This window comes from Acomys russatus, chromosome 20, assembly GCF_903995435.1.
Source record: "Acomys russatus chromosome 20, mAcoRus1.1, whole genome shotgun sequence".
In the NCBI taxonomy this organism is placed as follows: domain Eukaryota; kingdom Metazoa; phylum Chordata; class Mammalia; order Rodentia; family Muridae; genus Acomys; species Acomys russatus.
Genome location: NC_067156.1, coordinates 5,235,575 through 5,379,753, shown reverse-complemented (window position 1 = coordinate 5,379,753; position 144,179 = coordinate 5,235,575). Strand labels below are relative to the sequence as shown.

Sequence of the window (144,179 nt, the reverse complement as noted above, 5' to 3'; positions counted from 1 at the left end):
GTTGCCCTTTGACCTGTGTGTGCGCACCGTGACATGTGTGCGCCCCACACTCAAAACAAAACAAATGAAGGTAAGTTAAAACCTTCCCAGTCAACACAACACAAAGAATGCCTCATCCCCTCCAGGTTGTTCAGAATTCCTTGCAAGAGGTTTACCGTCTTCTCCCTTAGTAGCTCAGTCCCAGGCTCAGCTCGCCCATCCCTTCTGTCTCACCTGCTGTGGCTTTCACGTCTCTAAACTTAGCCACCGCAAGCTGATACTGTCAACCTCTTCCCCCAGTGAGAAAGCCAGCTGGAAGCTGGGCTGGCCTAGGCTAGATTTAGAGCAGGCTGGCAGCTGTGCTGAGCAGTCATAAGCTTCACCTGCCTTGCTCACCGCTGAGCCTCCAGCTAGCTCACTGGCTCATCATGGGGCCTTGATAGATAGCAACAGCAGAGCATCCACAGAGTCAGACAGAAGCAGAGGGTTGCCGGGGGCCAGGAGGGACCAGGAAGCAGGGAAGTTGTTTGATGACACAGAGTTGCCGTACGGAAGGATCACTTTCTAGAGGTGGAGGGAAATGAAAGAGCTCAACGCCATGAACTGCCTGCTCAGAAATATTAGGATTAAATTTTTGTCTTATATTTTGCCACAGGGGGAAAAAACTGAAGAAGCAATCACAGAAGAAAAAAAAGGGGGGAGGCTGTGATTCTAAATTTAAAAATGACCTGAACTGAGCATCTGTCTTCAGAGCTTGCAATGCAGTCCAGTGACGTTCTTGTATGTCCCAGCGATACAGTGATTGGCCCAGAGTTCTCTGAAGAGAGCATCCCAAAATACATTCAACTAGGAAGAGAGAAAAAACAAGAAGTCCCATATGTATTTTTTTTTATAAAATATTTCCTACTTTGAAGAATAGATTTAATCTAGTTGAAGAGACTTATAAGAAAACACATGCACATAATTTAGGAACAAAGAGACTTGCCCTGGGGAACATGGTTAGAACAACGGCCCTCCTCTGTTGCATCGGTTACAAACTTTTCTGAGGCAGGGGCTCAGGATATCCGAGACTGGCTTTGAACTCGATACATAGCTGAGAACGGCCCTTGAGCTGCTGCCCCTGGGCCACATGAGCGCTGGCATTGCAGGCATGCACCGTGCCTGTTGTATGTGATGTCTGAGGTCAAGCCTGGGCTTAGGCTTTTCTAGATAAGCACTCTAGCAATCGAGTTCCATCACTCACCCTGCAAATTTCACGGATTCTAGGCTGGCCTCGTGCTCCCCACGCAGCTGAAGATGACCTTAAACTTCTACTTCCGGGCACTAGGATTATAGGTGTGTGCCACAATGCTTCATGCATGCGGTGCTGGGGGGGGAGGAGCCTGGGGCCCTCTGCATGCTAAGCAAGCATTCTGGGACTGAGCCCCAGCCTGGAATCACCCCACTAATCCGAGTCCATGGGCCTCAGGTCTTTTCATGTGTTTTTCACATATGTAGCTCATATCGCCAAACCCTGCCTGGCACACGGCAGTTCTCACTTACGGTTGCCGAGTGGCCTATCTACAACACTGTCCTGCAAGCATGTGGCAAGCTGCTGCACCTTCAGGCAAAGGAGACTAGGTGTCTCTGTCTCTCCTCCCCTTTCTGCTCTTCCCTGCCTCCTCCTCTTTCTCCTCTCTTCTTCTTCCCTTTTTCTTTTCTCTACATCCTCTTTTAGGATTTTCTTTACATTTATAAAGCCAGGACATTGGGCAGAATGCTTTCAAATGTCCTAACTTTCTTTAAGAAATGTGTGTGTGTGTGTGTGTGTGTGTGTGTGTGAGAGAGAGAGAGAGAGAGAGAGAGAGAGAGAGAGAGAGAGAGAGAGAGAGAGAGAGTGTTGTATTCTGTGTGTGCAGGTGGGGCATGGGGAAGACAGAAGTCATGTGACTTAGGATTTTTTTTTCTAAACCTTCCTGAACCTGACTCTCTTTTGGCTATTCAAGAAATATCATTTGGAAGGTTGTAAGAATACAAATCTGAGTATATCTTAAAACTTTGATAAAACGTTGCCCTGACTAATGTTATTGTTTCATTTCCTACTTAGAAAATGAGACTCTGAATCAGTGGTTTGAAGAGAAAGTCCAGACTTCTCACAGACTGCCAGGACACAGATACCCAGGCAGCTCATCTCCCAAGACGCCCCTTTCCGAGTTCCAGTCTCTTTAGAGTCACCGAGTGGGGCGCTGTGGAGAAAAAGGATAGTGAACATTTTTACATTTAAATTTCTACTTTTGTGAATTTTATACATGGATATTGTGTTTACATTATTTCTATTCTTTTCTCTTCCCCTGTCCAACTCCTCTTATGCCCCCTCACAAGTTTGTTATCTCTTTGTCTATATTTTTTTTATTTTTCATTATTTAATTAATTTATTCAGATTACAACTCAATTGTTATCTCTTTGTCTATATTTAAAACACACACACACACACACTCATACCCTACCGAGACCACTTAGTATTTCTCATATATACATGTCTCTAGGGCTGACCCCTTGGGGTTGGGGAACCTGTCATGGGCTCATCTCTGGAGAAAAGAAAAAAAAACCCTGCTTCTCTTTCTTTCAGCAGACACTGATTGCCTATAGTGCTTCATCAAGTATTGAGGCCTTATGAATTTTCCCCATCCACATGATATGTTGTCATTCTGTATATTTTTATAAGTGCATAAAATCTTGAAATAGTTTAAAGCCTATGAAGACTTTACAGAAGGTCTAAAGAAGATGGTAAGGCCCCTGCCCTTGAGTCAGAGGGGCAAGCAATCTCACTTAACAGGGGAAACACAATGCCCTCTGCCCTCATGTTCTGGAGCCTACACTACCCAGGCTTCCTTCTGCGCTTCATAAGAAAGAGTGTTGTGCCGTCTTCTTGGGCTGGCTACTCACCTTCTAGAAGGGTGACGACAGAACACCACCTCCTCACAAAAATCTCTGTGATGGCTCGACCATCCAGCTTCTAAGAGAGGCAGGGCTGGAAGGAGGCAGCGACTGAGACTCTTCTGTGTGGGCGGGGCCTGCTTTCCCACAGCTCCATGCACTCCGTCCTAGGCATGGGTTTGAAATGACAATAATCCTGAGGTGCAACAGACAAGGATCAATGCTGAAACTGTCATCACAGACCACAGGCAACCTAGGCAACCTCCTAGGACACTCTTGATGGGCTGCGGAGGTCCAGATGTGGGAAGTAGAGACTGGTCCAGTAGTAGTAGAGAGCAGACCTGCTCCTTTATCCTTGGCTGATAAACTGCTCATCCCTAAAGCCGGCGTTCCCGTTGAAAAATGAAGGCAGTGTCCAAACTCCTTACCTTGCAGGACTTAGTGACGATCACACACACAGCTGGATGTTCGAATCAGATAGAATCACTTGAAGAAGGGGGTAGGGAGTCCTCAGAGAGCCTCTGTGCCTGTGGGGCACTGAGGAGGCCTGGCCTGGCTGAGAGCCGCCACTCTCTGGACACACCCGTGGTGTCCCTGGCATGGGTTGGCAGCTTGCTACATGATCTATCCTCACACCTACTCCCAGCCATTCACTCTCACGGCTTGCCCAAGCCCGGCCACATTGGGATGAAAGTGTCCTGGCTGAGGTTCCATCCAGATAGCACAAGTTCTTCCTCGATGAAGCAGATAGCACGCCTCACTCCCCCAACTTCCCTATCGCCCAGCTGGCCGTCAGCTCTGGGGAGGCCCAGGCAGGAGTGGCTGGGGCCCATCTGCTTCTGCCACACTGGCCAGCCCTCCAGGTGGACAGTAGGTATGAGGATTACAGGTAGAAGTGAGGGGCGCCCAGGGTGTAGAATGCTAGAAGAATCCCAAGAAGGTACCTGCCAGGAAATAGGCTGGTGGCAGTGACTTGCTACGTCTGATTTAGGCACGCACAAAGCAGTTGCGGGGCCAGTACCAACTACGTCCAGAGCTCTGTCCTATGGACTAGGGCTTGGAGACAAGCTGTCTACTCTACCCTGGGTGGCCAAGTCAAACCACTTCCTCAGGCTTCTATAAAACTCTAAATTGGGAGCGCGGAGCCGAATCCTGCTTCTCCAATGAGCGCAGCTTCCACAGCGGTGACAAACTGCAAATGGCCCATCCTTTGAGAAGGCTAAGTTTACTTAGGAGTTGGGAGGTAGGGGACAGCTTTTTCGCTTCTCTAAACAGTTTTTGTGAGTTCTAACTCACATCCCATATGATCTACTCATTTAAAACATGCAATCAGCTGGCTTTAAGTACTTTTATGTGGCCATCGCCATCATCCGCTCTAGATCAGAGCTGTTGCTCCTCAACGGAACAATGACCATCCCTCATTCACCACCACCCAGAGCCTTTCGGTCCCCCTGGCCTTTCGGTCCCCCTGGCCTTTCGGTCCCCCTGGCCTTTCGGTCCCCCGTGCCTTTCGGTCCCCCGTGCCCTTCGGTCCCCCGTGCCCTTCGGTCCCCCTTGCCCTTCGGTGCCCCTTGCCCTTCGGTGCCCCTTGCCCTTCGGTCCCCCTTGCCTTGGCAGCGACCAATCGACTTTCTGCCTCTACAGGTTTGTCTGCTTTGAACATTTCCTACAGATGGAACCATGGCTATGTGGTTTTGCAGGGATAATTTTTACATGAAAGTGAATAGCTCTGCTATACAAAGCAGGCAGAAGATTAGACTCATTTTAAGTCACAAAAGATTTATTTCAAAGACACCCTCCTTGCACCTGGCAGCTTTCCGCTAAGTCCACCCTTCCTGCAGGACGGTAAGGAATTCACTCTCCCATCTCCCTAGGGCCACTTTGGGCATGAAAGGATGTTAATGATCTTTTACCTGCCAAAGTCCAGTTTGATAAGCTCAGTGAACACATCTAGAAAAATCTGCTAGTGGCTTCCCCTTTTCATCGCCCTCCTTTACTCGGCACACTCTCTTTGTGTGTGCACACACAGAGTCTGTCCTTAGTAACTGAGAAAATAACACCATGTCAGTGTCTCATTAAGAGGCTAACAGATTGGAGCTGTTTCCTGGTTATTCACCTCATACCATCTTCCCAGCCTTGTGGGAGGGGCTGCTTTCACTTATTTACTGAGACACAATGCTCACCCATCTTTCTGGACTACAGTGTGGTGAACTAATATAAGCACCGGTGTATATGGGATGGGAGATGATCAGATGGGAGGATGTGTTGGGAAGGTCAGCTCTTCTTGCCCGGCTACTTGAGAAGAGCTCTCTAATCATTTTCATTTGCTGAAACCTGAAACTGCTGTAGGATGTCATGGTGCAGGCTGGGCCAGCTCAATGAGTAGTTTCTGAAAGAAAAGAAAGGCAAAAAAAGAATGAAACACGGGGAAGAAAAGAGAAATGAAGGAAAAGAGAGAGAAAGGGAGTAAAGTGAGGAGAGGACAGCCCAGTAATCAACCTTCCTACCATCGTCTGTGGTAGGTTACATTAAAATGGCCCCCATTGGTCCATAGGAAGTGGCACTACTTGGAGGTGTGGAGGAAGTGTGTCTTCGTCCCTTCCTGCTGTAGAGGTAGATGTAGAGCTCTCAGCTCCTTCTCCAGCACCATGTCTGCCTGTGTGCCGCCATGCCTCCCACCATGGCTGTAATGATGGGCTAAACCTCTGGAGTGTAAGTCAGCCCCAGTTAAATGTTTTCCTCTATAAGAGTCACAGTGGTCATGGTGTCTCTTCCCAGCAACATCATCCCTTGATCAAGTGACCCTTGAACTTGCTTTTTAATAAGCCCTTCCTGTCCCAAATCAAGACAACAAAACCTAAAGACTCGACAATAGAAAGGTGGATGTAGTCATAAGGTTATTGTGTGGTCTGAGTTCTGATTTCCTGTCTAAATGTTGTGTTAAACTCTGCTCCCCAATTGTCCCCTCGTTATGTCAATAAAGCAGCTTACAGCCAATCAATAAGCAGGGGAGAAAATAGGGCCGGACTTCCTGCCAGCCAGGGGAGAGGAGTTAGGAGAAGAAGCAGGGGATTAGGCCATGGGCAGAGGTCCAAGGAGGATCAGGAGGAAGGAGCTGGAGCCCAGGAAAGCTACAAAGTGCTGGGAGTAAAACAAAATAACAGAAGATTAAGAACAGACTTAAACTGCTCAAGATGATGTTGTGAAGCCGGGTTAAGAGACAAACTATGCGAAACAAACTCAGTTTTATAAAAACAGGTGGAAGTGGGTTGAGGAAATAGGAAGGCTGCCCAGACCAATTAGTAACCCTGGCACACGGAGCTCTCACCCACGAACGGCTTCTGCATCCCTTTCCTAGAAGCCAGAGGAGGATTCTGTAGGTTGCTTTTTGTGGAAGAAAGCCTTAGGTGGAGTACCATGCTTCAGCCTGCTCTGGGTCCCTTATAGCTGCATCCTTGACAACACTGTTTGACCTCAGTTATCCTAAGGGACACAACCAACCAACGTCACAAGGAGAAGGGTCAGTGAGTGCCAGGCCCTGTCTTTTGCATCTTGCTTAAAACACTACCTGGCAATGTGCCATGACTGTATCCTAGACACAGATCCCCACCTTCCATCACTCTCCCTTCTTGTGGAACATGAAATGAGATAGACTAAGGATAAAAGACAAATCTTTCAGGGGTCCTGGGTTACCTGATATAGGTACAGATAAAGGCCATTTCTCAAGACGTGTCCCTGCCCCAGGCGACTTGAAGGTTGTCCACTAAACAATTAGTCTAGCATAGCCAAGTTTCTGTTTCCTCTGCAAATGGGTGCACTAGTGCCTTTCTCAGAAGCGATGGCAATGGAGAGTCTGTCTAGATGCTCCAACGCAGACCCTGCGTGGACCGTCATATTCCCAGCTGGATATGCTGACACTGGACCTCATGTCACAGCTTGGCGCTCATTCAATACTCCTCTAGGGACACAAGGTTGGCTTGGTGTTCCCAATGCACTGCTGACTCTGTTCACTGGACCTCAAAGAAGTTTTCAGTCTTATTAGTGAACATCTGTCCCAAGGCATCTGACAATTTGGGATGGAAGCCAGCCTAGGGATTTACCCAGGAGGCATGGGGAACCTTATCCATATAGCTCCTTCTTCTTACTTCAATATGCCAGGAGTTTAAAAATAAATTTCCTGAAAAAAACATATGTAGAGATGAATCCCGATGCTTGCACATCAGGTATGTACTCCAGCAAGAATTCTTGGGGGAGCTTTGGTTTCTAGGCAGAGGAGTGTTTGTACTATGCCTCACCCTCAGGCTGGTGTGGTCCAAGGAAATGTACCTGTGTTCTTTAGTTTTCTTGCAAAGGTGACAAGAGACCTGATAAAAACAACTTAAAAGGGATGGGTCTAGCTGGGCTCAGAGATCAAGGGTATAGCTTGTCATGGCTCGGGAAGTGTGAGATGACTGGCCATACACATCCATAGTCAGACAGCAGACAAAGATGAATACTCTCACCAAGCTCACGTTCTAGTTTTTGTTTGGTCTGGGCCCAAAGTCCATGGAATGCCTGTGTATATTTAAGGCTGTTCCTCCTACATCAATTACTCTAATCTAGAAACTTCTTTATAGACATGGCCATCAAGAGTATCTCTTAGGGACGCTAGACCTGATGAAGGTGTCTGCACACCTGTGGAACCCTCAGTGCCATGATCAGTATCTTCATAGCATTGCTTTGGATAGGGGCGAGGGGGGCGAGTCACAAGACACTTTTCCTATCACATCTTCCCAAGCCTTCCACACTGGTGAGCTCAGCCATGTGCTAAGTGAGTCTGAGGCAGAAGTTGTGAGGTAATGCTGCACATGTAGGCCACACTGGCTTCTGGGCACTCAAGCAATCTTTACTAGTTTGTCCTCCCTCAATTAAAAAATTATGCACATGTTCATGCACATATTTATGTGTGTGTGTGTGTGTGTGTGCGCGTGCACACACACACACACAATGTTCTATTCTTCTGTTGGAAAGATAGTCAAGTTTGGCTTATAGTTCACAGGGGGGTCTGCCTGTGCCCACACTGAATACAAATGAATGAATGTGATTGCTGCACGGTACACATTGCATATATGAACTTCGTCCACTTCATTTGCTGTATTGAAAGCAATCAAAGCAAACATTTTTTTGTAGGCCCTCAGCCCTGTGCCCACTGATGCTGAAGAAGTTGGCCCTGAGACCAGAACAAAGTGCCTTGGGACAGTCCAAAGCTAGTCCTTCTGAGACTGAGCCAACCACTCCCCCTCGGATGTTCAGTTGTTCAACCAAGAGAAACCTTCTGTGTTAGGGCTGAAAGGAGAAGGAAGGAAGGAGGCAGGGATGAGAGAAAAGGCTTGAAATCTCTTGGTTCCTTATGAACACACAGCAGTGCACCCAGGCCCAAGAGCCTGGTAGTTGGCTACTCTGGGCTAGGTGAAGAATTTGGCTAAAGAAGGAGATGTGAGGAAGAGAAAGTAAACCTCCAACTTAGCTGGAGAGAAGACATGCTTCTCTGTGGGGTCTCCCTGGGTCCTGGGCATGTGGACCGACTCTTGCCAGGTGCAGCGTAGTCACATGGGGTGAGGAGGGCTGGCATTCACAGCATGCCTAGATGGGCTCCCCAGACAGACACGTGCCCATGCAGTGAAGGAGACCCACATGATCCACAGGGATCCAGAGCAAATGAAAGCAAAAGGCCTTGTTCAGAAAGTCCAACACTTCATTACAGTGAAGGAGTGAGCCAAGAAGAGCATCCGGCCATGGGGCCCACGTCAAAACATGACTAAATGCCCAGGAAGCCACCTGTGGGGGTAGCAGGCAAAATTGTCTGGTCCAATCATTATTCCATCTGTCTAGACCAGTGCAGATCTTACACATATATTGTTGCATGACCGATATTTTACTTTTTATTCAAATATAAGACTGTGTATATATATATATATATATATATATATATATATATATATATATATATATATATATCTAAATATATAATACTGTATATATACATAAATAATACTAAATCTATTATAATATATTAAAAGCATCAATAGGATATTGCCAAATTTCTATTTCTTTAATGTTGCATGTCATTCCATCTACAAAATAGTCATCTGACAGAGAGAAGCTCCATGGGCCTGTTCTCCGGAGTCTGTGGCAGACAGTGAGCACCACCCCTCACTTGGTGAGCCAGACCCCCTCCTGCCGCAGAAAAGAAGGCCTGCAGCTCCCCACTAGGGCCAGCCACGCTTTAAGGCAGTGCAATAGCAGCCGAGGCTTACAATCTGATTTCTGCTTTGTTTAAATAGGAAAATAATCCAGACTTATGCAAAACTTCACAGAGAAATTCACTCCCTACATTATCTAGGAGAGAACAGAGTTTGGACAAGGGAGATGGCTCAACGCGCAGGCCCAGCATCCTACTGGGCCACACAGAGAGTGCAACTTGGTCCCGCTCAGCATCATCTGCAGGAAAATGAAAAGAATTGGAAATAATCGTGTTAATAAAATAAGTCAGACTCATAAATATTATATGCAGAATCTAGATTTAAATAAATACGTATGTATGTATAACATTAATGTATAACATTAAAAGTGTGTGTGTGTGTGTGTGTGTGTGTGTGTATGGCATAAAAGTAATTGGAGGGCTATGTGGAAATTGAATCCTTTTAATGGAGGGAGTAGAGGCAATAAGAGATGGTAATGGAAAGTAAGAAAGACAAAACATCACAGTGTCTCACACGCAGAAGGAAGACCAGTTTAAAGGAGGAGAGGACCAGTGAAAGATGGAAAGAGGAACAGAGGAGGGCTATGCGGGAATGATATACGCATATAAACATGTCATAATGAAATCCAGTATTTTTACCAGCTACAAAAATTAATGGAAAAATCCAGGTGTGGTGTCCCATGCTTTTAATCCCAGCAGAAGCAGGTGAATCGCTGTGACTTCCAGGCCAGCCTGGTCTACAAAGTGAGTCCAGGACAGTCAAGGCTACTCAGAGAAACCCTGTCTTATAAAAACAAAAACAAAAAACAAAAACCAAAAAAATAATAGAGACACTGAACTTGTATGACCCCAGAAACCAAACACAATCACATAAACTCTAAGGGGAAAGATAGGAAATTTTAAATGTTAAAGCCACTGAGTTCTGAAACAACACAGCCGATTGAGAGCACAGCCATTCCTCCATACCTAAGGGATGTTGGCATCTTGAAGCTCCCTATACAAAGGTGACAAAAGTCAGTGGGTGCTCAAGTCTCTTATATAAAACAGCTTGTTAACAGGGTACAGTGGTACATACCTGTGTACCCCCAGCTATTTGGCTAGCTGAGGCAGAATGCTTGAGCTCAGGAGTTCAAGACCATCCTAGGTAACATAGCAAGACCCATCTCAAAAACATCTCAACTAAAATGTCCTAGTATTTGCATATCTATGTACACTTTCCTTTGGTCTTTAAGTCATCTCTGGGTACTTGTGGCTGCCACAGGCCTCATTGTCTCTTGTCTCATGTGCCTACACTCGTGGCCACTATGCCTAACACACTGTTCTTCTACTGTGGTTCTGGTACATAAATCTGTATTCTGTACAAAAACACGATGGGGGCACTTATGAGACCCAATGCTAAGCAAGAGAGGTGCTCTTTCTGGGCATAGTGATGCAATTGGCAAGCTGAAGCAGAAAGATCACAAGTTCAAGGCCAACCTAGGCTATATAGCAAGACCTTGTCTCAACAAGCAATGGTCATGTATGTACAGTGGAGGCTGGATGCTCACCATGCCGCAGGTGTGCACTGAGTCACCACTGAGTCACAACTCCTTTGTTTCCCCAAGATTTGCAATCGGCACAGTCAGAAGTGCCACCACGGGGCACCTCTCCCCATTTCGGGTCTAAGCATTGACAGGTGGCCTTGAGGTCCAGTGCCTACAGTAGTCTCTGTTAGCCTCTCAAAATCAAAGGCCTGTTTTCCCTCTTTTTTCTCTGCCTCTCCTTTCTTCCACATGTTTTCCATCAGAAGCACACTCAGAGAAACTCGCTGATTGTTCAAGAATGACTGCCGCTCAGACGTACGCGCTATCAGAGTGAGGGGCTTAGTGTTAAAGCTAGAGGGACAGAGATGACAGGGTGCTGACAGGCCCAGGATATGTGGACTTATGAGAAAGCTCACCATAACACCCCAAGAAAGTGAGGGCTTCTGCTCACTGAACCAGCAGCGGATGTGGGGAGCGGAACCTCTTTCTCACAGTGCCGTGGAATGCACCCGGTAAATGAACGCGTGGAACGGAAAGGTCGAGGGTTCTGTGGCTCCGCCAGCCTCAGTTCCTTGCACGTTTCTTGCATGAAATACAAAGGCCTCCACCTGTTTGGCCTGTCTGCAGGGTGTTTGCCTCACCTCATACCAGCCATTGCTTTGCCTTTATTCAACCTAAAGCAAAACTTGTCTCTCTTTTGGCAGAAAGGCAAGCCCACCCTTCCCAGGTCATTCATTCTTCCCTAGGCTGGAGCAGGACGTAGGTGTGGTGCAGAAGGCACCTCAGGGAAGCCAGGCCTGCTTGGCTTCCCAGTGCAGGGTTTGTAGCCATATCAAAGAGTGTAGGAGCCACCACAACTCTTAGGCAGCCATCCTCAGACTTCTGGCTAGTGAGGCTCTGTGGGTTGTTTTGTTTTGTTTGTTACATTAATCTTTTGGAGAGAAAAAAGTTTTAGTCAGCAAAAAATGGCATCTACCTGTTTTGTTATAGATATCTCCAGGCAAACCTGAAGTTATTTCACAGGACTACCAACGTTCTGTGCCCGCTTCGGTTTCAACAGGAATCTATGAGGAGCACCAAGTGAGAGGCTCACTGTCTAAGTTTTGAGAGGCCTCTCTTATAGTGAGCTGGGCACTCACTCACTTATGAGAGTACTCAGCTGGGCAAATCCCAAAGCCTTAGGCAGTAAACACAGAAAAAAACGTACCCACTCACCCACTTCTTCTAATAGCACCAGTTGGGGGTTCTGGTGGTCCTGATGTTTACAGTAAGTTTTCAGAGCTCAAGCACCCCAGGCCCAACTGGGGTCTTGGCTCGAAATACATTGCCATCTGTTGTATTAAGGCCTGTCTCTTTTCTCTCCTGAGAAAAATATCAGGAGAGTTTGATGGAACCAGGTTGAAGAAGAGACTCTTAGGGCTTTGCTCCAGGGAGTGGACTTGGCCTTGTTTCTTCAGACCCTGCATTGACCCAGCATTGGATCTGGAAGTGAGGTCACAGCAGGCAGAAGTGAGGTCACAGCAGGCAGAAGTGAGGTCACAGCAGGCACTGTATTTCTCTTCTCTGCTGTGCAGACTCCCTGTTCAGCCTCCCAGCCTTCCTGTGCATAGCCCTCCCCGGGGGGGGGGGGGGGGGGGTTGCAGTTCCTAAAGCCAATTTGTCTTCCGTGAGGAGGAAATAGGTCCTCCTTGCTTTTTCCCAAAGAGACTCTTTCTGGGGACCCTTACCAATCAGGTTGGTGAAACATGAGAAGCACACATGTCCAGGAATTTGATGTCCTGCCCTCACCCCCACCCCCAAACACACATGCATGTTGCATGGGGTGGGAGTGGACACCTCAGAATACAGGTATGGAGTCAAAGGGTCCTGGAGTCAGGTCATACAGGCTCAGTGGTGACAGTTCTAGACCCTCCATCTGCCTTTTGAGTGGATCCTCTCCTTGGAGACCCTCCCTGTAACATGCACCAGAGCAGCTTCCACCTGGGCCCCATCCCAAGATGGGGTCACAGAAGGAACATATTGACTCTCTTGTATTCCAGGCTCACAAGGCTGAGCCATAAGTGACATGGCTGCTACCTGAGTGGGAGTAGGTCCAGCCACACCTTAGAAGCAGCCCTAAGGTGGACAGCTGCTTCTCTGGTAGCCTGTGACCTCCATGGAGTTACCTACAGCCTGACCATCACTTGGGTCTTTCCTACCAGTTTGCACAGTGATGGTCAATGTCAGGCTTTACAGGCCTGGGGAAGGACACTAGGCATCATTGTCACAAGCACACAGGCAGCAACCCCCTTGGGACTCACCTAGCCAGGAGTCTCAGGAGACACTCAGAGGGGATGCCTTCGCTCAACCTCCACTCCCACAGTGGGCAGATGAGGCTTCTAGCCCACAAGCTAGTCCCTCTGGCAACACTGCAGTTAGCCAGCTGCTGGTCATTTGTCCCTGTGGTGCTGGAGGATCACACTGGAAGCCCAGGGGTCTGGCATAGGAGGGATTAAAGGAAATGGTCTGCCTATATTGATTACAGGCTGTGTGGCTTTGCTTGGGGAATGAAAGCTATGTAAGGGGTGCCACTGCAGGCACACCCCATCCTGTGTGAGGTGAAGACTGGCATGACATATTGCCATGGGGGTTAAAGAGAAGGGTTACAGCAGGGAACTGGTGCAGCCTGTGCTCTGGGAAGTCCTACTGTGACTCACAGGGCCTTAGGAGCCTGGCGAATCTTACTATATCCCAGGGAGCATGGTTTATATGGCTCATGTGATCTTGCTGGCTGTGAGGTTTATAAAGCAAATAAATGGTTCTGCACCTAGAGTTCCTACCCAACCATGGTGAGGAGGCACCCTGGAGAACAAGCCCGGGCATGACTCAAAAGGAGGCCTCTGCTGCCAACAAAGGACACTCAAAGGACAGCTGCCAGGCCCTTCCAGGGATGGTTTGACTCCTGCCGATTTCAGAATTTTCTATTCCAAAGAAGCTAAACAAGAGGTAATGAAGTGCCAGATGAAGGCTTTGTACACACCTCCACATCAGCCTCCAGCCGCATGACAGCTAAGAGGCTGAGCACTCTGCATGGGGGGGGGGTGGGGTGGGCTTCAGGTGTTAAGACTTCTGACCCTGTGGGGACATAGTCGCAGTCTTCCAATCTCTAAGAGACATGTGTGTCCTCTTGTGAGTTGTAGTGACAAGGTACCTGTTGTATGTCCCCAAACACCAGTCCCTAGGGTCTCAATTGCTCAATCGATCATGTTTAAACCACCCAGGGGAAGGAGTAGATGGGGTGTGGTGGAAGAGCCCCAGAAAGAAGATAGGCATCATATGATGCCATGGGCTCCATAGGGCATCCCTTCAAAGCCTGAGTCACTCAGGGACTGAGTCATGAGGGACACTGACTGGGAGCCACAGGAGGTCACTTTAAGACTCCGGGTCTTGAACAGAGGAACCATGTGAGTTTGCTTCTGAAAGAGAAGACAATGCTTCCGGTGGTAGTCAAGAGAATTAGCTTCAAGGAATTGGTGGGAATAGACTGTCTCTAAATGAACAGGGCAGAGGGGCCAGAGTGGAAATGGAAGTGGGATGAGGATGGCAGCAAGACTCAGATCTCCGGAGGGATTGCTAGTCTGTTCCCAGAGTCCCCACTGAGAGACAGAGTCCATTGTTGATACAAATGCATAGGAATTTATTGAGCTGATGCGATGGGGTCTGCTAATTCGTTCAAGCTGGAGACCCTGAGAAACAGAGGCATGGACCTTTTATAGGTTTTAGACAAAGAAATGAGTTTTACAGTATGTGATTGGTTGAAGCAGTCACAGGGGCATTAGCAACTTTCTTAGTTGTGAGGGGTAAGTACATTCCTGGGAAAGTGGAAATTTTAAACACAAGCTATAACATAAACTCGCTGTCCTTGAGTCAAGCTGGACTCTGCCACACACATAGTGATCTGATATCACTGTCTGTCCTTGGCTTAAGCTGGACCCTACACAAGCTGGCTGTCCTTGGTTCAAGCTGGACTCTCCAAGCAGAGGAGATTTACAGACTTTGGCCTTAATGGGGAATCCTTAAGGGAGGACTGGGTAGGCCAGCTTTTACATTCCCCAGACTTTGACGTTAATAGGGGTCTTTAAGGAGGGGGGCTGGTTCCTTCATGGCATGGTGTTCTCCAACAGTGCTTCAAAGAGAAGTATTATCACATCTGACCTTCGCATGCAAACCTAGAATTCACAAACTGAAGTGGAAGCTTCTGGTTTCTTTGAAGACTCAGTTGTGTCATGTGAATGTGTTTTTTGTTTTGGTCCCAAGTGTGAGATGGGGGAGTGTTTTTTCACAGCTGAAAACAGACTCATGGTCTTTGTTAGCAGAAAACAGACGTAGGAGAGGAGGGCACGTGATGTTTTGCTGGAAGCTGTCTTGAGTGAGGGGCATGGTTTTTGCAAGCTGCAAAACATCCTTGTGTGGACACTGAGAAGGGATAAATAGAAGCTCACAGTGAGGCAATGCTTTTGCATTGCTAAGCTTTGGAACGGTTCATATGGATTCACTGGTCTTCATTTTTTCCACACTTCACTTCACAGAGCGAAATGCTCCAGAGAACTTCTCGGGGCACTCTGGCTGAGTCTTGCCACTTCTGCTGACTCGTGCTGATTTGTCAGTCTTGCTGTTTCTGCTGGGTTGTGCTGCTGCTAGTGATTCATGTTGCTGTTTGGTGTTTGTTATTTGACTGGACTGCTGGTATCCACAAAAAGAATGGAATTTCTACAAGGAACCACATCTAAAAAGGTCCACAACCCCCTTTTCCTACTATTCTTTTTTCTCCCCTACCTCTAGTCAGTTGATAGAAACATTTAAGAGCCCTAAATAAGTAAAGTTGTAAAATCTATGCCTACAACAAACCTAGAGAACACATCAACTGTTTGACCTGACATTTCTTCCAATATTGGCTAATATTCCCTCATCATTACCATGATGGTTTTGAAGATTACAGTTCTGAACTTCAGCCTTAGTTCATAGAGAAATCCTCTCTCAAAGGAATAAACTGAGAGTGATAATGCTTGAACAATGGACTTCCTTCCATGGCCTCCACATGGGTCCAAAGACATTCTAATAGGAATTAAAATGGAAATTGAGCAGGTCCGATGGCTGAGTAGGTATAGGCATTTACTGCCAAGCCTGATGATGACCTAACCCTGTGACCCACAAAGTAAGAGAGAACCACCCTCCATAAACTGTCTCGACATGGCATGAATATACACACAAACACAGGTAGACATAGACACGTGCAAATAAATGTGAACAGAATGGAAACTGAAAATATAAAAGATGTGTGAAGAATTGCATAGAAACAAGGCAAATAATGCTAACATGTTTCCTGACAGATAGATAATTGGAGTGCGTGGCTGAGTGTGAACCCTCTGACTGGCAATGGGCGGTATTTCTCTGTGAGACGGTCTCTTCTTCACCTGAGCTTTCCTTGCTCTTCAAATGCATGTGAAGAATGCAATCAGCTATTTCATCCTTTGCTTTAGGTTTAGAACCACCTCTTAAACAACAAATCTGTAGAAACTGACTTGTGTTGCCAGGTTACTAATGAATTTTTTAAATAGTACCTGTGTTTCTAGAATTTGTGCATAAATCAAAATGCATTACAGTGCTGAGTCTTTTTAGGCCAATTATCTCATCTCCCTGGGTTTCTGTTCCTGGGTCTGAAACCTGATTGTGGACTAAGGTCAGTTTTGCTTTAAGATTCCTAAGCCTAGATGCAGTATGACCCATGAAGTTATGTAGTTATTGACAAGTCCTTCATACCAAGAATTTACTATAAATTAGTGAGGGTGTGTTCTTACTGAAAATCATGCAAATCACCTGGAAATGGTGCTAAAAAAAAAAAAAAAAAAAATCTAGATTCTGATAGCGCCACCCAATGTTTACATTTATAACAGTCTTGTAGGTTATTTGCAGGGTGCTGAGCCATGGATCACACTTTAAGTAAGCGCCCACTGGGCAAAAGGCTTTCTCCACAAAACACTGCCAAGAAGCATCCTTGCCTGTGGTCAGCCTCTCCTTATACTTGCGACACTGCCATCTCACAAAATTGTCTGCGATGAGGACTGTTGTTTGATGCCAAAGTTGACTCCAAAGCAGCTGTTTTTAGCCTGTCCAGATACCAAAGAGATGGTTTAGCAGAAAAGCCCTCCCTAAAGTGTGTGTGTTCAACAGGAGGAACATTGCCCAGGTCAAGGGTTGAAGCTCACACACACATGGGCAGAAAGGGACATTCTACGGAAGAAAGGCAGCTGCCAACAAGTTGGTCACAGACAGAGGCCAAGCACCTGGGGCACCAGAGTTCAAAGGAGATTCTGATACTGCAGGGACAAGTGATAGCAAGCTGGGCCAGCAAGGTGGCTCAGCAGGTAGAGGTGCTTGCTGCCTAGTCTGAGGACCTGAGTTTCACTCCTTAGAACCCACACTGTGGAGAGAGAGAGCTGACTCCCATAGGCTGTCCTCTGACCTCCACATGCATGCTAAGGTTCATAATACACAAACAAGCCATGACATGGCAGGTGGCTATGAAGTTTGCTCTACGATGAGAAGTTTTGCTCTCTTTGAGGACTGACTTAGAAATATAGAAACTATTCCAAGAGTGCTGTGGTCTGAAACCTTCCACTACACCCCACAAATGCAGACACCTTGCATATCCCACAGTACTTTGAAACCCCAATGAAGGGCCTCTTCACTTTGAGGCAGTCTTTTACTTTAGCCATGATTTTGCTATAGAAAATAGGGCCAAAAAAAAAAAACAAAACCCTGAATTTAAAAGATGGCTTAAATGTAGACTCACTTATGGTCATGTTTACCTCAAAGGCAACCAGAGTTCACTCCAGATCATCCTGTCACACTTAGGGTGGTCAATGCCACTAAAAACCAATAGAATAAAATGGAAATGCTAGGCTACTGTAAAGTACCACAGGCCTGACAGTTTAACATCAGAAATCAATTCCTACAGTACTAGAGGAAACTCAAAGTCAAGACCCACGCTGGGCTGAGATGAACCAACCCTACTGTCTTTGTCTTAGGATGACCATCATCTCACTTGTCTCCATGTGAGATCTCCCCTCTGTATATCTGTGTCTTAATCTCACCTTAAGAAGACATCAGTCATAATAGATATTAGGACTTACTTTTAACTCTACTCTTTAAACCCTCTATCTCCAAATACAGTCAGATCCTGAGTTAGTTGGGGGTTAGGCTTTCGACGTAGGAATGGCTGCATGTGTCACAATTTAGCTGCTAACCTTATTATCTTCTTCTTTGAGCTGCTGGGCTGGTTAACCATGGCCAGGTATCACTATAGCAATTGCCATGACAACTCTGTGAACAATGCGACAATATGGCCAATTAGATACAGCCACAGTTGGTCGTGAAGGGATGACAGTGCTAATTAGTGGATTAATGTTGGAGGCCAATGACATGCCTTGTGGTTTTATTGCTGGCCCTCTCTTGTTCAACACACTTATGGACAAGGAATGAACACAGAAGGCATCCTTATGAAGAGTTTGGAAGACAAAGGGCCGAAGCTGGATGTGGTGGTGCATGCTTGTAATCCTAGCACTCAGAAGATAGAGAGGGACGATGAGGAGTTCAAGGTCAACTTCAGCTATCAGCAAGTTTAGAGCCAGTTTGAGTTACATGAGGCTTTATCTCAAAACAACAACAGCGGCAACCTTTGGCTGAAAGGCCTAACGAATAGCTGCCTAAGTAACTTTAACCCCAATGTCCTCATCAGTGACAGTGGGATGTCCTGAAAGTATCATCTAGGATAAAGACTAAGTTGTAATTCCTGAAAGTAACACATATGGGCTGGGGACTATAAGCAGATAGAGGTCTCAGGGGCATGGCCTTTGCTGTGGGCCACAGCAGAGGCTGGCTGAGGCTCAGCTGTTATGCCAGGAAGGAATTACAATGGAAACGGGACCGTGGCTTGCCCTCTTCACAGAAGCCTCTGATTTGGCCTGTAAATTGGATGAGGGGAATGTGTTCATCCTGTTTCTCATAGCTAGCTGGGGAATGGGAAAGAAAGATCAAATTAGATCTGCTATGAAGACCCTCCTGGGACCCCAAAACTTGGAATGAAGAATCAGACAGCGAGAAGAGAACATGGTAAAGTTGACAGAAGAGACCCCTCAGTGTCAACAGAGAAGGAAAATCCATGATTGAACACATAGACAGGAGCCTTAGCAATGACCCAATACAAGAAACTATGTCAATCAGGGGATACTTGGCACTCAAACTGCTGGAACTGAGAAAGACTTCTAAATAAGCAGGGAAAGCTCCTATAACAGGCTAGCTCATGGGCCTGGATAACATTTATTTTTTTTAGTAGACTCTTAACCATCCAAAACCAAGCTGAATGAATGACGGCAAGCATTCAGGGAGGCTGCTAAGTCTCTAAAACGTTTCTTTAAATAACGCTAAGTCTTGCATGTCTTATACATTTGTAAAAGCATGTGGATGAACAATAATGGCAGCCACTAAAAGTTTAAATGTAGTAGGTACTCCGCAGGAGTGGGGAAGAGCTGTTGGGCAGAAAGCCCAGTCCCAGGGGTGGGCTATCTCCTGCTGAAGATCCGTAAGTCATAAGCTATTGACACTGCTGTTGGATTCATGCCAGAGCTAGGCGATCAGCCCTACTGCTGAAGGGTCTAGCAGCTTTAGCTGCAGGATATTTTACACATCACCCTGAAACTGAGCTAGAAGCTCCCTTCCTACCAGCTGGCTTCCATAGCGCTACAAGGCACTCTGCAGGCTGCTCAGGAAGAAAAAGTTCTCCAACAGTTGCACTTGGCTATGTGTCCTGTGTGGCTATAGTAGCAATATACCAGGCAAGATATACCCACTGGTGAAAAAGTCGCATGGCTGCTTTGGATGCAACGAGGAGCTTTTTATTAGATTCAAGGTTTGCTTCCCAGGAGAGAACTCACATCTGGTACTGTATTCTGAGTAGCAGCCTGTGGCTGGGAAAGTCATAGGCCCCAGCAGGGAGACCAGTACTTTTTTTTTTTTTTTTAAGTGAATATGATCTGCCTGCCAAACTGCCTTCTATACATGTGTTTATGCTCATAGTCCACTGAGCCTATCAGCCTCAACTGGTCACGGGAGAAAATTCCCTTATTTTGCAGTTTTGGAAGGTGTACTACAAGGACTTTTTTTTTTTTCCCCAAGAAAGGGTTTCTCTGTGTAGCCTTGGCTGTCCTGGACTCACTTTGTAGACTAGGCTGGCCTTGAACTCAGAGATCTGCCTGCTGCTGCCTCCTTGAGTAATAGGATTATAGGCCTGTGCTGCCATGCCTGGCTACTACAAGGGCTCTTAACTAGTCAAACTCCTAAGAGGAAATGACCATTGTCATGACATCAGGATCTGGTGTTCAGCCAGAGACAGAGAAAAATACTCAGACATTTACATCACCTTCTCCAAGACTCATGGAAGATGAAACAGGAAAAAAAAAATGTAAGAGCTAAGAGAGGTAAGGTTGTACAGCAATTTCCTCTGAATTGAGCCATTTTATCCTAGAGAGACACTCATTAAGGCTCAAGAAGTAAATAAAAGTTACAAACCTCAGTGAACAAGTCACAAGTCCCAGGAAGTTTCTGAAATTTATAAAATTTACAAGACCCCTTTAATAAGATTATATACATACGCTAGTGCTAACTGAGGAAGAACAAAATAATAGACGACTCATGTAATATTAAAAAAAAGTTTTTCAAAGATATTCACTTGAAGATGTATATATGACTATAAACACCAAGATGACATTGTTTTAATCACAACAAAGATATTTCTCAGGAAAGATCCATTTATGAAGAATTTGGGGTCTGGCTTTAAATGGAACAGAAAGGTAGAGAAAGGAATGACCAGCATCTTTGCAGACCTTAAGGTTTTAAGTCTCCAGTCTAAGAAGACACAACATCAACCCAGTCCTATCGTAACAAACTTTAGATTTTCATTATTTATTTCTGAATTCAGAGATTGAGGGTACAAGATCTATTAGAGATACAAAATAATATATAATGTACTTCTGTAGTTGGGTAAGGAGTGTTGTTCCAAAATTCATGTCCACTGGAACCTCAGAATACATTACTGGAAAAAAGAAAGTACTTGCAGATGGTATTTCTAAGAGTCAAGATGAGGTCATATCAGACTATGCACAGCCCCAAATCCAATGACTAGAGTCCTTTCAGGAAGAGAAGACATAAAGACTCAGAGAACACATGTAAGGACAGGAAAGGTTCCGCTGACAAAAGCCAGGCCCTACCAGCAGCCAAGAGACAATCAAGGAGTTCCCTCTTGAGCCTGAGGAGGAAGTGGTCCTGCTTGGAGACTTGCAGTTGGACTTCTGGCTTCCAGAACTGTAAGAGAATAAGTTTCTGTTGCTGTTGACTTGGCTTCTTTTCCTGTTGCTGTGGTAAATACCCCAACAAAAGCAACTTAAGGGAGAAAGGGTTTATTATGGCCCTCAGTTCAAGGGAGCAGTCCAACACAATGAGGAAGCCAAGGCAGCCATGCCTTGAAGCATCTGGTCATGTTCATGAATGCACACTGCTGCTCTCAGCTCCTCCTGTTCACATACAGGGTCCAGGATCTTACCCAGGGAGTGGTGTCACCCATGATGGGTGAGTCTTCCCACTTTAATTAATGCAATCATGTAACTCCTCATAGGCTTATCCCAAGCTGAATCTTCCAGGTGATTCAAGATTCTATGGAGCTGATGATTAGTACCAACCGTCTGTGGTGTTTGAGTGAGAAATGTCTGCTAAAAGCTCATGTATTTGTACACTTAGTCCCCAGTTAGTGAGACTGTCTGCGGAAGTCACGGAACTTTTAGGACCAGGAGCCTGGTTGAAGGAAATCACGGAAAATCATTGTTTCCCATTTATCAATTGTCTTCCTTCCCTTGGGAAGAGCAGATATAATTTTATAGAATTCACATGACTAATCTCTTTGGAGATTGCATGTGCTAGGGTAATAGGTGAGGGTTTACACTGGATCCACAAGCACAAGGAAGAGAGAGAGCGAGCTAACTTTTCATGGCTTGGGCTTTTGAAACCTCAAAGTCCTGTGACACACCTCGTCTAACAAGGCCACACCTCCCAAGCCTTCCCAGACAGTTCTACCAACTGAGGACCACATATTCAAACATGGGAGCCTATGGGTGCCAATTTCACCCAAACCGCCACAGAGAGAAACCCTCTCAGCCTTAGGATTGGAGTCCCAACACAAAAGGCTTCAAAAGGCCAACCTGCAAGTCCCTTCCTTTCCTTTTCATGAAAGACTTCATTGATACTACAGAAAAGGCTCTGAGTCCTGTGGTGTGAATCTCAAGGCTTTCAATCTGCTAAATAATTTACATAGAATTTTGATAATTTTTCCTCCCACATTACCTCAACATCTAAAGGACCACTGGTAGTCATGAGACAGGAAATACATATTTATCTCATCCCTCAGGTCAGCAAGATGAAAGAGTTGAAGCAAATCTAAGTGCTCTGTGAGAGAATGAGGAACTTGGCCTCCACATCACACTGAGTGGTGGGACTGCACAGCAGTTTCTCTCCCCTAACAGTATGGTTCCTCACTCTTCTCCATGTCTCCTGTGGCGTGTATGTACAGAAGGACAGAGTGTGGCATCAATAGATTGAAAACACCTATGGTTAGCACAGGAGTCTAGAGAGCAATGTACCAAAGTGCTAACGTTCATGTGTTTTCATGTTTCTTGTGCTTTTTTTTTCCTAGAAAGGGTCTCTCTGTGGAGCCCTGGTTGTCCTGGACTCACTTTGTAGTCCAGGCTGACCTTGAACTCACTTCGGTCTGCCTGCCTCTGCCTCCCTGAATGCTCAGACCAAAGGTGTGCACCACCACACCTGACAATTTTCTTATAAGTCCATTTGCCAAATTTCCTAAGCAAGACTATATTGCTCTTATAATCAAGGCAAAATTTTTGAGAGAGCTAAAATGCTTACAGGTGGCACTTTTCAGTTCATTTTTTTTTTTGTAATTTCTTTGAAATACAAATTGTGAGGAATTTATCTAGACCAAGGAGGATCCTTTAGTAGTCTCACACAGTCTTTGAATTTTGGAATAGTTTGGACAGTATAGATGCATGACTTGACACCTCCTTTGCATTTCCAGTGTTATCTCCCATTTCTCCCCTCCATGATTCTAAAGTATCAGCCAAAGTAAATGTTTTATCTTAATTATATTTAATATCAAGTAGTACGCTTTTGTGTCACATTCTGTTTTGCCTTAGAACTCTTATGAGGGCAGGCAAGATGGTTCAGCCTAGCAAACCTTGACAACCTGAGTTTGATTCCCCAGAACCCACATACAGATGGAAAGGATGGCCAAGTGTCATCCTTTGACCGCTGTATGACTATTGTGGTACAGAGGGTGTTTTTTTTTTTTTTTTTTAATGTCTTTTTCCAAAGCTGAGACCAACTGTTATTTTTTTTTCACTGAGCATGAGTGCTCCACTCAGTAATTTGTTTCTTCCCTAAAGATTGTGTGAAAAACCTATTCTCACCATTGTTTGGACGAGTGCGCCTGGCTATGTGCTAGTATTAATGCAGATAGTCTGTATTCCTGGAAATAGCCCCCTTCCAGAACACACACTGCATCTTGCTCACCAACAGGAGATTATTAGAGGCTTTAAGTAAGTAGTTTAGGTATCCAGGCAATCCCATCCATGAACACACCTAGGAATGTCACATCTATACCATCCCTGTTCTGACCCATTCATTGTTTATTATTATTATTGTTGTTGCTATTATTATTATTATTATTATTATTATTATTATTATTATTATTATTATTATTATTATATTAAGACTAAATCTCAGCCTGGCATGGTGGTGCATGCATACTCTAGAGGCAGAAGCAGGTGGATCTCTGTTAGTTTGAGGCCAGCCTGGTCTACAAAGTGAGTCTAGGACTATTATAGAAAAACCCTGTCTCAAAAAACCAAACAGAGATTGGGGGTGAGGAGGAGGAAAGGGAGGGGGTGGGTAGGGGGAGGAAAGGGAGAGGGAAAGGGAAAGGGAGAGGGAGAGAGAGGGCAGACAGGGAGAGGGTTGGAGTGATCTTGAATTCAGGTTGGCTCACAGTGGGAGGATGATGCCAGTGTGGTTTCAAGGTTACAACCAACATAGTGGGTCCTTCCTGTAAATGACTTGTTTGTTCCTGTCCCCACCCCTTCCACCAAGTAATATTCACAGGGTAACCTTCCTCTCCTGTTGTCCTTACAGTGCTTATTTGTTGGAGGAACAGTGTAACTCACAGACATATTTGGGTGGCTTCTTTTAGTGAAACAATATAATTTATAAAATAGTAAATAAACTGAAATGAAATTTATTTCCTGCTAAAGATTACAGCAAGATTCTACCAGTACACCTGGGCTTGAAAATAAGATAGGCAGAATTAAGCATAATGGAATTGTGAAAACAGGTTAAATCAAGTCAGTATGATGTCATAGCCAAGGAAGAGGGTAAGAACATAGGGACTGCACAGTGATTATGTATGAAACTGACAAACACGGATGGGGTCCCTGGGGAACCTGTAATAGAAACATTTTTGTGTGCTATTTTATACTGTTTCATGTGCCCTATATGTTACTATAGGGAAGCATGGCGATAACTGCACTGAACCCTATAGTATACTTAGTAGACAAAGTCATGAATGTGGGTGTCTTAGTTAGGATTTCTGTTGCCATGATGACATGATACAACCAAAAACAAGTTGAGGAGGAAAGGTTTATTGGCTTATACTTCCACACTGTGGTCCATCTTTGTAGAAAGTCAGGACAGGAACTCAAAAGTGTGGGAACCGGGAGGCAGGACCAGATGCAGAGGCTGTTTACTGATTTGTTCAGCCCACCTTCTTATAAGACCCAGGATTACCCTGGACCACAATGGGCTGGGCACTCCCATACCAATCACTAATTAATAAACTGCCCTATAGGCTTGCATACAGCCTGATCTTATGGCAACATTGTTTATTTATTTACTTTTTTAAATTGAGGCTCCCTCCTCTTAGATGACACTAGCTTGTGTCAAATTGACATAAAACCATCCAGAACAGTGGTTAAGTGTTGTGGAACTTAATATTTGTGTTTTTGTTTTTCAAAACAGGGTTTCTCTGTGTAGTCCTGGCTATCCTGGACTCCAGGCTGGCCTTGAATTCACAGAGATCCTTCTGCCTCTGTCTCTTTGAGTGCTGGGATTACAGGTGTATGACACTTTGTTGGGCTGTGACAATTAGTCTTAATTGTCAATCTGACTGGATTTATAGTCATCATGGAAGCACACCTCTGGATGTGTCTATAACTGAGCAGGTAAGATCCAGCCTTGACAGGGGCTGCATTGTCATACCTGCCGGGGGGTCCTGAAGTGACTAAGGGAAAAGTGAGCTGAAAACCAACAGTCATTTGTTTTGACTGCAGACAGCCACATTCCACATTCCTGCTCCCACACCAACTCAACCTTGATGGATTTCTGTGTCTCTTACACCATGAGCCAGAATAAACCTTCCTCCCTTAGGTGGCCTCTTGTTGGGTATTTTGTTGCAGTAACAAGCAGCTGTATTAGAACCTTGAAATGGCAAGACTGAGTTTAATCTTCAGTAGCACATGTACACGCACGCGCACACACACACACACACACACACACACACACACAGAGAGAGAGAGAGAGAGAGAGAGAGAGAGAGAGAGAGAGAGAGAGAGAGAGAGAGAGAGTTAAATGGCTGTATTAGTCACAGCCTTCTTGTGGCTTCCAATGGCATACCACAGGAATTTGTAAATCTTAGATTAGATTTAAATAATATACTAAGTATATTTAGCCAAGTACCATAGTTAGGCATGACATAAAGCTTTGTTTCTCAAAATCTCCAAACAACAATAAGCATTCTTCCTGCATTATTTTTCCTATTATATGTAATATGCTGGTCTGCGTGGTTTACATAGTCATTTGCTAAATTCTCACAGCCACATTATAGGCTAGATACTTTTTTTTTTTTGAGACTAATGTAAAATAATTTGCAAAAGGTGAGATTCACAAGCTTTTTATTACAAAACACCATGAGCAATTACAACTTGGGGAGGGAAGGGTGTTTTTCATGTTGTAGTTCCACATTACAGTCTATCACTAAGGGAAGTAAAGGCAGGAACCGGACAGGAACCTGGAGGCAGGAGCAGAGGCCATGGAGGAGTGTTTATTATTGACGAGTTCGGCATGCTTTCTTTTAGCACTCAGCGCTACCAGCCCAGTGGTGGCACCACCCACAGAGAACTAAACTGTCCCACATCCAAGTGCCCCACAGGCTTAGCCAAAGGTGAACCTGGTAGGGGCATTTTCTGAATTGGGGTTCCTTGTTCTAAAAGGATTCTAGCTCATGTTAATTTCATATAGAACTAGCCAGCAGAATTGGCTGTGATTAAGAAGAGATCAGAGCTGGTAAAGAAAAACCTGTGTTTTGTTGTGACAAGTGCTAACAGTCAACTGCAGCTGAGAAATTAGTGGTGATTAAGGAGAGGCTGGCATCACTGAGGTGAAATCTTCTAGAAAGTGTTTCCTCAGGGTCAGCACACAGAAGCTGTGTTCCTGAGGCATCCAGGGATGCATAATGTGCTGACAGCTGAAGTTCATAGTTGTAAGAGTCACCCAGGTGGCACTGGTTTTGAAGGTGTGATGGGTTCATGGAGAGCAGTGTTGGTACTCTGCGGTAGCGCTGCCGTCCCCGAGGAGAGGCCACTGGTGAAGGTACAGACCCAGTCGCAGTAGAAGATCCAGGATAGAAGTGCTCATGGTGAGGAGTTGAGGCTTCGGCACTCTGTGACAGGTTTAGAGTGTTGAAGAGAGCACAGGGGAGGTTAGTGGCAAAGGTGCAGCCCAGCCCAGAGAATCCAGCACTGTAGAGATGCCAGTACTACCGGATGACCAGCAAGGACTTGCTGTAGAATGGAACCATCCTGAAATGAGACAAGCTGTGTGTACCGCCGATTAGGCAACAAGCCTAATCAAAACAATCCCTCAACAGCATTCCCAGAAGCCTGACTTGGGCATGATTCTAGAGCTTAACAGGTTGACACCGGAGATAGAGTACAGCACAAGAAGAGTGGTGCACAGTAAAAACTGTCTACTAGGCTATATTCAGATATGTAACACAATATGCATAGCCCCTGCAAGATGTAACTGCAACTTCTGAGGACAAATTTGTACACACACTTAACTGACTCATTCCACAACAGGCAAAATGAACAGTCCAAGTCAGCATGCACCTTGGTCCTGTGACTTTCCTGAAAATTATGCCTGAACATTGCTGTTTTCTGCTGGAACCATAACATTACTAGTATCAAGTCTTAATTCTAAATAAATTTCTCTCAGCAAAATTCTAATAAAACATATGTCATATATAATTTTGAAGAGTTTTATAGGTTTTAAAAATGCTTGTGGGTCAGTGAAATGGCTCAGCAGAATAAGGACACTTGCTGCCAAGCCTGATGACCTCAAGTGACCTCTGGCCCCACATAATAAAGAGAACCACCACTTGCAAGCAGTCCTCTGACATCCACATGTGCATACCTATAAACACACACACACACACACACACACACACACACACACACACACACATTTTAAAAAACATTTTTCAATGTTTCTTTTGAAAAGATTATTGAGATTAGGGAGGTGACAGTGGGTAAGAGTATTTGCTATACAAACATGAGAACCTGAGTTGGATCTATATAGCACTCACATTAAAAACAAACAAACAAAAAACAAGGCTTGTTAATATTGTGCATTAGAGACAATGCATCTGGAAATCAAATCTACCTCCATTTTTGCCAACTGTGTGTATCTTGGATATACACACTTGATTTTCTCCATGTAAGAAACATAGCAAAACACAGGTTTCGAAATATTCGTTAAGGGACTTGAGAAATGGCTCAGTGAGTCAAGTGTTCGCTGTGTGAGCATAAGGACCAAGTTTGGGCCCCCAGTCCCTATGTAAAGTGTTAGTCATGGTGGTGCACTCCTGGGATCCTAGAGCTCAGGAATGCTGACAGGAAGATCCATGGGAGGTGGGGGAGGGGGGTTGCTGGCCAGGCAGTCTAGCCAATCAGTGAACTCCAGACTCATGAGACCTTGTTTTCAAACATAAGATGAAGAAGTTGATGAGATGAAGAGGAAGATACCCATATATACACCACACATGTGTATGACAAAAAGGTTTTATATTAAATTTTTTGAAAAAGAATATCTTGCTAAGAAAAATTCAGTGGGCCCAGAAAAGCATTCATAATGACTATGTTAGCTTTCTTGTGAGTCAAATAGCAGGCAAATTTACAACTATTTCAAAGGAAGTGATATAGCAACCTAGATCTAAGTGAGATTCCAGACCCCAAATGTCCACAGTGCAAGGTAAGTAAAAGACTCAGTGCCAGGCGGATCAGAGACTGGCCACTAAAGAAAACTGCTGCCAATCAGTGACTGAGCAAAGTTCTGTTTGTTTGCTTTTAATCATAAAGTAATTATTTAATAGTGTATTTGAAATAATTTTAAACATCTGATCAATAAGATTATTACACAAATGTGGGAGTACACAGCATGTTACAAAAAATAAAGCTAAGCATTTAAATATACAAAATTTTGGGTATAGATCCCTTGTGAAGGTACTTTTTAAACATATACATAATTTACGGCATTTTACATCACTTGCTAAAACAAAAATTGTGGCCAATTAAACTCTCACAATCGTATAGAATATGGCCATAACAGTCTCTGTGGGAAGAAGAGGATGAGAGTGGCATACTGGAAGTGTTTCCCTGGGAGGATTTGGCATTCTTTTGATATGCAATTTCAATTTCACTATTTTTTGTCAGCAATCATCCAAATGGGTAGATTTAAAAGGGAGGGGGCTTTGAATATCAGCTATTTCCTCAGAGAGAGGTACATAATATGTTGCTCACATTTAGAACCATGCCCCAAAAGCCAGACACTGACTGCACCTCTTAAGTACACATCCAAAGGGAGCCCTACTGTTTAAATATTTTACCAGCAGTTAGAAATTTGAAAAGCACTAGGTGTTTAAAACATAGGGTAACTGGGAGATTCTTTATAAGACAAAGAACTCCTTCTTGGGAATTAAAAATCATACAACCAACCATCCTTCTGAATTACTGTAAGTAAATGTTTGCCAGCTTTTCTCCTTGGGTGACCTATGATTTCTGCTGCCGTCCCCCGCCCCCAATCAACAAAACAAGGACCGGCTTTGGCACTCTAAGGGCAGCTATTCCTCCTTGGGCACATGGTGTACACATCTGTCTCATAAACCTATTCTCATTTTTCCCTTATTAATCTGAATGCAAGGCCTCATATTGCTTCCAGTATTTTTTGGTTTTCCACTTTTCAGTGAGGTATATCAGTAGCAACTTCAGTTTTAGAACTTGGCTGACAAGGATAGCTTTCAGTAGGTATCACAAGCAGTGCAGGGTGGGGAGCCAGAGTCAGTAACCTCAGGCACAAATGGTCTCCATCAGCTCTGTAATTCTGGTTCAACTAACCCAAGTTGATTCTGTCCCTACAATGTGGCTTGTCATACTGGAACTACAGAAGGTAACTGTCACAGTTCGCTAAGTAGCTTCTAACTGTAGGCCACCTAACACTAGTAGACAGGTTACATAGGATACATTCTGACTCTTCCTTTCTTCCACATCTAGATGCAGCCTGTATCAAAGGAAGGCACCTCATTGCTACCATGTAGAACAAACAAAACAAAATGAAGGTGGTAAAAGGGAGTTATTGTAATTACATGTAGGTAGGTAAGTGATACTTCCACATAAAATCTACTTGGTACTGACTTCCAGAAAGCATCTGAATTTTCATCGGCAAGAACCCACAGGACATACAGACAAGATGTACTAAAAGCTTGTCAGTGTAAACAATGGTCTTCCATACTGGTGACTATTTTTCAGAGTAGATTTCAGGACAGTGCACCAGTGCTCGCTCTGTCTCCTTTGGCAGTAAACAGTGAGCCTCTGGACGGATGGAGTGATCATTTAAGAAGGGCAAGGTATAGGGTTCGAGAATACTTCATTTCTTTTTCTTGTTCCATACAGAATATCAAGTCTCTGAGGCAGATTCTCGTGATTCTTGGACGAAGCAATGGTTTGGGAGCTGTTAGGCTGGAAGTCCCAGAAACAGAAGGAGTATCTTTGAAGCTCTAAAAGGAAGTAAGAGAGAAGTAGTTAAAATAAAGACTTTCATAAGGGAAAACCTGTTGCTTGGGGCACATAGGCGCCCACTGTCCATTGAGAAGGTTTTACGGAAGGTTCAACCCACAGAGGTCACAACCTCATCCCTCTCTCTCCTGGTCAGGCAGCAGCCTCTGGGATGATGTCTACTCCTCCAGGTTCTCCTTTCCCCATTCTCCTGCCCTTTCCAGGTCAGACTTCCCACTTGGAAGATTTTACAAAAAAACTTCAAAGTGATGGATGAATTTATTATTTTCATCATGGTGCTGATGAAGGGTTACATGTACAGAAAATCCATTGCCTCACAGGACAACCATCTTTTGTGTATTAACAGTAAAAATAAATTTAACAAAAGCCCATTATGGTTCAGATCTCATCAAGCCACAGTACCATAAGATCTTTAATGGCTCTTCAGAGGCCAGAGCTTCACTTGAAAATTTGTTTCCTTTCTTTCATACAACACTGTGACAGGGTCTGTGAGGGCTGCTTCCCACTGCTCAGACCACAGGAAATGGTCCTGACCTGGTGAAGTCATGTGTCATAAGTCTCACAGCAAGCTAGAATAAGACTCCATTTTTAATTTGATCTGAAGTGTCATTGGCACTATGCTGTGCTGTATTCCTGATGGTGCCAGGTATATGAATGCTGGGGGGCATGTACCACATCTAGTGTGTGGGTGTCAGAGGCCAGCTTTTAGGAGTAGGTTCTCTTCTTCTAACATGGATTCTCCAGGGATCAAACTCACTTGCATGGTAAGCACTTTTACCCACTGAATCACCTTGCTTGCCCCAAACAAAAATTTTCTTGGAATGATAATTGTGTTAAAGTGAAACCCTTTATTATACTTTGGGTGTATGTGAAGAGAGGTTTACAGTCACAGCAGCAAGGCCTTTAGAGAAATGGCATATATCCACATACAGAGGGAGAGTCACAGCTATGTACATGGTTTCATCAGCTAGTACTAAGCATTACATTCCTGCATAGTTCGGAATCCTTTTCTTAGGGAATATTGCCATTCACACTGAATATGTCTTCTGATCTTCAATAACATAATCAAGATAATCCTCCACACATAGTCTAATCGAGACACTCATTCATTGAGGCTTGGGACAAACAAGATGATTCAGTGGGTAAAAATGCTTACTGTTTAAGTCCAGATCATATAAATCTTTTTGCCTTTTATCTCATTTTTTTGAAAAGTATTCTGTTTTTAAAAGTATTTTCCGGGCTGGCAAGATGGCTCAGTGGGTAAAGGCACATTTGGCACAAGCCTGGAAACCTGTTTGGTCTCTGCAACCCATATAAAGGTCAGAGAAGAGGACTTGACTTCACGCAGTTTTTCTGACTTCCATATGAGCAGGGCGTGCATACCCACACATGTGCATCATGGATGTACACACAGTAATAAGCTAATTTTAAAAAATTAAAGTACAAAAAAAAAAACCCCATATTGATAGGATTGGCAACTCTGCTTCATCCACTTGAGACAGAGAGGTCTTTAGGTAACATGGGAATCAAATCTTCCCATTTTGTTTTAATAACACTGAATTTTAATTATTTCCTTCACAAGTTTGGTTCAACAGTACACATGGTGTGTAAAGTCTACAAAATACTCCAGTCAAAACCAGTCAACCTAATTCCATGCATATTCATAGCATGACTTCAGTAACACTTAACCTAGTCAAACAAATTTTCTTATAATGCATTCAGTTTTTGAGGGCTATACCAGCCTAACCACATCTGTTCTTTCATTAATTTAAACAAGTTCATAAGACCCCATGGCAAAAACATTGCCCAGTCCATGAATAAAAAGGGCTGTTGTCTACAGCACCTATAGTTCAGGACTCCTGCGGGTGCAGCGTATGATCTGTGCATGTCCAAGTGGTAAGCTATGACAAACATGGCAGCCCACAGTGAGTTATGAGTGTCTTTCTTCTCTGCAAGCCTTGCTACTCAAGCATGCCATAGATGACACCTTACTACTGTCAATTATAACCACCAAAACATTTTTACATGATTTCTGCAGGATGATCTCAAAACTCAGTTTTGTAAACAATAAATATATACAGTAGGAAGTCAGTAAGATGTATTATTGGCAGTGAGAGACAATCTTGTTCATAGAAGTTAGATTTATTTAAAATATCAGTGCATTCTTTAAAAGTACTGGGACAAAGAAAGGGAGGTAGAAAGGAAAGATAGTGAAGGAAGGAAGGAAGCCCTCAAAAGAGGACTTTCTTCAGCCATAAATGAAATATTATTGCTAATTCTGAATTAATACATACTCAATGGTGTTCACATCTGCCTGCAACCAAGTCTATAATCTTACATAAACTTTAAAATTGACTAGATGAATGTCTTGGCAGTCCTGTCTTTATGAAAACACCTAAAAATGCCAGTTTTACCAAAAGCCATATGTAAGTTATTTTTGCACTAGTATTCACAATAATCCTAACTGGAGTCACTTACAATGACTATTATAAGTGAAGTAGGTGGTAGCAACAGAAAGGACCAGGATACAAAAGAACAACTACTGTATGCCTGCAGGTTTGCCATGTCTCCAAACAGGCACGGCTACAGCAGTCAGGCAGTGAATCTTCCTGAGAAGCTGGCGAGCCGCTGAGAGGGCACAGTAGTTTTCTAAAGTTGTCAAGATGCTTTCTTCTTCTTCTGAGCACTATCTAGGTGGGTTATGTCCCCTGCATAAAAACTGAGTCAGCTTATGATTTGGTTTTTGTTCGTTCTGCACAAAGGATAGAAATTTAAACTGCTAGCAAAAAACCCTATCTCATCTCTGTAGGAAATTAAAAGTAAAGTGTAAGAGTGGGAAGAAAAGAAGATAAGATTGTTAAATGTAAAGAAAATAGAGACCCAATTATCTGGGTTAAGGAACAAAGGGGTCACGGTTCATATTTGTCATGTGACAAGCCTGAAGGAATCAAGGGAAAGAGCTGCATTATAGCTGCCAGCCCAGGGTTGAAAAGGAGGTCATTGCAACAGGATGCAGTAGAAGGCCCAAGGCAATGTTATAAATGAAACAAACCCCGAGGGACACTCTAAAACACACCACACAAATGTCTTTCATAATTCCCAACTTCACAAAGGTGATAGCACTCTCTTCACCCAAATCATGACTGACTTAGAAAGCCAAAAACCATATGCAAAATAAATGTCCGCCATTTTTACAATTGGGATAGTTACCAATTCTGACTGGTTTCATAATGGCAAAGCTATAATATTTAGATAATTCTTGGTTATCGAATGACAACTTGTATCCATCAGCACTAAACCTGCCTCTTAGTTCTGCTTTTCCTCTATGCCACCATGTCCTTTCACCAAAGTTCACTCAGCTTTACAGTGCTAAGGCTGGAATATTAATGTAGTTCAGGGAGAGGACAGAAGTAAAACAGGCTCTTATGAAGAGGGTATTGTTTGGTTCTGAAACGGAGGGCTTCCTAATCCACCTCTCACATGAGGATATTCTTTTATGTGGATTCTTAAAATGGAGAAACAATCAATTCACCAAATGCCTAAGCAAATCTAGTATCAGCACTCTCTAGACCTACAGACCAATTAAACTAGTTTCACTGATTTGTTGGGATTGCATCATTGAACAAAAAACCATCTTATTTCTGTAATAAAATAATGGAAATTCTTTCAGTCTATGGAGAAAGTAAGTACCAGTGGATTCCAGCTTTAGATATAACACCATTCCATGACTAAAATCAACCAGTCACCCAAATTCTTATTCCCATCTACCTAACAGAGCAGGTAGTATAAAATAACCTCTGTAAAAGCCGTTCAACTTTTCCTTAAGTTATGTTACTGCTACAACAAGTTGGTAGCCAAAACAAGAGCTGTGCAACTGGAGTGGCTTCAAGAGTCCCGCCACAGTTCTCTCTTCATGTAGACCGTTATCCAAATGTCACCACCCTTGCAGAAGAAAGGCATAAAAGTTCTAAGAGTCAGAGGTCAGGGAGAACGTGAGCAGAACAGTGTCTTCTGGACATGACAGGACCACTGCACTCATGAATCCACTCCAGTTCGGAGTGGAGTGTGGTGCATGAGCTGCTTGCAAGAAGCTGAAACACGGCTGACAGCTGATAGCTTCTGAGGAAGTGAGACCTCCTACCCTTTAGGGGTGTGGCCCCAGCAGGCCAGCCATGCTCTAGTGGATGGCAGCATGTGGGGATGAAATAACACTAGCTGTCAACTTCATTAACAATCTCAAACAAACTACTTACCTTCTCTGTACCTCGGTTTCTTAAACTGTAAACAAGGGTACTAACAGCAATAGCACCCCGCCAGATCTGTTTGAAGATTAAATGAGAATAGCATTTGGAACACAGTATGTCATCTCTAAATGTTGGCCTTTATCATCTTAATGAAAAAACTGGCCATTTGGGAGGCATTTGGGATATTTGCAAGCAGGAAAAAGTATAACTTTAGCTCCAGACCTTTCTCCTAATCAAATTTTACCATCTGTACTGTATTTTCTCAAGTTCTCACTAAATCAACTCACTAACTTTAGAGAAATGATAAATGCTGTTATGCTTCTCTTGTTTCTCAGTGAATTTCCTAAATTTCAGTGAAGCTTTCAGTGCTTAACGATAAAATGTAGATTAAAGGCCACTTCTGCATGTAGCGGTGGACAGAGGACCCACGCGCAGACATGTGCGTCTTTCCTGCACCTCTCCAATATAATTACATAAGCACAAGCCAAGGCCTGGGAAATGAGGTTCAGCTGATTCCATGCTGTTCCCTGGATTGTAAGACTAAGAAAACACAAATTGTTTCTGAATCTTAACACTTAACCAAGCACAAAACTAGGGCATTTCTAAAAGAGAGGAACTTGAAGCAATGGCGCACCACGTTTCTCAGATTCACTGCCCAATTTATACTAAGGCCCAGTGCCAAGCCATTCTAACATCTCTTCCAGTGGGACACATGTCTTTCTAAACCTGAAGGAAGAAACAAAGGTTACACATGGGAGTTAGGAATCATAAAGAAACCTGGTTCCAGAATAAAAACTCAACGTTCTCTAGAACCCAGGATCAAGAATAAATAAAAGTGTACTGGCGCTGGCTCAGTAGCTAAGAGTGCTTGCTGCACAAGCGTGAGGACCTGATTCAGACATCGAGAGTCCACACAAAAAGCTGGGCATGATCATGTTATGTACTTGTACCTGAGACCTGCAGGGAGGCATGGAAATGGAAGGATTGCTAGGGTTGCCAGATCCAAGTTCAGTAAGAGACCCTGTCTCAAGGGAGGAAGAGAGAGAGTGATAGAACAGAACATCCATCATCTTGTTTTGGTCTATGCACACAGGGGACACAACTGTGCACATAAATATCAGCCCTCCCCCTGAAATAAAAAAGTACAGCTGTTGCCTAACCCAATACATAGAATCTATGTTCAAAGACTAAGCTTTCAAGTCAGATACAAGTCAATTGGTACAATGCTTGCATAATATGCAGTAGCCCTGGGTTCAATCCATAACAGCACACAGACCAAGTACAGTGGTTCACACCTGTAAATTCAGCACTAAGACGATAGAGGCAGGGAGTTCAAAAGCTCGATGTTAACAACATCAACACAGTGAGTTGGAGCCAGCCTGGGTTACACAAGACCCTGTCTCAAAACAAAAAAAATAAGACTAAGCTTTCTATGCCTCAAAGGGAACAGTACTGAACTTAGAGACTGACTGCCCTCTGCTGGTCAACAAACAGAATTTTGAAGCTACAGGTCTCTTGCCTTTCATCAATTTCATTTATTTTATCCTTGAGAGTTTGTAGCATGGTACAGGCAGTCTGATATGTCTATCTCTGCCCAAAAATCTTGTCATTCCTAAGTGTGTTTCAAAGGAAGTAAAACAGACTTAGATGCCATTGAACCACAGGCTTTGAACTGTAATTTGGGTTCTGAAATTATGTCAGCTATTAAGGAAATGCACTGGTTGTCATATGTAATAACATTCATCTTTACTTCAGGTCTCACTGTTCAATTTTCTAGCAAAGCATCCAAATAAATGTACTACACATATCCCACATTTAACATACTATGAACTATGATTCCTTCCCTTCTTCTTTATTTTATTTCCTTCCACTATGATCCACATGCCACTCTTACGAATCCTATCTCTCCTTAACAGTCTTCAAGTCACTTCTTTCAGCATTTTCATTTTTATTATCTTCTATTATTTGAAAAATAATCATTTTAAGCAGTCTATCTCTTTTATTACTACTGCTTATAGTGGAGTGTGAATGACTGTTCTAAAACAATAAACCGGTGACACAATTTTCCTGTTTAAATTGTTCCAATGACTAAAAATCTACAGGACCAAATCCAAATACACAAGGACACAAATAGACATTTACAGCCACTATAAAGCCAGTCTTGTCTCTCATTTCTTTATTCCTGTCACAAACTACTGATCATGGAAGACGCAATGTCTACCCTTAATGCAGCTAGTTAGTATGCTCTCTTCTGCTTTCTTCCTGGAATGGCCTTCTCCAGTCCAGCTATCCTGTTCTCACATTCCAACACTGAAATGCTTAAGGACTCAAGTAAGGCAGTACATCCCTAATACCCACAAGGACCAATTGTCTAGTTGTAGGCTGGTTGCAATCCTGTGCACTTTTCTAGCATTCTCCTGAAGCCACAAGCCTGCTGCTTGGTTACCTCACACCTGTCACTCACTGGACTCAGGCTGACTGAGTTTTTATAGCCACTGAAGCAGGATCTGATCAATGTATGCAGGTTGGCACCTATGCAGGCTCCAGTGTCGCACAATAACATAGCTGTTGTGAATGAGCAGTGAAATTGAGTCACGTCATAGCCTTTGGCCCTTCTGAGTCAGAACTGTGATGCTATTTTCATCTTTAAGCCAAACAAATCTAAGAGACAAACGTAAAACTCTTGGATGGTGTATTTGTAAAGTACTGTCCAGTCCTCCAAAAACTTTGTGTCTACTTACTCCCACTAAGCTACCATCAGATGGAATTTATCCAAAACAAACGTCTCTTTAAAGCCCACCACCACCACACATACGTTCTCAAAATAATGAGAAAGCACTTCAGCAAGCCAAGTAATATAACACATAAGAACATCAAATGGCCAAACATCAGCTAACTCAAAGAAGCCGTAACTCAACTGCCTCCGGTGGCCAAATAGAAAAAATACAATTTAGGACTTTTCTAAAAACATATGCCTAAGCAGCCTGCAACAGCACCTTCAAAGTACTGGAAGTAAACGTTGTATAATAATTGAGTTGTATGGGCACAATACCTATTAGCATAGCTATATATTTAATGTATGACGAATAGTTGTGAATTTGAATTCTATACCGATGTATCAAAATTGAACTTATTTTGCATCAATATACAAAATTCTATACCAATGAATTAAAAATAACCTTGTTTGTGAGTAACAGTTAAAGTCTTAAGTTGAGGCGTAGGTTCAATAATCTACTTTTTGTCCTGTCGTCCCTATATATTTCTATATTCCCCCTTTCTTTTTTTTTTGACCTCATACCTAGGAAAGATATGAGAAAGGAAAAGAGAGAAATCCCTGAGTCCAACCTCATTTTCTCTGTGAATAAGATCAATAATAACTTATAACCAACTTAACTGTTAGTTGAACAACTCATGGATATATATGTCAACTACTAGTCTATTTTTATCACAAGAATATACATCCCAGATTTAACAGATAGAAAGAATTCTATAGACAGATAATGTCATTTCTCCCAAAAGTATCACCATCTTCCCATAGACATACTCCCTGGGGACGAATGTCATATTCATGGGCCTCCAAGGTACTCAGCCTATAGTTAATATGTTAAATGATTTTTAATCATAAGATAGATGGTAATGAATGAAGTGCAATGAGAGTCTTGCTAGTAAGTAGAGTACAGTAAGGCTATCTCTGTGTGAATCCACACCTAACACTAGACAAGATAATAGCAAGACAGGTCAGAAACTTAAATGGAAAAAGCTAAACCCATGAGGCTTCTTAACTGAAAAAAACTAACCATAATAAGACAGTAAAGTTTTACAAATATGGGACAAAGCTTTTTATTTTAATATATAAAAATTACTAACCATAAAAGTGTGAGTTAGACTTTGTGATAATTAAAACCGTTATTTCTTCCAAGGCAGCAAAATGAAAATACATTGCTCAAAGGAGTATGGAGTGGTATAAAGTGTTGGGAACCAGCTGGAGCTCTTTGGAAAGTTAAGTGTATGCCTCTTCTATGCTCTAATACTTAAGACGAAATACTTACCTAAGAGAAATGAAAAGATTTCCACAAAATCACTCTTACAAGGATGTTCACAGCCAGTTTATCTGCACTCTGAGAAATGTGCAAGCCAACCAACTATCCAGTACATAAGCAAATTATCCTCTTTATACCCTGACCTACCTCTCATCGTTGACAGGAGCACACTACTGAAATGGTCAGTATTAAATAAATCTCAAAAACATCATGCTGAATGAAACTACTCAGATATAAAACAAGTTCATTATTCCATAATTTTCAATTATTCACAACTCTAAAACAGGCAAAACTAAGGCATGGTAATGGACATTAAGGCCTTGGAAGGCAGTGGTTGACAGTTCATACTACTTTTTCAGAGCACTTGAGTTCAGTTTCCAACACCCATTCCAGGTTGCTCAAAACTGCTTATAATTCCAACTCACATGTGAATGTACACACATGCACACTTAAATAAAAATAACCCTGAAAACACAGTGACTGCAAAGGGAGTTGAGGTTTGTGAAAAGAATCTATTGATTAAACTTTCTAAAAGGTGAAAACCCTGCTTTATATCTTGATTTTAAGAATTATAACAACACCCAGCATATTTTACTGTACATAAATTATGTCTCAAATCTAATAAAAAATAAACTAAAGTTCAATTAAATTTTAACTTCAAATTCAGATTTCAAAGGTATTCTTATCAATATGTCCCCAATAAAACCTGGTAACTCAGCCATATGGCATGATGCACTTTGGTATAAAAGTCTGAGAAGTTAGTGATGCTAGAAATTTACATTCACAAATAAAAAAATAAATACTTTACTCCAATACCTACACAGAAAACAAAAGAAAACATTATCTGGAAGATGCTAAAATCTCTGAGACTGTGGGATGGGAATGTACCTCAGTTGACAGAAGGTTTGCCTAGCATACACACAATGTTTGGTTTTGGGCTTGATCCCTAGCACTGCATTAAACGGGGCAAGAGGTACATAACTGTAATCTCTGCACTCCAGAGGCAAGAGGATCCAAATTTCAAGAACATTCTACTACATACAAAGCAAGTTGGAAGCCAGCCTAGACTCCATGAGATCTGTCTTTAAAAATAAAACGAAACAAACAAACAAAACCAAGCTAGAATATGGCTAACTCCTCCAAGTATTATAGAGAAATTAATAGTAACAGAATTTTGGTTAGCTTTAAGTGGGTGGACCTGAACCCTCCCATTGCTCAATGCTTCACATTAGCGAAGCCTATCTACCAAATTCTAGTTTTGAAGGGAGTCATAGTGACAAAATAACATTCAGAGTTGTGGTGTCTAATGACATTCCACACATTTCTAAACATTCCACAGGAGAAGGTACTCTAAGCACATGTAAGCAGCATTAAAAAAAATGCAATTAATAGACTTAATCTACCTCACCATTCTAACTCTGAAAGTGACAACTTAACAAGCATTACTTACTTAATCTCTAAGGAGACAAAATGCATAATTTTTATTTGCTATATCTAAGACTAACTCAAGGAAATGAGGAATACCAATTTTGTTGACATTTCTAATGAGAAATAAATACAACCAATGAAGGCAATGAACTAGAATACATAAGAAATGTATTAGAAATCAAATGATTGAGTAAAATAATGTATCTACAAGATGACCTCCATGGACAAGACCTTATGAAAGACATATTTACCTGTAACACTGGCTCAAACAAACAAAGAAACAAACACATACATGGTGCTCCCACCAGTCCTCTATAGCGGCACTTGGTGAACGACTAAAATCTCCATGAATAACACACTCTAAACTACACCAAGCGTACATTTCCTTCCTTCTGGTCCCTAGTTGGACAGTACTGTTTCAGGAGGTCTAGGAACCTTTAGGAGGTGAAATGGGACCAAGCTGGAGGAATCAGATAGTTTTAATTCTTAACCCAGTTTCTGCTTCCAGGTAGGCACCATTTAAAAAACAACAGCCCTAAACTCTGGCACATAGACCAAACCAAGCCTTCTGCTATGTCTAATCACCATAATGAACTTTAATCCTCTGAAACTGTGAGCAAAAATAACTTCTCCCGCTCTTAAATTGTTTCTGTCAGGTATCCTGTCACTGCAATGAGAAAAGCAACACATACACACCCTGTTCATTTACTAGAATTTTTAATATTGTTAAGATGGCAATATTATTCAAACTTATATATTAAATTTACTTTTTGTCAAAATATCACTTACCTTTTTAAATAAAATTACCAATCTGATCCTAAAATATGTAAAAATTTAAGAGATCCGTAATGTACTCCAAACACTTGAAAGCAGGAAAACAAAAACAAGTTAAGGAATTCACATTACTCAACTTCAAGACTTACTATACAAAGTTATAATAATGAAGTAATCAAGTACAGCACATAGATATAAAGATGAATGGAGTAAAGCCGACAAGCCAGAAATAACCTTCACTATCCACTGAGTCTGAAAGGTTGTTGAGAACCTTCAATGCAAAAAGAATGGTCTTTATAAAATTGACGCCAGACAAACTGGATGTCAATGGCCAGGGAAAAAGATCAACGACTTGCTCAACCATAATCTGCTTCCTCCTGAAACAGATGGGAACAAATAAGGAGATTCACAGCCAGACAATGTTCAGTCTAAGAGACTTTGAAACACTCCGCCCTAAATGTGATATCTCCATCAAACCCTCAGGGAATCCCGCGGAAGGAGGTGGAAAGGGCCGTGGGGATGGAAGACAGCAAGGGAACAAGGCTTTCTAAATACATCAGGACTGATGCTCATATGAACTCAGGGGCCTGCTTGATTCTGTATCAGAGGATCCCAGGGCTGACAGGAGAAGTGAACATATGCCCCCATCTGTAACCCTGAAGATAGCTCCAACTGATAACCACTTGAAAGTGAATTATTAGTTTTCTCCAAGGGAATCTCACTGAGGAAAAAACAAAACAAAACAAAACCAAAAAACCACTTTTAAGGGCAGGCCACATGCCAAGCAGTAGACAGCAAACACAAAACAAACTCAATGATATCTTTAGAGGCTCTTTGTTGCATAGATATAAAGACGATTGGGACTTTAAGTGAGAGAAGCATAGGAGAATAGGGAAATAGAAGGATCCAAAGGGTCCTAGAAACCTACAAGAAGAACATTATGATGAGAGGATCTGGGCCCAGGGGTCCTGCTCAAACTATGACACCAACCAAGGACAATACGTGCAGTAAACATCAAATCCCTACCCAGATCTACCCAACAGACAGGACATTCTCCACAGTTGAGTGCAGAGTGGGGTCTGATTTTCACACAAACTCTGGTGCCTCATATTTGACCATGACCCCTGGATGGAGAGACCTGACGGCACTCAGAGGAAGGACAGCAGGTTACCAAGAAGAGACTTGATACCCTATGAGCATATACAGGGTGAGGAGGTCCCCCTCAGTCACAGTCATAGGGGAAGGGAGTAAGGGGGAAATGGGAATAGGAGGATACAAGGGATGGGATAACCATTGAGAGGTAATATGAATAAATTAATAAAATATTTCAAAAAAAAAAAAAGGGTGCTCTAGCTGGGCATGATGGTGCACACCTTTAATCCCAGCACTCAGGAGGCAGAGGCAGGTGGATCACTGTGAGTTTGAGGCCAGCCTGGTCTACAAAGTGAGTCCAGGACAGCCAAGGCTACACACAGAGAAACCCTGTCTCGGGCAAGGGAGAGAAAGTGTGCTCTAGACCTATCAAGAGACAAGTGATCAAGTCTAACATGATAGACACACCCCCTCCTTCTCCCCCCAGCATCTTAAACTCTGAAGCCTCTGTAAACAAGTACTTGCAATATACAACTAAGAGTTCTAGGGCCTATTCTATTTTGCTTGGTAAAACACCATCTACATATCTAGCTTTAAGTCAACCAACCAAAATACATGTTTCAGCCACTCCTAGCCCTCTGCCCTAAACCTTCTATCAACAATCTCTGCTTAACACACGTCTACCAACAAATTTGGCCTGATCCAATCTATATATTCTTTCTACTTTGACCCCACCATTTCAGACCCATTCTCACGCTATCTCTTGAGCACTCTGTTTAGTGTGCCTCCTATCTTCTCATGGGTCACACTTCATCCCCCCCTTATGGAGGCCATTGGAACCCTAGTGTGCATACAAGCAGTAAGAGGTGGTAAGGGCCAGTTCTAAGAAAGGCCAGTTAACCTTTAAGGACAATCATCCTAAGAGTCCTTGGGAGAGTCCTTCACACAGGGCTAGGAGAATTAGTTTAAAGGCAATGAAGCACAGAGGAGTTCAAGGTACCCAGCTAATAGGGATCTACTTATATTTCCATCCCAATGTTTAGTTTTCCATCCTTTCCCCAAACGTGTTAAAATAGTAAAACTTAAAGAGACATTACACAGCTGTAAATTCAATTTGAGTTGTAGTTCAAATCCCTGTACACTTTGGATTTGGTTTTAAAAATTCTGTGCCTTTGGCTAAAAGAGAAAAAAAGCTTTCTTTTAGGGCAACCAGGAGCTTCTGCCATTTCTGAGGTCAAAATTGAAAGCGTCTTTCTTCTGCAAGTTCTTCAGTATATTTTGAAGGAAGTAATCTATCCCAATATTCTTGTTTTTGTTAGGGCAGACTTGCTCTTCCCAAACTTTCCCTTCCTTATTTGTAATGTGCAAAGTGTAGAAATACCTGTTTGCTATTGAATGCTATCTGTGTCTCTGCTACCATTAAAAACAGGGTGAATGTTGTCTAATTAGACAAAGAAAGCAATTTTACACAACCCAAAACTACCTCAAGGACTTACCCTGAAGATTCTATTCCTTTACCGCTGTTGGTGGCATACATCTCTGACAGTACTTGGTCAAAGAAGATAAATAAGACACAGGTAGTGCCTCATGGCTCAGGGTACCCAAGAGCTATATGAGAAAAGGAGTTCTGAGAAGCACAGTACCAATTTAGCCATACAATACAATACAATGTCAGCATATACCATCTTGACCTTTTTCATTCTAAGTATCTTTGGAGTATCCTGACTTTAAAGTTGTAACTCTTCTATTTATTGCTTATTTCTTTAAAAAATGAAGTGGTGTGTGTGTGTGTGTGTGTGTGTGTGTGTGTGTGTGTGTGTGTGTGTGTGTGTTGAGAGAGAGAGAGAGAGAGAGAGAGAGAGAGAGAGAGAGAGAGAGAGAGAGAGAGAGAGAGAAAGGAGAGAGAGAGAGAGAGAGAGAGAGAGAGACAGACCTTGCCTTTACCTTGTTGATGCAGGGTCTCATTACTGCTGCTACATTAAGCACTTCAGCTAGCTGTTCTAGGCCACAAACTTCCAGGGGATGTCATTGTCTCTATCACACTGTAGGAATGCTAGAATTACAGATCAGGTTTTTTTGTTTCTTTGTTTGTTTTTAATGTGAGTCCTGAGAGATCAAACTCAGGTCATTAGGCTTTGATTACTGGTACCTTTACCAGCTGAAACATTCCCCAGTCCTTGTTGCTTATTTCTGTCATTACCTTCTCTTTAAAAACAAACAAACAAATCTTTTTAAAAAAAACTCTTTTTTATGAATTATTTATGTACATGAGGAACATTCAGAAAACTGGTTTTGATAGCCTGGTGAAAGCAGATGGCAGTAAAAAGTGGTTGTTATCTGTGCCCCTAGAGGAAATAAAGATTAAATCTAGACTTTTCCAGTCAACAGTATGCCAATTAATGATTTATGTACTTTTGAAGAAACCATTGCTCTCTGCCTCCTGATGTTCCCTCCTACCTAGTATAGACAAGTTGGCGAGAACTCTAATTTTGCACCAATAAGGCCTTTTCAGGATATAACATCTAGCCTCTCCTCAATTCATTTTTGGTTATGAGCAGGTAATCATACTGTGCACTTTCTGTGTCTGTAACATGAAGCGTCATCACTTCTAGTTACTTCCAAAGTACAGAAACAACAGGAATAAGAGATGGAAGGAATCCTGCTGGAAAGGCTAATGGGGAGGTGGAAGGGCTACCTATTCCACAGATTTCTTCACAAATGCACGGTAGTTCTGGGACTCAAGTTAGCAACTCTTTATTAAGTGTCTACAACATGCTAAGACATTGAATCTGTAGAATAGAATCACAAAGAATAAGAAAGGGGACATTGTACCATTATGACTTTGAGGTTTTCCCCCAACTTAGTGTAATGTTCAAGAAATTTGGGGCTATTAATAGGACTTCCTTTTTTTTTTCCCCCAGAAGAATAAAATGGATCTTTTTCTGGCTAGGGCTGTAATTCAGTGTATGCCTAGCATACAGAAAGTCCTGAGTTCAATTGCTGGGGGAAAAAAAAACAACCAAAAACCAAACAAACAAAAAAACCAAAACTCATTGAAGGTTTTAAAATAGCAAGCACTCAATACTAACTTGTCAAATCAATGTTAATTACTTTATTCAGCTATTTCAAGGGGGTCAGGAACTAATAAAACCAGTAATAAAACTAAAGAAACATATCCAACATACAATATATTTTATTACTTTTATTCAACACTGATTCACAGGTGACTTTCAATTTTTCTTCAAACAAGCTCTGTTTATTTCTTATATATAAAGAATTGTAATGCTTGCCCCCTTTAAGACAGTGGTCACTCTTTAAGAAGCCAAACCCACAGACTGCAGAGATTAGGTCATGTTTCCCTGCAGGCTCTTCCCAACAGAGGTTTAAGGACGCGCTTTGTCCTGCGTCCTAACAGCAGCCTCTGACTTACGTTCTTAACTAGGTCCTGGCTCTTCCGTGCTTCTGGTCACATACATGCTGAACCAAACAAATCATTTGATGTGAAATTTCCCACCAGACCCCACAGAACTTTATATAAAAAAGTCTGCTATTCCCTCCTTACCCCCATCTCTATTTCTTATTCTTGCTCTTTATGAAGCTCCTCTCTAGGCTTTAAATAGAAGCTGCTGTTTCCATTTAAGGCTCTCATCATGTTTTGAACTTTCTGGTATATTGTTCCATTTACTATTTAATGCTTCACCTCCCACCTTGAGGCCCCATCGCAGCCTGCAGGCTCTTTCTCCAAATAAACTTCATTCTTGAAAGAAAGCATGTGTTAGCTTTCCCTTTCCCTGGACTGACCACTGTTGTTTTATCATTATTTCTTTATTATTATATTTAACATATACCAGATGCAAAATAAAGTTCTGGTAGATTGTAGAGCCCTGGTGTATCTTTGTATCTTTAATTTAAAGTAGAGCAGAGTGCAGTAAGATCCCCCACTCTCCTCATGACTAGAGGTGGTTAGCAGAGGAGAGTTATATCATGTGGCTTTGGGGGCTGGGGTGTAGGGACCCAAAAATGACAAAGCATGTAGTAAGGATTCTGAAAGCATGATTCTTCTATACCACCATTTATCTATCCTGACTTTTACTGCTGTTCCCTCGTTAACAACCTTTTGAAAATCCTCTTCCTCCTTCCCATGCTAACACCCCCAAACAAACTAGTCTAATAACTTGAATGTCAAGTCAGAATTAGAGGGAAAATAAGCTACTACAATCATGAATATTTATAAGACTATAACTTTTATTCTGAAGTGTTCTATCTTAAGACAATTTGTGGTGTAAGATTTTTCAGAAGTACGTCTCCAAACACAGAAATATTAAGAGATTTCCCTTTAGTCATTTCTCATTATCTAGACGATTTCTCAGTGGTCTCTCGGTCTTCTTTCCCCAATATCCAATGAGCTTGCGGTACAATACATCAATAAGATGATCCTTATTATAATAGGACCACTGAACATAAATAGTTAATATAGACACATTTTTGTTAAGTACTGTCCAAATACTATTTGTCTAGTTGATAATATTTAAAGAATGGTTGGCTTAAAATATGAATTTAGAAGATTGTCCAAAATGAAATAAAATCTTGTTCTCAAATCTTGGAACATTTTAAAAGTATCAATATTAAAACTGCACTAATTTGTGGGGTTAGATAACAACAATATTTTTTCCACATTGCTCTGTGAATTAGAATTCAGTTGTAGGATTACTATATACTTTTTGGAACCAGACTCACATAATTCTAATTATTAATAACTATTTTTAGATGTATTTATTCTTTGTACAGTATTCTGCTTGCATGCCTATACATCAGAAGGCAGCACCAGATCTCATTATAGATGGTTATAAGCTACCATGTGGTTGCTGGGAATTGAACTCAGGACCTTTGGAAGAACAACTAGTGCTCTTAACTAGTGAGCCATCTCTCTAGCCCCTAATAACAACTTTTAATTTATTCGTAAGCAAAGATTCAAAACAGCCTTATTTTCCCCTTTCCCCAAAAATTAGAATTAAGGAAAACCCTCATTTCCCAGAGTATATGTATATTCTATAAACTTAATTCAGTTCCCATCTTTAAAAAAAAAAAAGTCTGTTTCCAAAGAACAGAATATTAAAAATGATTTCATTTCATATATTGCTCTATCTTATTTTCCAGAGAACAAGTGGATTTAGCAATGACTGATACTACTCAAACTATTGCAATGGCCACTAAATCAGCACATGTAATACCAAAAAACATGAAATAGGGTTCTTCCTGTTTTCTATTTTTAAAAGAAAATTGCCTTTAAACTTAAATTACTGTGGTGGTTTAAAATAAGAAGGGCCTCCATACACTTATATATATAAACTCTCAGCCACTGCTCTAGTGCTGCCAGGCTGCCCATCATGATGATCACAGACCCACTCTCTGAAACTCTAAGTAAGTCTCCAATTCTTTTAAAAGTTGCCTTGGCCATGTCTCATCACAGTAACGGCAAAGTAACTAAGACAACTGCAAAAATCATCACCACCACCAAAAAAAAAAAAAAAAAAAAAAAAAAAAAAAAAAAAAAAAACCACAACAACAACCAAAAACAAAACAAAAAAACCCCAAATAGCCTTGAATTTCAGAATAAAAATGTTACTAAAATACTGCCAGCTGGTTGAAGAAATGGATGTTTTAAATTCAGGATAGTATTACATAAAAGTTTGACAACTACCTAAGCTTAAAGTCCAAAAAACAACAGAAGAAACCAGTATCTTAGTTCTTAAAATTAAATAAGCACCATATGAGAAGAAAATTCAGTGTTTATACCCAAGGTAAAGAATACCTTTTTGAAAGTAAAAATCAGCATTTTTGCACTTTAATATTGACAGACAGCTTGTGCAGTGGTTTTTACCTCTGTATGATAGGTTGTCATCTTGGACTTTGTCCTATTACCATAGCAACTAAAACAAAATAATAAAGTGATACTAGGAAAAGGAAAAGAGGATGGTCATGAATCCCTCATCTGGAATTTCAGCTATTACTCCCCGCCATAGGTGCAAGACATCGTAAGAGATACTGTATTATATAGACATGCAAGACCAATACAAAGCCTGGCTTTATGATGCAGCTTCTAGAAGGTCATTTGAGCTGAAATAATAGTATTTCTATTATGATGACAAAGATGAACTATTAAGCACATACATGACAGTAGAATTTACATAAAACGAATCCATAAAGCATTACAAGGCAAGTATTATACCTTTTCAACCTACTGAGATAATTGAAGAATGAAGTTTACAGACTTATCCAAATCTAAAGGCTTATGAAATTTAAGTATCAAGCACAGACCTACACATTTACTTTTTTATTACCCCATGTGCTGCAATGAGTTTTCACTAGGAAAATGTTTAGCAGACTATTATATAATGCCACTAGAATAGAAAAGTAGGTCAGTAACTTATAAACCATTCTTAGATGAATTACAATATTGAACTGTTACTGAATGGGTGGAAAATTTTATAATATTCTTGATATAGAAGGAAAAGAACACTAAAAGGTCTATTCATAGTCACATAGTTGACGAAATAACATGCTCCATCTTGATATTTACCATATTTACGTAAGTATGAACAGAAAAAAAGGAGTAGTGAGTTGTTCAGTGCTAGAAGAGTAGAAAATAATTTCTCTGCTGGACTAGTCTTATCATATTTTTAAGTATATTAGGTTTTGAAACACTGAAAATGTTGTGCTAAGTCAAATAAGCCTGTGGTGAAAAGAACAGTATCATCTGATCCCACTTCTGTGTGATAGTTGAATAACTTAATTTATAGAGGCAGAGTGGAGTGAAATTTACAAGAGGTTTAGAGAATGGAGAATTGTTAAATCAGTATAGTATTTTAGTCTTACAAGAGTAAAAGTATGTGAGATCTTCCAATAATGTTAGTATGTTCAATACACATTACCTAAACACTTAAAATGGTTCAGATGTTTTGGTTTTTTTTTTTTTTTTTTTTTTTGAGGCAGGGTTTCTCTGTGTAGCCTTGACTGTCCTGAACTCACAGCAATCTGCCTGCCTGGGATTAAAGGTGTGCGCCACCACACCTGTCTCAGATGTTTGTTTGTTTTTTAAGTTTTGGTACTAAAATATTAATAATAGATGTACAGGGGCCTGGATGTACATTGCTGACAGACTATGTGAGGCACTTGGTTTAATCCCTAGAACTACCACTAATAACTAACTAAATAAGTAAGCTATATGCCAAAAGAACAGTCTTTTTGTATTGCCTGATAATATAGGCAGTAGCCACAAGTGGATATTAAAATTTATATTCTTAAATGAAAATGAGGTGAGATGAGATGAGAATAGCTTCATTTCAAGAGTTCAATAACCATACACAGCAGACAATAAGTATTTCCACATCCATAGCAAATTCTATTAGGACAGGTTCACAGTGTACATAAATGAGACTAATACAAATGCACTCAATTCAAATTTGTATGTGATAAAGGTGGCATTTCAAATCAGTAAATTAAGAATTGCTGGATAAGTGGTGTTGACTAGTTATTAGGACCAAGAAAATAAAACCAAACACAAATTAACAACCTTCCCCAACTCATTAAGTCAATGTCTCACTATATAGCCAAAATTGGCTCAACCTTACTATGTAAGCAAGGCTGGCCGTGAACTCCTGACTTAACTGAGATTATAGGTACACACCATTACCATGGCTAATCTACATTTCAACTCTCAAGAGATTTAAGAATAAACTTAAACCACATTTTCCCCCTTAAAAGACAGGAAAGATTCATGCAGTCTCAGTTTCAGAGAGGTCACTTCATCAGGACAGGGAACAACATAGTAGAGCAGAGAAGTTCACATCACTGAGTCAGAGAGAAATGATGGATAAATGCACAAGGCCATGGGTCCAATACCCAGTACTATGAGAAAAGCTAGAAAAAATAAAAAAATATAGACCTAAAAAGCACAATGTAACTCTAACTAAGAAAGGGCTTTCACAGGCAGGGTTACTACAATCCCTGAATTTAGGAAGCGGTGGCAAAAGAACCCAAGTTCGAGCCGGGCGTGGTGGTGCACGCCTTTAATCCCAGCACTCGGGAGGCAGAGGCAGGCGGATCGCTGTGAGTTCGAGGCCAGCCTGGTCTACAAAGTGAGTCCAGGATGGCCAAGGCTACACAGAGAAACCCTGTCTCAAAAAACAAAAAAAAAAAAAAAAAAAAAAGAATCCAAGTTCAAGGATAGCCTGGGCTATACAGTGAGAACCTGTTTCAAAATAAAACAAAAAGAAACAAAAGAGAGATAGGGATTTGTTTGTTTGTTTGTTTGGTGTTTTGAGATAGGGTTTCTCTGTGCCACCTTGGCTATCCTGAACTTGTTTTGTAGACCAGGCCGGCCTCAAATTCACAGAGATTCAACTGTCTATACTGGGATTACAGGCCTGCACCACTGAGCCCATCAAGATAAGGATTTGGAGTATAAACCCCAAAGACAACCATGGAAGACTGATTTAAAAAAAAAAAAAAAATCAAAGCTTTCAAATGTAAAGCAAAGCAAACAAACAAGCATACTTTACGTGAATAAAGACCAGAAAAAAAGGAAAAGAAAATGATAGGGAAGGTTTCTATTTCTTTGATTATTATAAAGCATAATTTAGTGGGAAAAGATAAAATAAAAATTGAAAGTGACAGTGGGTGCTGTCTCTAACTTTGTATATGTCTGAGTTTTTCTACTAAAATTTTGCAGATATGGATACGCTAATGCAGGCATTTCTAGAATTTCACGTACACAACAATGTAAGTAAAAAGAAACCCTAAGAGGCAATGAAAGCAAAGACCTGAAAATGACCTGAGCGTTGCTGGAAAAGTAGTTGAATAAATTATGATTCATTTAAATATAGTACTGTCATATATCCAGATTAAAAACATTTTTTCCAGGACATGGAAGTGTATATTTGTAATCCCAGCATTTGGAAGGGGAAATGAGAGGTGGGGACGAGCGTATCACCTGGAAGTGTGCAGGCCAGATAGCCTGCAGTAAGCACAGCAGCCACAGAAATAACAAAGACCCTGCCTTGAGAAAGCCAAAGGTCAACTTTGAGCTGACCTCCAAGTTCTTCCTGGACAGCCTATATACACAAATATGCACAAAATAATTAAAAATGTAAAAGTATTTATGAAAGAAAAAAAGAATAATTAAGCCTTATAAACACATTTTGTACTCAGATATGAGGGTAGATGTAGTCTTAGATAAGACAAGCTTAGATAAACAAAAGAGAGATTACATAAAAACGTTAGAAAGGGGCCTAGAGTGATGGATCAGCCCTTTGAGAGTGCTCTTTCAGAAGAACCAAGTTCAATTTCTAGCACCCATGACAGATGGCTCAAAACCACTCGTAACTGCAGCTCCAGGGGATCTGGCACCCTCTGTCCACTACAGTCACCTGTACTCACATGTGCAAACCCACACACAACCCCTCCACATACCTTAAAAATTAGTATTTACAAATGTTAGAAAGAATACACAGATATTTTTTTAATGGAAATGCTATACTTGGAGATAGGGACTCGAAAGAGTGACATAATATGTAAGAATAGAGTTGAAAAGTCACTCATGTTAAAAACAACAGCAACAACAACAAAAACCTGGCAGAATACATCTTATAAAATTGGCAAAGCAGAATTTCAAGAAAAACTTGGTAGCAGATAGAGCAGAATAGACTATTTCCGTGTCTTTCGTCTTTGTTTTCTTTTTGGCTTACATTCTTGACCTAAAAAACAGTAACAACGACAAACACTATGATGAGTACCTCATTGCCTGATTCTAGTGGTCTCTTCTTCCGTGGTCCAATAGCTGCAAGAGCTGTAAGATTAGCATCTCTGTACTGGATCTGCGCGAGCTCCAACTGCTGCAACTAGAAGATGGGGGAGAAAAGTCAGTGTTTACACAGACGCTCAAGAGAGAAAAAATGATCATAAAACCATTTTCTTTATTTATTCCCAAATAAAGTTATAGAACGAAATAAATATTGATTCCCTTGCAGGCAAGGGCATATTCCTCATATCTTAACTCCACTAACTCTTAGTCCTTAATCTTTACACAAAAGAGACAGAGCTGGAGAAAAATTTTTTTAAAAATGCAAAAGTTTCTCCCAGTTTACCTGTTTGGTAAGATATGCCTGCAGAAAAAGGTGATCGGCAACTTGGAAAGATATTGGTCAATCTACAGTCATCCTTTTCCAATTGAAAGGAAATCAGTATGTTTGTACATTACAGAGCACAGTTCTAACATGCTATATGACTTACAAATAAATACTCTTAACTTTCACAGCCACACTGAAAGGGTATTCACTGATTACTCAAAGCACAAATAAATAAATTAATAAAAATTGCACAGTGATGGTCTAAGAGAGTAGGGCAACTTCAAAGAAGTCACCCAAAGAAGTGGTAGACCAGTTATTAGAAACCAAACATTTGCAAATAATTTACTCTGTATCTGTCTTTATGGTAAAAATCTTGAGTGATACAGTTTACTCTGGAATGGCTCAAAGTACGTGGTACAATTGTTCAGTCTTTGGGCAACAATACAGAAGGTCTCCACAAATGATGTCTTATTGAAGAAGGATTTCATGAGTGATTATGTGTGAAATAGTTACATATTTTTTATAGAGACAAAGTAAAAATAAAATACCACCGCATAAGCCCTTTAGCTTTTCCAGAAGAGCTTCAATTCTCATGAAAATTTTACTGCTGTGTAAGACAAAAAAGTTGTTGAGGCTGAATGATAGTCACACTTTAACAGGATCAAGACAGTGAACTAAGAAAAACTTTCACTGGGAATATTCTTTAGAAAGCAAACAGTAACCACTGTTTAAACATGTTATAAAAGATGAGGATGAGAGCACAACACAGGGACCATCTTTGAGGAATGGGCCTCATCACATGCCAAATCAGCCCTCACCTTTCATCTTAGTTTTCCTAGCTTCCAGAACTGTGGAAAATACAATCCTGTTGAAGGTAAGCCATTCACTAAGGGCATAAATATATTTAGACAACCATTAATCAAAGTACATAAACTAAGAATTATGCTCTATTTGCTCCAAAATTACAGGATACAAATCCTTTTTTAAGTTACAGGCTTTCCTATAAATACACTGTTACATAAGGGTTTTCAGAAGTTATAAAATCTTTTGTTGCTACTGGCCTTTTAAATAAAGACTATAGTCAAGAGTCTGATGCTGCCACAATCTAGAACTTCTTTGTAACAAAAAAACTGGTTTTACTTCATCTATCCTACAGCACAAATCAAATAAAAATATATTTTAAAGGCCTTCCCGTAATGGAAGTTCTGGTTTCCTTGTAAACTGAGTTATGTTATGTAAATATGTTTTTTTAATTTAATCCCAAGTGTGGCATGGAGAGGGGCATGTCCTAGGACTCTGAGGGTATAAATGAGCACTCAGAGAGAACTTGGGAGTGTCATGTTGTGTGTAGCAGTTTGAAGAGACCAAAGATGGATGGTGTGGCAATTTAGAGCAAAGAAACAGAGAGAAGTGCCTCAGAGGCTTGGAGGAGACTGCTGGCTGCGTCTATTGTTGATGAAGACTGGTATAGACCAAAGACCCTTTGACCCTAAACAGCCGGGAGAAGTAAAGGAGGCCCTTCTCCTCGCTAACCTTCTCTCTTCTATGCAGGGTTGGCTGGTGGGAAGGGAGGTTGAAGGCTAAACACCCAAATAAAGTAGAGTTAAAAAAAAAAAAAAAAAAAAAGAGTGCTACACCTTCCCTATAGATATATGGCATCTTCAAGTTAGTCACACTAAATAAAGACCTATACCTGCTGTAAAGAAGGTTTTTAAACTCACCATGTAAATAACTCTTTACAGATGTTTTAGAAATTTTCTAAAAAACAAAACAAACAAGCCAACAAAATCATCTAGAAAATGACCATAGTTTTAGTTGGTTCTATAATTCTATAGTTCTAGTACAGTTTAACCAGCACAAAGAAAAGAAACCAGACACAACTGGAACAAGAGGATGCTCTGAGCATTAATATAGATTTGGTATAACTGTAGTTGAAGATGATGCCAACAGGAAGCTCAGAAAAAATTCAAAGAGGACTACATCATTATCTATGCAGAAAAGTGAATTATCTATGAAAAACATCATCATCAACAACAGCAGTTCCCCACCTCTCTAATCATGGCTAATAGGCAAGATGGCTCAGAGAGGTTGGGTAAGATGCTTGCTGCTGAACCTAATCACCTGAGATTCAATCTTTAGGACCCACATGGTAGGAAGAAAATCAGCTTCCCAAGTTATCTTCTGATCTCCACATATATATGTGCTGAGAGTATGTACATAGATACCCACATACTCATATACAAATAAATGTAAGACAAGACACAAAACAAAAATTACCCTAGTTGTAATGAATGCATTTAGAAAAACTGAAAGATGCAAAGTTGCCACAAACAATAATAAGCATCTACCCAAATATCAGTACGGAACAGGTGGAAAACGATACAGTGAAATAAAGTGTGGAAGAGTAAGTTATCTGTATGCTTCAAGCCACAAAATAATCACACAAGAAAAACAAATGAAGAGACATGCTGTGTTCTGGAATTGCTAAATTGGACTTGATAAAGATTTTGTAAGCTGAGGACATGGCTCAGGGGCAGAGCACCTATCTAGTATGTGTGAGGCTCTGCCTTATATACCAAAAGGATTTTCTGCAGATTTACCCTAGTATCTAACATAATTCCAGCAAGCATTTCTGGTGAATAGGGACAAGCTGGTTTTAAGGTTTATATGAGACTAGAGTTATAACTCAGTGGAGGGCACTTGCTTAGCACACATAGGTACTATGCAGCACCGCAAAGCTAAGTGCAGCTACGGCCTACACCAGGTCTACAGGTAACAGAGAGCCCTGGAGCTCCTGGAAGGTGGTTGCTACGTAAATGATCACAAAGGATCAGAACTTTTGTATCAAGACTTGGAGGAGCTGCCTTCCCAGCTTACTACCTTCAGAGTACCCAGCCCCCCACTTTTAAAATAAACTGCTTCTTTTCTATCACACATACAAAATCTGTCCTTACCACCCAACTATCTAACATTACATCTATTCAAGAAACGAAAAAGCCACAAAATAAAACAAAAAATTTTTTAAAGGCAGTGGCGGATCACACCTTTAATCCCACTCCTTTTAAAACTCCAGAGGCAGACGAATCTCTGAGTTCAAGGCCAACCTGGTCTACAGAATGAGTCCCAGAACAACCAGGGCTACTCAGAGAAACCCTGTCTTAAAGGGAGGAAGGAAACAAGGGAGGGAGGGAGGGAGGGGTAAATGGACACTTTCATATAAAATAAAGTTTAAGAATATTCAATCTGGAACAAAACTTCAAATGTTATACAAAAATTAACACAAGGTACAGAAGCATAAAATTCTATAAAAAGCATACAGAAAATTGTCACGAGTTAGGAATCTAGCTGGGACTTCTTAGATATGGCATATTTACTCATAAAAGCACTGACAAACTGGTCTTCATCAAATTAAAACCTTCTGATCTGTGACAGATACATTTAAAAATGAAAGGCTACTTCTATGTCAACACAAGCTAGAGTCGTTAGGGGGTGAGGGGAAAACACCTCAGCTGAGAACATGCTCCCCACCAGACTGGGCTGTGGTGAATTTCCTTAATTGATTATTGATATGAAGGGCTCAACTTACTATGAGTGGTGCCACCCCTGGCCTGGAAGTCCTGGGTGCTATAAAAAAGCAGCCGAGCAAGCCATGAGGAGCAAGTCAGTGCGTAGTGAACCTCAGTCTCTGCTTCAGTTCCTACACCCAGGTGCCCGCCTTGAGCTCCTACCTCCAGCTCCTGATATATAAGTTTTAAAAAACTCTTTCTTCCCTAAGCTGCTGCTTATTGTCATGGTCTTAATCACAGCAACTGAAAGCTCTGATTGGTACCAGGTCACGAGGTATTGCTATGACAGGTCTGACTGTGTATATTAGGGAAGATTGTAGAAGGAATTTGGAACTTCAGGCTGGAAAAGCCAATGAAAACTCAAGAGCTTAATGGGCTGTTGTGGGAGTTTTAAAGATAAGAACACAGAGAAGAAGGCAGATGATGGAGGTCTGACTGGCTTGTGAAGTTTCAGAGGGAAGCAAAGACTCTTCTGGGATCATTTATGTGACATTCAGAATTTAATCTGTAGTTCTGGTCAGCTGGGGCTGAAGAATCAGTCGTGATTAACAAGAGACCAGCAATACTGAAGTGAGCAATAGATGTTGGTTAGTTGGAGCTGAGAAACCAGCAGTGATTAAGAAGCGATAGCACCACTGAAGAGTAAACCTGGGAGTGCCTACTCAGGGTCAGAGCAGGGAGGCTGTGGGCCATTGAGGGCTGACGCTGTGTCTCATCATAGCAGCTAAGCTTGGTAATGTGTAAGAACCACTTAGCTGGGCCGGGCATAGTGGCACTCGCTTTTAATCCCAGAACTCAGGAAGCAGAGGCAAGCGGATCTCTGTTAAGTTCAGGTCAGCCTCAAACAGGTCTACACAGAAAGTTCCAGGGTTACGTAAGGAGAGAAAAAGAATAAAACAATGTCCTCCTGACTGTAGTGATGCACACACCTTTAATCCCAGAATTTGGGAGGCAGAGGCCCCCAAATTCATAGAGGAGGAGCTCTATGAATTCCAAGCCAACCTGGTCTACACAGAGTATACCAAGGCCGCCATGTCTCATAAATAAATAAATAAATAAATAAATAAATAAATAAATAAATAAATGGTAACAACAGCAAAAGATGACACTAACAAAATTTTCATTGCCTTTCTCAAAACATACTTTCTATTCAGAAATGAGGCTTTATATGAAGCATGCTATTAATTACACAGTAATGGTCTATGGAGAATTATACCCAGAGTTTTCAGTTTCATAATTTATTTAAAAGAAAAAAAAATCCTATTTCAGAGTATATGTTTCTAACCTGTTATGCATTTTAGTTACTTCCCCCACAGGTTGCTATGCAAAGTCAATGTGCCAGCACACACACTGCTGTAGTTCTTTTCTTCCCATACATTGTCTGATATAAAATGAAAGTGAGAATGCCTTGAAGTGTTAAAAAGAAAATGAATGAATTCTTTGCTCCACTCTGCAAAGATTCATTGAACTCAAATTTCTAAAAAAAGAACTCTAAGTGGATATAAGGGCCATAAAACATATTTTTAAAACTCTTTAAGAAATCAGGATGCTTAAATTTTAAGGTCAAATGGCTTGCTCTGCAGAATTGGGTTGATGTACTAAGGGAAAACTAGATACTAATCCACAGCACATAACATACAACATACATTTCAGACAAGTCTGCAGGTGGACTAAGCCTGCTTATTTGGAATTAGAATCTGACAACTAGTAATGTACTTTAAAGCTTTACAAATAGAGGGTCAAATGGAAGAATGCCAACATCTACATTTTAGAAAAACTATTAACCCTGAAATTGTAGCTGTGAAAATTGTTTTTAGAGAAACAACAACAAAAACACTTAAAGCAAAGCAAAACAAACAAAAATCACCACACACTGAAAATGGGAAAAGATACCCTTCAAGTTTAAGATAAAATATTTGAATGGCCACAGACATTTTGCCAGACAGCCATAAGGTTTCCAAATGGATAACCTGTCAGGTCAATGGCAACAGTACGCAGCAGGAGCCATTGTAATGGGCTGAGACTAGGCTGAAGGCAAAACTAAAGTTGAGAACGGCAACATTTGAAGAAGTCAATACAAGAATAAAAGCAATCACTAGACATTTTCAGAAAAACCTGCCAATTTAACAGATTGTCATAAAAAAAAATAGTTTCTAAAACTACTTTAGAAAAAAAAAGATGAAAAATCCTGGAGATCTATCAATATAAAAGCTGCAGTCATTAACAGTTCAAAGTCCAGGTATAGGCATGACTTGAAACATGATAAACACACCTGCTGAAACATCTCCAAGCACAGACAAAGCTTACAACTTCTTTAAGCAGTTTTTTTTGGAATTCTGTATTTATAATGCTGTTCGTCCACTTTCCTATAACCAGTTTGCAAAGAGGAAACAAAGCTGTTCTAACAGAGCAACTACCAAAAAAGAGCAGCAAGCTTAACAATTAAGCAGTAATACTTCCTAGTTAATACTGAAAGAACAAACCACAGTACTACAACTTCTTTAAGTGCACAACTTTATAAATGACTACGAAGAGAATACTTCAACTCAGGAGTAAGGTAGGGACAATATTTTTATAAAGACAGTACAGTAACCCATGCGTGTGACTCTAAAAGGGAATGATTTTGTACTGTTAAGTTACAGCTCCACAGAACAGAAGGAAGATAAAAATGACAATATTTAACTTTCAAACTAACAACAACTTTGAAGCCAATAAATAATAGAGAATGGCTCTCTTCTTAGACCTAGGCTAGGAAATTTGATTTCTTTTTTTATCACAGTGGAGTTACTGTTAGAAGACTTCAAAACAGGTTTGCTATCCCTTACTTTCAGGAAAAGAAACAAACCACACCCTACCAGACAGTGTTGTTTGAAGATTGCTGTCTATCTATTCACTTCATCGAATAAACACAACACCAAAAATATGAACTAAATAAAATCACCTCTTTCAAAACTGAAGACCAAAAAAAGAACCTAAGTACCCATGTTTATGAAGTAACATCATACAGGATAAGGTAATTAACACTTTTTGAGCGATAGGAGAAGAGAGTCCTTTAGAGAGAGGGAGAGAGATAAGTATCCAACCTGTTTTTCTTTTTTTAATTAAAGCAAGAAGACATATCCAGGATTTAGAGCAATGACAAAAGGCATAGCTAAAAATATCTAACATTAATCTAGCTTTGCTTAGAAAGAATGCTAGACACGGTTCTCAGGTTAACAGATGAATTTCCAGGGGAAAGAAATTAGAATAAGAAACAATTTTTAAAAAATAGCTAATTCGGGCCGGGCGTGGTGGCACACGCCTTTAATCCCAGCACTCGGGCGGCAGAGGCAGGCGGATCGCTGTGAGTTCGAAGCCAGCCTGGTCTACAAAGTGAGTCCAGGACAGCCAAGGCTACACAGAGAAACCCTGTCTCAAAAAAAAAAAAAAAAAAGCTAATTCTAACACTTTAATGTTCTTCCTCTCTTATCCTAATCTTTATACCCTTTACCCAGAGTTCATATATTTTCTTTATGCTCAAGATAATACAATATGTTGATTCTAAGAATCTTACTAGATTTCCATGTGTTTTGCCTCAGCTCCTACATCAATCCAAACAATAAGGGCCTTAGAACATTAATAAATAACCTGCTGCTGCTGGCACCCAGGCGCCAAGTGCAGCAATGCTGAGAACAACAAATTTCATAGTTCAAGAGGCACAGTTAAGGAAAAAGGTTGCTCAGGAAATCACTCTTATTTAGCACAAAGATCCTTAAAAATTGCATGAAATCAGTCAAGTAACTATAGAAACCAATTTCTTCAGCTCCATATCACACGTCTCACACCTCAATTGTCTTTATTATCATCTGCTGTCAGTTCCTTAACCAGGAATGTGAACAGGCTTGATGATTTATTCAGGAGGGAAAAGAATCTGTAGGTCAAGTGAAAAATCACACACACACACACACACACACACACACACACACACACACACACACACACACACACACACACCCCTCTTCAACCTTAGGTACTTTCATTTCATTCTGTTCTCAGTAGCTCTGGGGGCAACTCCAGTGAGATCCAATATTAAGGCTCAATTAAAATAAGCTCCAATTAGTGGAGCTTTTTTCTCTGAGGCTAGAGAAGTCAGGAAATGGATATTGGGAAATGTAAAAAGTCAGCTACTGAGAGGAGGCTGCAGACATAAATGAACTTATTTGTTGATTTCTACAGTTGCTATGCAGAGGCCTCTGGGAGTAAAAGCTTAACCAGTCTAAGCTATAAACTAAAACCCCTGCAGCTAAACATGAACTGTGTGAAACAAGGGCTCCATTCCAGAACAGAAAACTGCTGGGCCCAGAAAATTAAAAGCCAGAGGCATTTTCCATTTAAAACTAAATCCCAGTACCGCCTCCCAGCCAAAGAATTATAAGCAGTATCAGATTTACAAAACGAACAATTACCCTGGAAAAATGTAGCCTATTGTACAGTCCCAGATGCTAAATCTCAAAAGTTTCTTTCTTTCTTTCTTTTAATCCCACACTATATTCCTCCAAGTATATGGTTGCAGTTTACAAAGAGCCATTTCCAGACAGGCCTAAGCCTTGAAAATAAATTTTAAAAGGAGAGCACATAGCTCACTGACCTCATTTGAAGCACTGCCCTTGCCTTCAGCAGTTCCTGTCCTTCCCCAAGGCTTTTGCAAATGGTATGCAACAGTAAAATAAACCCTGACCTAATTGCCAAGAGAGAGGCTGCCAACCTTCCCTCAAACACAAAGACCAGAACGGTAACTTGAAAGTCCTACCTCTTTGGCTTTCTGTTTTAATCTCAGCTGTTCTGGATCTTCTTTATTGGAGCGGCTCTGTCAAAGGAAAAGAAAAATTTAATAGAAATTATCTAAACACTAGCATTGCTGTTAAATATTTAATAAATGATGATTTCTATTGTGATTGAAAACCCTAGCTCCAGGGGTACCGCCTCGATCTAGTCTAGTTGCACTCCAGCCCTCACCACCCCCCCACCCAAATCTGGGCCGGCTGCTGCAGTTCTAGCCTGAAGGAAACACATACTGAAAATGATGCTAACAATGTCAGTCAGGTCCAGTCAAGGCATGACATTGTTCTTGCTGGAACATGGCAAAATGAAAACTAGACTGAACAAAAGGAAAAGAAGTGTGGGTTCAAATGAATGAAAATAAACCACACTGGCTCATCTTTAGGTGAAGCCATTTTGGAAAAGCATATGATATTTCAATAGCTATTAAAATCAAGAACTCACCTATCCTTTAACCAACTCTCTTGAAAGAGTAATTTCTGAAAGAAGTAGGAAAAACATTCCAATATTTTTATTAGAGTTTCAGAACCTTTATTGCATGTAATAAAATAATCCTATTGATACTGATGCATGCTATAAAAAGTGTGGTAAAAATGAACACAAGGAATGTAGTAGACACTTCTTTACTCAGGCAATGGGTTAGACATCTAAGTCTGAATAACAAGAAACAGGCAATCACATCAAGACATTAGGGAAGAACATTCAAATAGAAGACATAGTAATATCAAAGCCTTAAAAAGACTGCAAGTCTGAGAACAGACCAGATGACCAAGTGTTTGAAGCACACAGAAAATTTAAAGGAGATAAAAAAGTGTTACCTTAACAATCAGCCACTGTAGGAGGACTATCATTGCAGAGCACAAAAATGAGAGTACATCAAAACAACCCTTTAGAAAGGGCTCCACCAGGCGTACAGAGTTCTTACTATATTAACCTACGACTGAAGGCACAGGTGCCCACATAATGACAAGACTACTCTCAAGCAAGTGCTACGAACAGAGGATGACTGAGAGAACGACGACAGCACCTTAGAACAGGAAAAAGGACAAACACAAACAGGTTCAAACCCCATTTTGAAAGTTAAGTCAAGCAGATTGGTGGTGGACTAGATCTAGGGTACAAACTAAAGAGGAAAAAAGGATGATATCTAGATTCTGGCCTAAGCAACTGAGAGAAATCCTAACTGCAGGGGAAGACCTAATGAAGACTACACATCTAGGGAGAAGTAATTCAACTGTCAGTTTTAGATGCCAAATCAAAGGCTGAATATCCTAAGATGAACACAAGCTTGGAATACATACACTTTAGTGTGAAGAGTGGAATGAGTGAAGAAGTGTCACGAGGTGAACTCAAAGAGAGGTAAAGGCCTTTTGAAGTCTTGTAAGAAGTTTGAACAAGTACAACCAACAAGAAATAACTAGAAGCTATATTTTGTTCTTGTGACCCAGTCTATCCCATATGTCTGGCTGTCCTGGAGTTCACTCTGTAGACCAGGCTGGCCTTGACAGAGAGCCTCTTGCCTCTGTCGCTCAAGTGCTGGGATTAAAGGCATGAGCCACCACACCTTGCAAAGCCATGCATTTTTATTATGAAAAGCATTCTGATAAATGGATGTAGAAAGAAAAGATCAGTTAGAAGAAATCAAAATTCAAGGAAAAGATATCTTGAACTAGAATGGTGACAATGTGATGAAAAGAAGATGGATACTGTATACTAGATAGAGTAAATCATGGAGGAAAAATAAAGAAGTTAAAGATAACATCTGAGTTTTTTCCATAAACTTGGGGTAAATTAGGGTATCATTAATTCAATGAGAAAGAAAAAGGCATATTAAGGGAGAAAAAAGTGAGGAATCTGTTTGGACATACGCAGTTTGAATGTCCTATTAGAGAGTGGGGGGCGGGGGAGAGGGGGGAAGACGACACTGCCCCTGCATGAACTCTGTCCCTTGGCAGAGAGGTACTGTGGGAACACAGAGGAAGGGGATGCAGGTCATCCAGATGAGACCTGATAGGTGGTGGTCAGACAGTAAGGGAGGAGGGCCCCCACATGTCATAGGTCTTGGGGAGGGGGATAGGGCAGAAGAGGGAGGGTGGGAATAGGAAGAGTGAGGGGATTATCATTATAATAATAATTTTTTTAAAAAATCAAACAAAAAAGAAAGTTCTTATTAGCTGGAAAAATGATACCAAATAAGTAGTAATTATACGTGCTAAGAGTTTCAGAATGTAGGCTGAGCTACAAGTACAATCTTAGGAGAGCACAGAGACAAAGAAGGTATAGGACTAAAATCCAGCGCATCCCAGTATTTATTGCTCTGTCTCAAAAAGGAAGAAAAGCCAAAGAGACTGAAAGATAGTATAATATCTTATATAAATAATAACTAGACTAGTATCTAATAATTTATGATTTTATTTATTTCATAGTAATTAGAAATAAAGAACCAGGGGCTGGAGAGATGGCTCTCCAATGAGAGCACTGGCTGCTCTTCCAGAGGACCCAAGTTCAATTCTCAGCACCCACATGGCAGCTTACAACTGTCTGCAACTCCTGTTCCAGGGAATCCGACACCCTCATACAGACATACATGCAAGCAAAACACCAATGTACATAAATTTTTTTTAAAAATTTAAAAAAGAAATAAATAACCATAAACTACCTTGTTATGATAGCTGAATTCTTGCTTATAATACTTCAAGCTCAAGAAAGAATACTTTCCTGTCCCATCTCCCTCATCTTCCTAGCACAGGGGTCAGTGTTGGGGCTGAGAAAACAAGGCAGTGGCAATGCCATGGTACCCATATCCTTGTGGAGGTTTGGGGTATCTTGGTGAGACAAGGCCAGAGGGTGTACTGGCAAGGAGCACGGCCAATAAAATAGGCATGAAGGAAATAGTAGACAAGGGTCAGTCAGCCAAGCTGGTGACATATAACTCTCACTGATCAAATGCATAAATTGACTGAGGACATAAGCCAAAGATAACAAAGGAAACAAGCTTCCTGACTCCTGGAGAAAAAAAAATCTGCAATTATTCAGAGAGAGGGAGAGAGAAAGACAATATGAATGAATGAATGTGTACACTCATGAAGACCACTGACAAATGTATAGGTCAGAGAACAACTTATGGTAGTTGGGTTTCTCCTACCACCATGTAGAACCCAGGGATCAAAAACAGGTCATCAGGCTTGGCAGCAAGTGCTCTTACTCCCTGAGCCATCTTGCAAGCAAGAGAGAAGTTTTATAAAGTAGATTGGTTATAGGTAAAAAGAATGAGGTAAAGGATAAAGTTAGAGGCATTCCTATGAACTTGTGATTTTATAATACATATAGAGAGACATAGAAAACATTGTAGATACTTGTATGAGTAAATATACACACATCATACCAGTATTTCCTATAGCTATCCACTATTATATCCTGTATGTAATGACAGTGTTAAGCAATGAACACAGTGTGTGCTCTAATATTGGCTTCGGACCAGCATCTTCAAGTGAAAAGAAGCAGAATTGCGTATAGAAATGGCTGATTCCAGGATGGAGGCAGGAAGAGCAAAGCTTGGATCTGAAATATCATAATGACAAAAAAAAAAGTAGGACATGCTCAGTGGAGACACAAGAGGGAACAGTAGTGCTTAGGTTAGAAGGGTCTCCCACCTAGAGGCATTTTGAGCATCAAAATAAATCATAATAGTAAAGGTCATACAGACAGTTGAATTAAATAGAAATCTACAGGTTCATATTTCCATGAAAAGGGAAGAAAAGAAAGCCTTTTCATATAAAAGAGAGGTACTCTGAAGGAAAGTTAATGAGAACTAACAATTAACATCATGTAATCCTCAAAGAAGTGGCTGACTCAGGGACTTGCTAAGGCTGATGTATGAAAATTAGATGAAGAGATGCTGACATTTCTGAACATGAAAGTAATCTATGAAAAACTAAAAAATTACAAAGAAAAATGGTCTTTGAAAATGGAAAGAACTGGCAAACGACTACATGCCCAGGTTATTAGGCTGTCTTTTGAGATTATTAGCTCAGAAAAAAAAAGTATCATCACTTCCGTGCATTCCCAGCAAAAGTGCACGACTTACATAAAGTCACAAGGAAGTAACGAGAAGGTCATGATGTAGAAAAGGGTTGAAAGTAAGGTCTTGAAAAGTGCTAAAGGAAAGAGTGCATAAAAAAGAGTGAGATTGCCTGAAGAAACATGAATTTCTGACAAAATAAAACATAAAGAAAAGAGACAAGCGAGATGGATAGTGAAATGTAAGCAGGTGTCTGGGCAATGGGCAGCATTGTTACACTGCGGAATAGGCAGAATGTCCTATTTTTACTAGTATACATTAGGATGTCTAAGAGTGATAGCTCCTATCTCAGGGCTGCTCTCCAAAGATTCTCTGCACTGTCTAGTACAGACAATTACATAACTGTAAATATACTAAAACGCCTTAACTAAGGTAAAAGGACAAACGAGAGTGTGTATGTGTAAGCAGTATGCAAAGGGCAGGGAAAGGAGTAGGGATGCAAAACTTGTAAGAAAATGTGGAGAAAATGAAAGAATTCTTAGAAAAGGGGCAAAGTGTATAGTTTTGATACTGTAAGTATAAAAAATTGTTTCAAAAATAAATCAAAGAAGCAATTAGAGCCAAGTATCATGACTGACACTTGTCACTTCAGAGAAAGCAATAGAGCGAGTTCAAAGGCAACCTGAGCTATATACTACATAGATCCCGTCTCATCAGGAGACTAAAATGATGAAAATAGCGGTTGGTGAGCTGAGTGTGATGGTCCATGCCTGTAATGTCAGCACTCAGGAGGAAGAGGGAGGCCAGTCTCTGAGTTTGAGGTCAGCCTAGTGTAGACAGAAAGTTCCAGGTCAACCAGAGCTACATAGTGAGACTGTCTCAAAAATAAAAAAGATATCAGTATGCAGCTGAAAAAAAACCTTTCAGAAACATGAGAAATTAAAAGTAAGGTCCTCAAACAAAAATTAAGACCATGGTATGCAGCCTTCACAATTTTGTGCGAGGCTCCAACTATGTCTATGAAGAAGTGTGGAGGCACAAAACATAAAACTATAGTGGGACTGAAATTTTTTGTGATACCCAGTCATTACTAGTCCTACAGAACCACTTAAGAGGAAAACCTAGGTCTAATGCTCCACCTGCCTTTCCTCTTACTCCCGCTCTCTACTCCCTTTCCACCAAGTTATGTTTTGTTTCATATATTCCAACTTATTCCTAATTTTTCCTGTCTTTTAAAATTTGTTGTTAACTTCAACTTGGTACATTCCAAATAGTATCTTAAATGAGTCTAAAAGTTTTATAAAAGTCCAACTTGGGAGTAGGGGCAAGTAGATAGAAATGATATCAGGTACATCAGAATATGAGGGAAGAGACAGGAGATTATGACTCATTAACTACATTAACTGAAAGCTATCATAAACACTATTTTGGTTGTGAGACACTCTATTAGTTATTTCATTTTAGAAAATTCAAGAGAACTATAAAGGCTTAATAAAAGCAAGACTGTCAACCAATGACCAAGCCAACCATGATCCCATTTTCAGGCCACGTTCCTGGAAATCACAGTGTTTTACCTTGGCTGCCCTTAGTAACATCTCTCTTTCTTCTAAGTCCTTCCTCTGTTTCTCCAATTGATCTAGCTTTTCAAGAAATTTGAGCTGTGATCTGGTATCAGTAGACAAGACATAATTTTCACTTCCCTAGGAGGGAAAAAGTCTTATGAGTCTGGAGAATACATCTTGCATTAGGCATTTGATAAACAATACAAAAAAGAATTAACTACAACACACATAGGGAACTAGATTTCAGAAGACAATATTCTTGATTCTGTTAAACAAGCAAATAAAATGAAAGCCAGAAACTTTAATCAACCTTAAAATTTGAGAGATGATTAGATATTTACATTTCAGAAAGATTTCCTTAGCAAGCCTATTCAGAGACAGAAAAATAATTAAGTCAAACAGATCCTAAAAATAGGAAAAAGAACCCATTAGAATATACCATTACCTATAATTCAATCTCCCTTAGTTATTTCCTATCTTAGTAGACATAAATATGAGTAATTAAATCTTAGATAAAAAGCAAGAAACAATCACCTCACTGAAAATGACAGCTAGGAAAAAAGCTCCAATGGCTAGATTGGCTTATTCTTAACAAACTAAAACACTTCTATTCAACAGAACATAATAAAATGGGAAACATTAAAATCATGAAGCCCTGGTTTGGAGATGCCTTTATAAAGTCTAAATTTAGAAGCTTTACTCAAAATAATTTTGTGTATAATTTATTCACTTATCATTAATCCATTTTTAACCAGGTTCTTTTTATACAGACCTGACTGCTCTGGAACTTGAGATCATCCAGCCTTAGCCTACCAAGTACTGGGAAAGCATACAATTTACAAATGAGAGCTGTAATTAAAAAAAAACTATAATTTCTTATCTTAAGTATTCCATCAAAAGACAACATTCAAACTGTCTCATTTATCCTGTATGCTAGAGTATAAAAATAGTGTTTTCAAATGTAAGTGTTTTCTAGTTTTCTACACCTATGGCCACCTGGCTCTCTCTATAATATAAATATCCATATCTGTGGTCTGCTGTGGGCAATCAATTCTTAGCCTGCCATCTACTCATCTCAGCAGTCAACACCTGGGGGAAAACTCTTCCAGCAACAAAACAAAACAAAACACTGAGCTCAATGGTGAGCGCCTGGCTTGGAACCCAGCACAGCACGACTTCATCTCCATTTTATCCTCATGCTTATGACTGCTTCAATTAACTTAGAGTAAGAGATCTCATGTGCCCAAGATTCTTTTTAAATTAAATTTTTATTGTTGGTATTTAACTAGATCAAAGAGTATTACATGGTTTAAGGAAGAAGGATGTATTAGTGCTACTTATTTTACTTGAAGCTTAATACAAGAATTCCCAAATGGTCTTTAAAGTTAAATAATACAAGATAAAATGTGGAATACATTATAGGCCAAGCATAGAGGTTAAACACACTAACAGTGTTTTTTTAAATACTTGATCTTTACCATTTCTGTGTGTTCAGAAACTCTGGAGACACTTTATGGACAGAAATTTAATTTAAAGGGGACAATAAACACTATATTAAAAAGAAACACAGGCATTCTAAATCTTAGCTATATCACATATCATGCTGTTTCCTTTACTAATTCAGATACAATTGCCTGTGGCATAGTTTCTCCTTCTTCTTCCAGCTACTGCAGATGAGTGCCTTTCCCTAAGCACCTTTGTTAAGTAACTGGTAACCCCAATATTATCATGCTCCTTCCCATCTCTGTGGACCAACTAAAGTCTTCATGTACCAAGAGTCTGAAAGCCACTAGATGTCCAGACCAACCTGTATTAGCGCCATCAGGTGAACCCCATCTAAAGGGACCACCACAGCACCTTTCAGCCAGGGAACGAAACTTCTCCACAGCCACATCACAGGCTGTAGCTTCAGTGGAAAAACACCAAGCAGAGCCTGGTGGTGGGGGTGGAGGCACACACCTTTAATCCCAGCACTCAAGAAGCAGAGGCAGGCGACCGGCCTGGTCTACAGGGCAAGTTCCAGGATAATCAAGGCTACACAGAGAACTCTTGCCTGGAAAAGCAAAATAAAACAACAAACAAACAAACAACAACAAAACCACAAAAAATTAAAAACACAAAAACCGCCAAGCAGGATCAAAAGCTCTAAACTAAAGACTACTTTGTGCTTCATTTAAATTTCAGTGTTTGGCCTATGATTAATTAGAACATTATAACTAACCAAGTAACAGATTTTCAAAAGTAACTAATGTCCAGAATAGGAAAAAAAAAATGGTGGTTGGAGTTGGGTGGGGCTGGAGAAATGGCTCCCAATTTAAGAGGTGCTCTTCCACAGGACACAATTCCCAGCACCCGTAGGGTAGCCTCACAACTGTCTGTAACTCAAGTTCCAGTGAATCTGATTCCCTCACACAGACACACATGTAGGCCAAACACCAAATGTACATATATATATAAACAATAGTGGGAACTTTACTTTTAATAATGGTGGCTCTTTTGTGTGTTTGTGTGTAATAGAACTTCCTTTATTGTATCAATAAAAATAAATCCCAAGAGACAAAAGGACCAGGCCAAATCTTTCATACAAATACTATTACAATTAAAGTCTATAAAATAATGGTAATTGTGAAGTAAGTTCAGCTGGAATTAAGTGGTTATTATTTCTGCTTAAAAAGGATAATTTTGTCTTTCTATATAATATTCAGACAGTAATGCTAGTTATGCTAAAGAAGGAATGTAGGTAAGTGTGCAGAATAAATCAATAATAAATGTATAACACAGTGGTTCTCAACCTGTGAGTCACGAGCCCCTTGGGGGGAGGTACAACAATACTTTCACAGAAGCCACAAATCAGATATTTACATTGTTTTTTTTAACAGTTGAGAAATTACAGTTATGAAGTAACAATGTAATAATTTTATGGTTGAGGATCACCACAACATGAGAAACTGTATTTAAGAGTCACAACATTAGGAAGATTGAGAACCACTGGTATAATAAAAAGTTAAGATGGTAGTGATTCTTGTTTGTTTGTTTTGTTTTTCAAGACAAGGTTTCTCTGTGTAGCCTTGGCTGTCCTAGACTGGCCTTAAACTCAAGAGATCCACCTGCCTCTGCCTCTCCGAGTGCTGGGATTACAGGTGTATACTATGTGCCCAGCAAGCTAATTATTCTTAAACTAGTGGTTAAGGTTTTCCAGGTGGGGTAAATAGTACTCATTTTCTTAGGGCTATAAAATCCTAGTGACACAAGCTATTGATACAATACAAAGATTCTACCTGAAGGCTATACAGCACAGCTTTAAATGGCACATTAAAATGAAATCTTCGGGGAATACGTCTTTTGGGTCAGCACAGAGAAGCTGTAGTTCAGAGCAGGCCAAGGCTATATTTCATGCTGACTCCCAAACTTGGTAATGTGTAAGAGTAAGACATGAAGAGGTCATGGAGTTACAAGGCTGTATAAAAAGGGCTGGATTCCCCGAGAAGAGGCCAGGAGAAGGTACTAGTAAAGATATAGTCTCGGTTGCAGTGGAGACCCCAGAATTGAAGGAATCATGAAGACTATTGATCCCATATGGTCAGGTCAAAGTCCCTGAAGAGAGCACAAGGGGCCATTGATAAAGTGCAGCCCATGGACACCTCAGCCTTTTGGAGATGGCAGGACCATGAAAGACAGCAAAGGACAGAAGCAGCTCGGGAGCAGGACTGGCCTGAGACTATAAGAGAAACTGTGTGTGGTGTAAATGAAACGCTTTGGAGCTCAGAAGTTGTCAGACACTGAGCTTTGCTTTGATTGTAATATATGCTAGTCCTTTCCTTTTCAAGTAAGAAAGTATATAAGTTATTTTTATGTTATAGGAAGGAGCCTACAGCTGAGAGACTTTTGACTTTTAAAGAAAAGATAGACTTTTGAGTAATGGGCTCTTTTACAGACTGTATAATTTTGTTTTGTTTTTGCTTAGTTTTGTTTGTTTTTTGAGACAGGCTTTCTCTGTGTAGCCCTGGCTGTCCTGGACTTGCTTTGTAGAACCCACAGAGATCGGCTTGCCTCTGCCTCACCAGTGCCGGGGTTACAGGCGTGAGCCAACACTGTCTGGTATGAATTTTTATATTAAGAATTTTTTTTAATGATGGCTGGAGATAGGGCTCAGAGGTTAAGAGAACAATCTGTTCTTCCAAAGGTCCTGAGTTCAATTCCCAGCAACCAGTGACTCATGACTATCTGCAATGAGACCTGCTGTCCTCTTGTGGCAGGCAGATGTAAATGCTGGCAGACTACTGTATAAATAGCAAATAAATAAATCTTTTGGACTTGACTTAAGGTTAACTGCATGAGATGAAACCCACAGCTGACACTGCTTGGGTGATCAAGAACTAGATACTAGATATCCCAAAGACCTAAGGTAAAACCAAATACTACTGCTTATACAGTGATAAAAATGACTTCTAGTGAGATTCTGCTATACTTTAGATCAATGTCATGTTCAGCTATTGTCAGAGAAGCAAATGGGAACAAATACAGAGACCCACAGCCAGACTTGTCCTTGGAAAGAATATAAGAAAAAGAATAAGAGCCAAAGGGAATGGAGAATACCAAGAAAACTAGGTCCCCTAAAACTCAACATGACCAAAGCTCATGTGAACTCACAGAGACTGAGCCAGCAAGTACTCGGCCTATACAGTTCTGTACAGGGTCCTCTGTGCATATGGTATGGCTTCCAGTTTAGTGGTGTTTGGGATTCCTGAGTGTGCCAATGAATGCATTTCTAGTTCTTGTGCTTTCTCTTGTGTTCTTTTCCTTCTGTTTGTCATGTCCAACTATGAGGTGGTGGTTTATGTTTTATCTTATTATATTTATTTTGTTATATTTTCATCTAAGTCTATTTTCTGGGAGGAGTAAAGGGAAGGAAACTGTAATCAAGATATATTATTTAAGAAAAGTACTTTTTCAGTAAAAGGAAAAATTGGAATGTTTTATGTTGTCATACTAATATTAAAAGGGCACCTCAGGGACAACAACAAAGAAAAGATTGTAGTTTAACAGTGATATGCTCATGTGTCAAGCTGACACAGAATCAATTGTTCTGAGTTTTGTTTTGTTTTGTTTTTGACATGTGCTAGAATTATCAGATAGAGGAACTCCAATAGAGAAAATGCCTACACCAGACAGCCTATAGGCAACTATGTAGGGCTTTATAAGACATTTCTTGATTAATAATTGATGTGGGAGGGCTTAGCTGACTTATAGCAGTACCCCCATGGGCAGGTGGTACTGGATTACTAAGAAAGCAAGCTAAGTAAGCTCTGCAAAGCAAGTCAGTTAACAGAACTCCTCCATGGCTCTGCTTCAGTTTCTGCCTCCAGGCTCTCACTACAGTTCCTGCCCTAACTTCCTTTGATGGTGGGCTGTAATGTTGAAGTTTAAGCCAAATAAACTTCTTATTTCCTAAACTGCTTTTGCTCATAGTATCATTCACAGCAACAGAAACTCTATGTCGCTGCCAATCAAAAAGTAGTGATTAGGAGAACTATTCAGCCATATACTACCTCAAGAGACTAAATTTAGACAAAAGTAAGATTAAAAAGATAGTTTGAAAGAAAAAGATGAAAAAAGATATTACAAAAACCTAAGAACCAAAAAGGAAGCTTTGTTGTTATGACAATATTAGACAAGATAGACTAAGTCAAAATCTATGAATATAATAAAGTTAGGTGTAAAGGCATGCACCTGTAAGCCTAGGTACTCTAAAGACTGAGCTAAGAGATCTTTTGAATCCAGAAGTTCAAGCCCTACTTGGGTCACATAGGGAGTCAAGCGTTTCTTAACTGGAGACAAGGAGGGAGAACGGGATGACATATATTAATAAAAGGTCTAAGGAGGTAACATTATTCAATGACGTGTGTGGTCACAAGCCACTGTGCTAATGGAAAGAGGTAAACAGACCCTAGGAAACACTAGGACATTAGTCTTCCCTCTTATGTTCTATTGCTTCCTGGTTGCCTTGACTTCAACAACTCTGCTTCACCAGAAATGGTACTGTCATGAAGCCTCACCAAAGCAATCAGTCTAGTCATCTACAGAATAGAACCTCCAAATCTGTAAGCCAAAATAAACCTTTCTTTATTTAGGCTAATTAGCTTAAGCTTTGTCTTAATAACATAAATGTGATAAAGTTATACAAATCCAACAACAAAGGCTTCAAATATGCATCAAACCTTGTTACAACTTTTTGTTTGGTATCAAAGATTGAACCCAGAGCCTCATGTACACATCTATTACTGAACTAAAACAGTGTACGATCTTAATACCTTGTTTCAGCATCACTGATATAAACAGTCAGCAACAAAAACAGACGGCAACATTATAAACCAGCTAGATAACAGTTATGTATCAATACAAAAGACATACTCGATATTCAAGTACATGTGGACACTCTCCAGGAGTGTCTCTAGGAGACACCATATATTAGGTTACAAACCTCAATGAATGTAAATTATTTGAATTATATGAACTTTCTTCTCTTATTACAAAGGAGTGAAGCTTGAGAAAACTTGAAAGATTCACAAAAATGTGGAAATTTAACAATATATACTCAACCAGTGAGTCAAAGGGGAGGGGGGGAGACAAAACAAAAGGCAATACTCCAAGATGTGCAAAATGCTGAGATCCATAGCAATAACTGTCTACCCAGAAAAGAAAGGTCTCAAACAAACACCTTGATTTCACAACGTATGGAATTAAAAAAGGAACAAACTAATCCCAAAACTAGTAGAACAAAGGAAATAAGAAAGACCAAAACAGAGATAAATAAAATTGAGAACACACAAGCAAAGTTAGTGAAATCAAGAATTTCTGGTTGTCTGTAATGACTAATAAAATAAGGAAGTCATCAGCGAGATAACAAAGAGAAAAGGGAAGATACAAATAACAATCAGAAACAAAAGTGCAATTACTGCCATAAATTGAATTGACAAAAATAATAGATAACCTACAAAAATGAACAAATTCCTAGACTCACATAAAATGAAATACTGACACTTTGTTTTCCATAGCATTTTCTGATATTTATTCCATATTTTTAAGGCAGTCTGACAAATTCTCACAATAATTTTGAAAGTAAGGATCTTAACAGCTATAGGTCTTCTGAAGTTACACATGAAACAGAAAGTAAGATGATTTCTCCAGCAAGTTCACTAGGGAAACAGCAGCAGATACTCTGGGTTTTCTTTAATCTATGTGGCTACATTGTTTTGGCAATAAATGACCCTTATTACAAACTTAAAACTTCATGAAGTTACCTATTTACCAACATGTTGAAAATCTAGCTCTCAACACTTTTTAATAAAGAAAAGGGTTATTCCTTTTCACCCCATTGTCTTTTCTTAAAATCCATAGTCATTCAGTGTATCTGCCGGCCTGAAACTTCAATTCACAACTGATCTTACCCTAAAGGCCAAGAAGCAATAAAAACTACAATTCAAACACAATAAAGGCTTTCATCTTGGTAACAGCAAGTCATTTTGTTATATCGCTGGGACCTAGACAGGCTCTTCCTGCATTGAGTCTTTCCACACAGCATGCCTAGAACAGTAACATGTGGCACCAGCACCAGCCCTCACTGCCATCATGTAACTAAAAGGCGTATGGCTGCTAGCAAAGAGAACACACCAACCAATATTCCAGCCTAACTAACCTCCTTCCTAATCAAGGCCTGAGGAGGAGCCTGAGACAAAACAGGTGCATATTACAATCTGCAACAACAAACTTACTTTGGACACTATTTCAAATCCTGTCTTAATTTTATTTACTATGTAAGCATATCTAAGTAAAGCAATCAAAGAAACTGTTTTCCTACCAACATGAAATAGAAGTCTAAACCATTCGAAAAACACATCGAGAGATGGACCCTTATCCATGAAACTACATTTAATATGGTTCAGGAGATATTAGTTTGTACTTCCTTAATAATTTCCTTTACCTTATAAATAGTCATTCGATGCTGAGCGATTGTCATCAGTTTCTCTAGAAGGCCTCGTAATCTCTCCTGTGTTGCGTGGGAGATCAAGTTCACAGCATCAGAGTTAAGTTCCGTAATGTCATGCTTTTTACCTGTAGAGGCAGAGAAAATCCATTACATGTTTTAGTAGTGGCTTATAATTGAAATAATTAGCACAGCAGGTATTCAGTTCCCCCTGGAAGTCATACCCATTATGAATAAAGGTTCGGAGATTATGATTTTCCTGGTAAAGTCACAACTTCAAAGATCTTAGACATTACATTAATAAAACCTAGCCTGGAGCCTCAGAATATATAGACATTGTTTCCCTTAGCCTCTAGAATCATTCTCCTTGCAAGGTCATTTATAGGACAAAGTTAATAAGAACACAAATCAAGTTTAGTGTTCAGGAAGGAAAATGGTAACTGCAGAAATTAGTGCTATACTCTGTTAATTTTAGTAATTAAAAAAAAAAAGGGAAGTCACATTTTACCCTGGTTGACACTGTTAACAATTCATGACATTTATTTCAGTGAACTGAAATTATAAAACTGTTAATTCTTTATCTATAAAACATACCTATATTCTTTCTGTCTGTTAACCAATTATGTTTTGCACTATTCATGTTTTCATAAATTAACCTATTAAATATGTGCTGAAATATGCTCAAAACCTCATCATTTCACCATCAATTTCAATAACTTGTTTCTTTTATGAAAAAACTTTTATTCTGGTGATGGTAATGAGGAAGAAACTTAGAGGGGAAAAATGACAAACACAAGAACAGTATAGCTCACTTACAAACAGTCTTATCAGTATTTCAACTGTTTCTTAGGGACAGTAAAACTGTCTGCATCAATAGATAGGCAAATCAAAAGATACAGGCAGGCAAGTAATCTAAGGTAGATATATTTCTAAAGATATGTGTGCATGTATGTGTGTGTGTTGTACATGTATATGTGTGTATTCATGTGTGTGTGGAGTACTGAGGATCCAGTCCTCATATTTAAAGGGCAAATGTTTGATCAACTGAGCCATTTCTCCAGGTCTCTGTGGTTTTTTAAAATATATATATAAATATATATATATGCAGATATTTAAAAATATTATTTTATTTCTGTATGCTAATTTATATAATACATACCCATATTCTCATCAAAGGCTTAACTACAGCAAAAACATAATTTACTTTGACATTACCACATAGCAAATTTTAATTTAAAATGTAGTCTATATAGAAAACTAAATAGGGAGAAGACTTTAAAATTATCCAACTTCTTTTAAACTAAGCCCTCAAAATGTAACTCATTACTTTGTGGCAAAACTGAACTCATTTCAGATTGAAACGAGGAAAAGAAAAACCCACTACAAATTCACAACTTCTTTAAAACACTCAGCATAAACAATTAGTTGGACCTTCTATACAAGGAACAGTAAAATTTTAAAACAATCCAATGGTTAAAATTATAACTGAATATGGGTTGGAGTGATGGCTCAGTAGTTAAGAGCACACACTGCTTTTCCGGAGGACCTGAATTCAATTTCTAGTACCTATGTCAGTTGCTCACAACCTGTAACTCCAACTCCCATGCACCAGCACTCACATACAAATACTCTCACACTCTCTCTCTCTCTGTCTCTCTCTCACACACACACACACACACACAAATTTTAAATACAAATAACAACTAGACATAGAGTAGGCAAGTTGTTTCATGATTAAAGAAAATGAGCATTAAAAACCAGTGCTTTAAAAAGAGAATTTTGAAAATAATAATCATACACTTATAAAACAGAAACAATTTACCTAAAATATCCAAAGCATGCCTTCGGTGCACGCCTTTAATCCCAGCACTCGGGAGGCAGAGGCAGGCGGATCACTCTGAGTTCCAGGCCAGCCTGGTCTACAAAGTGAGTCCAGGACAACCAAGGCTACACAGAGAAACCTCGTCTCAAAAAACAAAACAAAAAATCTATAGTTATTGAAATTTGGCTCCAAATAATGAGTACATTCTCTTCTATTTTCTCTTGTTCACTGCAGCTACCTAAAAACCCTGTATCTTATGCAGTAAGAGTGAAATGGTTGATTCAAGAAAAAAAGAGATTGGTTTTCATAAGATATTTCTATAATTTACAAACACAACATCTAACATAAGCTTTCATTTGTATACATACATTCCTAAGGACCAACAAGGAATAAAATGTAAAAAAACAAATACACATTAAATATTCATGCAAAATGTGTATCTCTTATTACTCCATCATAAAAATAAATAAAGTATTAAGTTATATTAGCTACCCCAGAAACAAAAGACCGTAGTGATGATTTTTAAAATAAAATGCTTCATTCTGTAATACTCAGAAAATCTTAGACTATTTCTGGAGCTTTATCTAAGGTTTAGAGTTCAAGGCCATCTCTTTTAAATAACATTTCCCCTCAACAAAGATTCTATCAGGTCAATAATCATGACTCTATACTTACCAATGTCTAAAATTCTCTTTTGCAGAGCTCCAATGAAAAGAAATGGTTCTTCTTTACATGACTGAATGAGTGTGCCAACAAATTCAGAATGTGTTGCTAAGATGCAGGCATTTTCTTCATCAAGGTTGACTTCTGCCATGCAAGTCACATCATTGATGTCATCTTGACCTCTAAACGGAAAAAGATTATGATTTTGGGGTATGTGTACGTGCGCACTCTTGCTTTCATACTTGCATGTATACACATGATTTCAGAGTACAAAAAAAAAAACATAGGTCTTAGCCAAGTATGGTAGTACCCACTGTAATCCCAGTATTTGGGAAGCAGAAACAAGAGAATCAGGAGTCAAAGGTCATCCTTGGCCACATAGTCAGTTCAACGTCAGCCTGCTGAAAGAGGAAAAAAACAAAAAACAAAAACAAAAAGAAAACCAGAAATATTTCTTATAAATGATAAAATTATTTTATTGAGTTTACCCAGGAAGTGAATTGAAGAATGTCTATCTCTTTCCATAAACCTTTAAAATTAAACTGGCATCGCTAAGCACAAGAGCACATTTCCTGGAAGAGAAAACAGAACCTGCTGTGTGTTCCAGAACTTATCTTTTCCTCTCTGGTAAGTGAGACACACCAGGAGGGATTTGGACTTACCCCAATCATCCACAAATCCTACAATGAAAGACAAGGAAATGAAAGCGGACTCTTTGCTTTCATCCAGGATTGCTAAAAGCCCCTCAGATTTCACTTTTGCACTCCACTATTCCATTTAATGGCAGCAGAAACACTAGGTCAAAAAAAGTCCTATCACATAAAGTCCCATGAAAAATTATTTATCTGCCTAATTACTCTAAAATAAAAATTTCTAATTGATTAAATCTCAAAAAAACAAAACAAAAAACCAAATGAAATAAAAACAAAAAGACACACTCTCAAGAAGCTAGCTATAAAAGGCTTATATGCAAAATATAAATAAATTGCACACACGTATATACATACACACAAAAACAAACATGAAATAGGTTTAGTTCCTTGCTTTACACCAGTAAAATTAATCTCATAAGATTGCTGGTTTTGGCTATAGTATTAACGTGAGGATGTGTATTTAAGAAAAGGGAATATCATAAAATTCCCTCTGAGCATTCTTTTCACCGTATGTTTTAACAGTCTAATTGCTGATCATGATTTACATACTAATTATGCAGAAAAGTTTAACATTTTATATTAAACAGTATTCCACAAAAAGATGACAGACTGTGTGTCAAATAGATTTAATTTATACATTCCCTAGTGATGATACATTTCCACGGAGAACAAATTATAATTATCAAATACTCAAGAAAAAAGTATCAGGTGGTGTCCATCTTTAAAAAGTAGCATGTTGCTGGGCCTGGTTGTGCAGGCCTTTAATCCCAGCACTCATGAGGCAGAGGCAAGTGCATCTCTGTGAGTCAGAGATCAGCCTGGTTTACAGAGTGAGTCCAGGACAGCCAGGCTATACAAAAAAACGCTGTCCCAGAAAATAAAAAAAAGCAGCACAGTAAAGGTTATGGAGAAAAAGTGACCACATAAACATATAGACGTGAGCCAAATGAAAGAAAGAAGCCAAAGACACGTAGCTTAAAGTAAAAGAAAGAACAATGGCTTTACCATCATGAAGTCTACTAATAGCTCAACATTTACAGGTATGTATGTACTAGAGGAAAGAAAAAAGAGAACCAATTAATAAATACTAATGAAACATTCATAATAAAGAAAATAAATTCCAGCCGGGTGCAGGGGCACATGCCTATAACACCAGAACTTGGGAGGCAGAGGCAGGTGGATCTCTGTGAGTTCAAGGTCTTAAAAAAAAAAAAAAAAAGGAAGGAAGGAGAGAGGGAGAAAATAAAAATAAATTCCATCTATTAAACATGCAAAGTTTTCAATAGTTCTAAAAATCAACTCACAAGTGATATAAATTAAGTGCTATGTCCAAACTTAAATATTTAAACACAGGCTGGAGAGATGGCTCTGAGGTTAGGAACACTGACTGCTCTTCCAGAGGTCCTGAGTTCAGTTCCCAGCAACCACATGGTGGCTCACAACCATCTATAATGTGATATGATGCCTTCTGGCATGTAGGCACACATGCAGATAGAGCACTGTATACATAATAAATAAATCTTTAAAAAAAAGATTAAATATTTAAACACAAAGCATAAAAATAGTAGATATAATTACCTAAAAAGGATCAGACTCTAAGTAAAAAACAAAAGAAATTCTTTCAAAAAGGCCTAAGTATAATATTTCAAAAAGGCCCAGCATCCCTGGGTACTAAATTAAAAGTAAGTAGGGATAATGAGTTTCAATGTTCTGCTGTACAATAGAGTGACTACAGAAAACAATAATTGACTACCTGTTGCAAAACTAAAACACAAGAAAAGATCATGAAAGTTTTCATCAAAAAGAAATGCCGATTGTTCAAGACAGAATACATTCCTCTGATTTGAACTATATACAATGTATGTAAGTATTAAAACATAACACAGTATCCATACATGTGTAACATTATAGATTGTTTCCCAATTTCCTGTGAACTGCCCTACTGATTTCAAAGTGGCTGTGTGGCATCAGCAATGGGGGAGTGCTCCCCTTGAGCTGACACTTGTACCATTCTGGCAGATGTAAGATAGAATTGATCTACCGTAAGACCCAGTTATACCACTCCTGAGCATATACCCAAAGGACACCTCGCCCTACCACAAGGACACTTGTTCAACTATGTTCATAGCGGCTTTATTCATAATAGCCAGAAACTGGAAAAAACTAGATGTCCCTCAACTGCAGAATAGGTGAAGAAAATGTGGTACATTTACCCAATGAAATATTACTCAGCTGTTAAAAATGACATCATGAAATTTGCAGGCAAATGGATGGAACTAGAAAAAAAATAATCCTGAGTAATAAAACCTAGATCCAGAAAGACAAACATGGTATGTACTCACTTATAAGTGGATATTTGCTGTTAAGCAAAGGATAATCACGCTACAGTCCACACACCCAAAGAGGCTAAGTAACAAGAAAGGCTCAAGGGTGGACCCATGGGTCTCCCTGGGAAAGAGAAATAGAATAGATTTCATTGGTGGACTGCGGACAGGTAGGATCAGCCCTGAGAACATAATCCTTACAGGTTTATGATCCAGACAGACTGAGAAGGTTATATTTATATATATAGGAGTGTGTGGGGCGGGGAGAGGGAGAGAGAAAGAGCAGGGGTGGGGAGGCACATATGTAGGTCAGAGAACAACTCCATGAAGTCATTTCTTCCTTCCACCATTACTGTGGTTCCTGTGATCAAACTCAGATCATCAGGCATGCACAGCAAGCACTTTACCAACTGAGCCACAGCAGCAGCAGCAGCCCTGTGTTATTCTTTAAAAAGCACACCTGCATAATATGAACCACACTTGGAAATGTAAATGTAGATACACCAAGATTTCAGACTCTGCTTTAACAATTTGTAAGGCACCTGTGGTCAGTATGACTCTTCCCACCTAAAAATGACTCATCCCACCTAAAAAGTGAAAATGAAACCATACCTATCAAGTAAGTGTTCTTAGCAGAAAACCACATTGGAAGCTAAAACTATAGTAGAAACTAAGCAGGAATATTTTTAAAGGATGAAATAACAAAACTATCATATTAAAATAAATAACTTTAAATGTAAGCAACTGCAAATTTACACATGAGTAAGAAGCGAGCAGCGATGGAGTAGAATAACTGCCATCCGCCCCTCTCCTAACCCTCCCTAAGATGCTCTTTGATTATCTTACTCTCATAATCACCAACACCTTTTTAACACCCTCAAAGAGTATGTTTCAAGATCCTTTCTTCAGACTACACTGAGAGCAGGAGGTAGCAGCGATGAATAACAGAAATACGTCAAAAGGGTTTTAAACAGATTCTAGTCATTTCTGGTCTCCAGGTATTTCATCCTGGGTAATCCTAGAACCCAAAAATTTAGCAGGTTTATTGGGTAACTCTAGAATTGTTGATCTATATTATACTAGCAAATGTTAAGCAGTTTCAAAAGTATCCATCAGCCTTTTCCTGTATTTGTACCTTCTCAGTTATATCAGTTCTGCTAAGAAATCTGTAGCATGAATCACAACAGTATCATCAGCATCTTTGATTCTCTTCCTGGGTAGGCATGACTACCCAGCCCTCATAGCTTTAACTTTTGCTTATGGTGTGCTCACCTCTAAGGCTTTTCATCAGTTTGTAATGTCTTTAAGCAAAAAGATATTTTTTCCTGAACATCAGTTACTATGATAAACTATGTCTGCAATATAAATTATATTGGTAAATTACCATGTGCTATCTGGACTTTCTGGGGAGCAATTACAACCTCTTGAAAGTAAATCAAAACCGCTAATCTCAGACTCAAGTATATTTATCACCAGTGTCCTCAAGACCCTTGGCTGGGGCAGGATGATTCGTTGCATCTGTGACAGGAAGAAAAAACACAACAGCCACTAAGGCATTAAAAATATTGCACTCTTGAGATCAGCTGGAAGGGAAACTACTTCTAATACAGGTTAACACTTGGTTATCCTATGTTACAACAATCCCTGCAGTGGGATGAGAAGCTGGAAGCTCATTCCAGGAGAAGACTCTTTGCTCTGCCTGGGCCTTTCAAATGGTTACTCTAGCATGGCTGCTGTATCAGGGCTTGCCAAGGCGTTTCAACTGGGTGTTGTAAACATCTGATTTGCCGATGGTATTTAGCTGCTACTTACTCTTTGTTCTTTTAATTGCTATCTGCACAATAAATTCACTCACTCAAAATGAAAAGTATGGCAGCTGCACATAATTTCTATACAGAGTACTGTTTGACAGCTTTGAAAGACTTCATGGTCTCATCTCCAAGTCACGATGTGTAGAGCCCTGTGTGGCATGTCAGGCATCTAGCGCCCATCTTGTAATTTAATTTTAACACCATGCCGAATCTATTGCAAGCCTAGCTGACATGAATGGGCTTTCTATGTCTCCCTACTAGCTCCAGGATGGCAGAGTTTGGTTTGGCCACCTGACCTTTTTTTTTTTTTTTCCCTTCTCTTTTTAAAAATCACTATCCTAAAATGATTAAACATGTATCAGCAGCACATAAACAATAGATACTATTGATAGATTTGTATACACAACATGCAATACACAAAACAAAAGGCAAGCACATTTAAAATATACCAGAGAACTTGATCCCCTTGAAATATTAATAAAACTATCAAATTTAGCAGTAATACAACATACTTTGCTCCACATGAAAACTGAGTCTCTGGTGCCCTCTGGTGTTTTAAGTACTACAGAACTTCTAATATTTATCCCAGATGCACCAAGAAGCTAAATACAAAATAGGAGTTTTCTAGTGAAAAAGTCACATTCACAACAAAAACAAAACAAAACAAAACAAAAAAGTATTCTCTCAGTGGCTGAAACTATGACATTTTGCCCCAGTGGCTGGTTTCCACATTTGAAGCCATCTCCATATAGAGGTTCTTTGATGCTCACTATCTTCTTTGAGATAGGCTGGGTATTACCAGGAGTTAACATGTCTTACTGTCAATGAACCTTTAAAATAGTAAAAACATCTTTAAATTCCATATTCTCTGAGGGTTTTGAAGACTTTATCTAACTATTTTACCTTATCTATCTATAGAATCATATCTATCTGTTAAACCTAGGATGTATATTCTTGTGATAAAAATAGACCAGTAATTGACAGGACCATGATTTGATCAACTAACAATTAGCTTGTATAATTTACTATCCTAAACAGGAGGTCAACTTTGTATTCTACTTTAGTTGTACAGGTAAAATACCTCATATTTATTATAGTAGAAACATATATAATGTGAAGAGTAATTTTAAATTTGAATTCTATACCAATGTATCAAAAACCTGCCTAAAAATGGGCAAGCCTGGATGCAGGCAGAGTTGACGGCCAAACTCTGCCAAGACAGAGTAAGCAAGTCCTCAATAGTTCCTGCTTCACAAATCCACAATGTTTATTACAGCACCATGAACAATAGCTATGTTACGGAACCAAGCAGGTGTCTATCAACAAAGAGCAGTTATAAAGAAAAATGTAATTGTTTGTTTCAGACATAAAGAATGAAGTTTTATCATTTTAGGAAGATGAATGCAGCTGGAGATAATTATTTTAAGCCAATTAACCCAGGCTCAGAAAGACAAATATAAATAATACTTTCATTTATGATTCCTAGATTGCTGTAACTACATAAAGTCATTTACAAATAAATGACAAAAAATTAGTGGTAAAGCGTTTTAAAGGTACAAAATGGATTACTAGAAGGAAAGAAAATGAAGGAATGAAGGGAATATGCTCTGTGTATATAGTATATGCTTATCAAATAAACATACTTTTATATAGTACAATATCTCATATAATTAATATGTGCATAGAAAGTATTTAAATATATAGTTAAAAAAGAAAATAGGGATTTCGGAGATTGATAAGTGGGTGGAGGTGCTTGCCATGTTAAGTATGAAGATTCGAGTTAAAATCTTCAGAACCCACATAAAACCACATGCACAGCACAAATGTCTATAATCTCATGGTTCATAATATAAAGACAGATAGAGACAAGGTAATTCCTAGAAGCTCTCAGGCCAGCTAGCTGGATAAACAATAAAGAAACCCTATTTCAAACAAAGTGGACATAAGGCGAGATGTAAATACACATAAGGGTAAACAGCCAACCAGGTAAGTTAGCTAAATACCTGCAAGACAACACAGATGTTTGAAGAACTAACTAACTTAATAATGGTTAGCTAAGTGATGTCTCTCTGAAGGACTGTGTACAAGCCAATGTATGAAGACTAGAAGCAGCTTTCAGTAGATTCCATGATTACAACCAGATTATGAGAAAATAATTTCAAACCTAGAGACTGGGTCTCTGGTGCCAAAACTCTTGATTTATTTTCCTATGGGAACTAACAATTCAAAATTATTTATGTAACTGTCAACAGGTTTCCTTTTATCTACCAAAGAATCTAATAAATAAAACCATGGATCTAAGTGGGAACTCCTCTACATAACAAAAAGTCAATGTTTCCTGAAAATAACCTCATCACATGATTTCAATATTTTCATGGAACTTGAAAGCTGATCCTAAAATTTATGTTCAAGACAAAAATAACAAATAATACCTGGATGCTTTTGGATTTTAAAAAAGACCACAGTCAGGAGATAACATACAATAATAATAATAAGACAGCTAATCAAGTAAAGTTACTTGCTGCCCTACAATGTAAGCTTGGCCACCTAGGTTCAATCCTCAAAACCCATGTAAAGTTGGAAGGAGAGAACCCATTCCACAAAGTTGTCTTCTGACCTCTACACACATGCTATCCCACACATGCCAACACACATACACAAACACACACTAATAATGTTATTATTAAAATTAAAATCATCCAAATATAACATAAAAATAAATTGAAGCAGTTATTACGTAAATAAAATGTGCCTCATATAAAAGGATTTTACTTTATGATAATGGTGGCATTTCAAATCAGAAAGGTAAAGCACTCCCTAGTAACTAGTGTTGAAAACAATTCATTAGGAAAAGTTAATGTCAAGAGCTGAAGATGTAAATGTATCTACATGAGATAAGGTTGTACACCCAAAAAAACCACAGAAGTGTATCATTGGGAGCCTGTAATAGGAAGGGTGTTTTAGAATTCAAAAGGCATAACATGATCTTAAAATTGCTTATCCCAAAGTCACTAGAAACAAAGTTACAGCTAAAAGATTTGGGGAAAGGGATTTACAACATAAATAATAAAGCATTACACCTCTCTGCATACACATAAATATGGAGATAAGCAATCAAAAGAACACTGAGCAAAAGTCTGGCAAAAGCTAGAAACCTCCCATCCTTACACTTCTGGATGCAGGTGGACTAGACTTACTGAAGGACAATTAATTATGCAACACTAGAATAAGACCAGCTCAGTGGAAACCATCATTGCAGTTACAGAATCTATCACAAACATTTTTAAAGCACCACAAAACCCAGCAATGAGCACATCCTGAAGGAAGAACTGCCTTATAAGCAATTTCCCGTAGCTAACAAAAGTCTTTGGCACAATGGGAAGAAGTATCTTGAGCTGTGTGGGTAAGAACTGAGGTAAAGTGTCCCAGTCAGAGGTTATTTCTAGTTCTTTACCACAATGATAAATCTTCCATAAAATTAAGAAAACTGAATTTAGATCTTTGGGTCAAATTTGACTTTCCTATACACTAAAGTTAAAATTTGAACTACAATTTTTATTTCTAAGTCATTTTAATAGATAATTATTGCTTTAATACATATTCAGATTTAAATATTAACATCCATCATTTGGTCACGCAATGGTTGAAGTCACTGAATTCCAACCATGGTGCTGTTCCCTGTAAGGTGAGTCAGGGTGACTCTGCTGTACATATGCGAATACCATGAAATGACGGAATAACATCTTTAAAGTACTGAAAGCCCCATAAGTGTCATCCATAATTAAAATCTCACTCCTGATACCAGTCTAAACAACCCAAAATAATCTTAAAAGATCAGAAATGATAAGAAAAGCTAGCAGCAAAATATTAAGAACCTTGTACTTCTTTATATTAGTAACAAAAAAGCCAATTATCAAAAATATTACTTAGAATAATAAAAAGGTACCTAGAAATACATATCTATTGGATATGTACAACAAAACCATATACAACCTACATAAATAAATTGCAATACTTTATTAAAAGTATTTTTAAAAGATGGACATAAATTCTGTTCACAGACAGCAGGTCATAATTTCAAAGAGTTCACCTAGAGGACAGAGGACCTGTGGATTCAAGGTCAGACCAACTGAAACCCTGCAGAGATCTGGGGGAAACTCAACAAGCTGATTTTTAAATTTACAGGGAATGGCAAGAACGTAAGTACATCCAAGAGAAGAAAGAGGGGAAAGGAGGAATGGAAATAGGAAAAAAGAACAGAAAGCAGAGGCAGCAGAAACAGTGTCATGTGCCTGAAATTCCAGAGATAAGGAGACCAAGGCAAGAGAATGAAAAATTGTGTTTTGTATTTCTCTGGACTTGAACAGTGCCTAAAACTAACTTTTATTCTCCAGCCTGTGCTACAGAGTGAAATACTGTTATTCCCACTGAGAGAGATAGGTAACTATACTGCTGAACAATATTCTGCTGCAAAAAAGAAATGGGATTACAATTTTTGACAGTAACAAAATATGTGATTAGTAAGAATTATAAAATACTTTTTTAAAAAAGAATCATTTGAAAACAAAACAAAAGCATGCAAAAATTGCAGGGATGTCAACTCTTGAGTGATGGAAATATAATGAATTAAACAGGCACATTTCTGTCTTACGATATGAACACTCCCTTTATATATGTAGTCATATTGTTCCTAGTGCCTTGAGGGATCTCTGTGAGTCCGATGCCAGCCTGGTCTACAAAGTGAGCCCAGCAAAGCCAAGGCTGCACAGAGAAACCCTGTCTCGAAAACAAAAGCAAAAACATCTTTATATCAATTTCCTTGACTACAAGATACTTTGGAAGAAAAACAAAACAAAACATGGAGAGAAGTATCAGATAATTGCACTACTAAACAAGAAATGAAGTCCTGAGAATCACTGACATCAACAAAATAAAGCAAAAATTTGTAATTTTTAAGTGGTAGCTCAAGAGAAGCTGAAGTTTAGTGAGCTACACTCCCTCAAGGCTTAATGGAGCACCTTGACCCCAAGTCTAATTTCATGTTAAGAGTCAGATCTGTGGTGGTCTGTGGGCTAGGGTGGAGAGTGAGGGCTGTAGCAAGGAGCAAAAAACCTTTTTGGGATGTTGAAGTATGCTTTTAATCTTGAGGATGGTACCCGGTATATCAGTTTAGACTTTCGTCAAAACTCTCTGAACTGGAAGACATTGATCATATAAATACATCATTGTCTTTGAATATTTCCATATTTCCTCCAAAACCAATATAAAACAACAGCTATAGCCTCAGTGTAGCCTGGAGACAAAGATTATCAAACTACAAATTACTTCTAAATGAAAAAAAAGAAAGACATCTCAGAGAAGAGACACTCATTCTATGATGCCTAATATTTGCCCCACATGCCCCACATGTCATGGGTACCTACCCTAAGCCTTGTGGTAAACAGAAACAATGCAAAGGCCCCAGGAAAGAGAAAACAGAGGTAGCAATAGGCATAAGGACAAAATACACTACCAAAGAAAGGGTAGTATACTCCAAGTCAGAGAATAATTGGAAAGTGATTCTTGGTAACAGAAAAGTAAAAGAAGGAAAGCACCTCTTTTTTTAAAAATGAAAGTCATAAAAATGGAAAACTCAAAAGAGCCATAACACAAGGCTGGAGTGATAGCTCAGAGGTAAGAGTGCTGATACTCTTCCAGAGGTCCTAAGTTCAATTCTCAGCAACCACATTGTAGCTCACAACCATCTATGTGATATGATGCCCTCTTCTGACCTGCAGAGAACTCTATACATAATAAATAAAAACTAAATCTTTTTTTTAAAAGAGTGCCATAAGACAAACAAGAAACAACTATAAAAAAAAAAAAAAAGACCCTCTTATCAGAAAGTATCTACATCCCAAAAAGGTAAGCATCTAAAGACTTCCAAATTGGACAAGGGGTCTTAGAACCAAGCCCTCTGTATATGACTTTTTTCCTAAACACAGACATTTACAGTAAATTAGATACATTAAGGTTTGGAGGAATGTCTTGAGTGGATGTAACAACTGTCAATAAAGCACTGTTTAGCCAATCAGCTGGAAAAAAGGACAGGAAATACAAGGCGGGACTTCCTGGAGAGGGGGTGGAGTCGGGAGTGGACAGTTGACAGAGGAGATTTGACAGTTGACAGGAGTTGGAGGACAGAAGCCTAGGAAGGTTCAGATTGACTAGTGCTTGGGATATATGTACGTTATGAGGATTAGCTTATTGTTAAAAAAAAAAAAAAGTAGCAGTTTAGATTCCACCCAGCAGTAGTGCTTGCAGCTTTGAATTAAGGTTCAGTCTCTTTGTGGCAGTTACTGGCTTCATAGGCCGAACATTTCATTTACATTTTATTGTAACAAATTGGCACCCAACAAATTTAGTGTACCTATACCCTTGAAAAAGGATACTTTGTTATAGTTTGGTGAGGGTAATAGCTCCCTAAGAGGTAACCCAAATAATAAAATAGATACTGAAAAAAAAAAAAAAAAAAAAGATACTGCAATGGTTCCTCTCCAAGTTGCTATGGCAGAAGGCTCTTGGATCCTTTTTGGCTTTTTGTTTGTTTTTGTTTTTTGTTTGTTTGTTTGTTTGTTTGTTGCTTTTGTGTTCAGGGAGAAAGGCAGAAAGCTGAGAGATGCCAGGTTAAGTTACCAACAATGAGAAGGGAAGAAGGTACCAAACTTTTCCTTAGAGTTGATAGCGGCTGAAATTCAGAACTTACTAGCTCCAAGGTGTTTGTCAGCTCTCTCTGGAAAGGTTCCACCTATGCGAACTGGCAATAACTAAATTCAAAAGAATGGTGGCCAGGGCTTCACTGACTGAAGCCTAAATTGGCACAACTGACCCAAGACTTAGAATTTTTTGTTAAATTTTGAATTTTATTTGAGATTTCTGTGGATTATGACTAGAATTGAGATGAAATATTTGTGCAGGGTGGTGGTGGCACACACCTTTAATCTTAACACAATGGAGAAAAAGACAGGTGGATCTCTGTGAGTTCTAGACTAGGCTAGTCTCCACACAAAGTCAGGGGGTCAGGGGATGACCCCCTGATGATAAATTAAGTTACTTGCAGAGACAGCCTAGGATTTAAACTGACAAATTTTTCCTTAAATTTACTAAGTATGTTCCTTTGTCTTAACAATAGATTATATGTCCTTACTAATCTAAACGATGGATACACATCAATTTTAGGTTTATGTAAGGAAATGTCACTGCTCTAAACAGGCCAGCCAATCTCCTTAAAAGTGGAGCTTCCATTGGGAGAACTGGTGCCAAAGGGTAATTGGCCTAGGAGATATATTCTGTTGGTCTATGTAAGGACCAAGGTTGGGCGGGGAGACAAACATGCAAACTGCATGCCTCCCACATTGAAAACCCTTTGTACGCCGAGTTGAAGTGTAACTGCTCTAGCAGCCGGCTTATCCCTCTAAATGTGAGCTACGTTCACAGGGGACAGGTGATGGTCACACCAGATGCAAAAAAGACAAAGAGGACTTAGGATGACAAAGTACATGTCAGTTTAGTTAGATCCCCAAAACTCAAAGGCTACAATTCATATACATAAAAGGTTTAAGCTTAATGCCTTTTCTTGTGCTCGGGGCAACTGGCTTGTCTCTAAAACGGGACACATTTTCCCAGGAGGCAGGTAGCGGCCTGACTTATATACATCAGGCGCCTTTGTGCCTAGAGAAGGACATTTAGAACTATACAATCTTGTTTTGAAATCAATTAAATAATGATTATATGTTCCTTGGTAATGGTAATATTATACTTCCTCTTTAAAAGAGGTCAAAATAAAACAGACCTGGATGAAAGGGAGACTGATAACTTAAGTCAGTCTATACGTACATGAACTCAAACTACAGAACCAGCCTCGATTGTTCTGTGCATCCTGCACACCTCATGCATTTATAGTTTTACAAATTTATAATGCTTGTCAGAAATTATATATTTTCAGAACAAAAGTACCAAACACTGATGCTGGATCAGACCCAAGAGGATTCATCCTCCAGCATACTGATAGGCTGACATCCTGAATTCTTCATGTTCCATCCATAAGCACTTCGGTTGCTGTTCATTATGAGAAAGAACAGCTCCCAGCACAGCTTCAAAGGAAGCTCCTGATTCTACTTGGCCCAGCATTTGCAACTGTCCCACACAGGACCTTCATTAAGCCCGAATTTGTCAATATTTAGAGACTGCACCACAAATGCTATCTGTAGCTTGTTTAACTATTTTCCCAATTTTTATTTGGGCCCCTACATAGGTATTATTTGTCTCAAATTAGCTAGAAAAAGCCTTAAGAGAATGACGTCCCATTTCCCTTAAGGAGGGTTGGGTAAGATTTTGGGCTATGGGTGTAATTTTTACAGGGAGTTGGTTATGTTATTATTGGTCTTAATCAGATAGAGAACGAGATTGGATTCAGGGATTTTTCTCTGAAAATATAGAAATATATAGGGATGATTAGACAAAAAGTTGATTATTGAATCTATTCTTCAACTTAAGGCCTTATTTGTTACTCACAAAGTTATTTTTAATTCATTGCTTTAGAATATTATATATTGATGTAAAATCAGTTTATTTTAATTCATTGTACTATTCAATTTTATCACAAGAATATACATCCTAGGTTCAATAGATAGATAAGATAAAATATTTAGATAAGGTCTTCAAAAACCTCAGAGACCTACAGAATATGGCATTTAAAGATTTTTTTTTTTAATTGTTTTGAGGATTCTTTGAAAATGAGACAGGTTGACTCCTGGCAACACCCAGCCTGCCTCAAAGAAGGTAATGAGCACTGAGGAATCTCCTTATGGAGATGGCTTCAGATGTGGCAAACCAGCCACTGGGCAAAATGTCCTTGTTTTCTGCCACAGACAGAATTCTGCCCGAAATGGGCAAGCTTAGATACAGGTGGAGCTGAGGGCCAAACTCTGCCAAGACAGGGTAGGCAAGTCCTCAAGAGTCCCTGCTTCACAAATGCCTGTCAGACATACTGGACCAGAAAGCTGAAGATGATGCTCGAACGTATTAAGAGAGTTTTGAGTGACTGTTCAGCTCAGGCAGCCAAGCGTTGCTGTCATTTTTTCATTTTGGAAGGTGTTAGCCTGCACTCTCTGTTCACTCAGATAATTAATTTTATTCCTTCTCAAGTCTCTGATGGGGTTGAAGACAGCAAAACATTATGAGTATAGCATGAACGTAACGATTGTTCTGTGGTTCTTGTGTGTGTATATTGTATATTGTTGTAATAAATGTATAGGTAAAAGGTTCTTTTTATAATTAGACTAAAAGGGAGAATTGTGGAGGAATGTTTTGAGTGGATATTACAACTATCAATAAAGTGCTATTTAGCCAACCAGCTGGGTAGGAGGATGGGAAGTGGAAAGCAGGACTTCCTGGAGAAGAGGAGGAGCCGGGAGTGGACAGCTGATAGAGGAGAACTGAAGGTTGACAGTTGACAGTTGAAGGGAGTTAGAGGAGAGAAGTGGCCCAGGAATGATCAGATTGGCAAGTGCTTAGGATATATGTACGTTATGAGAATTAGAGTAGTTTATGTTAGTTTATTGTTAAAAAGGTAGCAGCTTAGATTCTGGCCAAGTGTAGTGCTTGCAGCTTTGAATTATGTTTCAGTCTCTTTGTATTAGTTACTGGTTTCACAAGCCGAACAGATACATTGTATTTTAACAGTAAGGTTAATTACTAAATAGTATAACAATATACTTCAGTTAGAGTTTAATGTCTTCTTTCTCAGTCCTCAAAATAACCTGTACTCAACCCTTTTATGATGATATGAATAGAAGACACAACGCCTACGTAGTAAGATGAAGAGGGCATCATAGGCACTGTGACACAGCCTCGCCTTCAACTGCCTGAACACAAGCACTACGACTCATTTGATAATTGGGGTGGCTACCAACTGACCAATCAATATGGGGTACCCTATCAATTCTAGACACACTGGACAAAAGGATGATTCACCTGTTGAACATGATTGCACTAGACTTCACCATACTATTCAGAGTGAGACATTGAAAATGTATGGATTATTTCTAGAATTTTACATTTAATATTTTCAGAATACTCCTAACTGCCATAACCTGAAACTATAGAAGCAAATTAGAAATAAAAGACAACTGTAATAATATTTATATATTATGTGTATATATAAACATATAAAGTTCAATAATAGACAAATGTGACCTGCTATCTGCAGTGACAGGCCTAAGAACAGGGACTGGCCAGAAGCAGAGGACAGAGGTAAATAATTTGAAGGGTATATGAAGGTGATACTGGACATGGTTAGTACCGGAATCTAGACTAATATTAAATAGGTTTTTCAAAATCCACTGAAAATATATGTATGATTTATGTCTGGTGTTTACAAATTATATTCAGTAAAATACAATTAAAAACTTTTAATGTATATGGTTGTTTTGCCCGCATGTATGCCTGTGAACGGTATGCGTGTGTGGTACCTATGGAGGCCAGAAGAGGGCACTGATCCACTGGAACTCAAGTTACAGGTGATGAATCCCAAAAGGGTGCTAGGAATCCAACCAGTTTTGTCTCTTTTAGAATGTGTTACAGGCATGGATAGCTGTTTGTTTAGACATTATAATTCTTCACCATCTTTTCCCCTAAAAGTTTACATTCACACATTGGACCAAGTTTTAACTACTGATTTTTTTTCTTTACCTGAAACCGGTGGCTCCATTTTCTTTTATTCTACTGTTCTGAAGAGGTGTTTGAGCTTGAAGAGACAGAATTTTATTTCCAGGCAAAGTAATTTGTTTTATGATAGAAGCTGTAAAAACAAAACAAGAAGGAAAAGGTAGAATGTGAGAGAGAGAGAGAGATAGAATGTGAATCATGTCACATTAGGAAAAATTCAGAACATTTTCAGTAATATGAAATAATCAAAAACTATCTTAAGCTGCTCAGAATTATGTTTGAATTTAAATAGGCTGGTGAATGTAACCCATGCATAAGAAATCATCTTATAAAGATCTCTAGCCAGGCATGGTGGAGCATGCCTTTAATCCCTGCAGGCAGGTCTCCGGGAGTCCAAGGTCAGCCTAGTCTACAAAGAGCTAGTTCCAGGACAGCCAGGGCTGTTACACAGAGAAACTGTCTTGTGTGTGGGGGAGGTGGGGAGGGGGGATTTCTAGATTATGTTTTTATGTAGGCTCTAATTGTCTTTAGAATTAGCATCATTATAAAGTCATGCTCTCAAAAAGCGACTAAAATGTAATATTTTATTATATTGTTATATATTAACACATATTTACTGTTAGAATGTCTTATAAACAGTATTTATTTCAAAACAATGTATACCCCTAAATGTATGTAATGTTTATGTAAACATAACAGCTATCCATCTTCTCTTAAACTTCTCTTATTAGTCAAGTGCAAGCCCTGCCATGCTCCAGAAGCTGAGCGCAGCACGTACATGGAGGAAACTTACTAGCAGGCATTACAGTGCTCACTGTCATCTTCTGCCCACATTTCTGAGTGGTCAATGGTGAGGAATGGGGAATGGTGGTCACCTGGTTTGCGCTGCCTCCTGAAGGCTGCTGGACTACCTGAAACAATGAGAGATGGTTATAGTCACTCAAGAAAGCATGCTTTAGCGATGAACAAGAGCTTCCATTTTTAATAGTTTGCTGTTATCTGTCTATCTACCACAGTAAGAATGCCTCCTTCAAATTTAGATTTTTTATTTTATTGAGACAAGATCTCTAGGATAGGCTCTGAGTCGCGGGGACCCTCCCACCTCAGCTTCCCAATGTTAGGATTTGGGGGTATACTACTACACCTAGTTTAATTTGTATGTAGTCAAGTTATCTTGTTCAAAAGAGAAAAACATTATCACACAAATTAATATTATTTTTACAGAAGAATTCAAATTTAAGGAAAAAAATCTACATTTCATAACTGTTTTTCTTGTTTGTTTGTTTGTTTGTTTGCTTTCCAAGACAGAGTTTCTCTGTGTAGCCTTGGCTGTCCTGAACTCATTTTGAAGACCAGGCTGGCCTCGATCTCAGAGATCCGCCTGGCTGGCTCAGCCTCTCTGAGTGCTAGGATTACAGGCTTTTTTCTTTTCTTTTCTTTCTTCCTTCCTTTTTTTAAGATTTATTTCTTCTTCTTCTTCTTCATCATCATCACTATATACAGTGCTCGGCCTGAATGTACGCCTGCACACCAGAAGAGGGTATCAGATCCCATTATAAATGGTTGTGAGCCACCATTTGGTTGCTGGGAATTGAACTCAGAACCTCTGGAAGGGCAGATCGTGTTCTTAACCTCTGAGCCATCTTTCCAACTTTATGTTTATTTCTTAATTTATCATGGAAGCTTTTAAACACATGCAAAAGTATAGAGAACAAAATGAAACCTTTTATACCACTACCCAGATTAAACAATGATTAATTCTTACATAATCATGTTTCACCTACACCTTTTACCCACTTCCTAATTATTTTAAAACAACCTAAGAAATACCTTCTTATTCATAATATTTCAAAATATGACTACAAAAGAGAAAGACTTTTATATACTATTTTTTTAAATGTCATCCTAAAAACATCAGAAAGTGCTGTTCGCTCAAGTAATGGGTGCAGAAATACAGTAGTGGATGGGGATAAAGGAAGAGAAATTAAAGTGCTAACGAGATTATTACTGTTAGCTTCAAAGAAAAGACAGAAAAGCAGAGTGTCACATTCTCCCTTCAAAGAAGAACAGTCGTCATGTATCTGGGCCAGCTACTGATAGGGAGATAATTACAAGTTCTTAAGTTACTCTGTATTTATTATAAAGAGTGATCGTCTGCCCAAGAGACATGCTTCTGAATAAAAATTTACAAAAACAATTTACTCTATGTTATAATTGTCTATAATTAAAATGTGCAAATCAAATGTGTGCAACTAAAAAAGAAATACAGTAAGCAAGGCATGGTAGCACACATTCCTTAGCACTGAGGAATCTACACACCTTACTGTACAGGACAGTAAGGGCTGCATAGTAAGGGGGGGGGGAGTAATAAGAAACACAAAGCATTCTAGTGTCTCCTTAGAGAGTAAAGAGAATAAAATAATTCAATTGCTATCACTCTTCGAGAATAGAGATCTCCTACCAATAAAATATATAAGAAAGAATGATTCAACTGCCATCATTCTTTGATAAGAGAAAAGTTGTGTGTGTGTGTTTTGTTTTTGAGACAGAGTGTCAAACTACATAGCTTAGGTGGGCTTAAACCGTATGACTCTTCTGCCTCAGCATCCTAAGTAACTAGAGTCATAGACCTGAACCACAAAGTCAGGCTAGAAAAGAACTCTTAAAGAAAAACTGTATCTCAGTGGAGTGGAGATTGTGCATAATCTGAAGTCCCGATAAGGACTCAGGGTTAAAGTTTATTTAGTAATACACCTTATACATTCAGACTGATAACGAAGAAAAGGATCTCCATACTTCTCCCTGTAGCTCTGTTCTTCCATCTCTATAAAATATTCAGTTTACTCTCCAAAATTATCTGCCTTCCTTGAGGAACGATAAAGAGGCTAGAGATTTTTTTAAAAATATACTTTTATTTTATTACACACGTATAAGACAAACTACATACAGCAGGGAGCACCATGTCACAATCATGAGAATAATGAGTTCTATACATGTTACATTCATAGTGACTTGGCCATCTGCATTCGTCTCCTTTGAAGTGTTTTTCCTGTCTTGTTGGGTCTAAGTTTCCGAATGAGATTGAATATCTATCCTATCTCAACTCTAATAGCTTAACTTCTTTATCTTGATCTAAAACGATCTTGTTCCCTATCCAACTAAACTTGGTGGTAAAACTATACTATCTTGTCTTCAATGCCCCTCAGAGACTTGAGAAGGAATAAAACTTAAATTCCTGAGTGAACCAGCAGTGTGGGTTAGCAGCTTCCAAAATGTACAAATTGACTTAAGACAGTTTACTGCCTGACCAGTCACCCAAAACACTTTATATCGTTGGAGCCTCATCTTCAGCTTTCTGGCCTAATATCTCTGCCAGACTTGTTCGCAGGGCAGTAACTATTGAGGACTTGCTTACCCTGACTTGGCAGAGTGCCTCCGCCGACTCTTCCTGCATCTAAGTAGCCCATTTTTAGGCAGATTCTGTTTGTAGCAGGAACGAGGACATTTTGCCCAGTGGCTATTATATTTAGGAACATAGAGGGAAGACAGAAAAAAAGCTAGGGAGAACAGAACAAAAGCTAGATGACTGAACCTACTCCTTAACTCAAGGCTTTAATTGTTACTTATAATGAAGGTTATGTCTAAGTCATGGCTATAGAATTTAGTATATTGATACAAAACATGGGCATGTCAAATACTTGGCAGATTTTTACACAAGAATATATAGCCTAAGGCTAACAGATAGATATGACTCTATCAATATATGAGGTAAAATAATTGAAAAGCCTCAGAGACACACAAAATATGGCATTTAAAGCTGTTCTTACAATCCTAAATTTCTTCGACAAGACAAGTTAACTCCTGACAACACCCAGCCGACCTCAAAGAAGATGATAAGCATCAAAGAGCCTCCTTATGGACATGACTTCAGAGGCCAGGGATTTTTAATTAACTTTCTCATTCTTGAATTTTGCTTGCAAATTCTGTAGGTTTATAATTTTAATTTCATCTGGTAAAATTAATTGTAGAAATTTAAATTTTAAAAATGAACGGACTGAAAATACAATTTTTCTGAAGTAAAATAGTTTTGCTAGTTAAAACTGAAATTTAACTTTTATTCAATTGAATAAAAGTTTTACACAAATATCTAAAAGAAAACTTCAAGCATCAAATTGAGGGACTAGGAGTTAGAGTCCCTGATAAGGAGCTAGGGAGACAGGCCAGGCTAGGTAATAAAGATGATGAACTTCTAAGGGGGCTTCTCTCCCCTGAAGGCCTCAGGCAGATGCACTGACTCAACAAGGTCAAAGCAGGACTCATCCCACAACAGTTGTGAAGCCATCAGACATCCCATCCCTCTTCCCCTGAGTCATAAAGAAGACTCTTCAGAGACTTGAAGCCTCAGCCCTGGAGAACAGACTGGAATCCCAGCTTCCCAGGTTCCCCCTCTACTTTTCTCTCGGTGTGTGTGGTGTGTGTCCTCACCCTCAACAAAAGCCTTTCTTCACCTGCTGATTCTATCTGCTCCTGTTTGTAGTGAATTTTCTCTGCTGCTACCTCCTTCATTGGAGAGTGCTCCTGACTTTCAGTTCTTCAACTGCCAGAAAAAATTAACTAGATCAAAATCCATAGACAGTAAGAAAAATCACCTGATTGTTTCTATACAAAAAAGTTAGGGGTAAAATAATAAGTTTAGTATTTACTTTGAGTACCTAGTTACTACAGACAAAAAGAAGAGCTAGTAAAATTAGCCATTTATAAGAATTGAATTCTTACAGAAACTCCTGGAACTACTAAATAGGTTTGCATTTCAAGTACTTAGTACAAAATAAAAAGCTTACACCTAAAAGAAACTGAACAAGAAGCCGGGCGCAGTGGCACACTCCTGCAATCCCAGCACTCAGAGAGGCAGAGGCAGGTGGATCTCTGTGAGTTCCAGGCCAGCCTGGTCTACAAAGTGAGTCCAGGACAGCCAAGGCTACACAGAGAAACCCTGTCTCAGAAACAAACAAACAAACAAAAACACATATGAAGGCAGAATTTATATATTTTTTAAAGATGTATTTATTTTTTTTAATTAGTATACAGTGCTCTGCCTACATATACACCTTCATACCAGAAGAGAGCATCAGATCACTTTATAGATGGTTGTAAGCCACCATGTAGTTGCTGCAAATTGAACTCAGGAGCCCTGGAAAAGCAATCAGTGCTCTTAACCTCTGAGCTATCTCTCCACCCCAATATTTTTTTAAAAGAATAAAAATAGGAGGAAAAAAAGCACCTTAAGGTTTATCATTAGATTTTCTGTTATACGTTTCATGCAATTCTAATGATTTCCAGTAAATAATATGTCAAACTTATAAGAAATACATCCTTTCAAAATATTATCACCAGCAGCTTTCTGCTTCAGGATTCTAAGAAACAGGCAGTTCTTTCCAGTTAGGTAATTTAGTATATCTAGATTCTTAGTTTTTTTGTTTTTTTCTTTGCCTTTTCTTCATCATAAAATTAGCTTTAAATCCGTAACAGATTAATGATACACTTTTTCTAAAAATCTATGCAAGTGACAAAGTATGATTTTAGGCAATCAAAAAGATTAGCACCGACTTAATAATAATGACCAGTGGAGAAGATTCTGTTTCTACTCAGTTCTGCCAAAGAGAGGCCTTTCCCTGGAGTAGTTCCTCAAATTCTTTGGTTCCCAATCTTACTGCCCTGAACAATATTGAAGAATCATTAATTTTAAGAATGTTTCATTCTGGGGGGTGGCACACAACTTTAATCCCAGCACTCAGGAGGCAGAGGCAAGTGAGGCTCTGTGAGTTTGAGGCCAGCCACTCCATAGTGAGTTCCAGAACGGCTAGGCATACACAGTGGAACCCTGTCTCAAGAAAGAAAGAAAGAAAGAAAGAAAGAAAGAAAGAAAGAAAGAAAGAAAGAAAGAAAGAAAGAAAGAAAGAAAATGTGTTGGAGGTTAGTCTGATGTATTCTGATGCTAATTACTGGCTCCAAGACCCAGTTACTACCCTGGATCTTGTCTCCCTGATTGTCTGAATAAATATAGCTGGGCAAGACAGAAGGAAGGTGCGGAGTGAAGTTTCAAGGGCTTTCAGCAGAGAGAATCTTGGGAAAGAGAGACCACAAGGGAGGACGAGGAGGAAGAAGACAGGATTGGAGGAAAAGGAAAAGGGCCAACGCCATGGGTTAGCGTGGGAAAGGGGCATATGGCTGGGTCTGCGTGGACAAAGACATGAGAACATTAGCAGGTATTTTGGGATCATGGGTTGGAGGTAGCATGAGATGGGGCTGGGAGTTAAAGATAGTTTAGAAGGTAACTATCTGCCACGCTCCAGGTAAAGGCTCGTTCTAATTAAATATAACAGGTTGCCTGTGTTTTCAATGATTGTTAACAGGTTAGAAAATACACCATACTGCCTGAATAAAATAGAAAATTCTGCATGTCTAATAAATAAGTAACTAAAATTCTCTTCTTCTATCAAACGATCTATTGAACATACCAGGAATAAGAAAAAATACCCCTTCACTCTCTCCCTTACTTAATATTTTATTTTTTAATATTAGAAGCAAAAACAAAAGCCACACCCAATGGCACTGGCCTATACCACTAGTTACCTGGTAGGATGAGGCAGAAGGATTGCAAGTTCAAGGTCAACTTGACAACAAGTGAGTGCTTGTTTTAAAAGAAAAGGGAAAAAGGTCCTGGGGGAATGGTTCTGTGAATAGTGCTCCCAGCACAAACATAAAAGCTGAGGACGGGGGCTGGAGAGATGGCTCAGAGGTTAAGAGCATTGACTGCTCTTCCAGAGGTCCTGAGTTCAATTCCCAGCAACCACAGGGTGGCTCACAACTATCCATAATGTGATCTGGTGCCCTCTTCTGGCATGCAGGTAGAGTACTATATACATAATTAATAAATAAATTCTTTTTTTTTTTAATGTGGGGAATAGCAGAGCACAACTATAAATCCAACACTGGAGAAACAGGAGGTATACACTGTAAAGGGGATGGAGAGATAGCGCTGTTGTTAGAAGTGTTTTCTGCTCTTCCAGAGACCCCAAAGTCCATTTTCACACCAGGAGGCTTACAACTGCAGGCAATTCCAGCTCCCACTTCTGGCCACTTCGGGTACCAGAAAACAGATAGCATACATTCACACGCACACACATGCACAAATCTTTTTTAAAAAATAAGATAGAAAGCAATCCAGGAGAAACCCACTGTCAATGTCTGACTTCATACACAAGTGTGCACACACGCACACACACAGGAGAGAAAGAGAGAGAGAGAGAGAGAGAGAGAGAACATGAGACACGAGAGACAGATAGACAGGCAGACACAGAGAAAGTGTCACAAAGGGCTGGGGTTATATAGCTCAATGACAGATAGAACACTTGCCCAGAATATGCAAGGTCCTAGTTTCAATTTTCAATCTTAAAAAAGGTCATCATAATGAGTAAGGTGATTACACCTATGTAATATCTCGCAAAAAATGTTTAGTCTAAATGTAATTCTGAAATAATAACATAAAACAAAGAGACATCCATCAAATAACTAGACCAGGCATTTAAATTATTACGATAATGTAACCTCAACACTTAGGAATTAGAGGGAAGAGAATCTATGTGAGTTCCGTGCATACATGCATGCAGGCAAAACATACACATAAAACAAAAAAGTTTTAAAAAAAGTATTTTTAATAAAAAGAATAATATTGGTAAACTAATAAATATACCGATGTCTCATGTGTGACAAGTTTGGCTATGTTAACTTAAAAATCATCCTTTTCATTAGAGATACACATAGTCACAGAGGAGGGGAAAATCATGTATTCCCAAGATTGCAAACTTAAGGCCAACCTAGGTAACTTAGTCTCAAATTTTAAAATGTTTTAAAAGGCCAATGATGTAACTCAGTGGTAAAATGGTTGCCCAGAATGCTTAAGGCACTCTTCCACAATCCCTAGTTCTGAAACAGAAGAAAGGCAGAAGGAGAAGGCACAGGAAGGGAAGGGACAAATAGTCGTAAAATGTTTGAAATACACAGTCATGACTTCCATAACTCTCAAATGTTCAGTCAGTAAAAACTATGTGTGAGTTTGTCTATGCAACTTTGGAGAGGGAATTTGAACAACTGAGGCTAAAAGGATTTCAATTAGCCAAATCTGGGAAGTATACAAAGTCTTGGAATTTTCTTAATGTCTGAAATTTTTTTGAGTAAGTAAGTGAGGAAGAAATGAAACAGTACTCACTAGCTGCTTGACTGTGACTGCCTGTGGAATGGCAGCTGAGTGTGGAAGGAGGGCACTTGGCTGTGCAACTTTGATCTGGACTGGAGTGCCAATGACAGGTTTGTCAGGTTTGGTCCCAGCAGAGGTACTGACAGGCTTCACAGATGGAAGACAAAGCGGTGCAGCTGATGTTTCTCCAAAAGTTCCTGATGGAAGGGCCAGCGTCACTGCTGCCCCAGACACAGCCGGCTTCTCAGGCTGAAGGGAGGCTGCCGTCATTGTACTTGGAACTGATGTTGGAAGTGGTTTTGAAGTCTGAAGCAGAATAGTTGGAGCTGTTGTATTTCCTGCTGCAGCAGCTGGGGCCACAGAATGCAGTGTCACAACTCCAGTGTTTGCTCCTCCTGGACCAGCAAGTGGACTCAGAGTCTGTTGAACAGATGAAGTTCTGGCTGCTGTTGCTCCAGAGACAAGGACTGGAGAAACTGTACTTGTCACCACAGGAGAAGCTGTTGTCCTTGTGGTACAAGAGGCAATGACCACCTCACCAGAAATTTCCTTAACACAGCTCTCAATGAAGCTCTGGGAGTTAGGAAGAAGCTGTCTTAAGGCAACCACACTCTTCTAGAAACAACAGAGGAAAGGAAGACACAGGTAACTTGTCAATGGTCAACTTGATAAAATAGAACACGGTAGCATACTACTCTCTACTCATCTAAGCTGATAAGCAGATTATTTTTTTAATTTATTTAATTTTATTTTAGTGTGAGGGTGTCAGAACCATTGGAACTGGAATTACAGACAGTTTGTGAGCTGCCATGTGTGGCTGGGAATTGAACCTGGGTCCTTTGGAAGAGCAGTGCTCTTAACCACTGAGCTATCTCTCCAGCCCCATAAGCAGATTATTATTACTTTAGTATGTATAAGATTATAACACAGAAGAATCTAGGCCATTTTGTTGAAACAGTGTAAGTTCTCAAGAAAACCTAATTGGGAAAAAATGTTAAAGTAATGAGAGTTAAACAGACAGTAAAAGTGTGTATTTAGTTGTCTCTTAATCATAATCAGGATTAAGCTGACATGACAAATCCATTGTCTCTATGAAGCATTTAACACCCAAACTCTCTTGGTGATGCCAGGAGATATCAAGTTAAAAAAATGAAAAGAGGATCCACAGGTCCTTAGAAAGCAGATCAGTCAGGCTGTGGTGGTGCATGGCTTTAACTGCAGCACTCAGGAGGAAGAGGCTAGTCTGGTCTACAGAGAAGTTCCAGAACAGGCAGGACTACACAAGGAAACTGTGTCTCAAAGAGAGGAAGGAAAAAAAGCAGATACAAAGCACAAACTCTTCACAGTAACATGTGGTAACTTACAGGTAGTGTGGTCTGACAACAAGTATCAGCCCAAATTCTAAACAAGTAAGTTTGATTTTAAAAAGATTGAATTTAAGCTGGGGTATGGTGGTGCACATTTCTAACATGAGTTCAAGGTTATCTTTGGCTACACAGTTTGAAGCCATTCTAGGATGCATTAGATTCTGTCCAGAAAGAAAGAAAAGAAACAAAGAAGAGAAAAAGAAAAAAGTTAGTGAACTTGCTGGGTGTTGGTGGCGCACGCCTTTAATCCCAGCACTCGGGAGGCAGAGGAAGGTGGGTCACTGTGAGTTCGAGGCCAGCCTGGTCTACAAAGTGAGTCCAGGACAACCAAGGATATACAGAGAAACCCTGTCTCAAACAAACAAACAAACAACAAAAACAACAACAAAAAAGTTAGTGAACTTAGCTAAGATACTAGAGTTCAAAGCCTTAGGTTCAATTCCCAATACTACCAAAACAAAAACAAAAACCCTTTAAGGGGGGGGAGGGGCAATTGTACTAGTACTAATCAAATACTGGCACACATGATACAAAGCGGGCAACACTAGGGGATAGAAAGATTTAAGAAAGGAGAGGAACGAAGATAAGCGAGGAGGGGGAGAGAGTCAACTAAAACTAACAATGTATGGAAAGACACAAACCCAATGCTTGGTGATGAATTTTTGAGACCCTGCTACTGTCATGATCAAAAACCAGTAAGAGTTAGAATGAAGGTCATTAAATAACCTTCTCATTGCCAGGAGTGGGCTACTGCTTCAAGTTGTTGGTCAGAGAGTCCCAAGGTTCCAAAACAATATAAGGAATCACCACTGCTGCTAGTTGCTCACTGGGCCTAAATAATAAGGCCCTATTACTGAGGATGTCCTATGCTAGGGTCATAAAACAAAGAAAAACCAAGTTGAAACTGGGCTGGAAGCTCCAGCCTGTTGGTAACCATCATAGTCCTTAGATGTACTATTTAGGCCACTTGAGAGAAAAGTCAAAGACTTTATGTAGACTCTGTATGTACCAAGACCACCAGCCAGGCAGGAGACACCCACTACGACAACAATGGCAGTTCTGCTATAGAGGTGATCAACCAGCTTCTTTTTGCGATGGTCAGTCATAACTGCAGAGACTAATAGTTGGTCAAAGTGCTAAGGATGAGTAGCTGTTAAAGGCAATGGTGAGACATGTATAGGCCCCTTCAAGGCCCACGGAGTAGCACAGAAGTGGGGGAAAGACTGTTATAGCACCAGAGGAAGGGAGATGGGTGTGGAACATGGATTCCAGCCATGATTATCTTCGCAAGGTCTACATAAAAGAAAAAATAGGGAGAGGATTTAGTAGGGAAAAGGAAGAGAGAATATGGAGAGGGGGATAATGAGAACGAAGGACATATATAAAAGGCATATGGAAACCTATAGATCTCTCAGTTTGAGGACAGCCTGGTCTACAGTGCGAGTTCCAAGACAGCCAGGGCTACGCAGAGAAACACTGCCTCAAAAAACAAATGAACCAGAAAAAGAAGAAAAAAAAAAAACAAACAAACAAACAAAAAACCTGCTAATGAGAAGACTCAGGTTTTGCAGACACCAGGACTGCAAATGGCATTGCTCATGCCACTGAAGGAAAAGGATCTCATGGAGGTTAAACTTGGAGAGCTGCCAAGCTGGATACTGATGGGGAATTTCACCCCCAGTGGGACTGCAGGACCTTCCAGAGAGATTATGACTGCTATTACAACAAGTACATCAACATTAGGAAGGCAGCATCTCAGGGATTACCACAGTGCTGGCAGCCTATGTGGTTTCAGCTACTGCTTTTCTTACAAGGAACTCAAACATGAGTGGCAACAGAAGTACCACTGAAGAGGGGTCATCGTGGAGGGTACTACGTGCCTGAGCATAACTGCCTGCCCCAGTCCATCCATGAAGAATTCAACTGTGACTGAATTTTCATATCCTGAGAACTAGTGTCCAATAAAAGGTGACTGACTTGGGGGGGGGGGGGATAGTCAGACAGACAGAGACAGAGAGATATAGAGATAGAGACAGAGAGATGATTCAGCAGTTAAGAATTTGTAGTAGTTTCCAGAGGACCCCAGTTCAATTCTCAGTATCCACTGGGTGGCTCAAATCACTAGTAACTCCATCTCCAGGGTATGAGAAGGCCACTTTTGACCTCTGAGGGTACCCACACACACATGGTATACTCAAATGGACATATACACAGAAAATAAATCTTTGCAAATAGAGAAAGGGCTGCATCAATTGCTCAGTGGTTAAAAGTATTTATTCTCTTAGAGGCAATCCAAGTTTGGTTCCCAGCCACTCACATGCCAACTTACAATTATCCATAACTCCAGTTATAGTGGTTCTAACACCTTTTGACCTCCTGGGACACCACACACACATATATTGTATTTTTACATACATGCAGACAAAACACTCATAAAATAAAAAAAGAAGACAATTTAAATGGTTCTTGTATTCTCTGAAATAGAAAGGAAATACTACCTGGCATCTATTCTCAAAAGGTCATATAATAACGAATGGACATTATATCATTCATTGTGGCTTCACACTATGGAAAAGTACCAATAGTAGGTACCAATGTGAGACCTCATCTTAAGACCTCTGGGATATGCTATTAATGGGACTGTAGGACCCTTGTCTCTTCTTTTTCTTTCACTTCCAGGCTATGTGATGAGCAGTTGGATTTTTTAATGTATTTTTTAAAAATTTATTAATTCATTCATATTACATCTCAATTATGGCACCAACCAAGAGCAGTTGGATTTTATCACATGCTGTTGTCATGATGTGTTGTCATAGCTAATGCCATAGGCAAGCCAATCACAAAATGGAAACCCTAAAATCTGTGAGCCAAAATATGCCTTTTTCTTTAAAAGTTCATCACCTCAACATTTATTGTTATAATGGAAAGCTGATTGACATCATCTGTCACATAGACAGTCATCAATTTTCCTCCTTCTCCCTCACAGTACATCCAATAGGGGCAAAACATCAATGGACTAAGTAGAACATCACTGCTATGAACAGCACCTACAACGAAAACACCTTAGCAATGTAGGGGCCTTAAAGGTAATGTCTCTACTATCTCAATTAAGTAGGCCAATGCATTCAAACCATGGCCATGGGTCATTTCACAAATAGAACCTCACATTCTAGAATAATCTGCCTAATCCTAGCTATGGCTCTAGATGTACAAAGAGCAAATCTCATTTTATTTATGCTTTAAAAATTAAATACTAGGTAGTTCACTAATTTTTCAATTTTTCCTACCCTAAGGCTAAGTCTCTGGCTAACTAATACTTTCTCAGTTTCTCTGATCCTTCTTATCACAACCTGTATCCACCAATTCAGTCACTCACTCAGAAAGAGTTACTAGTGTTTAAATATCCTCATGACAATAGGGTATTCTCACCACCTTCCCACTCACCCTTCACACACAGAGCACGTCTTCCCTATGAACTGCCTTTTGTCTCCCCTGGACCATTACTCCAACATTCTTAAGAGCCAACTCTTCAGTCTATGACTTCAGTATTTATACAGCAAACTTTTAACTCACTGCATACAGTCCTGAGTCGTTCATGACTTTATAATTTCAAGCCTCTTCAACACACACACACACACACACACACACACACACACACTTACATACACAAAAAACCTAAAAATAAAAATCTTTGATTATATTCCAATATAAACATTAGACAACATCAAGACATCAAGTTACATTCATGAACAGGATATTATTCCTAGAGGGACCAATGGAATGGCTCAGTGGGTAAATGTGTTTGCCACCAAACCTGGCAACCAGACTTCTATACCATGAGGCTCCGTGGGAAAGAAGAAAACCTACTCATACAAGTCCTCTGCCCTCCATGCATGTGATATATGCCCCTCCTCCTACCCAAATATCTAAATGCAAATAAAGTTTTAGTTATTGTTATGCCTGTTTTCTAAACTGTGCAAGTCAATGCTATGAATGCTGCCTTATACTTCATAAAAGTGCTAAGGTTTCTCTCATTAGTTTCTTCATACTGATTTCCATTTAAACAAGTAATTTAACCCAAAAATTTCTCCAAAGAAAAGCATCCCTACCTTAAGAAAAGGAACAAGGTGCGGCTGAGGTGCAGACTTGAGTTCGATATATAGTTTCCTAGTAAACTCTTCTGCTTCAATTTCTGCATCCTAAGGAAGGAGAGAAAGCAGATAGTTTTAGATCAACAAATATTTTAAGAAACAAAACTGGGTACAGTGATAAATGCCTGTGAGCCAGCTACTCAGAATGCTGGCCCAAGAGGATCACTTTAGCCTAGGCCCTGAAGGCCAGCAGAGACTGTAGTAAGCCAGTCTCTTAAAATTAAATGAATTCACAACATAAAAGGTGAGGTACTTAATTCATAATTGTAGACAACATTTTGTTTGTTTGTTTTGAGGCAAGGTTTCTCTGTTTAGGCTTGGCTGTCCTGGAACTCTCTGTAGACCAGGGTGGCCTTGAACTCACAGAGATTCACCTGCCTCTGCCTCCCAAGTGCTGGGAATAAACGCGTGCGCCACCACCTGGCTTACAGGCAAGTTTTTAATAAGTGGTAAATCCCATCTTTACAAGGCCTTTTTATCTCACGTCACCAGAGAACTAAATGAACAATAAGTAATATACATGTCCAACCAGAGAATACAGTGAAGATATTATTGTCTTTATGAAAAAGATTCCCATATACAAAGTGAGAAGAGCTAATTGTGAAACTTTTGTTTCTTCAAATTTTAAATTACCCTAGTAAGCCTAAGATTTAACTTTTGAAATATTATTGCAAATTTGTAATAGTTCTAAAGAAACAATGAACCCTTAATTATTTTCTACTATACACATTTCAGGGATCTTGTGGTGGGAGGGAGAGGGGGGTCACTGTGCTGAGATTTACACTAATAGTGTAAAGTTATCTTAGAACTACTGCTAAGAAGTCAATGACAGATGGAGCCAGTCCTCAGCGTACTGCTGTGCACTTGTGATTAAAAAGAAGGGCTGAAGAGATGGCTCAGCAATTAAAGAGCACTGGCTGCTCCTCCAGGGGAACCCCAGCACCCACAGGGCAGCTCACAACTATCCAACTATCTATCACTCCAGCCTCAGGGGAACAGATGCCCTTTTGTGGTGCATAGACATAGATGTAGGCAAAAAAATAAAAGGAATTTTAAAGAGGAAAATTTTTCACATTAAGACAAAGAGAAAGCCAATTCTATCATATCAGAATGCTTCACTGCAAAATAGTTTAATATTGTGTACCAACATATATCATGTCTACAGCACAACCAAGAAAATAATAGAGGAAAATTGCTGTGCGTGAAGCACTAGCCAAACCAGCAGTGTACTGCCATGCTTGCTTACCTATCTTTCTTTCCTTCCTTCACTTGTACTTGGATATTTGGTAGCCATCTTTCTCAAAAACATAGAATTTGTTATCAATGATTAAAAACTAGAATTCTCACCAGGTGGTGGTGGCACACATCTTTAGTCCCAGCACTTGGGAGGCAGAGATAGGTGGATCTCTAAGAGTTCAAGGCCAGCCTGTTCTACGGAGTGACGAATTCCAGGATAGCCAGGGCTACACAGAAAAACCCTATCTTGAAGAAACTGAATTTCTCAATCTAAAAAATGACAATTCTGGAAAATGTATAACTATTTTTTCTGAAGCTGATAGCGTCCTAGAATTTAAAGCTTTTCTTAAAAGATTGCTGAGGGGACTGGAGAGGAGGCTATGATTTTGGAGCTCAACATTAGCACAACAATCGGGTATAATCTCTCAGGCACCAGTAACCCCAGTGCTATTCGGACAGAAACAAGATTACAGGGCATGCTGGCTGCCAGTCTAGCCAAAAACCATGAACTCTAGGTTCAGTGAGAGATTCTGCCTCAAAGAACAAGAAGCAGAGTGATACAGAAGGATCCCTGGTGCCTCTTCTGGCATCTGTGTACGGCATGTACACAAGTACACGTGCCACCAGCCACACACACAAGGGGGTAGCTGCTATCCGAGGGGCCATCATCTTGGCCAAGCTTCCCATCATCCCTATGAGGAGAGGCTACTAGGGGAACAAGATTGGCAACCCACACACTGTTCCACGCAAGGTGACAGGCCACTGTGGCTCTATTTTGGTGTTTCTCATCCCTACCCCAAGAGGCACTGGCATTGTCTCTGCTCCTGTGCTCAAGAAGCTACTGATGATGGCTGGTATTGATGACTGCTACACATCAGCCAGGGGATGTAGTACCACCCTGGGCAACTTTGCTAATGTCGCTTTTGATGCCATCTCTAAGACCTACATCTACTTGGCACCCGACTCTGCAAAGAAACTGTGTTCACCAAGTCTCCTTATCAGGAATTCACCGATCATCTTGTGAAAACCCACACCAGAGTCTGTTCAGAGGACTCAGGCTCTGGCTGTGGCTACGACATAGGGCTTCTTATACAAGAAAAATAAAGTGAATTAACTCTGTTTTTTTTAAAAAAAAAAAAAAAGAATATCAAGGTATCCCCTACCAAAATATTTGAGATCTGCTGTTTGCTGGTCTTAGATAAATAGATCTTAAACTAAAAAGGATTATTTAATGAGTTTAATAACTTGATATCTGTCTACAAAATATACATAAAAAGATTGGCATAAAAATAACTATTCAAAGCTGGGCGGTAGTGGCACACGCCTTTAATCCCAGCACTCGGGAGGCAAAGGCAGGCAGATCGCTGTGAGTTCGAGGCCAGCCTGGTCTACAAAGTGAGTCCAGGACAGCCAAGGCCACACAGAGAAACCCTGTCTCAAAAAAAAAACAAAAAACAAAAAAAAACCTATTCAAAATATCATGTTTATCTTAGATATGATAAAAATTAAACATATTGCCAGGTGTGGTGGCGCACGTCTTTAATCCCAGCACTTGGGAAGCAGAGGTAGGTGGATCTCTGTGAAGTCAAGGCCAACCTGGTCTAGAAAGTGAGTCTAAGACAAGGGCTGTTACACAGAGCAACCCTGTCTCGAAAAAAATCAAATAAAAAAGCATATTAAAGATTTACTTTTCTTTTTTTTTTTTTTTTTTTAAGATTTACTTTTCTATATGTAGTAATTACAATGTTTTAATAAAGCGAAGTATATTTAACTAATATACTTAAATCTCATTAAAACATCACTATTTCCCATTTAAAACATTTCCTCTGGGCTGTCATTAAATTTGTAAAACTATACACTACCAACTTACCAAAAGTTGTTCCACCAGCTTCTTCACATTCCGCCCCATTTCTGGAGACTGTGATCCACTACATGCTAGTTTTATTAACATTGAAAGGAAGTTTTTACATTTTTTCACATTTTCTAGCACTGCCTGATATAGAAAAATAATCACAAATGTTAGTAAACGGGAATTAGAACATAGCAAGGAACTGTATATAAGATATAAGTGAAAGTTTACCGGAGAAAGACTAGTCTGAGCAGCTACTGAGGTCTCTGCTTTGAGATTGGAGTCATTTGAAGGAGTAGATAATATTCCCAAACCTGGTGGCTTCAGGACAGATACAGTATTCACCGGCTTAGCAGGAGTAACCGTGACAACACTGCTTGGTACAGCCACAGACTGAAATTAAATTAAAGGTTAAATGTATACTGCTATGATACCCCATAGACACTTTACACCGCAAGGACTAGGAATGAACTTTGACCTCGCTGCTTTCAGGTGATGGTCTGAGGCAGGTCTGCGGCTCACGCTCAGCCATCCTTCTACTCTTCATTGTCATCTACCACCATATTAATAACCAGCAAGTTACTTAATCTTCTAACACTGATTCCCAGCTGCAAAAGCAAAAATAGGAATATAATTTACTGTCCCTAGGGTGGTCTATAAAAAACAGTGTCACACAAAAAAGTCCTTAAAATATTAATGAAAATAGATATTAATGGAGCTGGGAAGATGCTGAGTAAGGTATTAAGTTCTGATCTTCAGCACCCACATAAAAGCTGGACATGGTAGTACACCCCAGACATCCCGGGGCTTGTGGGGTGGAGTTAGGTTAATCTCAGGGTGGAAGACTCCTCGCTGGACAGCCATTCTAGGATAAATGGCAAGCTCCAGGCTCAGTGAGAACCTCTAAAACAATAAGGTAGAGAGCAATTGTGGAAAACTTTATTTAACACTCATGCATGCATAAGTGAGCATACAAGACTACACACACATACTCTCTCTCTCTCTCTCTCTCTCTCTTACATTTGCATTCTCTAAAATGTATTTGTAACAGCAAATCTTCATACTTTCTATAAACTTCCTTTTTTTTTTCTTTAGTATGAAACAGTTATCAGCTAATTTTCATAGACTCGGCTATACTAATCTTAAGTACTCCATCAGAGTACGTAAAACAGCATTATAAGAGATGGATGTCTTATTTCCACGCTACAAGGAATTTCATTAACTTCTACATGTATTAGAATGAGGTAGTGTGATTCTAGCACCACCTGCAGGACAGAAAACTTAACATAAAAACTATAAGCTATGGTATGAAATTAGAGAACCACACATAAAGCAACAACTATCTAAAAGTTATATAACCGAAGAAAAATGGGATAGAGTGAATAGTACGCACAGAGGAGACTAAACATTACAACATTATCAAAATGTTTGCATTCTCCTTAAGAAAAGTTTTTTTTTTTTCTTCTGTACAAGTCAAGATAAGTGCGTGGATACCGAAACTTTCCCTTCAGAGAAACTGGTACATATATCAGACAGAATATCCTGGTAAAATGGGAAATAAACTTAAAATATTAATGAATAGTGATTATAACTGATGATGAAATTCTGAGCAAAAGAGGTAAAATTAAGGTCCTGGAGAGATAGCTAAGATTAAGACCACTTGCTGCTCTCCCAGAGGACCTAGGTTCAATTCCCAGCACACAGAAGGTGGCTCACAGCTGTCTCTAACTCTCATTACAGGTGGTTCAACCCTCTCTTCTAGCATCCATAGCAACAGGAACATACATAGTACACATACATATATGCAGGCAATAATTTTTTAAAAGAATAATATTTTAAAAGTTTAAAAATAAAAAAATTTAAAGGAAAAATTGCAACTAATTTTAAAGTAAGAATTACAACTAATATCAGTCCCATTTCATTAGATAAACAGAAAGCTTCAATTTCAGCATCCAAATGAGTTCTTCCCCAGTCTGAACCCTCCACAGTGTCTAGAGACAAGTCCTATGACGTAGCTTCTGAATCCTTCTGAGGACTCTGTGCTTTCAATTTCTGCTCACAAGGGACACATTTCCCTTAGGAGACCAGATACTATAGCTGCCACCCGGCTCTATGTCCACCGAACAGCAAGAAAGATGAGTCTGAACCTTGAGAGGGGTGATTAATTCTCATTATCTGAAAGATGTAGAGTTGCTATCACATAATAGAGGTCCCTGTAGTTTGAATATCGCTTCTAAAACTCATGTTGAAATATAATTGTGATTATAGTGGTATCAAGAAATGAGACCTTGGACTACAGAGATGGATCAGAGGTTAAGAGCACTGGCTGCTCTTCCAAAGGTCCTGAGTTCAATTCCCAGCAAACACATGGTAGCTCACAACCATCTATAATGAGATCTGGTGACCTGTCATGCAGGTATACATGCAGGCAGAAACATTATACTTAATAAGTAAATGAATCTTTAAAAAAAGAAAGAAAAAAAGAAAGAAAGAAATGAGACCGTTAAGAAATGATCAGTACATGAGTACTTTTTGACTGTAGATGGATTAAGGCTGCTATTACAGGAGTGAGGTTCATTCTTAGGAGAAGCACCCTAATAAAAAGGTTAAGTTCAGCTCCGTCACTCTCCTTCTCTATTTTGGCTCTCCTCCTCCTGGGACACCATGCGCTTTTGCTATGATATCTCTGCCATAGGATAAGGCTCTCCCGTATACTGACAACATAATCTTAGACTTCCCATCTCTAGAATTATGAGTCAAACAAACTTCTGTTCGTTGCAAATTATTCAATCTGTGCTATTCTGTTACAAGTGGAGAAAAACAGAAAACCCAGTGTAGGGCAAAAATATATAGTCCACATAAATCCCTAAGAGGGGAAAGCCTACTAATAGGCAACTCTCAAGACCAGCATAGCCAGTAGGCAAGAATGTGAGTAGTATCGGGGCGGGGGCGGGGGGGGAAATGGGAGAACCGACATGTTACTTTTAACCTCTTTGTTTCTACAGGAAAGAAGCCTACTGGCATCCCAGAACAGTTGTCTAAATCATGTATAAATATACATACAAGTGACATAAGATGTAAATTTTAATGAACCCTTGCAAGGAGAGGTTTGTTCTGTCCTGGCTGCTAGAATGCTATTGGATGGCTTTCAGTTATCAGTTCATTAATTTGGCCTCTGCTGCAAAGAAGAGACTTTGCACAAAAGTACAGTTTTCCCAGTAGAGTCCAATAAAGCTTGGTAGACAATGTTGACTCACAGGAGGACAACGCTGACGAGATATATATGCTCCAGTGTTCTTCATTAGGTTGGCCGAAACCTTTATCAACTTTGAATCTAGGTTGAATTTATTCTTCTCTTTACAAGTATTGATTCCTAACAAATAACGTATCTACCAAATTCTTATTTAGCACCTCCTTCTGCAGACTGCAATACATGGTTATTAGATGTATTTATATTACTTAACATACTATGCAATGAATGTCTGATAATAACAGATAGCATGTTCTCTTATTTCTGCTTCTCCAACAGTTCACAGTCTAATAAGCATCATCATATATTATATGCCTTCAACAACACACAGATACTTAAATATCTGGCAAGAAATAATTGAATAATAGTGAGCAAACAGCCAGTATGCGCACACACACACACACACACACACACACACACACACACACACACACACCCCACTTACTTGTCCTGAGGAAGTACTGGAGACAGTGGTTGCCACAGTAGTTCCTATCTGTGTCAAATTTTTAACAGGCGCCACTGTTACTGTCTTCATTAATTGTGAGCTAGAATTCTTGGGGAAAAGGAAAAGATGACATAGTTATCGATACTAGTCATTTTGTTTATTTACTTATTATTCTTTAAGAAAAAGTCGCACTATGCAGCCTTGGCTGGTCTAGACCTCAATACACAGACCAAGTTGTCCTGGAACCCACAGGGTTCTACCTGTCTCTGCCTTAAGGAACATGTAACCAAACACCATTAATATTAGTCATTTTAAATCACCAGTATTGAAGGCAAAGTAAAAAGACTTTTAGCAAGTTTATTTGGTATACACTGTATCTTATGAACATCCTATACTATCAGCTTAACTGGTGAGTTGGTTAGCTGACATTTCTTAAAAGAAGGCAACTGATTCATAAAATAACCTTTTCTTTTATGTTAATTTTCCAATTAAGTAAGTTCTACAACATTGAGCAATAAAAATCTTCAACTTGGGCCAGAGAATAAACATCTTGCCATACAGTCTAACAATATGATTATGAGCACCAGAACCCATGGTGAAAAGACAGAACTGAGTCCTAACAGTGGTCCTCTGCCCTCCTCATAAGCACTGTAGCATATATGCACCCACACTCATACACACAATAATAAGAAAGTAAAAAATAAAATCTTAAACTTGATTTGTCATACAGAAAAGACTCTTATTTAATATTTAATTATAAACAAAAAATCTGTTAACCCATAGCTAAGCCAAATTAGAAGGAAAATGGAATACTGACAGAGAAAATAACTAATTGAGCAACCAGTATCAAAATTGGAAGTAGGACAAGCAAGATGATAATGACAAGCAAGTCTGATGATCTGAGTTCCATCCTGATAAAAGAAGTGACTTCTGAAAGTTGCTCTCTGACATCCACAAGGGCAGCCATGGCATGCACACTACCCCCCCCACACACACACAAAACAAACACATATAACGGTAAGGTAAAAGGAGAAAAGGAAGGAGGAAAAGAGGAAGGAAGACAGTCAACCTTTGACATTGGATGTCACCTCAGTTACTCTCTCTCTCACTGAACCTGAAGCGGCTGAGTTTGGCTCCACCAACGGCCAGCAAGCCCTGGGAACCCTCTTCACTTTGGTGCTATACTTACCGGTGCACCTTGCATACAGTGAGTGGTGGAGATCAAACCCAAATCCTCAGGCTTGGGCTACAAGTACTTTACCAACTAAATACATCCCTAACACCCGCACTTTCCAGTTAAATAAAAATGTTCATAAGAATATTTTTTAAAAAATCATTGACACAAACTAAATTTCAATTACATATAAACACCTACATAAAAGTTACTTCAAACAAGGCAAAACTAATGAAATATTAAAACAGATTGCTGTATTACATAGAAGTAACTTCTATAATGTATGGATGAAAACAAATACTATAAAAAGCAGTCTTACTAACTACAAATTTAAAATGAAAGAGATGAAGAGACGGATCACGCAGTAAAGTGCTTGTTTCATAAGCATGAAGACCTGAGTTCAGACCCCAACACCATGTAAAAGTAAAAATAAAACAAAATAGGTGAGGGGTTGCTGGGGGAGGCATTGACAGGAGTATCCTGGGAGGTTGCTGATCATCTGTGACTTCCAGGTTCAATGAAAAACCTGCCTCAGAAAAAAAAACTGAAGAGCAACTAAGGAAGATAGACAGTGAGTATCAGCCTCTGTCCTGCATACGCACAGGAGCACACATGCAGGCACATAGCCACACACATATAGCATACGCACAGGAACACACTTGCAGGAACACAGCCACACACATATTGCATACGCACAGGAACACACATGCAGGCACACAGCCACACACATATTGCATACGCACAGGAACACACATGCAGGCACACAGCCACACACATATTGCATACGCACAGGAACACACATGCAGGCACACAGCCACACACATATAGCATACGCACAGGAACACACATGCAGGCACACAGCCACACACATATTGCATACGCACAGGAACACACATGCAGGCACACAGCCACACACATATAGCATACACACAGGAACACACATGCAGGCACACAGCCACACACATATAGCATACGCACAGGAACACACATGCAGGCACACAGCCACACACATATTGCATACGCACAGGAACACACATGCAGGCACACAGCCACACACATATAGCATACGCACAGGAACACACATGCAGGCACACAGCCACACACATATTGCATACGCACAGGAGCACACATGCAGGCACACAGCCACACACATATAGCATACACACAGGAACACACATGCAGGCACACAGCCACACACATATAGCATACACACAGGAACACACATGCAGGCACACAGCCACACACATATTGCATACGCACAGGAACACACATGCAGGCACACAGCCACACACATATAGCATACGCACAGGAACACACATGCAGGCACACAGCCACACACATATTGCATACGCACAGGAACACACATGCAGGCACACAGCCACACACATATTGCATACGCACAGGAACACACATGCAGGCACACAGCCACACACATATAGCATACGCACAGGAACACACATGCAGGCACACAGCCACACACATATAGCATACGCACAGGAACACACATGCAGGCACACAGCCACACACATATAGCATACGCACAGGAACACACATGCAGGCACACAGCCACACACATATTGCATACGCACAGGAACACACATGCAGGCACACAGCCACACACATATTGCATACGCACAGGAACACACATGCAGGCACACAGCCACACACATATTGCATACGCACAGGAACACACATGCAGGCACACAGCCACACACATATTGCATACGCACAGGAACACACATGCAGGCACACAGCCACACACATATCCCAAAACATCTCTTATTTTCTTTCAGCAGAGGCACATTGCCCCCTTTGAACATTTCCTTTAAGGACAATAAAAATCACTGAGTATGAAGGTACAACTTTCATTATTTTAGAATTACCAAGTATCAAAAAACTAAATTGGCACTTAATTTTAAAGTTGAGCAAAATCATCTTAAAATTTTATTGGCAAACATGTACATGTTTATATGAAGACAGTGGCTGAAAACCAAGTAGATTAAGGTAGATTACCGGCACCGTACAGATCTTGACTGTTTGAGGGTTTGCTGGTAATGCTGGCCTTGGAGTTAAGTTACTTGTGGTCTTGGCTCCTGTTACAGCTTGCTGAGGAGATAACAGCATCAACTGACCACTGTTACTTTTGATCAAAACTGTACCTATAATTAAAAGAAAAACAACTGTTGACTCTGAAGCTGATAAATAAAACACAAGCATCACATATTTTTGTTTCAACACTGGGAAATGTTTGGAATAAATGCTTAATATATAATCAGCTTCATGTTCACTAATTACCATAAAATGGTAAAATATCTTAATTCAAAGCTATTTAAGATGAAGTGCAACACATACCTGTAATTCTAAGACTAGGAAGCTGACCCAAAGGAATTCAGGCTCAAGACCAAATGGCAGTACACAGTAAGAACCTGACTTAAAAAAAAAAAAAAAAAGAGCTAACCAAAATATTTTAAAATCAGCTGGGCGGTGGTGGTGCACGCCTTTAATCCCAGTACTTAGGACACAGAGGCAGGCGGATCACTGTGAGTTCAAGGCCAACCTGGTCTACAAAGTGAGCCCAGGACAGCCAAGAAACCCTGTCTTGGGGAAACAAAAAATTTAAATCTAAGCAGATGCTCTCAAAGTAGGCAAAGTGCTTTTCCTTAGTGATACTGGCACTACAATACTATATAAAGATGCACAGGGGGCTGGGGAAATGTCTCAGAGTATGTGCTCTTCTTCGAGAGGACTGGCATTCTGCTCCCAGCACCCATAGGCTTTCCCAGACCATCTTTACCCTGAAACTATGACATCATTCAATATGCTCCCAAATTCAAAGCATTCTGAGCCTGACACTGTTATAGTAAAAACTGGAATCTAGCGATGGGCATGGTAATCCCAGAACTCGGAGGCAGAAGCTGGCATAACTCTGTGAGTTCGAAGCCAGCCTTGTCTACAAAGAGAGTTTTAGGACAACCAAGAAACTGTCTTGAAAAACAAGCAAAGGAATCTATCTTACGTAAAGACATTCCATTGTCCCGTAACAGTTAAGTTAATTCCAATGGCTGGATTAAGGATCTGGTAAGAGACAGGTTCACCATAAGATAACGTACTTTTCCTTCCCAGAATTCCCACTCCCTAGTGCAATCCCTCAGCTGCCACACTAAGAATTGTTAGACTCCAAGGACTTAACTCCAGCTCTTTTACAAGGTATATCTCCATCTTCTGTGGGGAAGACAACAGTATCTCAGGTCTACACAGTATCCTGCTCCGATAGTAACAATGTCACTCAAAGAGAAGTGTGTGACAGGCTAGCCCCCCTAAGTATCTCTTTAGATGAACTGATCCCCCCAAATGCTAAATTTTTATTAAAATATTATGATATACAAAAATAAATCCACTTAGCCAGGCAATGGTATCATGAAACATACATAGACATGTTTTAGAACATATATGGTATGAAAGGTAGGGACTAACCCAATCTTAACTAGTTTTAGGCACATACACAATAAAGCAAACTATGTTTCGAGTGAACTCTAAAGAATCCCCTATTTACCTGCCTATGCCTACGCGAAATTGGGTGTGTATATAATTAAAAGTAGATTCATTGGGCTAAATAATTTGTTTTGTTTTGCTTTGTTTTGTTGGTGTGGGGGGGCAGGTTGTTGTTGGTTTAGTTTTTAGTTTTGGTTTTTCGAGAAAGGGTTTTTCTCAACGTAGCCTTGTCTGTCTTGGACTCGATTTGTAAACCAGGATACCCTGGAACTCACAGAGCTCCACCTGCGTCTGCCTCCCCAAATGCTGGGAATACAGGTGTGCACCACTGTGCCCTGCTGTGCTGAATATTTTTATGTCAACTTTACACAAGCTAAAGTCATCTGAAAGGAGAAAACTTCAATTAAGAAAATGCCTCCATAAGATGGTGCTGTAAGCGAGCCTGTAAGGCATGTTTTCAATGAGAGTCCAACCCTTTGTGTTTGTTGCCATCCCTGGGCTGGTGGTCCTGGGATCTGTAAGAAGTCAGGCTGAGCAACACATGGAGAGCAAGCCAGTAAGCAGTACCATGGCCTCTGCATCAGCTCCTGCCTCCAGGTTCCTGCCCTGCTTGAGTTCCTGTCCTGACTTCTTTTTATAAAGAACGGCAATGTAGGAGTGTAAGCTGAATAAACCCTTTCTTCCCCAACTTGCTTTTGGGTCATGGTGTTTCACCACAGCAACAGAAATTCTAATTAAGACATTCATTAAAGGATGGGATATGCACACTGAGCAAAGGCTTACATAGTCCAAACTTGTCAATCAAAACCAAACTAAGTCCCTTAACAACCAAACCTTCCCTTCTCAAAAGGAAATCCCAAAAGTCCTTAATATATTCTCAATGATATGGCCAGCTATCATTATTGATTTCTGATGCATATACTATGACTTTGCTTTAGAAAAAAGTTTCCTTGTTACTTTGCAACCTGTGCGCATACCACCTTTATTTCAGTCCTTAAATAAGAGGTCAAGAATCCAGAAACAACTACTGGATTCTATCACAGGAAAAAAAAAAACTACAGAGCCTAAAATATATAAAGAAAAACTGTAAATGACAAGAAAAATAGTTCAACCTTGTAAAATCTCCATTTTCAGGTAGGCATAATCCCCGCACTCAGGAGGCAGGAAAAAAACAAAAACAAAAACAAACAGAAGCAAAAACAAAAAAACTCCATTTTTACTAAAAGAATTAGACAGATCAAGGGAGGCAATGCCAATGAAAATAGAGCATTTACACTATGGACAAGCAATGCCTAGGAACACCATCAAAAACTCACAGGAGACCAGGAGGGGAGGCCAAGATTCTTTTTCGAGGCAGCGTTCTCTGTGTAGCCTTGGCTGTCCTGGACTTGCTTTGTAGACCAGGCTGGCCTCACTCCCAGTGATCCACCTGCCTCTGCCTCCCAAGTGCTGGGATTAAAGGTGTGCGCCACCATGCCCGGCTAGGAAGGCCAAGACTTAAAAATAAGTGTAAATCAAGTAAACTTAGTACACTTTCAGAGAATATTTTATCACACAGTAAGATTTTTACTTAAGGGGGCTGAAGTGATGGTTAAAAGCATTGGAAGCTCTTCCAAAAGACACAAGTTCAATTCCTAGCACCCACATGGCAGCACACAACTTTCTGTAAATCCAGTTCTAGGGGACCTGACACCCTCACACAGACATATCCTCAGGCAGAATACTAATGTACATAAAATTTAAAATTTTTAAAATATTTTTATTTAAATGTACAGAGAAAAAAATTTAAACATGGACTGTTCAAACTGGGTGTGATGGTATTTGGTAATCGCAGCACCCAGGAAGATAGGGCTAAATCACTGCAAACTCAAGGTCAGCCTGGCTTACTTAAGCAAATTCTAGGCCAATCAGTACTACACGGGAGTAGGGGGTGCTGGAAAGATGACTCAGAGGTTAAGAATGCTGTTGCTCTTTCAAAAGACCCTGAGATCATTAGCAGCCTGAGGCACCCACATAAGACTCACAGTCACCTCTAACTCTAGCTCCAGGGGATCTAAACTCTTAGAGCACCTGCACTCACGGGCACACATCCATACAGACAAACACATAAACACATAATTAAAAAATAAATAATAATAAAATCTAAAACCAAAAACAACATTTACATTAGTACACAGAACAAGCCCTAATAAATTTAAAAGTACTGAAATCATAAATGTGCTGAGTCCAACTATATGAAAGTAGAAATAACAGGAAAGGGGTTGATAAATTTTCACATATACAGATATTAAGCAATACATTCAGAAACCAATAGATCAATTTAAGAAATCATAAAGGAAATTGGAAAACATACAGAGATAAATGACAATGAAAATGCAAACTAGCAAGACTTATGGGGTGTAGTCAATGTGATGTTAACAAGAAAATTCATAGCTATAAATATCTATCTTAAAAAGATATAAAAACCAGAGCTGGGCATAGGTGGCACACACCTTTAATCCCAACACTCAGGCTACACAGAGAAACTCTGTCTGGAAAAACAGAGAGACAGAGACAGAGAGACAGACTCAAACCATTAATATCCCATAATCTTTTGGCACTGGAAGCAGAACAAACTAAAACCAAAAACAAGATTACATCAAAGATAAATATGAAACAGAGAAATAATTGAGAAAAATTAATGAGCCAAAAACTTGGCTCTTTGAAAAGACTATCAAAACTGACAAATGTGCAGAATTGGTAGCATGGGCCTTTAATAAGATTAGGAGGCAGAGGCAGAAGGATCTCTGTGAGTTCCAGGACAGCTATTATTATAAAGACCTTGTCTCAAAATAAAAACAAAAACAAAACAAAAAACCTGACATCGTAGGCAACAAACAAACCAACACCTCAAAAACCAGTGACATGTGGAATGACGAAGGCAGCAGTACCTCCAATTTGCCCTCAGCACCCATAGTATGGCCTTATTATTCTTCCCACTTTAACCTCATAGCCAAGAACAATGGTTGTTCAGCAAGCATCCTGTTTGTTTATGAGCAAATCACAGAGGTAAAATACTAAACAACTGTAAATCAGTAAACCAGATAAATTTATAAATGAAAGAGACAAATTCATAGAAATACAAAGTACTGAACTTTATCATGAAGAAATAAACAACTTGAATATGTCTTAAAAAAAAAAAAAAACAAATCAAAAAAGCATTCATACAATAAGCCCAAGTTTAACTGGCTCTATTGGTCAACTCTACCGAACACCGAAGGAGGGAAATAATGCTGAAAACTTGACATTTTCAAATAAATAACATTTAACTTATTTTGTCAGGTCAGTATTAGCTATACAAAAACAGGCAAAGAGATCACAACAAATTATAAACCCTTTTAAACCATGCACACTAAAATTCCCAATCAATTATCAGCAAGCTGAATCTAGTATCAAACACAAGGACCAGATATTATCTCAAAGTGTGGTTCAGTAACTGAACATTAAATAAAATACCCTACCAACAGAAAAACCAAAAACAAAACTAAACACAAAAACTATTATGATCCTATCAAGCAGAAGCATAACAAGCATTTGACAAAGTCCATTGTCTTTTTCTTTTTTGGTTTTGTTTTGGTTTTGCTTTTCCAAGACAGGGTTTCTCTGTGTAGCCCTGGCTGTCCTGGACTGGATTTTTAGACCAGGCTGGCCTTGAACTCAACAGAGATCTGCCTGTCTCTCCCTCCCTGAGTGCTGGGATTATAGGTGTGTGCCACTGGGCATGGCTCAATGCCTTTTTTAAAAAGATTTATTATTTTTCGTTATATATTATACATACATACATATGTGTGTGTGTATATATACATGTATATATTTATAAACACATGTATATATTTATAAACACACATATATATGAGGGGAGTATTGCACATGAGTGCAGGCACCCAAGGTGTCCAGAGCAGAGCAGCAGATGCATTGGAAGTGGACAAGCCTCCCAATGTATGTGCTGAGAACTGAACTTAGGACCCTGCAAAAGCGGTACAAGTTCTGAACTGTTTAAGCCATCGCTCCAGTCCTTTAATTTCTTTTTCTTTCAAATAAAAATATTCAACAAGATAGACATTTCTTCAATCTATAAAAGATCTAAAAACAAATAAACAAACAAACAAAAACCATAGCTAACATCACACTCATAGTGAAAGACAAAAAACCTCTGAGCTAGTACCAGGAAAAGGTGTTGGAGATGATGAATTTGGGCTGGGCATGGTGGCACACGCCTGTAATCCCAGCACTTGGGAGGTAGAGGTAGGTGGATCGCTGTGAGTTTGAGGCCAGCCTAGTCTACAGAGCAAGCCCAGGACAGCCAAAGCTACCCGGAGAAACCTTGCCCACCATGCCCAGCACAACATGTTCATATATATAGAAAATTCTAGCAAATTTCCTAAGAATCCAGTAGATCTATTAAGTTCTGCAAGGCAGGAAGAAAGCACAATCAATAGACAAGCAAAACAAACAAAACATTTTTTGACATTTACAGTGAACAACTAAATGAAATTAACAATTTACAAAAGCATCAAAAACAATATACTTGAGAAGCTGGGAGTGGTAGTGCACACTTTTAATGCCAGCACTTGGTTGTTTTCAACTCCAGGTAATACAGGCCAGCTGGAGATTTGAGACCATGACTTGAAAAACAACTAACTCCCTACTCAAACAAAATTAAGAAAGTAAGTATAAAACTATAAAATATGTAAGTAAAACTAAAAAATATTATGGAAAATAAAATATCCAAATAAATGGGAAAATGTTCTGATGTTCTTGGATTGGGAAATATAATACCTACTTTGCGTGACTATTAAAGAGATTAAGTGAGAAGACACACGAAAAGGCCAAGTTCCAATAAACAACCCAAACCTAGTAAAAATTACTTAAATATATAAATGACAGGCTGGAGAGATAGCTCCAGAGAGGTTAGGATCACTGACTGCTCTTCCAGAGGTCCTGAGTTCAGTTCCTAGCAACCACATGGTGGCTCACAACCATCTATAATGTGATATGATGCCCTCTTCTGGCCTGCAGGTGTATGTGCAGACAGAGCACATTATTATTATTATTATTATTATTATTATTATTATTATTATTATTATTATTATTATTATTATTATTATTTTATTATTATTATTATTATTTTAAAAATGGCAAGCCGGGCATGGTGGCAAACACCTTTAATCCCAGCACTCTGGGAGGCAGAGGCAGAAGGATCTCTGAGTTTGAAACCAGCCTGGTCTACAGCGTGAGTCCAGGACTGCCAGGATAATACAGAGAAACCCTGTCTTGGAAAACCAAAATGAGAGAAAGGAATGAAGGAAGGACGGAAAAAAAGAAAGAAAGAAAAAAAGCTAAAAACAAACAAAAAATATATAAAGGAAATTGAACTGTAGCCCCTTCTAGTAACTAAGATGTATTTTTTCTACTTACAAAAGGTTGGGTAGCCCTGCTTACTCATTCTATATAAAATAGGCAGCAAGCAATACAACAACCAGATGTACACCAGACCTAAAGGATCACAAAGGCCAAAATGGAGTGCAGGAGTCCATAACTACTAGAAAAAGATTTACAACCTCTCCTCCTACACAGACCAGAGCCCCAAAACTCCTGAGGCTGCAGAAGACAACGATCCAATCCTTTGCCTCTCCTACTTTCAACCCAGGCATCCAGAGGGACCAAAGAACTTCACGTTCAATCCAGTGCAGCTGTGCCAGCAATTGGTTCCTAAAGTATTCTTTTTTATTTCTTATTTTCTACTTGCGTGTGTGTGTGTGTGTGTGTGTGTGTGTGAGAGCGCGTGCGTGCGCACATGCTCGCATGAGTGTGTGCATCATGTGTTGTTTGTATATTATTCAGTTCCATTTTAAAACTGTTGTTTGCATTTCCCTACACTTTACTATGTCTTTTTTATTTACTACACTCTTCAACCACACCTTATAGTCTTCCTCTAATTCTTACGGTTTTTTTCTCTCATTCTCATCTTTTTTACTTCCAAATGATAACCCCTTATAGCCATAACAATTTCTAAACTCTGTGGATCTTTTTTATTTTTTATTTATTTATTTATTTATTTATTTATTTATTTTTTTTGGTTTTTCGAGACAGGGTTTCTCTGTGTAGCCTTGGCTGTCCTGGACTCACTTTGTAGACCAGGCTGGCCTCGAACTCACATCAATCCGCCTGCCTCTGCCTCCCGAGTGCTGGGATTAAAGGCGTGCGCCACCACGCCCGGCTTGTGGATCTTTTTAAAGATTTATTTATTCTATTTTATGTGCATGAATGATTTGCTTGCATATATGTACATGCACTTTGTGCATGACTGGTACTTGTTGAAGTAAGAAGGTATCAGATCCCCTGGAACTGGAATTATGGATAACTGTGAGCAAGAGCTAAAAATTGAGCCCAGGTCCTCTGCAATAACAAGGACTCTTAACTGATGGAATATCTCTCCAACCCCCAAATATGGGGATCTTCTTCTTTCTTTGTTTTTTTGAGACAGGGTTTCTCTGTGTAATAGTCCTGGCTGTCCTGGACTTGCTTTTGTAGACCAGGCTGGCCTCGAACTCAAAGCAATCCACCTGCCTCTGCCTCCCGAGTGCTGGGATTAAAGACATGAGCCACCACTCCTGGCTAATCTGGGGATCTTAATAGTCTCCCAACTACTGCTGCTTCCCCTTCCTAGCTATTTTATTCACTTCCATCTCTCTCTTCAAAGTTGATCTAATACTTACTCTGTCTTTTCAAAGTCCATTAAATACTTCATTTTTATCCTTATCCATCCCACTCTTAATTGTAGTAACAGATATCTGAGTATACCGGATACTATCTTTGGTTGTTTGTCTTCCAAAAATAAGTAAAGTCAAAGTGGCTGCTATTATTAATTGCCAAGTATAACGATTGCATAATGGTACTATCAAGCAGTTATGTATGCTTTCCCAATTAAATTCATACCCCAGAAATGAAGTAGAGCTTACGCCAGGCCCCCTGAGGCCCCTGATCTGAGGAATTATTTTCTGAACTACTCACTCTTGGCTACTAACCCCAAAACACTGCAAACTAAACTAACATTTACTTGAACTAAAAGCATATAGTTGAAAGAAATAGATGCTGGGTATGGTGGCACACACCTTTAATCCCAGCACTAGGGAGGCAGAGGCAGGCAGATCTCTGTGAGTTTCAGGCCAGCCTGGTCTTCTGAGTGAGTCCAGAACAGCCAGGACTGTTACACAAAGAAACTCTGTCGCTAAAACAAAACAACAACAACAAACCCACAAAAAGCCAACACAACAAAGCTCTTTTAAAAATTCACATTCCTTAGCAAAGACATCTAACGAGTGTCAGTCAGATAAAACCTCAAAGAACTCACAACAATGCTTAGAAGTAAGTTCAAAGACAGACATGACCAAATAAATAAGGAAAGGATGGATGGTGTGAAAGAAGATTTCAACAAATATTTAAGGGAAAAGCAAACCAACCTGAAATGCTAGAAATAAAGTCAAATAAAAAATTCTGTGGAAAGTCTCAGCAATAGAATAGATCAAGTAAAGAATGGAATATCCAAGTTTGAAGACAAGGTGGAAAAACTGTAACAATCCAAGGACAAAGATAAAATAATAAAGAATTATGAGATATAAAAAAGAGTATGGTTGTGAGAGTAGAAGAAGGGGTAGAATCTCATCCTAAAGGCGTACAAAACATCTTTAAAGAATCATAATGGAAAATGGCTGGAGTTGCAAAAAGCGATGCCAAGCTAGATATAGTAGGCATTTAGGACATGAAGGTCCCAGAGGCCCTCAAAACAACACATGTAATTACCATTACTCATTAGCCCATGAGAACAAAATGGTAAGACACTATTGCTGAAGACACTCCACACTTTGGTTACAAGACATAGATAAACCAAGCTAGAACTGCCCTGACAAGATCTTCCATGCTAGAAGGTACTATGGCAGGCCATGGGGAAGAACAGGCATTAATGGTGATAAACAAACCACACATGAGACAAGATGGGCACCACTGCAATAGTGACATGACAGTTATGAAAGTAAACTACTTCCGGATTGGATGTCAGGCCAGTTCCACAAAAGGGAATTGATGCCTGGAGTTGTAAACTGGTCAAACCCATATCTCGGAAGGCTATAGGCCTTAAGGTAAGGCACCCTACTACCGCTATCTTTTTTTAACAGACAAATTTCAAACTCCTCTAAATATATGTTTACACACATAGATTGGGCTGTCTTCAACTTTGGTCAAAACAGCTTCTCTCAGCAGTGGTCAGCAGTTAATGCAGACTCATAACTGATCAAAGTGATGAGTAAGTGACTACTGAGTACTCAGTCCTAAATGGAACATCCATTATCAACCCCTGCCAAGCTCAGAGAACACCAAGGAAGAGGGAATGAAAAGAATATGAGTCAGAAAATGGCAATCAGCACAGGTTATCTACCCAAAAACTGCTCAGGATAAAGCTAAACAAGATCATTCCAATGGGTAGCATTAACTGAACTCAATCGTGTTAGCTTAAAAAAAAAAAATGACATGAATGGCGGAGTGGGCACGTTGGGGTGCCTAGGGGAGTGGAATGGGTAGCTGGGGTGAATATGATGAAGACACACTGTTTACATGTACAAAACTGTCAAGGAATGAAAGAGATTCTACTTTCTAAAGCGGCAGCGGTAGTTCGTGAAGAGAGGGAACAAGGTAGGAGAGGGAGCAGAGAAAAATGAGGGTGGAGACCAGACCTGAGGAGTGGGGGTAAGGCAGGAGGGCTTAGGGTTTGCAGAGCGAAGGGAACCCATGGCCAGGGGCATCTCTGTGACAAGCTAGAGACCTAAAACAGGGTAGGCTTCTGAAAAGATATGGGGGTGACTCTAGCTGAGATTCCTAGTACTGGGGGTCATAGAGACTGTAGAGGATACGCTCTAACTAGACAAGATTCCTAGTGGAGGGAGAACATAGAGCAGAATTGAGGGAATGTCCAACCAATCAACGAATGCCTGGGGCAGCCTGAGACCCACCCATGTGAGAGAGCCAACCACTGACACTATTAAGGATACTCCGCTGTACTCCCAGACAGGAGCCCATCAGAGTTTCCCTCTGAGGTTCCACCCAGCATCGGTTGGAAACAGACACTGAGACTCAAAGCCAAACATTGGGCTAAGCATAGGGAGTCTAGTGGAAAAGTGGGGGAAAGGATAAAAGGATCTGGAGGTAACAGGAGCTCCACAAGAAGACCAACATAGCCAACTAACCAGGGCCCAGAAGGGCTTGCAGAGACTGAAGCACCAAGGGCCATGCATGGACTGGACCTACGTCCCCTACACAGATGTATCTGATGGGCAGCATGGGCTTCATGTGGGTCCTCTAGTAAGAGGAGTGGGTGCTGTCTCTGACAAGGACTCTGTTGTCCGCTTTTCAATCACTTCTACCTAACCGGACTGCCTTACCAGGCCATAGGGGAAAAGGAAGCGCTCAATCCTAATGCGACTTGATGAGCTGGAGGTGGCTTGGAGGGGGGCGACTTCCCCTTTTCTGAGAAATAGGGGATGAGGAGTGGAGGAAGAAGGGCAGGTAGAACCAAGAGGAGAGGAGGAAGGGGACTACAAGGGAGATTTAAAATGAATTCACTACTTAATTAACTAGTTTTTTAAAAAGATATTCTATTTTCTTAAAAAAAAAAAAAAAACTGGGTAACAAATTACCCGTTCCTCTATAAATATTATTTCAAAAACAGACTAGTATTCATTCTCTACCTCACATATAATTTAGTGATCTACTTTTTTGCTCTGTGAACTGTTGTGTTTCAATGGCAGAGTATGATGTGAACGGAAATACTTTGATTTCTCCATATTCTCAGCATTTGTAAATAGTGTCCTGAAAGAGGAACAAATCTATAAAAATCTAGATCCAGAAAAACTCTAACTCAACTGCTACAATTCAATATACCTGACTAGTGACTTTCTAGTCTCTTCTCAAATAACATAGAGTTAGGAAAGTGAGATCACAGCCATTACTCTTCTAAAAGAATACTAGAAATGCAAGCCCTTGATACACAAACAAAATGTGTTTCCCTTTGATATCCATAAGACACAGGGTTTATAACCATATTAAATTACCTTAGTTACATTTTCTCACTTAGTTCTGTAAATACATGTATGTCTAAGCTGTATTCTTCTCTAGGTGCCATGGGCCAAAATCCTAATTTTTTATATAATTTCCCACACAGAGTTTAAAGCCACTTATATTGCCCCATGTTCATTTCCTAATTTAGTAAAAAAATAATAATAATTAAATCACTAGGTTTAGTAAAATAATAATAATAATTAAATCACTAGGTTTTAAGCATCCTTCATTGATCAAAATAGAGCCTGATTTGCCAAAGCAGGGTTTTGTTTTCTTTTGGTTTTTTTTTTTTTTGTTTTTTGTTTTGTTTTGTTTTTTTGTTTTTTGTTTTGTTTAGTTTAGTTTTGTTTTGAGACAGGGTCTCTCTGTGTAGCCTTGGCCATCCTAGACTCACTTTGTAGACCAGGCTGACCTCAAACTCATAGAGATCCGCCTGCCTCTGCCTCCTGAGTGCTGGGATTAAAGACATGTGCCACCACCCCCGGCGCGCCAAAGCAGGTTTTATTTCTCTATTAAATTTCACCTTTGAAGGTAGACACATAAGGGCCACAGTTGGTGGTGCACACCTTTAATCCCAGCACTTGGGAGGCAGAGGCAGGCAAATCTCTGTAAATTCCAGGCTAGCCTGGTCTACAAAGTGAGTCCAAGAAAACCAGGGCTCTGTTAAAAAAAAAAAAGACACATAACACTTTAAGTGATTATTTCTTTGCATATTTGTTGTTATGAATGCACTGATTATTTTTCAAAAATAATAATGTTAGAGAAGATAATAAGACCAAAATAATCTATGGAAATTTAGAAAACCTATTGGATTTCCAAGAGAGGATTGCTGTCTCTCTTACTTACTGATGTATTCATAGTATTCAGCACTGAACCCAGCTTATACTGCAATTATCAATACATAACAAAATACACTTTTGGCCATGTTATCTACCCCAACAAAAAAATCATAGTGTGTAACATAACCTAAGTGCAAAAAAATACACTTTAGTAAATAATAAAAAATAATAAGCAACCAACCTAAATGAGTAATAAAGGAACTATTAAATAATAAATTATACTGCCATTAAAATTTAAACTTTTTGGATGCTGAGAGGCTTAGGAGGTAAATGAGCTTGCCCCCAAGCCTGGGAGCCTAAGCCCTGGAGCTCGCATGGTGGGAGAGAACTGACCCTTACCAGCTGTCCTCGGACTTCCATGTGGTCAACCCTCTCCCAAAAAAATATAATAAATAAAAATTAAGCTTTTTCTGGGCATGAGAGAAAACACCTGTAATCCTAGTGCTCTGAAAGCAGAGGCAAGAGGGTCACAAGTTCAAGACCTCAAACTCAGAGACCTGCCTACCTCTGCCTCCTGAGTGCTGGGGTTTATTAAAGGCATGCCTCACCCTAACCAGACTAGCTGGTATTTAAAAATTAAGCAGGAAGCTGGGGAAGTGGTAGACTGTTTGTTTAGTATACACAAGGCCCTGCATTAAATCCCCAAAGCAGCCAAAAACTTAATAAAAGACTTTTTTTACATACATCTACTCACACACACAACTCAAAGAAGCTAGGAATGTTAGGTCACAGCTGTCATCCCAGAATGCCTATAATCCTAGCACTAGGGAAGGAAGCTAAAGGTAGCTTGGACTACAAAGTGAGTGAATTATGGCTGCAGGAAGGTTTAGGGTAGCCAGACCTAGAGCAAAAGCAAGCAGTAATACTGAGTTGTGCAAGTACAGAAGAGGACTGGGAACAATACTAGGGCAAATCTGAGGACTGCTGTGACTTTCTCTGGGAGGATAACTACAGACACACACAGACAAACAGACACACACACACACACACACACACACACACACACACACACACACACACACACAAATGCCTCTGACACTGCATTAAACTAACTCAGGAACGACCACACGGACCTAACTGTCCCACATGTTTCCCTAAGGAGTGTACTAAAGAGAGGACAGTATTGAAGAGAGGACAGAAACCTTTTATTTCCTCATAAATGCCCCTTTACCTTTTATGTTTAGCCCCTACTCACCAAAAAAACCTGTAGTCACGCATGTTTGCTTTCTGTTTCAAGATTGATTTACTCAGTGTGGAGAGAAGCGTGTACATGGAAGCCAGAGGCTAACTTTTGGGGAATCATTTCTCTCCCTTCATCTTGTTGTCCTTTTCTCTGATCTCACCTTAGGATGGTAGATATTTAAAATGTATAGCGCTGCATCCAGCTTTTTACATGCGTTCTCAACCAGTGGGTCCAGACCCCCCCCCCCGGGGTGGGGCGTGGGGGGCGGTATCACATTATCCTGTATACCAGACTAAGAAGAGTAGAAAAATTACAGTTAATAAAGTAGCAACAAAATAATAGTTTTATGGTTGGGATCACCACACCCTGAGGAACTAACTATATTAAAGGGTAAAAGCATTAGAAAGGTTGAGAACCACTGTGTTAAGGGATCAAATTCAGGCTTGTTTGTCTAGTGCTTTTATCAGCCATCTACCTAGACCCCTGGCTTTGAGACAGGATCTCACTGCACAGTAGGCAAGGCTGACCTTAACCCTGAGGTAATCCTCCCAGCCTCAGCTTCCTCACTGCAATTATAGGCCCAATTCTCCAGTTAGAGGGGTTGTATATTCTCAGACCTGGCTGGTATACATATTCTAAAAAACAAGTTGTATCCAAAGGAAACTCTGAAAGAACTAAATTAAGAACTGACACACAGCAGGGCGTGGTGGCATATGCCTTTAATGCCAACACTTGGGAGGCAGAGGCAGGTGGATCTCTGTGAGTTCAAGGTCAGTCTGGTCTACAGAGAGAGTTCCAGCCAGGGCTGTCACACAGAGAAACCCAATCTCAAAACAAAACAAAACAACAACAAAAAAGAACTGACACACATTCTTGAGGAGCTGTTAATCATCAGTGCATGAGAATTGTGTAGAATTTAAAATGTACAGTTAGTCAGTGTGATTTCATTCTATTGACTTATACAGTGATCACAAGTCCTTTAAACGTTTCTCCTCCCTTGTGTAGAGCTTCTTCAATAATATAAAGACTTAGGCTGTGATCTTACTTTGCTGTTATAAAACTCAAACCCATTTCAGTTTGGGCTTCTTGATTTAGAAAATACAAGTTTACACTCACAAATCTTTAAGTCACCTTTCGGCACTTGCATTCCATGAAGAATACGTACACATTTATACCTAAATAGAGCTGGATTCGAATCCCCTCTGAATTCTACGAGTAACTTGCCTGGTATTGGGCAATTATCTAACCTTACCCTCATCTATCCTATCTTTTCCTTATTCTCTCTTTCCATTATGAGGAGAGAAATACAATGTGTTAACAGTGACTACATGGCAAGCCCTCAGTAAATAAATTGCTACAACTTATCAGCAAGCTTTCCCCCTTGACAATGTTTCCTATCTTAATACTTTTTAAAAATTGTTTCTACAAAACTTCCATGATGCTGGGTGGCAGTGTGCACTCCTTTAACCTCAGCAGTAAGGAGAAAGAGGCAAGAAGAGCTCCTTGGGTTCAGGCAGCCTGGTCTACAGATTGAGCTCCATGATAGCCAGGAAACCCCTGGGGGAGGGGCAGGCAGACTTCACTGAGTAGGCAAGAATGTGTACTGTAACAGAGCAGCAAGCAATTCCACTCAAACACATTCGCCACTACTTTGTAAGACTGTGGGCAGGAGAACAACTTAGAACTGTCAAATGCTGTATCCAATGATTTACTGTTTTTACAAGTGGAGGTACCTTGTGTACCTCACAACACTGAAAGACTTCTGTGAAATTCCCAGAACATAATATGTTCAGGATGTCCATAACCAAACGCAGCAATAGCCCCAGTGTTAATAAGGGTTACTATTGCTATGATGAAACACCATGACCAAAGCAACTTAGGGAGAAAAGGGTTGTTTTTTTGTTTGTTTGCTTGTTTTTGCTCACAGTTCCAAATAACAGTTCATCATAAAAAGCAGTGAGGGTGAGCCTGCCATGGTGGCACAAACCTTTAATCCCAACCCTGGACGGGGGCAAGAGGGTTTCTGTGAGTTCGAGGCCAGCCTGGTCTACTAGTCCAGGACAAGCAAGGATACAGTGAGAAGCCCTGTCTTGAAAAACCAAAACAAACAAAAAGCAGTGAGGGCAGGAATCTGGAGGCAAGAGCTTATGCAGAGGCCATGGAGGATGCTGCTTACTGACCTGCTCGTCATGGATTGTTCAGTCTGCTTTCTTTTAGAACCCAGGACTACAAGGCCAGGGATGGCACCACCCAGAATGGTCTGGGCTCTCTCCCATCAATTACTACTTAAGAAAATGCCCTACAGATTTGTCTACAGCCTGATCTTATATAAGCATTTTCTTAATTGAGGCTTCTTCCTCTCTATGACTTTAGTTTGTATGAAGCTGATATAAAACTATCCTACACACACCTCCCCCGCCCCCCAAAAAAGCCTCTGTCCTTTTGCTAGGAGATACTAAAGAAATCTTTTCAGTTAATGTTTCCATTTCTTTGGCATCCCTCCCTCCCTTTTTCTCTCTGATATTCCAGACAGGGTTTCTCTGTGTAGCTTTGGCTGTCCCAGACTCCCTCTGTATACCCTGCTGGCTCAAACTCAGAGATCTGTTTGCCTCTGCTTCTTGAGTGCTGGGATTAAAGGCTGCACCACTATGCCCGACTTTAATTAAGGTTCTTTGGCTGTCTTTTCTTTTCTTTTTAACACTAACTATCAACATGTTCAATTTATACTTTCTGCTTAGAAAATTTAATGGAAGCCAAATCAAGATATTTTTCAATTAAGGAACAAGTGACAACCCCTCAGACATTTACAGTATGTAAATTATCATGGTGGCCCACGCCTGCAATCCCAGCTTTCCGGGGGGCAGAGGCAGAAGATCTTTGTGAGTTCAAGGCCACCCTGGTCTACAAATTGAGTCCAGGACAGCAATGGCTATTACACAAAGAAACCCTCTGGGAAAAAAACAAAAAGTCAAAATGTAAATTATCACAAAGCAAAACTTTTATGCAAATTATAAAAGACAGTCCAACAGAATAATAAGCTTCCAATGGATAAAAAGCAGACTCATTAACACAACACTCCCACATCACATCACACACAACCGTTGTACGGCTCAGATTTGTCAACACCGGCACTTGTTCTCTACCGGAAGGACTCTTCTAACTTAAAATTACATTTATTGCACATCTAAGATGTGTAGAGGGCAGCAGTTGGCCAGGTGCAGTTACACACACAAGTAATCCTAGCTCTTGGAAGGAGACAACAGGAGCTCAAGGGCATCCTCCTCTACACATCGGAGTTCAAAGCCACCCTGGACTACAGGAGACCTTATCTCAAATAGGAAAAAGAAAGAAAGAAGAAAGTAATCGCTTCTGCAGTAAACTTATTTTAACTTGCTTAAATGTAAAAACCTCTTTGCCCTCACTTTCAAACGCTTTCTTTTTAAACGACATCTTTTTCCTGATCCTTACTCCACATGAAAATTAACTCCAGCTAGTCCCTATGTCCCCATCTAGGTGCCAGCCAATGCCACCAGGGACATCCTGAAAGTGCTTCTTCCAGATCCGACTGTGTCACTTCGATGGAAAGACCGCTTCCTTAGAGACGAAATGCAGTAACCAACCTAGAGGTTATATGAATGGTAAGGCCAAGTCACTGCCCGCAAGCTTGCTACAAAGTCAAGATTCCGAGCTCTCTTGGCTCCAAATTCCCCAGTTACAGGTAAATTCCTCAGTTACGAGAGGTTAAGGGGGACGGGACAACACGACACGCTGCCATGTCCCCGAGTCACCTCAAGCGAGCAGGGATGTTCCACGTACCTGGAGGAAGCTGCAGATTAGCAGGCAGCTGGATTGTCGTGGTGCCCGGAGTTTTCACGGTGACTATTTGAGGAGCGGGCAGCCTAGGACTGCCGAGTTTGGGGAGGGCAGGGACGGGAACCACTTTTGTCACTAGGGTCCCAACTGGGGATGGCAAGGGCTGGGGCGCCACTGGCTCCACGCAGACACTGACAGGAGCCTTAGTCACAGGGCCCAGGGCCACCGGGGTGCTCTCCACCCGCACCGGCAGCGCGGCGGCTGGGGCCATGGCCACGGTCCCCGAGGCGCTCGCGAGGACAGGAGCAGCGGCGCCGCCCGCCGGCTCCGTGAGGCCCGCCGGCATCCCCCTCAGGGACTCAGCGGCAGCGACGCTGCCCTTCCCGGAACTGAAGCAGGCGACAGCCGACTGACTCGGTCGCAGTCCAGGCGCCGCAGCATCGCGCGGGGCACACGCGCGCTCCGGGCCCGACCGGCGGCGACACCGCCGGGCACTCCCTCTTCAGCGGCGCTCACACGTGCGCGCCTCAGCCCCGGTCCCGCGGCAGAAGCGCCCGGATCGGCAGCTCCCTCGGGGGCGTCACTTCAGTTCCCACCCGAGGAGCTTTAAGTCTGCGCTTCCCCGCCAGAAATTTCAAAACCCTCCAGACCCGCGGAGCCCACACTCGCCCCGACACACGCTCCGCACAGCCAGCGGCGCAGCGCTGCCAGCCATGTTTATATAGCCACGCGGAGCCCGTGCGCACGCGCCCTGGCAGCCCCCGCCGCCCGGGGCTTCCCTGGAACCCGGCCTTCTGATTGGTCCGCGAGAGGAATCGCGCTCGTGACGTCACGAGGGGCGGGTCTGGAGTGGCTCAGAATCTTCCTCTAAATCCTGAGCGCCCAGGGGCAGGTTCCCGGAAAGTTATCACGTGCGGGCGGCGGGCTGCGCGGGCTGAACTGCGCCCCTGCGCCCCTGGCTGGCTCGCCCGCCCGGCGGAGCGCCTCGGAAAACCTACTCCTGCCTTTCCTAGGACGTTAAACCTCAAGAAAACAGTGCGGAGAACTGATTCTGGAGAAGGCAGAATTCAGTAACTCAGTGCCAGTTTCTGGATTTTTTTCTTCGGCGTCACTGGAAAGAAAGCCTTACAAAAATTTTCATTACAGTAGACATTGTGAAAATCAGAATAGTGTATAATTTTATCGTTTTAAAAAATAATTAGACTTGGAATGCCTAGAACATAAACTGGATTTTTTTTTTTCCCTCCTTACCGGTTTAGATGTCTGTATCCACTCTTAGCTTATTTGTTTTTATTGAATTTTCTTTAGACTGGGTCTTGGTATTAGCCCCGACTGACCTTGGACTCTGCCTCCCAATGCTAGCATTAAAGGCTTGTACCACCACACCTGAATCTTGTATTTTATTTTTTGGTTTTTCAAGACAGGGTTTCTCTGTATAGCATTGGCTGTCCTGCACTCACCTTACTGACCAGGCTGGCCTGAGTGCTGGGATTACAGGCTTGTGCCACCACGCCAGGTTTATTTTATTTTTTATTTTTAGACAGGCTCTCACAATGTAGTTAAGGATGATCTCAAACTCATTCTGGTTTCAAAGTGTAGTAATCCTTCTGCTTCGGCTTCCTAAATGCTATTTCCTAGCGTATTTAAATTGTTTACATGTCGCAGGCCGGGTAGTGCATGCATGCCTGTAATCACAGCACTGGGGAGGCGGACGGATGGCTGTGAGTTCCAGGCAAGGCGAGTCCAAGACAGACAAGGCTACACAGAGAAACTCTGTCTGGCGGGGGCGGGGGGTCGGGGGGATGCGGGGGCGGGTGTGAAATAAAGAAGAAAGTTTATGTCATCTGCTGGGAAACTAGGACAGGTCTGATTCTTAATCTTCAAATTCCAGCTCTTTGGGAATGGGGGGAGTAGAGGGGTTCGAGTCAGGGTTTCTCTGTGTAGCTCTGGCTGTCCTGGAACTCACTCTCTCTGTAGACCAGGCTAACCTTGAACTCAGATCCAGCTACCTCTGGCCAGCACCCCACCCACCCTCACACCGAGCTCCTCACTCTTACCCCAGTGCTGGCTCCAGATCTAAGGTCTTAAGTGCATTCAGCCTACTTTTTTTTTTTTTTTTTTTTTTTTTTTAGCAAATGATACCATACTGAGGGATTCTTAGCTCTAGGGGGGGTCCCATCCTCCCTACCATATGTATGTTGAAATTTCAATGGTATTAGGAAATGGGTCCTTTATAAAAGAGACCCGCCCACTACAAAAATGGCAAGTATGTGAAGTGTTTCTGGTAACATGATCTTCCCCCAATTATGCATGCATGACACAGCACTTGGCAACCTACAAATATGCTGTATTTGTTGCTGTGAGGTATGAGGGTGAACACTTAGAATCCCAACATTGGGAAGATTCCAGCAGAAAGACTGGGAAGCCTTCCTGTGTTCCAGCAGCTCCAGGCCAGACAAGGCTACATAACAAGACCCTCTCTTAAAAAGACAAGAAACAAAACACACTTTAACTACTAAACATTAAAATAGTTAGGACTGGAGAGATGGCTTGGTGGTTAGAAAACCTATGTGTTGCAGTTAATTTACCAATATGGCCTAATAATGTTTATTATGAGGTCTGTAGTTGTTACAGCGGTATTTTCTAGCCCATTAGCAATCAATCAAGACACAGACATCTGTTATATTTTAAAATAGCCTTAGTTGACCTGGGGCAGGGCAGATATTAATCCCCTAAACTACTTCCCATAATGGGGCAGGCATCCCACACCTGCCCCAATCCCATGCCATCTGCTTCTAATAATGTCTATCAAGTTACCCCCCCATGCATAATCCCAAATACTTGCCAATTATCGTCATCTGGGCCAAGTCTCCATCCACGCCGGCCATGTGCTTCTCCTCCACTTAACTCCTGATGCAACCTCCTTCTCTCCTTTCCTCCCTTCCAGTCATCTCAAGCCCAGGACCCCTTAGCCACGCCTATCCCTATCCTGTTTGCCCTGCCCAGGTCTGAAGGCCTTTTATTGGTCAAACAGGTTAGGCTCTTAGGCAAAGTGGTTCGCAGAGACAGCAAGCAGTAATTAGCATCAAAATACACCAGACCAACCTCCAACACTAATGCTCCTTCAGAGGGCCTGAATTCAATTCTTAGCATCCATATCAGGCAGTTCACAACCAACCATCTGCAACTTCAGGAGCTCTGACAACCTGCCCATTGTGAGCACCTCAACTCATGTACACATACCCACACACAGGCACAGACATGTAATTAAAAATAATAATTGCCAGGCATGGTGTCACTCACCTGTAATCTCAGCACTCAGGAGGCAGAGGCAGGTGGATTTCTATGAGTTCGAGGCCAGCCTGGTCTACAAAGTGAGTGCAAGACAGCCAGGACTACAAGAGAAATCCTGTCTTGGAAAACCTTAAGTAAGTAAATAAATAAATAGATAAGTAAATAAATAATAGCAAATACATAAAATAATAAATTAAAAAAATAATCATCCTTAAATGCCATATTCTATAGGACTCTGAGGTTTTGAAGACCTTATCAAAATATTTTACCTTATCTATCTATAGAATCATACCTATCTGTTACATTTAGGATGTATATTCTTGTGATATAGACAGACTAGTAATCGAAATGATCATGATTTAATGAGTTAACAATTAACTTAACTTGTCTAACTTACTTATCTTAAACAGCCTACAGTAGGATTTTCAAAGAATTGAAGGTAAACCTTGTATTCTACTTGAGTGGTAGTGGGTACAATACCTCAGAGTAGAAATATATATAATGTGTGTGAAGAATAATCTTAAATTTGAATTCTATACCAATGTATCAAAATTAAACTTATTTTGCATCATATACAAATGTCTATGCCAATGAATTAAAAATAACCTTCTTTCTTTTCAGCTCCTTTCTCCAAATCTAAGAAAGAAAGATAAAGGAAAAGAGAGACATCCCTGAGTCCAATCTTGTTTTCTCTCTGGATAAGACCAAAAGTAAGTTAAAACCAACTCTCAGAGAAAATAAACATCTAAAAATAAATAAATAAAAAAGAAAATAAACATCTAAAGCCCAAGAAAGCAACCAAAAACCTATCCACTCCCCCTTAAGGGAAATGGGGTATCGTTTTCTTAGGGTTTCTTCTGGCTGATTTGGGGCAAATAATACCTTGGTAGAGACCCAAATAAAATTGGGGAAATGGTTAAGCAAGGTAGGAATATCATTTATGGTCTAGTCTCTAAATGTTGAGAACTTCCAGGCTGGCCTGTGTGGGATAGTTTGAAATGCTGGACCACTTGAGACCAGACACTTTCTTTGAAGTTGTCTTGGGAGCTGTCTTGTTCTGATGGAGAACAGCAACTGAAGCATTTGGTGCAGGAACATGAACGATGTAGGATATCAGCGTACAGCATGCTGAGAGAAATGAATCCTGTCAGCTCTGGTTCAGCTTCAAAGTCCAGTTATTTTGTTCTGAAAGTATATAATTTCTCACAAGCATCATACCATCCTAAAATTGTAAGTGCAGTTCTCTGCTCTTTGCATGAGCAAAAGAAAGACATCTGTAAATTTTCATTAATTCCATACAAAGAATGGCATCCAAAATAAAAAATAATCACCCAAGCTTAACAGTATATACCTTTAACCCCAGCAGTAGAAAGGATGAGACAAGCAGTGGATCTCTGTGAGTTCAAGGCCAAAGTGGTCTACACAGTAAGTTTCAGGTTGGTCAGGGCTAGTGAGACCCTGTCTTAAAATAATGATGATGATGGTGATGATGGTGATGGTGACGATGATGATAATAATAATAATTCATGAGAGCCTGAGGGAAGAGGATTGTAACAAGTTTATGGTCAGCCTGGGATATATAATGACTCTGTCTTGTCCATCAAAATTTAAAAAGCCAAACTAATTGTATAAGTACTTTTGAAAGGGTTCTGAGAGAATTCCTTTGCCTCTCCTGCCATGCAAGGTAAGGTCCCACTAAAAAGATGACCACCTACGAAGCCATCCCTTACCAGACAACAACTCTGTGTTTCTCTTGGATCTCTCAGACTTCAGAAACCTGATGGACAGGTTTTTAACCACAGTTAATTATTGGGAGGGAGGGGGTGCCACACTATGTATGCAGCTCAGGGAACAACTTTCAGGAGTCTCCTTCCACCATGTGGGGTCTGGGAATTGAACTTGGGTCCTCAGGCTTGGCCACAGACACCTTTATTGGCTGAACTATCATGGCACTGATGTAGGGTAATATTTTTGTTGTAGCATCCCAGGTCACTGTCTGTCATTCTTCATTCATGCTTTTTTTTTCCCTAAGATTTATTTATTATGTATACAGTACTCTGTCTGCATGTACACTCGCAGACCAGAAGAGGGCACCAGATCTCATTGTAGATGGTTGTGAGCCACCAAGTGGTTCCTAGGAATTGAACTCAGGACCTCTAGAAGAGCAGTCAGTGCTCTTAACCACTGAGCCTTCTCTGCAGCCCTCATTCACAGATTTTAGTCTTCTCCATCGCTGTAAACCCTTCTGGACAATCCTCTGTCCTGTGCTTTAGAAGTACACACACACACACACACACACACACACACACACACACACACACACACACACACGTGCGCGCGCGCACTGTCTGTCTCATTTATCTCATCCAGGTTAGGTGAAAACTGTCCATGCTGAGTGTGCAAGTTTATAAACCTAGGAAGTGGAGGCAGAAGGGGCGAGAGCTCAAGGCCCCATTTGACAGTACATGGCTCAAGCTAAACCCATCTGGTGATCTAACTCATTTACAGCTCTCCCCATCCCCCACGCCAAGTATTCCACAATTTTCCTGCTCACTTACATTGATTCTGACTCCCCAAAATTAAGTTCAGGGGATGAACACTGACAGGACATTCACTAGAGTGCATTCCCTTTTTCTTTTCAACAGTAACTACTTCACGTCAAGGGACCTAGCAGGGAAGTTAAGGGCAGAGGCAATTTAGTGAAAAAGAATGTTTGACTAGGACGCTCCCACAAAACCTTGCTGTTAAAATACTTTATCCAAAACACTAAGATTCAAGCCAGTTTGTAAAAAGCCAGTAGCTTTGTTTCAAGCTACTCTACAAATGCCTGATTCGTTATATGTCACGCACTGTCTGTGGCAGAAGTCCCTGCTCATAAAGATATTTCATAAATACTAAGTGAATGGACTGAATAGAGCCAAGCAAAGCAAAAATTTAAGCAAAGCAAAAGCAGTGTAGGCAACCTAAAGTTCAGTACTGTTTCTCAAAATCTGAGTAGATGGGTTAGCCTCGATTCCCCCACCCACACATCCCCAGCATAGTCTCCATGCCTAGCTTTTTGTTTGTCTGTTTGTTTTTTGTTGTTTGACCTTTTGTGAAGACCTTGGCCTCATGCTAGGCTATGGAAAGGCCACACCAAGAAACACTGGCTACACATACTCTGTGGACCATGCCCCCCCTCTTTTGAGATTATGTTTTAATTACTGTACTGAATGGTGTGGTGTCAACTTAACACAGGCTGGACTTATCTGAAAGGAAGGAGCTGCAATTAAGAAATGCCTCCGTATGGTCCAGCCATAGCACATTTCTTAATTAGTGATTGATGTGGGAGGGCCCAGCCCATTGTGGGTGATGCCATCCTTGGCCTGGTGGTCCTAGGTTTTAGAAGAAAGCAGGCAGAACAAGCCATAGGGAGCAAGCCAGAAAGCCGCACCATCCATGGCCTCTGCCTCAGCTCCTGCCTCCAGGTTCCTGGCCTGCTCGAGTTTCTGTCCTGACTTTGGTGATGAACTGTGGTATGGAAGTGTAAGCCAAATAAACCTTTTCCTCCTTAACTTGCTTTTTGGTCCTGGTGTTTCATTACAGCAATAGTGACACTAAATAAAAAAATTACATTTCTCCCTTTTCTTTCCTCCCTCCAAATCCTTTCATGTACCCCTCCCAACTCTCCTTCAAATTCATGGCCTCTTTTTTCATCAATTATTATTGCATACATGCATGCATTTGTATATGCACATAAATTCCCAAACATGTTTGGTCTATATAGTATTATTTGGAGGTATGTTTTCAGTGGTATTTGGTGTTTTTCCCCCCAGGGGAGGGCTACCCATCCTGCCCCCAGCTTTACTCGGTTGTTATAGCTCTTTGTGTAGGCTTGAGGCCTCATGGATTTTTCTATGTCCACTTTTGCATATCCATTGGTGTCAACTTGGTTCAGCTCACATTTGGGCAGTAATGTTGGTGATACTTGATGGCTGTAGCTCCTGACACAAGATCACAACAGATCCTAATCTCTTGGCTGTTGCAATACTCCCTGAGCTTAGGTACAAAAGTGATTTGTTAGAAGCCACTGGGGCCAGGCTCCACAACTCTGCATTTCTTCTTTTTTCTTTTTTTCCAGGCAGGATTTCTCTGTGTATCCTTGGCTTTGGAGACCAGGCTAGCCTCAAACTCAAAGAGATGATCTGCCTCTGACTCCAGAGTGCTGGGACTAAAGGTGTGTGCCACCACGCCCGGCTAGAACTCTGCATTTCTATTGGCTGTGGTTTTCTGTAGTGCTCTCCAACTATTGTGGGTAAAAGGACAAAGATTCATAGGTTGCTCTTACAGATTGTGCTGGTCTTGTAAATGGTTGGTTACAGGTTCTCCTACAATAGCCCTGACTTCTCTAGTAGTCACTCCTTAGACAGGTCTCCAGGCCAGGGCTCCCTCTGGTTGCTGAAGGATCTTAACAGAGCTGCTGCTTTCTCTTAAAGCTTTCCATACACTTGCTTTGTGGCAGATACTTAGTATTTTGACTATATGCCATGGGGATTTTCTTTTCTGGTCTTGGGTGTTCTGTCTCTCTTGGTGCTTCTTGAATCTCTAAGGGTGTGTCTCTCCTTAGTTTGGGGACATTTTCTTCTATGAGCTTCATTGAAGATCTGGTCTGTGCCATTGACTTGAGATTCTTCTCCCTCATTTATGCCTAAAGTCTGAAGATTTGAGATTTTTTGGTTTTGTTTTTGTTTTTTTCATTTCCTGTATATTCCTTCCCTGTGTATTTAAATTTTTTTTTCATGTTTATTACTTATTTGGTCTGGATCTTCTACTTTGTCTTCTCTTTGGTTCATTTTACCTGTAAGGCTTTCCTTTGAGTTTTCTAGTTGGGCTGTTGGGTGTGTCAACTCCATCTTCATTTCAGCCTGAGTCCTCTTCAATGTTTCTGTCTCTCTACTGAGTTCCATTCTCAAGTCCTGTATGGTATTCATCATCTCTACCAGACTCATGTTTGTGTTTTGTTGGGCATCACTCAGAGGTTTATTCTTCTTAAACTTTTTCTCCCTGATTTTACTGAGATGTTTCTGTCTTCTTTCAACTCTAATTCTCTGAGAAGGTTTTTGACTGCTCTTTCAATGTTGTTGTCCTGAAGTTCATTTATGTAATTCTCACTGGCAAACATTTCCATAGGCCTGGCAGGTATGGGGAGAAACTACTTGATCTTTCATATTGTTGGTACTCCTGTGATGAGGTCTGAACACATGGATTCCCTTGTTAGATTTAAGTTTACTGTAGAGAAGTGGGGCAGGTTGCATGTAGAGATATTGGAAGTCGCTTGGGTGGGCAAAAGGGACTAGCCTGGTCTACAGAATGCACTTCCCGTTTCAAGCTTGGAGTGTGGGCATTGATAGCTGTGAGTGAAAAGGTTGGCTATGATGTGGCAGAGTCTGTTGGTAGGGCAGGTAAATATGGCCCAGCCCTAGAGTTCCTTTGCAATGAAGGCAGAGAAAGCAAGACTAGGCCTGTACACTGGCTGTAGGCCCCAGGCTAAATATTGTAGATTATGAAAAAAGACATGGATGAAAAGGTAGGGGTTAGTCAGACACCAGGCTAAACCTTGGAAGTCTAGGTATGGAGAGGAACGGTAGAGGCAAGTGCAGAAGTCCTTGGGGTGGATGAAGGTATGGCAGGTCCTGAGGGAAGCCTAAATGTTGGCTGAGGTGAAGGAGAACATGGTGGGACTAGGCCAGAACACAGATTTGGCACCCTGCAAAAGCTTATAATTTGGTTTATAATATATCTAATGATAGAAACTTTTGTTCTCTTATTGCCCAAAATATCCTACTCTCTACCTGGCATTAATGGCCACTGGCCTGAATCTGCAGTTCAGTAGTAATGGTGTTACATTTCTGTAAAAACTGAAGTAGGATGCTGGGGGACACCATGATGCATTTATCTCCACATATGAAAAGAGTGAAGGAAAATAATCAGTTGATTGTATTATGTTTATCTGTTAATATCCGTAAATGTAATTGTCTTAGGATTTCTGTTGATGTGAAGAGACACCATGATACATCAAGTCTGATGTAGGAAAACACTTCACTGGAGCTGGCTTAGAGTTCAGAGGTCATCGTCAAGGTGGGAAGCATGGTGGCACATATGGCAGACATGGTGCTGGAGAGGGAGCTCAGACTTCTATATAGAAGGAATCCCTTGTGTATTGTATAGATGTAATACCTGTCAATTAAAAAACCTATGGCCTCTGGCTGAGGTGGGAAATAGGTGGGACTTCCCAGCAGGGAGAAGGTATTCTGGAATGGAGACAGGCATGGGAGATTCAGGTGCCAAGATGAGAAGACGATCGATGCATGGTGCCTGAACTCAGGTAACCAGCTATGTGGCAAAATGTAAATTAGCGTAGTGAGTTCTTTTAAGTTATCAGCTAGTGTGTAGCAATATGGCTACACAATCAGAAGTGTGTAGCAATATGGCTTAGGTATTCATAAATAATTATCTTGAGTCTCATGAGTCCTTATTCTGGGAGCTAAGAGATAGGAGGAAAAAAAAAAATCACCGGAAACATACTGGTATCATACTGCTACAGTTCTGGATCTGGATCTGCAGGCAGCAGGAAGAGAAAGTGATCCACTAGGCCTGGCTTGAACTTCTAAAACCTCAAAGGCCACTCCCTCCTGACACACTTCCTCCAACAAAGCCAATCCTACTCCAACAAGACCACACCTCCTAACAGTGCAGCCACACCTACTCCAACAAGACCACACCTCCTAACAAGGCAGCCACACCTACTCCAACAAGACCACACCTCCTAACAGTGCAGCCACACCTACTCCAACAAGACCACACCTCCTAACAAGGCAGCCACACCTACTCCAACAAGACCACACCTCCTAACAAGGCAGCCACACCTACTCCAACAAGACCACACCTCCTAACAAGGCAGCCACACCTACTCCAACAAGACCACACCTCCTAACAAGGCAGCCACACCTACTCCAACAAGACCACACCTCCTAACAATGCAGCCACACCTACTCCAACAAGACCACACCTCCTAACAAGGCAGCCACACCTACTCCAACAAGACCACACCTCCTAACAGTGCAGCCACACCTACTCCAACAAGACCACACCTCCTAACAAGGCAGCCACACCTACTCCAACAAGACCACACCTCCTAACAAGGCAGCCACACCTACTCCAACAAGACCACACCTCCTAACAAGGCAGCCACACCTACTCCAACAAGACCACACCTCCTAACAGTGCAGCCACACCTACTCCAACAAGACCACACCTCCTAACAGCGCATTCCCTATGGCAAAACATTCAAACACAGGAGTCTATGGAGACCATTCCTATTCAAACCTCCACAGTTGTGATGTTGAAAACTATTTCTTTTATTTTTGTTTGTGTTTGTTGAGTGTGTGCATGTGAGCAGGTAAAGAAGCCATTTGCCTTTCAAATAAGGGACATGTCACTAAATGTCCAGATATCCTGAATAAAATAAGACTGTGGATAAATGCAAAATTATTTCTAATAATTCACTATTTGGAACACACAAAAAGAATTGTGTTAAATTGGGCAAATCTGAAGACTAAATTTAAAAATTATTGAATGAACAAAGTAAGTTATTCTTACTGTTCATTTGAACTTGCTAATCAAGTAAAGATGTTTGCGACACAAGCCTGACCATGTAAGTGCGATCCCCACACAAATGGAAGCAGCAAACCACCTTTACAAATTTTTTTCTGACCTTTTTATGTGCATCATGATGCATGTAACCCCACCTCAATCACACACACAAACGCTAACACTAATAGCCAAAACACAAGTTTAAACTTTTTTTTGCATTTGTTGAGTAAATTTATTCTATATATGCATGTATGTATATACACATTTCTATTAAAACATCACATTGAGCTCCACATGTCTATATATTTTTGATTAATTTTAAACGTTAAAAGGGAACTAAGAGCGATTAAACATGAAGTATGCCTTAGAAAATCTTTCTGAGGCCAAGCTTCAGATTGTACTTAGCAGCAGACATCTTCATGGGCGATACTTTAAACCTGGTCCATGGGTGTATTTTCATCAATTCTTTTAAATAC

General features: G+C 40.2%; 1 protein-coding gene and 1 pseudogene across 1 annotated transcript; one reads left to right on the top strand and one right to left on the bottom strand.

The window, feature by feature from the left end:
- Positions 1-29,503: 29,503 nt before the first annotated feature.
- Taf4b (TATA-box binding protein associated factor 4b) lies at positions 29,504-133,444 on the bottom strand. Its single transcript, XM_051163179.1, has 15 exons — positions 132,781-133,444; positions 115,315-115,460; positions 112,128-112,235; positions 108,664-108,825; positions 108,454-108,576; positions 105,306-105,395; positions 99,842-100,444; positions 92,351-92,483; positions 91,597-91,705; positions 76,090-76,259; positions 73,590-73,720; positions 65,621-65,746; positions 59,997-60,053; positions 51,309-51,413; positions 29,504-29,917 (listed from the first exon to the last, which is right to left on the bottom strand). The coding sequence occupies exons 1-15, from the start codon at positions 133,121-133,123 to the stop codon at positions 29,750-29,752; spliced, it is 2,574 nt and encodes an 857-aa protein (XP_051019136.1). The 5' UTR covers positions 133,124-133,444; the 3' UTR covers positions 29,504-29,749.
- On the top strand, positions 102,764-103,046 carry LOC127204226 (ATP synthase subunit f, mitochondrial-like; annotated as a pseudogene).
- Positions 133,445-144,179: the final 10,735 nt, after the last annotated feature.

What these genes read in the sequence shown, in the direction of transcription:
- Taf4b (XM_051163179.1), bottom strand. Translation starts at nt 133,123, where the DNA reads ATGCCGGCGGGCCTCACGGAGCCGGCGGGCGGCGCCGCTGCTCCTGTC. An exon ending in TCAAGATCTGTACGGTGCCG is followed by an intron (nt 112,236 to 115,314) that starts GTAATCTACCTT and finishes CTTTTCCCCAAG; the next exon opens with AATTCTAGCTCACAATTAAT. An exon ending in AAAGAGAATTTTAGACATTG is followed by an intron (nt 73,721 to 76,089) that starts GTAAGTATAGAG and finishes CTGCCTCTACAG; the next exon opens with GTAAAAAGCATGACATTACG.